Source organism: Ambystoma mexicanum, chromosome 2p (genome assembly GCF_040938575.1).
Source record: "Ambystoma mexicanum isolate Mex_15411 chromosome 2p, UKY_AmexF1_1, whole genome shotgun sequence".
Taxonomy (NCBI): Eukaryota; Metazoa; Chordata; class Amphibia; order Caudata; family Ambystomatidae; genus Ambystoma; species Ambystoma mexicanum.
Window position 1 is genome coordinate 759,883,118 of NC_090923.1, and position 144,179 is coordinate 760,027,296.

At 46.1% G+C, this 144,179-nt stretch overlaps 1 protein-coding gene across 2 annotated transcripts; it reads right to left on the bottom strand.

The window, feature by feature from the left end:
- Positions 1-2,913: 2,913 nt before the first annotated feature.
- On the bottom strand, positions 2,914-117,216 carry CCDC97 (coiled-coil domain containing 97). 2 transcript variants are annotated; one of them, XM_069644401.1, is made up of 6 exons: positions 117,071-117,215; positions 91,854-92,534; positions 58,569-58,622; positions 18,661-18,903; positions 18,035-18,164; positions 2,914-3,687 (listed from the first exon to the last, which is right to left on the bottom strand). In XM_069644401.1, the coding sequence occupies exons 1-6, from the start codon at positions 117,075-117,077 to the stop codon at positions 3,576-3,578; spliced, it is 1,227 nt and encodes a 408-aa protein (XP_069500502.1). In that variant the 5' UTR covers positions 117,078-117,215; the 3' UTR covers positions 2,914-3,575. The 2 variants fall into 2 exon arrangements, with proteins under 2 accessions (XP_069500502.1, XP_069500503.1); XM_069644402.1 differs by lacking the exon at positions 58,569-58,622 and having other exon boundaries at positions 117,071-117,216.
- Between the last annotated feature and the right edge of the window lie 26,963 nt (positions 117,217-144,179).

Below are 144,179 nucleotides of genomic sequence, written 5' to 3' on the forward strand. Positions count from 1 at the left end.
TTCAACTCCAACGACAAGAGGATCCTCCAGGAATCTTCTTCCCTTGAGCTGGTGGTACCAACCAGTTTGCCCAAACTTCAAGCCAGGACCCCTCCTCTGGTCCAATCGCTGTACAGAGCTACAGTGGGCCAGATAGCCAGTAAGGTGGGACCATGCTTGGGTTTTAAGGAGAGCACCTTTTATTCATTGCTTTGCTCTGCTGCTGGTTTCTTCCTATTCTGTGTCAGTCTGACAGTCGCTTCAGGAACCGTGAGCCTGCAGGAACGTCTGCCTCAGCTACAGCTCCCTCTCCGTTTTAAGGTACTGTGCAAAACCGGTTGTTCGTTTCATTCAGAGGTGGGGTAAGTGTGTGAAATCTTTCTCCAATCCGAGGGCTTGTCCTTCTCTTCTCTTTGAACTAACTTCTCTGCTGACCAACTTCATCCGGAACTCGTGGCACAAACTTTATCGCAAACTACCCTGAACTGTGTGATCTTGAGCAAAAGACTTCTGACCTACTGACTTTGGCCTTCAGCCTTTTTTACCTGATTCTATCACTGTAGTTCCTCTTGCTCAATTGCCCCGAGTACTTACCTATTGGTGTGGTTCAATTTTTGTTAACTTTGTCTTTCTCTCCCTTTTAAATTACTGGAGTGCCATTTTGCTCCCACTTCATTTTGTGAGCTTAACTTGTCTAGAACTTATAGGGAGTAGCGATTATTAACCTGCTTTACTTTAGTGAAATGTTATACAACTGAAGAGTAAATAAAGGTATATTCTTTTACTTGAAAACCTTGAGTCAGTGTTTGCCTGAATCATAGTAATTGTTGTCCTTTGTGTAACTATTCCATATTGCTCACTTACTCTTGAGATAAGTCTGGCTGCTCAGCCATTGCTACCACTTTTACTGTGTAGTACAGGCTTGTACCAAAGGTGAATTTGTACTGTCACTTGTAGTCTTAATTGTGTGTGGTGTTTCCAAAGGGTACTGCCTATAATTCTGCCTAACACAGTTGTAATGTCTGCTTGGATGCTTTATGACCTTTCTCAGCCAGGTCAGTAAGCAGCACCTGGGTGTCCTGCTTACAGACTTCAGATGAGTGAGACGAAATCAATAAATCGAGACCTTAAAGCACAGACTTCCGAGGGAGGCCACCTTGGATCAGCTACATCCCTTTTTAGATGCTGTGAAAAAAGGGTGGGGAACTCTGGGGTAATCTAGTCCAGGTGTATTGGACTGCATTATGCAAACAAATACTGTCCGTCTTTATGTATGAGGACAGAGAAAACCAGCACAATGGTCAACTACTGCAAAATGGGTAGCATATGGGGAAATGCAAGAAAGAGTGGTGGGTGAATTTGGCACATGTGGGAATGAGGGGACCACTACTGCATCAGCTGCACTCAAATAACAAAATGATTGGTTGATGTCCCAGGCTTCTTCACAGGCAATATCAGAGCGTTACACATGCTATTAGTGGGGGCAAAAATTACCTGGTTCAGAAGTGATACCTAAATCAACGTCATGCTTCAGCGGGTATTGAGCGATACACAGCAACCTATTAAACAGATCTACTTTAATGTTAACAGGTTCAACATGTGAATGTATCCCGCCTCATTATCATGAGTAGACCATAAGGAAACTGGTATGTTATCAAATGCCTTAAAGTCCTCTAGCCATCCCTCAACTCATTCAGCTGCATCTACCTCCAGGTACACCTGAAGAGTAGCATGTACTGGGTCTGTGAGAGCACACACAAAAACTCCATCTGGGGTACAGTAAAAAATGCATCTTAGCTTCCAAGAAAGAGCTCTTCCTAGTATATTCACTGGCGCAGAGAGAAAAATGCCCGGTTGGGTGGCCATTTTCTTCTATCTTCCTCTGAACCAGACCAGGAATCCCTGCATCTACTCGCTTTCCTTGTGAGCACCCCCTTTCCTCTCCTAATCTGCACGATGAGGTAGGTTTCCTGCAAGTACTTGTTTCACTCCATTCCAAGGTTAGGCAAAAGACTTATAGCAGTGATCGGACCAGCTTCTATCTGTATCCCCTCTTTGCAGTTTAGAGTGTATACAGAGGGGGGGAATATAGCCGGTAAAATGGCTCTGTGGGTTAAGCTGTCCCTGCTGCGATCTGTGTATGACCTGCAGGTCGCAGGTTCAAATCCCAGCAAGCCAAACTCCACCTTTCATCATTCCAAGGCCGATAAATAAGTACCAACTTTGGTTGGGTGATATTGTATGCAAATATGTTCTATGTAAAGCATTATTAAATCATTATTGCAGGGGCTAGTGCAATTTGGGGACCCTTTTTCAGGCAAGTCCACTGAGGAAGTGGGCCTACCTTAGTGCTCCTTTTATCTTACCGGGCACTGAAAGATCTCTGATCCATTTCAGGTTTTTGGTCTTTGGGAATAGTTTATGATGGGAGATTTAGCCCAGACATCCCCTTTTAGATGAACGGTTTCGGGATATATTCAGACAATGCTTGGCCTTTCAAGCTCCTGCTTGGGTGCCCCTTGCCTTCTGTACACAAAACAGGAGATTTTGTTACAATGAAAGGGCACCAGCATCGTCTTTCAGGTGCTGGGAAATGACTCGTCCAGGAGAACTGAGGATCCCCTCAAAGGGTTGGGCCCATGTGACTGCCACAATGCATTTGATCCAGATCTACAGTCAAATGATCAATGCCATCCATAAGCAAAATAATGGCATGTCCAACAAGTTTAGAATATATCCAATGCACAGAAGGAATTGAAGCCAAACACCATTGTATATGCACATCACTAAGGTGTGAATGAATAGAGTCTAGTCTACGCTGCTTGCCAGCACATACTTCCTGCCTTGAGTCTCTCAAAAATGACTGAATAGCCTTTGGCTAATTCCGATAATGTTGTCATATATGGCAAGTAGACTACCTAAATGTTAAAAATGAACAATACCAACAAAAGTTTTTTTATTTCAGCCATCAAAAGATTAACACGTTTGTGTGTAGCCATTCACTTATCGCCTTTGAGCTAGAATTGCCAGTTGTTCAAGTTAACCAACAGTCCTTTCTCTGCGACAACTTGTATAACTTTCACCTTCACGCACTGTACAATGGTCAGAGAAAACCAAACACACGGATGAGCACTAACAAGGAGAACAATCAGAATATTTGCCTTACTGTTCTACTTTTCGGGACCTCCTCTGCAGATGGGAAGTTGCGAATGGCATAGGACAAGTAATCAATGTTACAAACCACTTTAAAGAAGTTTACAAAAAAGGGTATTTTGATGTTCCAATGAAAATTTGTTCTGGTTATAGACTTTGCACATTCTTTTTATTGTGGCCTGTAAACCGAGTCATGAGCTGGGTAGCAGCCTGAAAAAAATGTATCCATTCATACGTAATTGTACTGCATCTTTGTCAACAAAAAAAACATACTTTTAAGTTGGGAAAACAAAATATTTGAGTAAAGGCAAGAATTTAACAATGTAGTCTTGCCTTTCCAATTCAGTCTTTTGGGGGGCTTTACAGGAATTTCTGATAAAAGTCTTCAGTGGCCAGCATAGAAATGGCTATAGACCACCTCTGCACACACGCCCCTCCCCTGCCTATGCGTCCATTTCTTCAATATTCTCGGGCTCCTCGTCATCAAAATAACGTTCTTCTTCATCACGGGTCACAATCTCGAGGTTATCAAAATCAGGATTGTCATCCACTTCGCTGAGGGGAAAAAAATAAATAAATAAAAAACCTCTTATTATTTGGAACAAATCAATAACATACTTTTTTGTTAAATGGAAAATCAAGCAACATCTTCAAAGATCGGAAACTGGAGAGTAGAATTGTTTATGAAAGCAGCCAGAGTTGGTTTTCCAATTCCTTTATATAGCCAGATTCTCAGCATTACCATAGGAAAAGCAGAACCTTGCCTGGAAGATGCAGCACTCAAGCGCTGTGGCTTGGAGCGATATAACTAAACCACATTTTTGAGGATTTGTTTTTTTAATAATAAATCGTGCCTACACGGTGACCTCAAAGACAAGGCCTCCATGCACAGTTTCCAATAATCTCAATTCAGGGCATGTCCCACTAAACAAGGATGCCAGAGTTAGAGGGTAAACAGTTGTCTGAATTCACTAGTGTTGAAGTCTAAGAAAATCCTTATATAATTAGCGTTCAGATTGGCCAATCTATACATTGGTTGCATGACTCCTCTGTATATTGCTGGACTCTACACAGTTAAGCAAGAACAAACAATCAAAGCTATTTTCCTAAGAGGGTAGCAGGGTGAAAAAATGTACAGGATAGCATACAACAGTACATAATGAGGGGTTGTCCACACAGTATATGTATTAAGTAGGAGACTCTGCCCCACGGTTCTTTAATTCAGGAAGGTGCTCAGGACTTTTCTCAAGGACTTGCTACCCTCAACATGTAGGGCTTCACCCCGACCTCCGCATGGAGGGGCCATTGTGCCCCCCTCTCTATCCTCGTAACAGCCCTTCTCGCATGCCCTGCTCCTTTCTGCCCATCAGTATTGTACGCTCCATGTTAACCACACCCCAAAAGGTCCTACTTTTACCTAGGGCTAGCCACTGTTCCTGTGTCTTTAGATTGTGAACTCCCCTTGGTACCAGCTCCTATGCAAAACCCCTCATTACTTGCTCCCCACCTTTTGTAGTTTACCCTATTAATCAGTCAACTGCCCCACTGCTTTCCAAAGATCACGCTAAAATCCTCCAAAAGAAAAAATGTTAGAGGTAAAAAGCTTATAGGAGGCTTTAGGGGTAGTAACTTCTTCAGAAGTCACTTAAAGGGAGAATGGTCATGTATTTTGAGGAAGGGGGAAAGATATGGAAAGGTGGAACATTAGGGTACTGGATGTAAGAGTGAAGAAAAACCAATCAAGAAAAGAAGGGGGGGGTTTAAGTGAAAAGGAAAATAAAAAAAATAAAAAAGCAACGGAAGAGTGTCAAAGTCCCATTGCAGAATATCATTATACATTTACGACTTGTGAATAACTACATTTCAACATTGTTTCACTGCACTCCAAAAAAATTTTTTTTTAAATCTATGGCAAGGCTCATTGATAAGTCGTGACAGCAGCCCTTGAAATTGTATAAAAGAGTCCTGCAGTTATCACAAGTCTATTTGTGATACTTTCTAAGGGGGCCATGTCACAATGTGAGGCAGATGGAAAGAGCAGCTCCCAGGGGAAGCTGGAGAGCTCAGTTTTTCTGACTATTTAGCATATTTTGCAAGCCGATCAATGTTCTCCAAGGTGCCACTGGTAACCGCTTTATGGTTTTAAAATAAGTCATGATGGATCCTCCATAAAGTTCAGGAAAGTAGTTCACTTTGTATGCGATTTTAGAACTTGGTGACAAGCCAATGACGCAAGCTCGAGATTAAAGCCACAAAAAAATAAAAAAAAGAATAATTAAAAAAACCTAGGCAGAGTCGACACAATTTACAAATCAGTTTGTGCTCAATACTTTAGTACAGGCACAGGGTTCGTTTCTGTTCAAAACAAGCCTGCAAGTATCTGGGTTAAGAAGCCAAAACCCTGCAAGACGTCACTTGCTCAGAGGCGAGTCAGTGCATCCTCAATGGAAACAGGAGGTAAGCAGTTCTGAAGAAGGAAAGAAGATGCTTTTGCAGTTGTAGGTCTTCACACACTGCTGGCCCCTCATAGCAGTCAGGGTCCAAGGCACATGGTAAACATGTTCAATGGCTGCAAGTGATGTACTAACAAGATCACCAGTGTAGTTTCCTGGGTCTAGAGGGGATTTGGAGAAATCAGGTTTCAGCTGCACTTTGCCATATAATTGTATGGTGTGCGAGCAGAGAGATCTGCTTCAAGACAAGCCCCTGCATTTACTAAGATATGGTGGATATACCCCTTCTCATACAGATCTTGAATGGACATCTAGCTTCCAATCAGACACACCTTCAAACATTCAGCAGGCACCATTAAGGAATGGACGCCACATTCATACCTTGTCGAGCAAACCAAAAGGTGCATTCAGGAGTGAGTCACAGCTACCCATTCTTACATCTGGCCAGATCTGGTCACAGCTGTTTGGAGCTCCCAACCCGGAATTTAAGGACAGGCCCAGGCCTGGGATACTGGTTTCCATGCCCAGTTGTGGAGGCAAAAAGACATTTAAAACCCAAGTCACCAATTTAATAGGGTTTTTAGTTCCACAATCACAAAATGGCACCAAATGCACAGCCTTCTTCAGTATTGCAGACAAGGCTTCCTGTTTTCTGTTAGGTCAGTATTTATAAAAATGCAAAAAACGGAAAAGCAAGTCTTTCTGCTTGGTTCCCTATGCTGTCAATCATGCACTGTAGGCCAAAAGCATTGCAAACTGGCAGCATAGCGATGTTAAAGCTGTATACAAAACTGCCTCTGATCTAAGATGCATGTTGTCAGCAATCACAGGAGCAACCTTTGACATGGTTAAGACTGCAGTAGCCTGGTAACACCATCCTTGCCCCAGAGACCGTATTTTCGTTTGATGGGAATCGGGTTTCATTTTACTTTGTGCGCTCTGCACATCTTTTCCCCTACCCCGCTCCACCGCTTCCCGTTTCCCTGTATCCTGCCCACTAACCTGTGATTGACCTTAGGCCACCCCTCATGGCCAAGGCCACAAGGCAAAGGGCAGCTCCCGATGAAGCAGCTCCACTCCATGTTTGCCCCCGTTAGCATGGGAAGCCTGCAACAGTGAACCAGCAGCGACTGATAGGGCAAGTGTGGGTGGGGATTGCAGCTATTACTGTACTCCATTAAATACTCCACCACTCGTATTACCGATTATAAATATAGCCTGTATGTCTAAGGTATCCATAGCTCGCACTTAGCCTAATGGCGTAGGGTAGGCTCACCTTGCTTTAAAGCCCATTTGTGCTAGTCAGCCATATCTCACACTTAGCCTATTTGTGTAAAACCCACCTCTTCTATTAACTAATATCATACTCCTACATACATTTAGCTTAATTGTGTCAGATAGCCATATTCTGCTTTTAGCAATTTCAAAGACCAGCCACAAGTCTCACTGAAGATGAAATTGTGAGGATCAGACATGTGTCATATTTAGATAGCATTGTGAAGATTAACCATGTATTTCACTAGATTGACTAGTCATGCCTCACAATAGATCGGATTGTGTAGATTATTCATAGAAGAACTTAGAGTAGACAGTGTACTAACCACCCCGCTCCTACTTCCTCAAATGCACCACCCAAACACAATAGACGCCGACTAGGCTAGACAACCTATACCCTAACACACCCAACAGAAGTAACACACGCTTACAACAAACCCAGACACTTGTCCTTAAACGTACGGACACAACAAGCCAGTGTGCACAACCTTAAATATCTACCAATCTACACATAAATCAGACACAACAGTCACATAGAAAACATCCTTAGCCTATTGCTCTACCCTCACTAACCAACCCTGTTCTCTTGCTTTCATGTGAGCGCCTGGAGACGGCCCTTGGGTGTTAACAGAGCGTGGTATATATCAACATAAAATGGCAAAAATGGAGCAGACGATGTGGAATAACCCACTTCCATTAGTGTGCACTAGGTCTACGCACGTTTTAATAAATGCATTTTTTTGTCCATTTAAATAAAAGCAGAAGAATAATGGCTGCAAATTATGTTTTTCTATTACAAATAATAAATGTGGATAAATCCAGAAAAATAAATGCACAAAAAGTAAATACAGACATAAAAATACCATAAAACCGGGAGCCTTAGCCAACTGGGTGCTTATGGGGCACTATGGGGGCGGGTGGCAAAGCAAAAACATCAAATGTCTCACAGATTAAAGACTTCCAACACAACTACCATTTGTAATTTACAAACTACTTCATTTTCGCTAAAACAATGCAGATTCCTGCAAAAAATCGAATACATATCCAGCACAGACTAGCATCAATAAAGAAGCTGTATAAGCAAGGAAGAAAGTTGAATCCTGCAGAACCTGGTGTAGCGATTCACAAAATTGACAGGAGCTGCCATTAAGGATTATGGAAACCTACCAAATGACAGTTCGCAAAATGAAAATGCATAAATGACCAATACACCACCCTCACAGGAACAGTGAAAACATGCAAATAATCCCTGAACACATTACGTAGTACACCCAAAATGCGTTCTATGCAGAGCCTCACAAGAATACAAGACAACACATGGTAGTAAGCGCATATCATAACTTTGAATGGGCAAATACACTTGTGAATAAAGAGACGCACACCTTGGCGATTTCTTTTTCTCACCTCTCCATACATTACAATAAATAGCTGTTAAGACTTAAGGGTACGTGAACTATGCATTCTTTTTTAAATCTTTTTCTGTATTTTAAGATGTAAAGACAATTTCTAAGCAGATGTGTATTGTGGGCTACACTGACCCACTCAGAAGAATTCCCTTCCAGAACCAAACTGCGCTTCTGCAGTCAACAGCAAAATGGCTGCACTGGCTCCTTGGATCACCATTGCATCAAAACAGCATTTTGCAGCAACAAAAGATGGGCTGCACCATCTTGCCAAACACCTATTGGGCGAGTTGGAACAGGGAGCACATCGAGAAAAGTGCCGGTGTGTTCTTGTGTGCACCAAAAGAAGCAAATTTAAAAAATAAAAAAAGAGAAAGACAGCGCTGCTCAGCTGCTTGCAAAAAGTTCCCATTGAAAAGGGAATATTTTACACTAAAAAGGATGCTGCCCTGACACTATTTTCATCTATTCCATATCACACTGCTTGTATCAATAAGGCCCTGAGATGCCCATCCATATTCACATTGTACTTCAGCAGAAGAGAGCATTATCCCTGAATGTCAGGCTAGTGTCAAGCCAGATCTGGGAAATCTAAGAAACCGTGTGAGAAAACGCTTAACTTTTGGGTTACAAAATGTCAAAAAAATCAAGGCTTTAAAGAAATCGTAGCTCTATGGGCATATGTCAATTTCAGTGAACCTGTGGCTTGAACAAACTGTTGGATAAAAGAAACTGAATATGGCTGCAAAACAATATTGGGAAGTCAGATGGAAGAACCGAATTTAAAAGAGAAATCCTAGAAGCTTTCACCGTGTGTCAAACTGGGCTTTTGCAAACCAAAAGAAAATGCCTGTTTTAAGTACAATGTTGAATAAGAACTTGTCCCTGTCTAGCAATGTAAAGGGGGTTTTGCTGGGGAAAGAGATATAGGATGTTTTATTCAAAAGGCTTGTTTTTGATTCAGAACAAAATAAAAGAAAATAAAGGAATTAAAATGCATTGGCTGGATTTTGCAAGCTCCAGAACAGGTCTTTCTGCTGGCTAAACTGAGGCCTTCCCCCACAAGGAGCAACCAATAACTTCTAGGACACATGCATGCTAATTGCCACCTTGAAAACTTTGAATGGACCAAGAGCACTAAAACATCCCCTGCCCATCAGACTTTTGTCTGTGCTGCAGGCGGAGACAATAGATCTGGGACACCTACGTGCGACCTGGGAAGTGACACCAGTTATTCACTCAAACCAAGGAGTTTCAAAGAAAAACTCCATGACCACCCTAGGCTGAAATGACAGTGGTGGTAACTGAGAAAAAAATGGGTCAAGTGAAGGACAAAGGATAGCCCCATTTGTTTCAAATTACTATTTTATTAAGAAACTTTGAAACTTATCTTTGCAACAGGACTTTGCAGGGACGTCAAAAGTTAACAGTGTAAATGTAATTTTGTGGTTTTTAAACTTAAAAAACGTTGTAGCCTTCACTGCCATACTGGGAACAGAAATGGCAGACAATAGAATACTCTAAGGGAAGTGTACATGATGCCACTTTGAAATTCAATACTGATATGCCTAATAATAATAATATATACACATGTATAAAGTTACAGAATTTTAGGCCAAATATTTCTTACTGAAAATGACAATAAATTGTTAAGCGGATGAAACAAAGTCTTACAAACTGGAGAGTTGGACTGGCACGCTCTGCGTAAAATATGTAAACTGCCCGTGTGATTTGTTAAGATGCCACCAATGTAAAAATGTGCTATTTATGTCAAAACTGGGTTGTGGAAAAATTTACCGTTTGAGGTTCTGGACATAGTAAACCCACATCATAAAGCTGATGGCATGTCTCTAAAAGTCCTATCAGCTGATAGGAGGGTGGTAACGATCACCCCTGTCCAATCCAGTTGTCAGGGGCGTACTCAGCCTTAGCCTGCCCTACCATATCATTCTTTGATGTCACCCGCTTTTATATAAAGGGTTGAGCTCACAGACAGACACACACTCCTGAATTTCCAGCGCCTGCATGCCTGATCTTCTACATTCATCTTGCCAGATTCCAGAATCCACTCCAAAGCCAAAGCATAGCTGACTCTATCCCAGCAAGGCCTTGAACTAAAAACCCCACTAAAAAAAGGGTGAAAAGTTGTGGTACCCTTTTTGGGGAGCATCCTGAGACCGACCAGCTTTGTGCCCGCTAGCTGCATGCCCGCTGTACCTCTGCCATCCAGCTGTACCACTACCTGCATCCAGCCGTACCTTTGCCATCCAGTGACCAGACAGGCCTAGCTGCGGTTCTGCCAGGAGAGTCCACTGCTATCCGGCACCCGTCGTGTGGTGACCAGAACCTGGTTGACTATTCCGAAATCCCAAGGTCAAGCGTGGACTGCGAGTATCTCCCCATCCCATAGAAACACATAGCCTACCCATCTTGATCCTTTGTCTTGTTCCACTCTCCTATTAACCTTATACATACCCTGGCAACTTGTTTAAAACGGTTAGAATTCTCTGTGCACCCTGTCCTTGTTTTTCTAGTGTTAGTGCAATTCTTTCATTCATCTCATCTTGTAACTCCTTAGCAATATTTGGAATAATTTAAACTAATTCCCACATAAAGGTGAACGCGGGGGTGACAAGGTTGACGTCACTAATCAACCTTGGATTGTACTGTGTCTTTCCTTAACTATCTAGTCTTGATAATCTAGTTTAAGTAAAACTTGTCTTTCTTTCCAAACCAATTTCATCTCTTTCACGGCTTCATTTTATCAAAACCGAACCTCCTTTTCACTTGCAAATCTCATCCAGTTCTTTAGCTATAGCCATCCAATTACCTCTATATTGTCCTTGTTATGTGAATCTATCCCCAGCCCAAAAATCGCATTCCAAATCAGAGTATTTCACCCGTTTTTTAATAAAAACCGCCTGACATTTAAAACTGCAATTGAGAAAAAAAATGCAACTTTCTAGGGGTGATTCCGGCTGCATCATGTTCTTACTTTCAACTTGCTTTTGAACTGTATGCCTTTGATGATACTTAGCCTTGTGATTGCTAGGGTTTATACATTATGCTATTGTGAGAAGGAACAAGTTACTTACCTGTAACTGTTGTTCTCCAGCATGGGTCTGGCATGGATTCACATGCTCATGAATATTCCCCGTCGTCAGGCTGGGAATCCTCGGTAAAGAAAAAACCAGTATCAGTTTCGTTTCTGATCTGTCTTTCGTAGTAATAACCAATCACTGATCTCTGCGTCATACTGACCACAGCCAATGACTGCCCTCTACCTAAGCCCCGCCTCTGGCAGCCATCTTCAGATTTGGAAGCACGTGAAGTGGCAGTATGACCAAGTGAAGAGCCGCAGAGGGGTAGGTGGGAGGGTTCGCATGTGAATCCATGCCAGACCCATGCTGGAGAACAACAGTTACAGGTAAGTAACTTGTTCCTTCTCCAGCACGGGGTCTGGCATGGATTCACATGCTCATGAATAAAGAATACATAGCAGTACACACATGCACAACTACGGGAGGTGGCAAAGGCTCAACATTAAGCATCACATCAAACTCAACATTAAGCATCTTACCTCCTCACCAGGCTCACCTCAGGCGAACAGGTTGCGCAGCACTGCTTGGCCGACCCTGGACTCCTCCCTGGAATCCCGGTCGACGCAGTAGAATTTCGTGAAGGTGTGCGTCGACCTCCACGTAGCAGCCCTGCATATGTCCAGCAGGGGCACACCAGATAGGAACGCCGTGGTAGCTGCGATCGCTCTGGTGGAATGGGCTCTCGGACGGCCAGGCAGCGGTCGGTTTGCCAACCGGTGACAGTACATGATACAGCCGGAGAGCCATCTGGAAATGGAAGCCTTCGAGAGAGCCTTCCCCTGATTGACAGGTCCAAAGTTCACAAAGAGTTGTGACGTCTTCCGAAAACACTTTGTGCGGTCCACGTAGAACTTTAGCGCTCTAGCCACATCCAGCGAGTGCAAAGTCCTCTCAGCCGGCGACGAAGGCGACGGGAAGAACACAGGCAACACCAAGGGTTCGTTGAGATGGAAGTCCGACGGTACCTTGGGCATGAAGGAGGGGTGCGTCCTGAGCACTACCCTTGTTGCGTGAAAAGTCAAGTACGGGGCCTTGCAGGAAAGGGCCTGGATCTCTCCCACTCGACGTGCGGAGGTGATGGCCACAAGAAACGCTGTTTTCCACGACAGAAATTTCAACGGAGCTGAGTGCAGAGGCTCGAACGGAGGTCCCATGAGCTTGGTCAGCACCACGTTGAGCTCCCACGCCGGGGCCGGAGCCTTCACCGGCGGGAACGATCTGAACAGTCCCTTCATGAACTCTTTCACCAGACGATGAGACCACAAGGACGTCCGCCCCGTGGTCCTGGTGTATCGGGAGATCGCAGCAAGATGAATCTTGATGGACGCGTGTGCCAGTCCAGCTTTGGCCAGCGTCAGCAGGTACGGCAGTACTTGGGGGGCCGTAATCCGTAGAGGGTTAATCTTCTGTGCGTGGCACCAGACAGAGAACCTCTTCCATTTGTGTCCGTAGCATTTAAGAGTCGAGGACGCCCTGGCCTTTGCAAGAACCTCTCTGCAGTCGGCCGGTATGTCGTATCCTCCAAACTCTAGCGCTGCAGGAGCCAGTCCCGCAAGTTCAGCGATTTCGGGTCGTGGTGGAGGATGGCGCCTCCTTCTCTGGAGAGTAGATCCGCGTCCACCGGCAGCTTGATTGGCGGGGACGCTGACAAGTCCAGAAGGTCCGGGAACCATATTTGCCTCGGCCACGCAGGTGCGACGAGGATCATCCTGCACCGTGACCTCTTGAGCTGGTTGACGAGCCGGATTAGCAGTGGCAAGGGAGGGAACGCGTAGAGGAACAGGCCCTCCCAGGGGAACGAGAAGGCATTGCCCATGCTCCTCGCCTGGGGAAACCTGCTGGCGAACCTCCGGCACTTGGAGTTCGTCGCCGTCGCGAACAGGTCGATCTGGGGTGTGCCCCACCGTCGGAAGAGGCGATCCACTAGATCCTGCCGTAGCTCCCACTCGTGGCACGAGCGCAGCTCCCTGCTGAGTGAGTCGGCGATGGTGTTTTTTATCCCTGCCAGATGAAACGGCACCAGAAATATCCTTTGGGCGATGGCCCAATGCCACAGGTCCTGCGCCTCCTTGGACAGTGCTGGGGACCTGGTTCCGCCCTGTTTCCTGATGTAAAACATGGTGGTGGTGTTGTCGGTGAAGATCCTCACCACCTTGCCCTTGAGGGACGGAAGGAAGGACCTGAGGGCCCAAAACACTGCACGGAGCTCCAGGACGTTGATATGTAGGGATTTCTCCGTCGGGAGCCAAAGGCCTCTTGCGTGCAGATTTTCGGTGTGCGCTCCCCACCCTTCCAGGGAGGCATCCGTGGTCACTGTCTCCTGGTGGGCTGGGGTCTGGAAGTCCAAGCCCGTCGTCAGATGCGCGTGGGTGCCCCACCACCGGATCGCTCGTCGGAAACTCTCGTCGAGTGTGATCCTTTCCTCGAAGCTGCCCGTCGTTTGGATACAGCGCGCGTCCAGGAACTCCTGCAACGGGCGCATCCGGAGCCTGCACATGGGAATGAGGTAGATGCAGGAAGACATCATTCGGAGGAGGGACTTGATGGACCTCACCTTGGCCGCGTCGGCCACCAACATCCGCTGCACCTTGCCCAGGATGGTCCTGGTCCTCTCCTCCGACGGGGAGGCCAGAAGAGACACTGTGTTGAGCCTCGCTCCCAGAAACAGAGAGTCTTGCGCGGGTACCAGGTGGGATTTGGCGTAGTTCAAGGAGAATCCCAGGTCCGTGAGAAGTTGGACAGTCCTTGCCGTGTGAACCACGGCGAGCTCCCTTGTCTTGGCTCGGATGAGCCAGTCGTCCAGGTAGGGGTAGACGTGGACCCCCTCGCGGCGCAGCTGCGCCGCCACCGCTGCGAGGCACTTGGTGAATACCCTGGGTGCCGACCGTAGTCCGAAGGGGAGGGCTTTGAACTGGTAATGATGCCCTTGGACCACAAACCTGAGGAATTTTCGGTGCCCCTTTAGGATGGGAATATGGAAGTAGGCATCCTCCAAATCCAACGACGACAGGAAGTCTCCTTCCTCCAGCTGACCCAGGACGTGTTGGAGGGTGACCATCCGGAACTTCTGCGCCTTGATGAACTTGTTCAGACGTCGCAGGTCCAGGATGGGGCGCCATCCCCCCGTCGTCTTCTTCACGAGGAAGTATCTCGAGTAAACTCCGGAGCCCCGAAGCCTCTTTGGGACGAGTTCGATGGCGCCCTTCCTGAGCATCGCTTTCACCTCCAGGAGAAGTTGAGGGACGTGAAGTTCTTTCCTGGCCACGGGGGGGACTCGCGGGCACCTTCTCTGGAACTCGAGCGTGTGGCCCCGGGCCAAGGCGTCCAGCACCCAACGGTCGGTGGAGATGGACTCCCACACGCTGACGAAGCTCGCCAGCCGGCCTCCCACTGGGATGCTTCGGTGGGGGCCCGACCCCACGGCCGGTTCAATCCTGCTTCGACGAGGCTTTGCCGCCTTGACCTCCTTGGCGACGACGGCGGGGTCCGCCAGACTTGCCTCGTCCTCTGTAGGCCTCCTGAGACGACGAGCGGGCCGCTTGACGGTAGGTGGAGAAACCGCCGCCGGAACCTTTGGAGGCGCCCTTGCCTCCGCTGCTCCGAAAGGGCGTCCGTCGTTGTTGCAGAACTCCCAGGGCCCGGGCCGTCTCAGTGTCCGCTTTAATGGCCTGAAGGGAATCGTCCACTGTTTTCCCAAACAGGTTGTTCCCATCGAAGGGCATGTCCAGGACTCTGGTCTGAACGTCTTGACGGAAGTCCGTAGCCTTGAGCCATCCACGCCGCCTAAGGCAAACGCCGTTGCCCAACTGGCGGAACCCAGTGTCGGCGATGTCCGTCGCAACGGTAATGGCGTGGTCCGAAGCCACCTCACCTTCCTGCAGGATCTCCAGGGCCTCTGTCCTCTTGTCGTCCGGCAGGAAGTCCAGCAGGGGATTCAGTTTGTACCAGAGCTCCCTATCGTAGCGGGCCACGATAGCCAAGGCGTTGGCCGCTTTAATCGTCGTCGCTGCCGACGAGATGACTCTGCGTCCCATAGCGTCCAATTTCTTTCCCTCACCGTCCAGTGGGGAAGTCGATGTGGAGGCTGCACCCCCCCGCTTTCTTCCTGGCCGCCGCGGAGACGACGGAGTCCGGGGTAGGCTGCGCCCGGAGGCACAGGAGGGCCGTGTCCGGGACCCGGTACTTCTTCTCATACCGGTCTCTTCTAGCTGGCGTCGTGGAAGGGTTCTTGAGGAGGGTGAGGCCCTCATCCCAAATGTCGTCCAATAGAGGCACTGAGAGGACCGTCTTCCTCTTGGCCTCGCGCCGCTGATAAAGGAAACCTTCCTTCTTCTTCTCCTCAGGGCAGAGTTGGAAAAGCTCGGATGCCCTGGTGATCATGGAGTGGAACGATCCAATCTCGTCGGGCGGAGAAGCCCTGGTGGGAGGCGACGACGGTAAATCCTCGTCGTATACCTCGTCGTCCGTACCCGTCGCTGCCGTGTCAGTCCCCGTATCATCCCCTCGGGTGGACGGGGAGGAGGGCTGGACGGGGCGCGACGGCTGAAAAGGAGGTGGAGGGTGGATCCTTCTTTTCTTAGTAGGGGGGGCACCAGAAGGTCCCGGTTCTGGGTCCCCCCACGGGAGAGGTTCCTCCATCGGCAACGGTAGTCTCGTCCTTATCTCTGAACATAAGGACTGTATAGCCAACAAAATGGCCGCCGAGTTGTCTTGCGGTGCTGGCAGAGGGGAATCCGACGGGCGATCAGGGGCCCCGTCGGTACCCTCGACGATGTCGTCGTCACCTGCGTCGGGATCCATCCCGACGGGCCGGTCTTCTTCCACGCCGAGGCCGTGGCTTAAGACCTCGACCAATTCCTCCTCCGAGGTTGAAGCCGAATCTTTGACGACGCCCTGCCCCCCCTCTCTCTTCCCCTCGGGGGATTTCACGGGGGTCCTATCGATGGGCACAAAAGAGGACTCCCTCCGAGGTGGCAGGGAGACTCTGAGCCCCGAGGTCGCCACCACTGGTGTAGCCTGCACAGGCTGAGCCAGGGCCGCCGCGACAGTTTCGATAGAGGGCTTGGCCGGATGGATTAAGGCCTTCACCACCTTAGGTGCGCTCACCGCCTTATCCTTGAGGGGGGGGACACCGCCTCGCTCCCCCTCCGCCTTCGAGCTCGACCGGGGCCTCTCCAGGAGCTTCGCCGGGTGCTCGGCCTTCCTCTTACCCGACCCAGAGCGTTGGCTCGTGGTTGATGGTGCCGGGGAGGGTGCGCCCTGCCTGGCGCCCGTAGAGCCCGACCGTTCGGCGCTCCCGGTGCCAGCGGACTCGCGGTGCTTGGCCTTATGTTGGACCCCCGTCGCCGGGGCGTCCTCAAAGGTCTTAGAAGACCGCTCGGTTTTCTTCTTCTTCTTCTCGCCGGACGGGCTCTTCCCTTCTAGCCAGTTGGCGAGACGTTGATGGCGGTCCTTCATGGTCCGCTCCGACATGTTGCCGCAAAACGCACAGTCCTTCTCCACGTGCGTCTTGTCCTCATGTAGGCAGTAGAGACAAAAGGAGTGTTCGTCCTCCTTGAAGACGTTCTGAAGCTGGCATCCAGGGCAGACCCTGAACAGCTTTCCGGGCGTCGAGCTTCCCTTCTCCTGGGCCATGACTGGGCCTGAGAAACTTCTGGAGTCCTCCAAAAGCGTAGCTCGACGAATCTTCACCCTTGAGGGGCGCAGACGAATCCGACACGGGTCCCCGTTGATCGGATAGAGAGTCGGTGGAGCTTGAGGCTCTTTTGACCGAAAAAATGAAGTTTTTGAGAAAAAAAACGTGAAAAAATAACACTAACGCTCGAGAGCAATAGCACGAGGATCCCAACACATGAACGTGCGGTAAAAACATCAAGATGGCTGCCAGAGGCGGGGCTTAGGTAGAGGGCAGTCATTGGCTGTGGTCAGTATGACGCAGAGATCAGTGATTGGTTATTACTACGAAAGACAGATCAGAAACGAAACTGATACTGGTTTTTTCTTTACCGAGGATTCCCAGCCTGACGACGGGGAATATTCATGAGCATGTGAATCCATGCCAGACCCCATGCTGGAGAAATCATATTTGCCTCAGATTTAACCACACATTCATTATTTATTTGTCCATTTCCAAGTGTCATTTTAGGCCATTGCAAAGTGTTTGCCTCTTATTTTGTGATGTTTATTCCGTTTGCTGCCTCATATCCACCATGACTACCTGCTGCTTCTTTCTATCCACTCAGAATTTGATTTATTGTGGGTTGAGGGAACATTGCAGGGGGAAATCTTAACTCTGGGTGCCATCTATCCCAATTGAAAAAGTGTTCCTCTTCAATTGTGCTTTGGATATGTTCTTGTAGAAGGTTATCCAAGTGTACTTCAGTAGTTTTCATTGTAATTATCACCCTATTGGTGATTGCTGCCCAATATTAAAGTGTGTGATTTCCTTGAATTTTAAAATTAATAAATATTGCATTCCCACCAACCGGCCTGGTTCATGGTCCATTGTGACCCGGAGGTTTTGTAAAAGGGGGTGTGAGACAGGTTGTGTGCCATCTCAAATTGAATTCGTAGAAAATAAAGAGAAAGCATTCTAATGGTGCGCTACATCCTAGGCTAAAACCAAGGTGTGTCGCCCGATTGAAATCATTAACAGTATGCAGTTCCTCACCTGTAATCAAAGTCCCTGTCCTTTCCATCCAGGAAGCACTGGTGCATACGACTCACAAACTCCTCCCGCAGCATAGCCTTTTCATCCCCATCCGGGACCCAGTCCTCCTCTTCAGCACGTGTTAACTCTTCTGAAATAAGCGAATGCAATGCAAACAATTGGACTTTGGGTTTTTCATAGTCTGAAAGTCATTCCTACGGTTTGAAGAAAAAAAAAAAGCCCTTTCTTCAAGGGAGTCTAAACTGCGCTCAATTAAAAAGGTGGGAATGCTATGTGTAGAAGAGTTGAACATTTAAACACAAGGGTAATGCTCCTTAAGTGATTTGCTTGCCAACAGTAATGTATCCGAGATGTATGCAAACAAGTGATTCGCTTCAAATAATTTTCCAGTAAGAGGTCTACATGACTAAACTATCATTATATTGGGGCTCAGAGCTGGCATTATGAGCAGAGAAGCAAGTACTTGGAATGACGGGGAGTCTTGAATCTTACACACAAAGCTCATAAGGCTATATTGAAAATACATTCCGAATATACAGAATAAACCTACAAAAAGGGTGTACGGCCATTAAGGTTACCACCATAAAATGGCCACTTCAATGCACCAAGTACGTGGAGTGTCTAACCTTCATCTTCCTCCTCCTCCTCTTCCATACAGGCATCCTCTTGCTCCTGCTGTCTGTGAAGCCTGCGCTGAAGGCTCTGCTCGTCGAAGGAGTTCAATATGACTTTGGACAGGCAGGTGGCCTCAGCCATCTCTTTGCTATTGATGAACATGATCTCCTCCTCCGTCAAGTACTGCCCGACATAATGTTCATACATCAAGGGGTCTCGCAGCCGCATCTGTTCATCGCTGAAGTAGTCGCCACCTGAAGTGGAAGTAAACACTCTACTGCATTTCAAACAAACAAATGCAAATACTCGCAGCACCAAGAACGAACATACTCTTGCTGCATGAATACAATCATGTCAAGGGGCAAACTGAATGTTTTGCATGCAGGTGGAGCAAGTTAACTTCCTTGCAAGCCACCTAGAACCTTTCTTCTGCAGCATTTAGTGGAATACCCGGGACAGTGCAAGCAGATTTGGAGCTAAAAGCACAAGAATTGTCACATTATAGGGGTGCAGGTATATGGTCCATGTGAAGGTCAATGTTCGCTCCCCCAAACAACGAGATTGAACATTTAGAATGACTACATTTTCAAAATATTTGCTTTCGTTTCAGGCCATATGTGTGAGTGGAGGGGTTAAATAAACTAATAGTCATTCACATTTTCATACTAAAATGATGCACTGAATATGACTGCATTAACTTAACATAGGTATATGCGGAGTAAAAGATTACAAGCCACATGTCTACAGTATAATGAACAAAGGATGCAATCTTTCAAAATCTCAGTTTCGCCGAATTTGTGTGAAGACATGGTAGACAAGAGACTAAGCTTCAATGACGCAAAAAAAGTCACTTGTAAAAGTTCTGACGAAGGATGCAACATTCAAACAACCAAACCAGGCCACTGGCTTTATACGTGGGCCAAGAGGCTAATGTTGAGATTGTCTGAACATTCAACCGTGTCACTGTCTAAACATTACTTTGGGTCTGAGAGTGTTAATTTCTATTTACTGCCCGTGTTATTTATTCTTTAAAACATATTCTTAGTTGAAAGCTGGGTTCTACTGGTTTGGAGGGTGGCGGGAGTCTGCTCCAAATTGGCCTTCTTGTTCATTTCATTGGTCTGTCAACGGAGACAGGTAAGGTAAGTTGAACATGCAAAAGTGATACGCTAATCAGTTTGTTTTGCAATAATATCATTTGTTGGTCCCCACGGAAGATATTATGGAAAATGGCATGGGAGCAGGGAGAACGGTAGATTGCAATAACGGCTCCCTGGGTAGTGCCCGCAGGAGCAGTAAAAATAAGTGTGGAACACAGAAACAACCCGGAAGTGAAGCGTTCGGGGAGAGAGGGAGGGGCATGGGCGAATGACTTCTTCAGTCAGCTATACAAGAATACCAATAATTGATCCATAGCTCCCAACCATTTGAGTCGCAGAGTAAAAACACCCGATTTTGTTTTTGGCGGGTGAGAGGCCTATTGAAATGAATGGGCCTGCAGGAGGCTTGGCGGGTGAGTCCACACTTTACAAGGCGGATGACACCCGCCAAAAGCGTGTGAGTTGAGAGCTATGTTGATCAGTATCTTATCAGAACATATCATTCTAGCTGGTCGGCTCCCATCCCCGCAAAACAGCAGCCTCATTTTCTCAGAATTAGTGTTTTGGATGAAATGCAGCAGTGTTGAGACAAACCAGGACTTCAGGGTCAGCCTTAGCGGCAGCAGCGCACTGCGCGAATTGGCACCCCCTCCTGCCCGTGGTCAACAGGGGGCTGGAGTGGGGGTAGGGGGGCAGGATGCGCCACATTTGTTTTCTACCTACCCGCTCCAGCAAATCGCGGGGAGCTTATCACTGGAATAGGAATGCATGAGCGCCCTATTCCAATGCAAACCACCTCGCTCCCGTGTCGGAGCGAGGAGGTAATCGTGTGAATAGAGTTCTGATGCAAAGCATCAGCACCCTATTGTTATATTAAATGTGTCCCGCCACCAGGGGCACATTTAATAACAAAAGGGCGCCTGCCGCAACTTCTACTACGCCAGCTCAGGGAGCCCTTGAAAGACTCCCCCCAAGCTGGCATGGCGTGGGGCATGGCACCCTGGATGGTTGCCCGGCCCACCCTAAGCCACCCCTGCATGACTTAGACACGTTTGGGTATATGCCCGTTTTAAGTGCCAGCAGGTGTGCAGGCCGGACGCCCTTGCAGCATTTGGCACCTTGCTCCATTCAAGCACCATTCTACCACCAGAGTCATCCATTCTAGGAATGTACTCACCTACAGGCTGGCAAGAGGACGGTCAGGAGGCACAGGTGGGAGACACTGACCTAGCAATCACCCAAACTGGTAGAGGGAGAGGGGGTGAGAAGAAGTTAGTGGTTGAAGTTGAGAAGGGCGGAGGAGTTAGGACAGACCAGCGGTGTGAAAGAACATTTGAATCTTCTTATAGCAAAGGCTACACTGCCCGTTGTACTCTGTTCCTTGTGACCCATGGGCTATCTCTTGCAGACGTCAGAATAGAACCCCTGTACGACTCTTGCATGCTGATCTCCTTCAAAACACTGAACAGTGACAGGACTAGTGGGGGTGAGAGGTTATGCTGCCAGTCTCTTGGCTAGATCTTCATCCAATTTCCGCAGCAAGCAGCTATTCAAAAATGCGATACATTTCTTAAGAAAACTAACGGCGTGGGTGAGAGAAAGGATGGAAAAAAACTGGTCAATACATGCAAATCACAGACACAATGCCACTAGTAAAGTCCTTAATTTAATTAATATGTTTTAATTGCTAGTCATTTATTATTACTGGTCATGGCCGTACGTCAGCATGAAAAAATATGGACAATATACATTCAGAAAAACAAAAATGAATACTTGGCTATCAATTGTAATGTGTTGTAGACATGCAGTAAATTCAGAAGAGAAAACAACTGAGAACTTCTAATCAAAGATTACCTCCTCTCATAATCAGAGCAACCTTAGGGAAAACTAGTACAAATTCTTGCTCGGGTTTGTCCACTTCAGTATCTGAAATCCACCCCTAGCAAGATCAAGTTATCGGTTTTAGGTTCAAAGAACTGAATAAGGCAGAGATGCATGAAATACTCAAAACCATGCATCCTACCAACTGTCCTGGCAAATTGCTCCCATCTAAAATCATACTGGAACATAAAGAACGATTTGTTCCTTTCTTGTGTAGGTATGTGAACTTCTCCTTCCAAACACATCTCATCCCTCAATCTATTAAGAGTGTACCAGTGACACCACTGGTAAAAAAAAGCAGGATTGGACCCTTCAGACGCCACCAACCTCAGACCCATTACGAACACCTTATTTTTTCTTAAACTCATTGATAAGGTGGCCACAGTGGAGCTCCAATCCCATGTTTATACCGCGGGTATTCTAAATGAAAAACAGTCTGGGTTTAGGAGTTTCCATGGCACGAAGAGTTCCCACCTTGATCTCCAGAGACACATGCTCTCAAAACAGGAACATAGCAAGTCAGGGCTGCTGATGTTATTAGATCTGTCAGCAGCCTTCAACTTGCTAGACCATGAAATTCTGCTCGAACGTATAGCTACGGTCGGAGGACTCTCGATGGAGGCAATTACATGGCTTACATCCTTTTTGGAGGGCCCCCTCTCGTGATTTTACTGGGGTGACAGTGCCGCCGAGGTTGGAACCATCACATGTGGAGTACCACAGGGGGGCTTGCCTCTCCCTCCGTTATTCAATATTTACATCCTACCATTGTGTAATGACCTGGAATCTATGGATATCTTTTTCTGCTATTATGCGGATGATTTCCAACTGGTTCTGGAAGTCACTGCGGATTATGAAAAAGACCAGTTGTTGTTGGACACAACTTATTTGCTTATAAAAAGATGAATGTCAACAAATTGGCTGTGTCAGAATGCGGCCAAGACAGAGCTTATGCTGTTTGGTGCAAGACTCTCTAGAATCGGTCTTAGCCAGAACTACTCCAACTTCGTTATTGATGGCAGTCAAATAAAGGTTGTGCCTAAAATTAAGACTCTTGGCACTTACATGGAGGAAAGCCTAGACTGTAATGCCCATGTAGCTGCCATCACAAAAAAAACTATTATCTGAAGGTGCTTCAACAGGTCGCGCCCCTGATTGCGATAGAAAATCAAACCAAACTTGTGAGGGCAGCAAACCTCCCCCGCGTGTGGACTATTGCAACGCCTTCCTGGGAGGTGCTAACAGGTCAGATATCCAAGAGCTTAAAAAAATTCAGAACTCAGCCACACGCATCATCTTTCAGATGAAATGGTCTGAACCAACTGCTGCAGCAAGGAAAATACTCCATTGGCTACCTGTGGCAGCTCGTGTTCAATTTAAGCTGCTAACAATTTGCCATAAATGTAGCTTTGGGAACGCTCCGGCGTACCTGAAAACATGAGTAAGTACATATCATCCCCAAAAAACCTTGAGATCGGCTGAGAGCTTTTTCCCGAAACAGCACCAGGTTAAAACGTGCCAGGGGCCTGGGGAGGGCCTTTCACGTTCAGGGGGCAAGAGCCTGGAATGCTTTGCCACTATGTGTAAGAAAAACTGAAAATCTTCTTTCTAAATTCAAGCAGTTAAAAACAGTGCTCTTCAATCAGCACAACTGATTCCTACTAGCTTGAGCCTCATACTCCTGTCTCTCGGCGCCTTGATGCCTACAGGCTTTGGTGCGATACAAACAAAGTAACCTAATATAACAAAGGTCAATTTTGCCAATTAAAAGCACATGCCCCTGATGGATTTGCCAAAATATCACCAGTATTTTTCCCCTGTAAGGACATCTATTATGGCTTTTTCCCCAAATACCAACATTTGCTCTTGTAAGAATATGCAATGTCTTACATTGAGCATCGACAAAGTAGAAATACTTTTGTTCATCGCAGTGAATGGTAGTCGTTTCACTCTTCCTGTTTAATGTAATGATCAAATACTAACTTTAGGCACACCCACCCTTCCAATCCTTAAGCCGATTACCTGCAAGTCCAGGGTAAACAACTGATCCTATATCTGTCTTCGCAGCCAGTAGCATACCTCACAAATTGGATGCCTCCACCTATAAGAATCAAAGGTGTGTCTTTCACAACATAAAGCTCCACAGCTTAGCTGTTGGCACCTGAACAGGGGCATTACAGACTTCAGAGACAGGGAAGAAGTTCAGAAAGTGGTATTTTAATCACACTATGCTCAATTTAGGGTTGGTCCTTTGTCTTGGCACTTCTTGCTTCCGACTGTGTGTTCCTTTTGTTCAGCCATGGAACCACCTAATAAAAGTTACATTGAAAGGTACCATCAGAATTACCTTATAAAATCCTGGGCCTAGCAGTAGGAATGATATGATAGGTTATTTTTAACGCGCTTTACCCAGAGGTTTCTAAGCGCAGCCCCGGGGATCGAACCTTTGTTGCTCTGTGTCGCCTTGCTTCCAAGGTAAGCACATTGCCCCTGAGCTATCGTCCCGAGACAGTGAGGTAAGATAGACATTAGTTGGACATGGTGACCACACTTAAAGGTTTGCTTATGGTATACTACATATGCTAATCAAGCTAGAGAAGAGGGAAAAATATAGCTTCATTGCATGGAAGGACTCTGGCGACAGAAGGTAATGAGAGGATGCATAAAGGTTAGGTGAAACCCATCTTTTGCTCCCTTACTAGCAATGCACCTAGGAGGTCCTAGTTAACCAAAACCTAAGGCACGTGAGACATGATATAATTCCTTTTATTTTACTTTAATAGTAGAACTGAAAAATCTCACTAGGGAGGGGCACAACCACCATGGTTCCTGGCACTATTAAGTGGTACAAACTTCAGAGAGTGAGCCCTGGCATCAGTTAGCAGCACTAGGAGGGTATTGGCAAAAGATAGCAATGCAGGAGGGTGTTGGCAATAATTAACAGGCAATAATAAGCAGGAAGAGGTGGTATTAGACTACCCAGAGTGCTAGAGGAATGAGAAAGTGGCAGGTAGCCCCACAAAAGGGTACCTCCAATATGAGACAATGCAGAAAGACTATGGGCATGCATTCTAGAATGAAGCAGCAAGTGCAACAGACATTGATAATGGAGAAGCAGTAATATGCTCCTTGAAGTTAGAGACTGAATCCTCTCAGGACTGCTTCTACTTTAATTCCTATGGAGGTATTTGACAAGAGGCTCGTCATTACCAAAGAACCTCTATAAAGACCGATTCATACACACGGGTGCTTTTTAGTTTAGACGGGAACCTGCTGCAGGTGATTGTATTGCAATGTAATAAAACCAACTGTATCTTGTTGGACTTTAAAATTGTTTCTGTGGGTTCCGTTTTACCCCGACAGACAAGGTGGTCCAGTTCAGTGGCAAAGGCCAGAATAGATTACCAAATTGGAAAATGAGAAGGCGGAGTACAAAACGGCAACAACGTATACTCCAAGTGGATAATGGTAGGCGGAGTGTTAGCAGAGTGTTTGGACCTGTGAACCTGCGAGGTACCCTGCTGGAGCTGCAGTATCTCTTCCTTTGCGGTTGCTGGAGGCAGACCTAATCATAGAAAAGTTACACACTAGACGCAGAGAGTGTTTGCGGAGTGGGTGTGGAAGGGCGCTAATGGAATTGAACTCAAAGAAGCAGGACCCCCGCACACAGAGCCAGAGGCCCATGATCCAAGCGTCACCACGGGCAAGGCGAGCGGCCCATCGCACTTGTGCCTGCAGCTGAGCCCGCCCTTGATCCACTGTGAGAATCATTGTGTGAGCAACCACGCGTTTATCTTGCACCGTAAAGCAGTGGTGGTATGGACTACAGCGCAAGCCCCACGGCCCAATGCCACTTACACAGGACGAGTCTCGGAATGCCTGTGTGCAGAGAAACCGTACATGCAAGATCTTGAATCCAGCAGACCCTGTTGTGCCCACTGTGTCCCTTAGCTCGCACCGCCTCTCCTCACCTGTATCATGCAAGCAACAGCTGGAGCGGTCCTTGATGGCTGGCAGCGCGTCCATGGGAGCCGTGCATGCATGCGAGCAGCTGGAGTCAGCTGGGAGCCTGAACGTTGGGGGGGGGTGGGGAGTGGTCAGGCCGCCCTCCCTCATGCGGGACACTCCAGTGGAGAGTGCGGGGGAGGTTGAGGAGGTATTCTGTTTGCACAAGCTGAAGAGGCATTTTTTTTCTTTTCTGAAAAGGTATCAAAAGACGCACATAAGACTAAAGACACACACAAGGCTAAAAACCCATTCCTGCCCCGAGACAGTGTTGACTCCCCTCTCTATGAAGACGCTGTGGGAGACCTAATGACTTCTCAAAAAATTCAGAAGTCAAGTCAAGATGACAATAAATATCAAGAAAGTGAGGAAACAGCTGCTGTAAAACCACACGTTGCACCAGACGCACTGAAAAACAAGCAGAGTTTTCCAAAATGTGAGACAGGGAAAGGCCACCCCTAATGGAATTAAACCCTTGTCTATGCAAAGGACAGCAAATGCTGCTGCCCAAGATAAACTAAGGACAACCAAAAATGTGTGCTAAGGGACCAGCTCGCAACAGAAATCGCTTTGTTGTCAAAAATATAGACCAAGAGAAAACTCCTTAACAGAAACAAAGTCAATCAGATGGCACTTCAAAATGAAAGCCAGTGCCCTTGGTAAAAAAACTCTGAGCTAAGATGGAGCCCCCCAAAAACGAAACTTGGGGTACTGCAAGTGGAGCAAGAGGTGTCCGACCTTGAACTACTCCAAGCTTCAGGGAGATGCGACTTGTCTGAGCACCATCACAATCAGACCCGGCCAAGAAATGGTGAAGAACAGACCTCAATCAAGAGGATCAATGAAACACACAGTCGAGTCATCGATGAGAGGGAGCAAGTGAGCCCTGGAAGTAAAATCGATCCATCAAAAAAACAAATGTACAGGATGAGAGCCAAACCCAATCCCCAAGTAGACGGAACCTAGAGGATGTTGCCTTGATGGAGTTTAGCTTTCCAGCAAAAACATCAACGCGCCAATCCCACGCGAGTCAAACGAACCATCGGAGAAGTGGAACTAAACAAATCAACATTACGGATGGCTCCTGAAATAAAATCCAAACCCTCAACGAACAATGCCACATGCTCCCCAGAAGCTCAGAACAGAAAGGAAGCTCATTTAAGAAGAAATATCTGTGTCCCCATAAATCGACCACAAGGAACCATAAAAAAACTTGAAAGGGAGGACTCAAGCACAGACCTATCTACAGAGTGTGGGGAGGAGGAAGAATAGATCCTACAAAAAGAGGTCCACACAAAAAGGAACTCTAGTGGTACTAACTAAAATGCTATAGCCTCAGAAATCCTACAAGTCAATACTGAGTCTTGTGCCGCCATGCAAACAGCAGTTGGATCCATGTGTAACCGTTCCTCAAGTTATGCGAGGCTCTCCATGAAAACTACAAAGACCAGTCCATCTTACTGGCCTTAATTCAATCAAAACTAATATATGTAGAAGTTTACATTGACACAACCAAAGAGAGGAGGGCCCGAGAGAAGGACTCGGAAGACGTCATCTTCAAGACTCTCGTTGACATAATGGAAGATACACATGAAGATAACAGAGCCTTTCTACATTGCTTCAGCGACACCATAACTCTTAAAATCTGAGCCTAACAGGCAAAGTGGTTTGACATTGGACAAAAGCATGCTAATGTAGAACAACTCAAACGGCCAAGACATACTGCGAGAACCTGCGGAAAAAAGTGGGTGTTAGCAAAGAAATGAAAAAACCAGGATCCGTTCCCAAAACAGTGACGCAGAACACCGTAAATCATGAAAAGGAAGTGATTTCCCTGCCAACTGGCCCTGAGCAAAGACAAAAGCCGCACTTGGTGAGAACAAACAGTGTGACAGGTCATGTTGAAAAAACAACCATCCCCAATCAAAACAAAGATCTGTTTCCTCTATTCAATGCAGAGAACACAGCCGAAGCAAAAGATAAAGATGTGGGAGTCAGACGGAAACAACCTGCGGAAAAACAAAATAAAAAGCCTCAACTAGCAAGGGAGAACCAAAATAAAAAGTCAAAAATCCTGCCCAACCCAAGACTCGCCCCTAGTGAGGGATCACGCAATTTTATTCAAAATTTAAAACCATTTGAAAATTTGCCAAAGAGTGTTGGGCAGAAGCCCCTTGCGGACAAAAACAAGGGTGATGAAGCAAAAAGACAACAGGGGAAAGAGCGAGAATACATCTTAGCCACGGACACAGGAGATATAGAAGGAAGACCAGCCCTCCAGATAAGGTGCGTACCAGGCCTTTCCACGCATGAAAATCTTTTAAATACGACAGCATTATTATTTTCCTGTGTACATTTGCACACAGGTTTAGAGCAGAGGGCAGTGCAAAAGGTCAGGTTACTTGAAAGAAACCAGAAGGCTACTTTTGATTTTTAGCTGCATGGAAGTAATTGCAAACCAGGGATAAATGCCTCTGAAATGGAATGTATTTCTCTGAAGCTAGAGAAATAATGAAAGGTGTATTCTGCCACAATGCATCCCGCCATTTGTCACGATACAAGAAAAAAACGGACCAGTTGGAAGCAAAAAACATAATAGAATACAAACAACGAAAATTACTCAAAGCAATGCTAGAGCAACGTAAACAAAATCATGAAAAAAAGAAGCCACAACCGTCCATGAACATACGGTCAAAAGGAGCCCAAAACCAAAGTGAACAAAATCAAACCAACACTGGGCCTAAGGGACAAGGAAAAAGGGACGAGAAATAAAGTACTTACAAGATATTACTAGAGAGAGTATTGAAAGCAAACAACTGATTGATTGATTCTTAATAGATCAAACCTCATGAAATTGCTACACAACGTCCCACATCTATGAGTGATGGACCCCAAGGACATTAAAATTGTGGCTTTCCCTAAAAAGGAAACAGAGACTGCATTTGTATCCATCTAATCTCCAAAACCATTATGAACCTCATTTGGTCGGCTGTTGATGAACTGAGAGCTTATTGATTCGACCTTAAATCTCATGAAACACAACCCCCGGAACAAGAAATAAAACAGGTCAAGACAAATAAGTGGGTTGAAAAAACTAGATCTCCCAATAAAGAAAACCCTATGGACGATATAAACTCTAAACCAATAAGGTTCTCACCAACAATCCTGAAAGGACCAAATGCGCTGCACATGAGGATAAAAGTTTATGCTGAAAAAAAGGACAATGTACAGAAGATCAGTGAGACCACAATGGTGACAAAAAACGACATAGAAAAACCATGGGGCTGGCTAGCTGAAACCTTAGCCCCAAAAAGAAAACATTAGACCGAATGCCCAGATTCCCCAAAAAAGCTTGTGATTGCCTCGTGGAACACAAGGAGGTTTCCAGCACGTGTATGAACACATAAATGACCAACTGATGATGGCAAATCACACAGAGCCCAACTCTATCAAGAAGATTCGGAACAGATGCTGATGGCAATCTTGAACAAAAACGCCAAATTTCAATGGGTGTTATTACATCAAAAGATTGTTCTACAAGGAGTGGAGCAAATGAATCCCATTCATGAAGCCAAATGGATTCAATATTTTCAAGAAATATTCAGCCAACAAACCATCGAGGCTGAACAAATACAAGGAAGTACAGAGGAAGCCTGGAATATAGAATTCACAAAGTCCGAAATTCTATTGTTAATTCTCAAAGCCAGCACATCTCGGGCCCCTGGGCCCGATGGTCTGTCAACGCAATTTTAAAACAAGCCCCAGAAGTGTGGGCAGACATGTGCTATGTGCTTTTCACAAGAATTGTTAACAAAAAACAAATACCAGAATCGTGGATAAAAGCAATAACCATTCCTATACATCAAAAAGGGGACAGCGCTCGACCTGAGAACTATCGTCCTATAACACTATTAGACGTCATAGGCAAAATCTTTGTGGCATCCTCCAGAGAAGGCTGAAAGGGTGGTATAACATCAGGAAACTATGACCCCAGGCAAGTTAGCTTTGTCGAAAAAGACAATTGCGGCCTAAACCTGCTAATATTAAATTTACTGAAAGCAAAAACCATCCACGAAAATCAGAGGCTGTACCTTGCTTGTATAGATATGGCTGCTGCGTTTGACGGAGTAGGTCGCCAAATATTGTGGGCTAGGATGGCACAAAAGGGATGCCCGGTAGATTTGGTGGCAGCAATTAAAGCGTTCCATACTGGCACATCCATGCAAGTACGACTTGACTACAAGGGTAATTTAACCCAGGCAATATTGACGAAGAGGTCTAAAATAAGCGTGCCCCCTAGAATCAGTATTGTACAACTTCTACATCCTAGACATAAAGGACTGGCTTGAACCTCCAAGAGCGCGTTCGCCAAAACTAGGAGAAACCGCAATAGGTCATCTACTATACACAGATGACCTAATCATCTTGGATAATACTCCTATGGACCTGCAGAGGAAGTTAGATGCCCTTGATACATACGTCGAAGAAAATAAACAAAAAGGTAAACTCAGAAAAATTGGAAATTCTAATAATCAAAAGAACATGTCAAAAATCTTTCAGTTGGTGCATAGATAACAAGGCCATTCCTCTAACAAAGAACACCAAGTATTAGGGAGCAACAATAAATGCCAATTGGAGTGATCAACCTTGGATCGCACATCTACACAGTAAAATGGAACAACTAACAGCTCAAGCGCAAATTCTAAAAAGAAGATTTTGCAAATTCTCAATTCAACCCATAGTAGATTTCTACAACGCAAAGGTGAGCCCAACAATAACATATGCAGGTGAGACAGCACTGAGAATCCCCTGGGCTACCTGGGACAAGTTAGTAGCCAGGTTCTGGAGGAAAGTATTGAGAATTCCAATCTATGTACCAATGAGTTCAATACACCATGAACCGGGCCTATACTCCATGCAGGTGCAAATAGTTTGGAAAGCTCTAGCAACTCTCAGAAAGATAGTCTCAATAGACTGTCCACCCCAATATATCATTCTAAAATGAAAAAACACCATTTTGGCCCTTGACTGAACGGAAGAAAAAATGCAATGAAATCCTTCAAAACTTGAACGTCTCGATAGATACCCTATCTAAGCATCCAAATAGGGTTAAAGGTCTTCTGTCTGTAGATTGGACGGGATCAGAAAGTGCCCGAGCAGCTTCTAAATCACATACTCTCAACAAAAATTACTACATTTCCGAAAAATCTCTGGATACTTGAAAAAAAGCGCAAACCATAACCATCGAGACTTGATCCTACGATTCAGACTCAATATTCTGAGAGCAAAAATGAACTTAAAATATGGTCAAACAAGTGACAGATCATGTCGAGTCTGCAAGCAGGACGAAGAATTCTCACAGCACTTGATCTTATTCTGCCCGGAGTAGAGGTCAGAAAGGACTCACTTGTTACAGCCCACATTAATGCCAGCTTGTGACCTGGATCCTGATCTATGGTGGTCAGTGTTGTAGGACGATCCAAACCAAAAAACAAGAGCGCTTGGAATATTTCTGGAAATGATGCTAAAGAGACTGTCTAAGGATCCTAATAACACTGAAATAAAGAAAAAAGGCCTTTTGCCAGAGGAACCATTCTAAAGTAGTGGCTTTTGTAAAATGTGTAGTACATTGCCAAGCCATAGTACAAAAAAAAAATATGACATTAGAACAAGGAGAATGACAGTGAGCCAGATTTGGCTATTTAATGGAGGATGGGAAACTTTTTTCTTTCTTTTAAAGCAAAAGTTAATATGTATTTACGCTGTATGCTTAATAAATTAAAAAATAATAATGGTACCTTTTTTTTACACTCAAAAAAAGGGATGTACGTCTTTACCTTGACTGCATTCACATGGCTAAACATTCACTTTGACACTTACTTCTCTGCTCTTTCACTTAATCATTGCAGAGGCATATGTTATGTTATTTTGCATTTATATAGCACTCTATTTATCATTGGTATGACCTCAAAGCACTGGTAAGTTGAACATCCTCGGGGACAGCAGGGCAGGCCAGTAGAGAGAGGAAGCCTGATGGTAGCTGCATCCTAGCGTTAGTTGCGGTGGTGATGATATCAGTTGAATGTGTGCAGTCTGGTGTGTGGACACCCCGACTGGGTTCTGGTTGCGTTGTGCCTGTAGGACACTTATGTGTGCAGCTAGGCCAGTTTGTCATGGGATATAGCTGCGTTTTATTAGAGTGATGAGGTGTTCATGGGGTAGTGTTCGTATGTGAACAGCTAGGCCTAATTTATTGAGAGGTATAGCTGTATTCTAATTGTGTGATGGTGTGGAGTATAGAGTAAGCGAAGTGATATGATGGTTGATCCATGGACGAGGGAGGACCCAACAACACTTCCACAGGCCATGGGCAGGATGAATGCGAAGACTTGCCACTGTACTCCATCTTCAGACCCTGACCGTGCAAGTGCTAAAGCACAGACCGGAGTGCATGTCTGCGGACAGTAAATGAGGACCGGAGGGGCTTGGTACACAGCGAGATTGTGGGGGCCGGGTAGGGCAAACAGTTAGCATGAGGGGGCAGAGGAACAGAGACACATTACTGGGCCAGAGGGCTGTGGGTATACAGCAACATAGTGGACCAGCGGGTTGGGCGCAGTGACGAGATGGTCGGGGCGAAACGTGGGGATCTAAGGGGGTTGTGGGTACAGTGTGACATTAAGGGGAGAATGAGGGGCTGGGTAACCGCGACATCACAGTGGTCCATAGGGGCAGGGGTGTGGATTGGCAACACAGGGGCTGGAGGGTAGGGGTACATAGGAACATCATGCAGCGACAAGGCACGGGGGTATGCGGCGGGGACTGGAGGAGGCATGCGTACGCAGCAACAGCAAGGGAGCTGGAGGGAGTATTACACACTGAGACATCATAGAGGGGGCTGGGCTACAGCGACAGGATGGGACGGGGGGCCAGAGAGATACATATATACAGCAACATCACGGAGACTAGAGGGGTGGGTATACGAAGGGATAAATAGTGACGTCAGGGGGAATAGGAGGTGAGGGTACATGGCAACACACGGGGTACCGGAGCACATAGCGACATCACGGGACTAGAAGTGTTGTCGTACAGCGACTGCACAGGTATCAGAGGGGAATACTATTACAGCACCCAGAGCCAGAGGGTTGGGCATACATCGACAGCACAGTGGCCAGAGGGGTAAATGAACGAGAGCCAGTGAGCAGGGATATAAAGTGACAACACAGGAACAAAAAGGGGTGGAGGCACGTAGAGACATCACGGGGACTAGTGGGAGCTGGGCAGACAGTGATAACAGGGGAACAGAGGGGTACACAGCGATATCACTTTAGTCAGTGGGTGGGGGTAGGCAGTGACAACATGGGGGCTGGTAAGGGGCAGGGTGTGAACATAAAACAAAGACATGGGAACCAGAGGGTACACAGTATCATGGGAAATCCGGGGACGGGCATATATCGACAAGAGAGCAAACGGGCAGGGGGCTGTAAGGCTCACCTGGTATCCACGGGGACGTCACTCAGCATGTTCTGATCTCTTACGACCTCAAACCCTTCCCTGGAGTCTACTCAACTGAAGATTGGGCCAGAAACACAGGATTGGTAGAGTTTAACTCCCTATTGTCTCTGTGTGCTTGAACCCCTTCTTCCCCGGGGTCCAACCCTTCCCTTTGATCCGCAGCTCACCTTGTTTTCTTGTGCTCGTTGCTGCCTAGTTACTTCACTGGCAAGAGTCCGACAGGTAAGTATAATGAGTCTTTTGAACAGTTCTCTAACTTCGTTCCTTTCCTTCCTAAGATGATGGACGGCGTCCGGGGATGGTGACGTGCTGCTGAGATGAGTAGCGCTGAAGGTGAGGGAGAGCGCGATGCGCCCCTTTCGTATTTGTATTGAACTGCGTTCTTTTTCTGTGTCTTTTAGGTGCCGCAACGTTTTCAGCGTGGATGCCGGTTATGAAGAACTGCGGTGAGTAAGCGCGGTATGCAGCGCCTCTAGATGTTTCCACGCTAACCTGGAGTGTCTTTTCCCTCTTGCAGATGGATGAGAAGTTCCGGAGACAGAGTTCCCCCAGAGCGGCTGGGATTCAGGTAAGCGTTTGAAGCTCGTACAGTCTTTAAAAATAAGCGAAGAGTTGCTGAATGCTTACTAATGCCTTTTTTCTGTTCTTTTCCCTTAGCAGGCGACGTGCCGGGATGGGAATGACACCGCCGAAGATAACCGCAGAACAGAAGGAGCGATGAATGATGGGCAGAAGCACCGCTAGGTAAGGCTGTTCCTAAAAGTGTTCTTCTTGCAGGAGCTGAGCGCAGAAGAAAGATGCAGGCCTACTGGAGACCGATCCGAACACGGTGAGTGTCACGCTGCAGGTGCAGAAAACACAAAGCACGTTTCTCAGCCTGGGCGTGGCTTAAATATTCACTGGGTATCCCAGGTGTCTCTGGGCTGAACCACACCCAAAAGACTAGACTGCACATGCAGTTCTGGGAACCGAAATATGTGGGGGCATCCATCTTGTCCCCATCAATGCACTACAAGAACAATCTCCAATGTTATCCTATGGGAGTGAGTGAGTCTGGTGCCACAAGCGCCAAGTCTGACTCCAACTGGGTCATTGGAGAGATGGAGAGTCCCTTGAGGGCCATGTAGGTGATCGTGGCCTGGCTCCAGCCTGACATCTTGGAGGGCTGAGGACATGAGGGGCAGGAATCATGACAGCGGCACAGCTGCATCATGCAAATTGAGAGGAGTTTTGATCCAAGTAGATCATTAGTTTGCATTTCAGGGAAACAGTTGTTAATAGCCAGGTGAATGGGCGTGTTCATTGATGACATGGTTTGGGTTTCGTTGTGTAATGAATCATTGGGTTGTTAGGAATTCAATCGCTTCGGTAGGTTGAGGTAGGAGTTATGGAAAGAGCCACGTTTTTAGAGCTTTGCGGAATGTCATGTAGTTGTGGGTGTGTCAACAATGTGGGGGGAGCGAGTTCCACAAAGTAGGGGCCAAGGCTGAGAAGGAGGATCCTCCGATTCTGACAGTTAGTGGTTGGGATCACTAAAAGGAGGGCAGTTCTTGATCTTAGGGTGTGGGTTGGGAGGTATGGTTTTAACTTTTCTTGGAGGTATGTTGAGCCGGTCTTGTGCACTGCCCGGGGAATGATGCACAGGGCCTTGAAAGTGGCTCTTCGTCCGACTGGGGGCCAGTGGAGCTTTCGGAGAACTGAAGTGGTGTGGTGCCCTGGACCCAGTGCGAGGAGCAGTTTAGCAGCAGGGTTTTGTGCTCTTTGAAGTTTATTAAGATGGTATGCCGGGATTCCTGGGTATAGGGGAGTTGGCATAGTCCAATCTCGACATTACAATAGACATAACACTGGCAAGTCTGTTCAGGAATGAGAGGTAAGGAAAGATGCGCCTGAGAAGTTTGAGATGGTAGTGACAACATTTAGACACATTGTTGATCTGACAGGAGAGGGTTAGGCCAGAGTGCATAGTGCAGCCTAGGTTTTTTTACAGTGTTTGGGGGGAGGGGTGGCCCACGGAAGGGTGCCAAGGGATTGGATGAGGTACAAGGGCAGTGTTGCTGCACACCATGATTTCTGTTTTAGTGGGATTTAAGAGATGGTTTATTGTCATCCATCGGCCAATATCCAGAAGACAGGCTTCCACGTCAGGCTGGGGGTTGGTGTCCGAATTGCGGATTTTAAGGATGATTTGGGTATCGTTAGCATCGTTGTAGCAAGAGATGTTGTACAGGTGGATGATTCCAGGAAGGGTGGACATATAGAGGTTGAATAGGAGAGCAGATAGACCTGTGCCTTGCGGTACTACAGTATTGACTGAGCGAGCAGCTGAGAGAAAGGGGGAGGGGAGGGTCATTTGTTTCCTGTTGCCGAGGAAGGAGACGATCCACTTGAGAGCAGTGCCACAGATTCCAAGGTAGTGGAGACGTTCAAGGAGGATTGAGTGGTTAATCATGTTAAAGGCTGCAGAGAAGTCGAGGAGAATTAGTGCAGCACATCCTTCAGAGTCTGCAGTGACCTTAAGATCATCCCAGATCGAGGTCAGAGTGGTTTTGATTCCATGACGTGGTCTAAAGCCTGATTGTGCGGGGTGGAGGAGGTTGTTGGATTCAACAAAGGCAATTAGCTGGGAGTATGCTGGCAGTATAGTTGAAGAGTGAAAATATGTTCCTAGCAAAGCATATGAAGGTACCACTGAACCGAATGCTGAACAAAAAAATAAAGACTCAAAAGACTCAAGTTCCCCTGAAGAGTGACCACTAAACAGATACAGGACTCGGGTTGTGGGGTAGTTTTATCCCCAAGACAAAAAGAAACTGCATTTGGCTGTCTGAGGTGGTCAGAGAAAAGGCCAGCATGTAAATGTCAACACTGCCACATACCCAGTGTTTTCAGAAGTAAAAACAAAATAAAAATGGGCCCTTTGCTGAAATAAGGCCCAAAACCAGAGGCCTACTTTCCATTAAACGTGACCGATGCCTAAAGTGTAACTTTGCAAAAGCAGAAACAGTTACCATGGAAAGGTGTGCATTTTACAACTTGGAACAATGAACACATGGAAAACGAATCTCCATTGCCATAGCAATGAGAATAGTAGAATATATATATATCAGGATGTAAACATTAACATTGATGGTATGCAATCTGCTATGATTTAAGGCCAAATATTAAAGTAGGCCACACATGTAAAAGGAATTGCAACATTCAAAAACACCAGTTTCTGTGCATGAAGAAGAGCTGTGCTAGCCCAAAATTACATTTCTCATGAAATTCGAAGGCCCAGGCACTGCACAGCTTGTCCCTATCGTTATCTGAAAGAAAATATTTTTGAAGCTCACAGAGCCAAGACAGGTGGGAATTTGGGGGGGGGGGGGGTTGTGCCGGACTAAAGGGTTGAGGTCAACAAATGGCCCTGTTAAAACAAAAAGGCAGCCCTTAATGGGTTTAACTCTGAATAATCCTTGAAAATAGAATTTGTGGTCTCTGCTCGGAGAGAATGATAGCGGACCTGTCCCCGAGGGATTTCCCATAAGCATGGGGGGGGTGCAATCCTCTCTGCTTTTAAAGATAAGCAACAGAAGATCCATTAGCTCTGGGATCAAGACTGTAAATGACTTATTCCAACAACTGTATCAACAAAGGAAGTAGATGGCCAAATCGCATTTGAAATGTGTTGCATTATTTTGTGATATTAACCATATCAATAGGTTAGATGGACCATCATACTTTGTCCATTATCTTGGGAACCATAAATCACACAATAATGGTCCAAGTAACATTAAAAAGATTATGAACAGACATTGAATTAGACCAGTCTCTTAAAAATACGACCTTGAGAACTAAAGTTATAAGCTGAAATGGGATGATAGCTTCCGAGAAAATGTCACGAATCAGAGATTATAGCTGATTAATATCTGTGTTGATAATTGTTAGCATTTTTTAATAAATCACAAAAATCTGTCATTGCAAAATCGTGCAGAAACATCAAGTCCGGCATGATTAGGTCATTTCAGAAACAGTTTGTGACTTCTATTTATAAAGTAAAGAATTTTGTCATGTTGCATTTTCCCCCCACTTCAGGAATGACCTAAAAACTACCATTTCAAAAGGGTGAAATTATCAAAGGGATGAGGCCTAGCAACTTCAGGAACCAATTGTTGCAACAGGAGTCACAATAGAGGTCCAATCTAAATCCAGAGCCAATAAGCTAGCACTTGATGATTTAGACATTTGTGAGATTTGTTTAGATTGTACAAGAAGGATGCACAAGGGAAAACAAAAGAGCTGGCAGAAGTCAGAGTTTGTACTGCTGAACAAATTGCTGGAAAGACTATAAGCTGGCTAGGACCCATACCAGGAGAGGCAAGTCAAAGGGGGTAATGAGGCTAGAGGATATCCATAACTGTGTTGGAGTCTAACCAGGTCCCCGTTTTTTCCCCCTTTCGAGGCTTGATGTCTTTTCCTGCATACCGAAACCTCGAGGCGCTCAATTTAAGTAAATGTGTTGAACTAAAAGTTCTATAGGGGAGGTGGGGGGGGTCTGTTTGAATCAATGCCTTCCCCTCATTTGGTGTGTGCGGTACGGACGTAGATCTCTAACATTTACTTACTATAATAATGTAATTAATTCCGCTATAACCAACTGATACTGGGTGATTTTGTTGAAATTCAAAATCAACACCATTTCCAGTGTGGATAAAAATAGTCTGTTAAAGTAATTGGGTACTACTATTTCTCATAGCCAACCCCACAATTCATTAAAGGGAAGGTGTGTAGTTGTGAGAATGAAATTGCTAACTGTTCACCATTCCTCAGACCCTACCTTAAAGCAGAGGGGTGCTGAATGTAAACCGATTATCTGGGTTTTTGTCTAGGGGCAGAAAAGTGCCTTGCCAAAATTAAACCAAGTGAAGTCCCGGATAGAAAAGCATTCTCAGAGTGGGAAAGCGACTGCTGGTAGAAGAGAGATTCTTCATGGCATTGTTATGACGGAAGAAGGGAGAAAAGTGTTTTGTTTTTAAAAGTTTGTTGTGCACCAACCGTTGCCTAGTGTGCAGGGAGATACAAAATACAGAGTGCTGCATGTGTGAAATTGCTTTTGCAAATCGAAGTGTTGCAGATTATTTCAATTTAACTTCATGCAATGTATAGTGTCAAGCATACATCGATCATATTTCAAGGTGGTACATGTTATTAAAAATGAACCCCTTGCAAAGTATTTAGACTGTACATGTTGTGGGGTTAAAGCATGATCTGTGTAAACCTAAAACTAGTGTCTTCTTGCGTGAAAAGGGAAGTGTAGGAAAAAAAGCATTTGGGCAACGGAGTGAGGTGGTGCGATTTCTGTACAAACATACATTTTCCTATCCATTAATAAATTATATATTCTTTCTATATGCCGGCCTGGTTCTCGGCTTACCCATTGCTGAAGGTTGAGGGAACTATATGGTTCTATAGGAATCACAGATAGGACTAGATTGAACATAAAGGAATATTGGTCTGGCGCATTAGATTGGGGAGGGAAAGAATTCCTTGCATGGATTGTTGCTGCATAAATATCTCCAACCGGGTGCAAGTGACGTTTGGCATCTTGGAGGCCTACGTGCTTATCGTCTCTAGCCAGCAGCACATAAATGCTTTTCCAGAATAGAAATGGTCCTAATCAGCAAAGTACTCAACCCAGGTGCGCATGAATGCTCCATTTTCTTCTCTGAGCATGCTTTGGAACAGTCTATAGACAACGAATAAAGAACTATCTTCTTGCGTGCAGTTAAAAACAATCTGCTGTTTCTAGATGAAAATTCATAAGGAGAAACAAAAACCCTGAGGCAAAAGGCTGGTCTCCCGAGAATTGTGTTTCCACAGAGTGGAGAAATACTGGGAAGAAACTAAGACTTTCTGGCACAAGGAGTCCACAATTCGAATAAATCCACGAATGCCATTGAACTGGAGGTCGCAAAACAAAATGGACATTAGATTGCTGATGAGGAACAATGGGAAATCATTAGTGGGGAAGGTAGCAGCGAGATGAGGAAAAGAATATGCAAGAGCTTTTGAGATGCCACCATTTCCACCAGACAACAACCATTTTCACATAACCAGCCCTAATGACCTCACCTACGATACTAAAACATGCACCAAGCTACAAATTACAAAGCATGCCCGACTCCACTCCAACACTGGAAACAACCTTTCTTATCCCATCTCTGGCATGACCAGGAATCACTGCCTTAGATCTCGCACGATATGTCACACCATACCCAACCCCAATTATGGCACGCCTATGCTCTCACCCACTGCATTTAGCCTGCAAGTAGGTAGACATACCACCAACCCTGACACAACAGAGCGAAATAACAGAATAGGTACCAGACTTCACATGTACATCTACCTGCCAGCCAAAACCAACACTAAGACTACTAGCAAACTGCGCACAGCCCCCAACCATCCTATTCACATGTGCAAAAACTCCAACACCAATATGACAAAGAACTTAGTTGTCAACAACCGCAGCCACACCCAGAAGGGCACCCAATAACAGGGGCACTACTAAATGTCAGGTCCCTTATTGCCCATGCAATTGAAATCGCAGATGTCATTTTGAATAACAACTTTGACTTTCTAGCTGCGACAGAAACCTGGCTGCATGACGCAGCCGGCTCGTCTCTAACCTTAGCTATCCCCAATAACTATTCCATCCTCAGAGCTGACAGACCCAACGCTCGCAGAGGAGGTCTAGCCATCTTTAAATCTACCCTTGATATGAGACTAGCCATCTCTTCTCCTCTGACATCCTGTGAACTCCTCTCAATCAAGCTACAAATGTCCCCTAAAAATACTGTCACTATCCACCTAATATATAGGCCTCCAGATCCTACCTGATCGTTCGAAGAAGACATGACGTCACTAGTAGCTGAGAACACCAAACCCATGGGGCAAATTATCATCGTAGGTGACTTCAACCTTGGCTGTAACGACCCCAATGACCTTCCAGCCACCTCCTTAGCCAACGCACTAGAAAACAAGGCTTCATACAAATATTTACCCTACCCACTCATGAGAAAGGTAGGACACTTGATTGGGAAGCAGACCTCAACTGCAACATCACCCTTAAGGACTCCTCACCACTCGTCTGGACAGATCATCATCTCCTATCCCTAGAAATCAATGTCAACAACCCAGAGTCTAAGAAACTCACTACTGCACCTCCTTGCCTAACAAGGAACAAAGGCAACATTACAGCAGAGGCCATAATACCTCTGGTAATCCCCGTTCTTAATGCACTACCTCCCACCAATGACATGAATCTGTTGGTTGACACCTACAATTTATCTATGACCAAAGCCATAGATACCATTGCCCCTCTAAAACTGCGCAAAGGTAAACCCAGAGCACATTTGAACTCCTGGTTTACCCCGGAACTCAAATTATTACGTACAGAAAAAAGAAAACTTGACACTTTGGAAAATAACTCCTACTACAGAAAAAACCATTAACCTAACCAACATCACAGCCACTTATAAAAGCGAGATACTCCGCACCAAAAAAAGAAACCTTCAACGTCAGAATAAACCGGGCAGGTTCCAGTACTAAAGAATTATTCAACATGCTAAAAGAACTGGAAAACCCTAATCCACCGGTAGATACCTGCACCAAAGATAAACCCTGGTGCACTAGCATTCAAAATGCTCTCTCCAACAAAATCACAGGACTCCAGGCCAAAATTGCTGAAAATCCTAGATAGTCTTGAATTTGCAAGTATGCAACTCTATCTAGAGAATAATCAACTATTAGGAACCCGTTAATCTGGCTTTAGACCCCGTAAACGTAAACGGCCCTTGTTGACCTCAAAAGTCAGATCGATGAAATGAAAGACAATGGTAGAGTTACCATCCTACTACTCTTAGACTTATCAGCAGCCTTTGATCTGGTGGATCATAAAATCTTATGCAACCACCCGTCATCAGCAGCTCACTTCATCAACTCCGCTGTCACATGGTTTCAATCTTTCCTCGCAAACAGAACCACGAGGGTCTTCTCACCCATAGATGCGCCTGATCCGATCCCCATCATCTGCAGTGTCCCACAAGGCACTTGCGTATCGCCCACTTTGTACAATGTCTTTACAAAGCCCCTATTCGACAAATTGGACCGTCTGGGTGCCACCTACACCACCTATGCAGATGAAACCCAGAAGTATCAGGTAATAAAATTGCGGCAAAAAGAAAAAAAAAAAAAACAATCACGGCAAAAAATGCTGTGGTTTGACCCAGTAAAGGTGTACCCTATTATACCATTTAAGGGGAGCGGGGGTTGCGGGGTGTCCCCCGCCCCCCTTAAATGGTATAATGGGTCCGTGGGTGTCCCCTGCATCCTTTACATGATTGTGGCGGCAAAACCACTGCATTTGTGCCACGATATTTTGTATTCAAAGCCATTTGTGCTGCGATTTAAATACATGGAACCCACCCAGATACTCCTAATACTATCAGGCACCTTCGACATAGATGTCTGTAGGATCAATGAAGTCTACTCTATCATTCAAGCATGGGTGGCCACACATGGCCTCTGCCTGAATGATAAGACTGAGCTGCTCCTAGTCGGCTCACCCAATAACCTTCAGAAACTTAGTCCTAATTACAATAGCATTCTCATCAATGGGAACATACCCATTGCTAAAGATGTAAAAACCCTGGGTTTCTACCTCGATGCCAACACCAATCTAACCAAACAGGTTAATATGACTGCCTAAGCCAACGCCTACACAGGCAAGCTGATCAGGGCTTGCAGACCCCTACTGTCTCCTAACAGCTGACTCATACTGGCCAGAGCACTTATACAGTCCAAAGTGGACTACTGTAATGGCCTATACTTAGACGCCAACAAATCCATAATTAATAAACACGCGATGCAAAATAATGCGCTCAGAGCAGCGCTAAACATACCTAGAAGAGAGTACATATCAGCAACTAAAAAGCTATACAAATGGCGTTCCATACCACTTAAATTGATCTGCCTTACCTACAAAGCCTTGAACCACCAAGCCCCACCATATCTCGCAGATAAATTCACCATGAAATCATCAATCAGAATCAATAGATCTACTAACACATCGTGCCTGGTGGTGCCCAGGTACAACTTAAAAAGAGCTGGCGGAACCAGTTTCCCCGTTCTAGCCGCCCAATTATGGAACAGTTTTCCACAGGACATCAAAACTATTCAGGCCTTTGAAAAATTCAGAAGTCACGTCATCACATGGTTACTGAATAAAAACTAACACCACTTACCGTACACCTGTAACTCATTACCCTTTGCCCCCTTCACCTTATGTATACATCTCCCCCGTTCTGTCACATACCCTGCCACGCTCCCCTCCAACCCTTTCTTTTTTCATTCATTATTTTTAATGTATTAACTGTAAACTGTCTAACTGTATTGTGAAACCACTGTATAATTGTATCATGTAACCACTTCCTTCACCTAAAGCGCCCAGATACCTCTGGGTCAGGCGCGCTATATAAATAAAACAAACAATCAGCACAGGGAAAGTGCGCTCGCCTGGGCTTTATTTGATTTACCCGTGGCCGTCACATGCCAGCTGAACATGACAGGGGAGGAGTACATGTGGTCACCTCTTACGTTTCCTGTTGCAAAGTACTCGGTCCTGACCACACGCATAACAGAAGATTGTTGGTGGGGACCCCAGATTGGTTCCTTAAGGTAGGCTTAGCCTACAATAAATCACTGGGACCCATTTGTCTTTAAAAGAGGGCTGAGCCCCTCACTTAGCATATCTGAGGGATTCACCAAAACAGGAAAGAAGAAATCAGCACTGGACCCTGGCTGAAGGTACAGTCTACCTTACAGCTTCCACCAGTGAAGGAAGGCCAGGATTTCCAAGAGGGAAGCAAGACCCTCCCCTAAACATCTCCCAGGGAACAGAGGGAGATACTGGACTCAGAGGACCCGTCCAGCAGCTCCAAAACCAGTACCCAGCCAGCACACAGCGTGCCCAGCTAGGTTCTGCCAGCAAGCTTACAAGGTGGGCAGTGCCAGAGAGTCACTGAACAGAAGGACATGGCCTTGCCTGCAACACTCTCCTCAGCGTTGGGCAGTCCATCTAAAAAGGATGACGCAAGCCCTGTGAAGAAGCTAGGAGGAGTGCCACAACAAGCATCAACCGGTGTTCATCTTTTAAGGACATTTTTAAGGCAGTCGAGCCCTCGAACCGCCACCGGCTGCACCACTGACTTGTCACACTGCAGTCACTGAAGCCGTCTGAGATACCTCGGCCAGCATTCCAGATCCGCCAACCAGCAGAGACCATGATTGACAGAGACGCCATGTAGGCCAGCCTGCAGCCGTCTGCCCAGCCTCGCTTGCCGCCTGACACCCATAGCTGTCCCCCGTCTTGAACTCTGTTGCAGGAGCTGCAAAGCGTCCTGGAACCGACTTGACACTGTTGAGCATCAAGATCATCTCAAGCACCAGGTACATTGTGGTTCTGGCCCCATGGTCCTTCTCCGAAGGCCCCTAGTGACATTTACGACCCCTTGCTCCTGAAACCAAATAGCCTTGAACAGTTAAGACTGATTGCTTTACCGACTACCCTCCTGTCAGTATCCAGAGTACATCCCTTTCCTTAGTGAAACTGTCTGTCCTCTGTGTTTGTTTACAGGGTGGGTTGTATTTTGTAGTGTGCTAGAACTGTCTGTTCTAGTAATAATAAAGTAGATATCTTTATACATCCTTGCCTGGACAGTCCCTTTTGTCCTTGGTTAGTTTCAACGCAGCAAAAATACAATTTATTACCCAACGATCCACGACCTTGCAAAGATAAGCCTGCCGTGCCGTCCAATTACCAAAAATTGGACAAGGAGGTTTATAATTGACTTGTGTTCCAATCTGTTCAGATCCCTTCTGGTGTGCTAGAGGGGTGGGGCTGATTAATGGTTTAGAAACCAATATTCATCCCTGGACAACTGGTGCCCCGGAAGTTGAGTCACAGTATTTTATCTCAAATATAAACACCCTCATTTAGTAAAAGGAGCACTCCTCATACTTCTTTAAACATAAATACAGAGGTAACGGAAAAAGGTTATCGATGTCACACAGAAGATTAAGCCCACATCATGTAAAGGGGAAATCTTTACCACAACCTTGAACAAGGATTTCTCCATGTCCATTCTAGCAAGGGTCACTAGATTTAATCAACCGCTCTTTTCAGGAAGCCCTTGTCGCGGACAAAGAGGATTGGATCACTCCCCTCTTAAAAAAGGAGAATCTTGATCCAGCCGAAGCAGGAAATTATAGACCCATCACAAACGTTCCGAAAAATACTTCAGAACATAGCAAATGGTCAATATCAAACTTTCGTTGAGCAACAAGATATTCTTGCATCACAGCAGTCTGGGTTTCGTCAGGGACGTCATTTCACCGAAATGCCAGGGGTAGCGGAAGTGATGTCACATGACCCTTGACATCTGATGAAATCACAGGAAGTGAGGTCATTTGACCCCACCCCGAAGTGCCATCACAGGAAGCGATGGAACCAGACCTTTCACGCCTTGACAAAACAGGAAGTAGCATCATATATCATATAGCATTGTTTTACAAAGTACACTACGAAAAATATGGTTACAATATCACTGTAATGTGACATCCAAGGATCACCATATGTATCGTTGATATCAGTGTGTATAGGCACATATTACCAAATTACTGTGATGAAGGCAAGCAGACGTCCAAGGCCAAATGATAATGATGGGTTATTATACAGCACAAATATACATACAATATCACCCAACCTGTGTTGGTATTCATTCATCAACCTCAGAAGAGTTGGCCTTGCCGTGATTCAAACAACCCATTGCTGCAGCAAGCGCTCAACCCACTGATTTATATCTTAACAGCTTTAGTAAAATGAGCAATTACATGTCTGAATGCTCAAAGTCAAAAAGCTAATTACACTCCGTAGTGGATACCATTAAACTGGTAACAGGTTTAACAGCAGGCCAGTTTATGTGCAGGTCTGGTGCAAAGTTGCCTGCATGGATCTACTTTTCAGGCTTCAGAGGTTGGCCTCACAAGGCATCCCATACTCTGGGCACTCGTTACCTCATACATGCAAACAAACATCCTGAACAGCATGCCATGCACATAGGAAAGAGAAGACACATTACATGAAGGCATTAATTGTGGCACAATGAAATCAAGGGCCACTTTATGTGATATGGTCAAACATTTCTACACTGTACACAAGCTTTTAGGCACAGGGATGTTATGTGACCGAGGACACCGGGCTGGAATGTCTGATGATCATAATGGAGAGAACAGCAGAAAAAAAATGCTGTAACTGCAACGTGCAAAAAGCAAAATGCATAGTCCAAAATTTATGCGTATTCTACTATAAATGCTATTTGGAAGTTTTTGTCTGCATTGTGAATTTGAGGTAAGAACAGACTAAATCAGTGACTCACCCCCTGAAGTGTGCCTGAAATAAACCTTTAATGAGTGTAGCAATTACTGTACAGAATTTCAGAAAGACAAATGATGCGTTATTCCTATTCCTTCTTATTTAGGGTCACGGCTTGTAGAACCCCCTATTTTTTAAGAGGCCTAAACAATAAAGCCAGCCAATCCAGAAACAAAGAGGCACGTGGTGCTGTTACCAGTCCAGGTGCTTCCATAAAAAATATATTTTATTTTAGGGTTAGCAAAGGAGACCACAGGGGTAAGCAAGGGAGACCTCAGGGGTAGCAGTTGCAACCCTGGCGACCCAATGACGTCCCTGAGTTCGTACTAACCATGGTACAGAGACCGCACTCTTGGATTTAAAATCCAACATCGCAGGCATAAAAGAGAAAGGTAATATGGCACTCCTCCTCCTATTAGACCTTTGTGCCACATTCTATTTAGTCTGTCTGTCAAAAGGGCATGATCGTCTAATCAATGTGGGTAAATGTGCACCAACAGCGGCTGCATGGTTTAAATAATTTCTTGGACCAAGAACTACAAGTGTGGTTAAAGGGAATGTCCAATCACAAAGAACCTCTCTTACCTACGGGGTGCCACAGGGAGTGCGCCTGTCGCTGCTGCTTTTTAATATACATTCTAGACTTTTGTGCAATCTCCTTGCTTCGCTGGGGGTACCGATCGCAAATTATGATTAACTGTCAGCTTCTCACACGCTCGGCTCAGAAATTACTCAATTAAGTTTTTCTGGCCATACAGTCCTGGATGGCATAGGAACTCACTGGCATTGAATAACTCCAAAACAGAGCTTCTAATTCTTGGTACCCAATAAACTTTGAAAAAACTAGACACTCAATGCAGAAGTTTACTATTGCTGGTAATGAATTTGACGTTTCGGATTCTGTTAAAACTTGGGAGTTATTTTTGACTCTTGTTTATCTTCTAAACAGCATGTGTCATATTTTAAATCCTCCTGCTCCTAATATATTCATCCACCGTGGCAGATTCGCTGCTATCTTTCCAAAGCAAATAGAGTCCCAATTGCTACTGTCCACACGAAACTGGACTACTGCAATAACTTGTTAGTATGCACCTCCCAAACCAATATAAGTAAACTGCAGGTTCCTCAAAACAGAGCAGTACGGGTCGTCTGTCAGTTGAAGTGGCAATCCTAGGTATCTGAGGCTCAGAGGGAGCTACATTAGCTTCCAGTAGACCAAAGAAATTCAGTTTAAGGGCTTGGCCACGGTCTCTCAGGAGAAGCCTCCACCCATCTTTCATCCAGAGCCAACAAGATTCCTTTTAGACAAACCCTACATTCAAACAACAATATTAGACTATTTCAACCGAGAGTTCTCCTAAAAAAAAAAAAATAGAATTTGGAGGTGCAAAGTTTCATGCCTGGGAACCAGTTTTGGGGAATGCCCTCCCCCCTGTACCGCCGAGATTGTGCATCTACTGCTCAATTTAAGAAGAGTCTCAAAACCTTCTTGTTGATAGAAATATTGGTTATCTGGCCGCTCTTTCCTTCACACACTGTCATCCTGGCTGACTGTTTTATATTTGGTCTGTATTGCGAGTGCCCCGAGGCCCTTGGGCGGGTTTGCGCTATATAAAAATTTAAATAGACAAATAGGTATGAGGCAGAGAGGCATAGCCGGGGTACCAGTGCTCCAGATAAGATTTTGAAGTAGGTGTATTTTACTCCCTAATTTAGAGAGCAAAAAAGTCCCGTTCCCAGTGGGAGTATTTTATAAACGAGTAAAAATAAGTTTAACTGTAAAACAAAGATTTTTGGGAGATTAAAGATAGATTTGACCTCTTCTGTAATTATAGTAGTTTCTTCCTTTGGCACTACTGGCCCAAACACATCCATCGAGCAGTTTGGATGGAAGCATGAGCACAAGCTCCTATATGTCAGTGTCCCCATTTCTTTTATTGGGCATTTTTTTTTTTTGGGGTGTTAAAGCAGCCAATACATCCCTTATCTGGAGGGCTGCGGGGTAGGTCACCAAATCAGCATTGAACAAAAGAGAAAAAAAAAGAGACAACGTTAGATTGACATAGCAACCCCATCAACTATTCGGCAAATCCAACCTAGCACACTAAAGCAACAAAATTTGCTAGATCCAAGATCAGACAAGAAAGGACCAACACTTTAAACGGTACAGAGCAGAAGAGTTCCACGCGATGTCCGTCACCTGTAAAAAAGTCGCCAGGTATGCAACTTTTTCCTGCACCCCTAAAAGCCTTCCCCCCCAATATTCTAGGCCTGGTATTATTTGCCATTACATACCCATGTCCTACAATATTTTGTGGGGGAGGGTGGGGGGGGTGCTTAATTTTCTTGGGTGTGCATATTTGGGGAAATGTCACATACCTGGCAACCTGTTCCCAAGCTAGCATCACTGGATACCAGCAGAGGCACAAACACGTCTCTTACAGCTCCCCCCCACTATTCAATACAATATTTCATAGCTCATCTCAGTTGTACAAGATTTTGTTGAAGTAAAATTACAAAGTATCAATTTACTTTACTAAAAACAAAATTTAACTTTTTAATTGAGTGGGGAGGGAATTCAACCATGTCGCACCTCATCCAGCCCCCACCAACCACCTTCCCTACCCTTTACCCTTCCCCTATACCCCCCACTCCTACAGACATATGCCCTCTATTTACTACCACTATGTAATTTCAGCAAAGTAAATTACCACTTTGCAATTTACTGCATGAAACAGTACACCCCACTCGCAATGGCAGAAATCTTGCAGGTTTGTCGGCAGACCCATGCCTCCACATTCTACAAAGCCATAATAACCCAATAGCCCAGAGTCACCCACTTATTCCCCATTTCATCCTCAACTACTCTACAGTACAAGGTTTTGTCCCACATGCCTTCATATGTAGCAGTTGCCTCAAAGCTCAAACCAAGCATCCTGGACCAAACTCAGTCATCCGTGATTCAGGCCCAAAGGTCAACCAAAAACAAAATCAAATTGTCAAGAGTCCAAGGTGGTTGGCTTTATGTTTCATGTCAAACAAAACATCTCTTACATTGACCCAAAATACCACCCAGTGCAAAGAGGCCGGATACCAAGTGGTTACACTCTTGTAGAGGAAGAGGTACACGTCTTCGCCCAAGTCCCCGCCCCCTTGCCACCATCATATTGGGATGACAATGGACGAGCCATGATGAGGGAACCCATGCCTGAATCCTTGCAATAATCATGTACCACGTTGAGTATATGAGAGACGATATGCACTCGGACAACCCTTCACAGCGTACCCGCAAGCTGACATAGTGGAGGAAAGTAACCAAGAAGGATGTACTTTGCTAAGTTGTTGAAATGCAGCCATGAACAGAATGGATGGGCGTTAAAAAAAATATGTCGACAACGAAAGAACGTCATAAAGAAGATAAGAAAATATGCTGAAACAATATGAAAAGAATTAAGAATAACAATATAACAGAAGCACTAAGGGAAACATGTACTCCATGATGCGGGTACTCACAAACACAGCAAAGAATGTAGTGGCTCACTGGTCAATAACTGTAAATACGCTGATACGCTTGTTAGAAAGAATAAATAGAAGCTTGCTTATGAGAGGTATATACGTTTAGGATGACAATTAGAAGAAGATGGAAGACGGTTTAGGTCAATCAACCCAGCTACCTCAAAATACGAGCCCAGAAAGATGATGAAGAACAAAATAGAGGAGTGCATTTGCTTGGAATCAAGGATGCCATTTCGAGAGATGAAGGAAAAGCACAAAGGGAGTCAAACACGCAGACCATCTGCAAGGACATTTCCCAAAGATTAGGAGGAACAAGAACATTTATGGATGCCAAATATTGGACCATTAAAAAGAGCATGAAGTTTATATGGGATAGAGTAATCAAGTCTCTAAATGCCAAGAGGAGCAACTGCACCCAGCATAATTGAATAAAATAGTGTTAAATGCACTGCCAAAATGGACAAAGTCATGGTCTTTTAACACGTGACGTAGAGCTCACAAACGGGCTATGCATCAAGTCTGAAGCTAAGATAATGGTGTACCTACACTCCCTTGAATGTCCCAAGACAGAGCAGACTGGCAAGGTCAGCCTTCAAACAGAAGACACTGGCATGAGGCCTACCGATGAGAGAGGGTAGACTAATTGAGAAAACAAGGGGAGAGTTGACGCATCTCCAAGCACCTGGGTTTCGTTTCTATGTACGTACTGCTAGCAAGCCAAATGTCCAAGGTTGGATTTAGGTTGCCAACCAGTCAGAAAAGCCTGCTATGCACTTTTTCATACAATGTTGCAGAGTATTATTCTGGGAAACGCTGGCATGGTGTATCGGAGGACAGTGCGGCACCGAAAGGTACTGACAAACATACTTTACGACATGTGGTGGTGGGAAGAAGGGATGCAAGTGGTGGGGGGGAGGGGAGTGAGAAGTGGTTCATTTCATATATATCATTAGGTGGAAGAGATGGTTGTGTGCCTGGAGTATCCATGCGTGTTGCGCCTCCACAGGCGACTACATTGTGTGGGGACTGCAGGCAGCCTGCGTTACAGCACGATACCTGGTGCGGCGACCTCTTGCCGTGGTCAGTGATGGTAGAGCAATGCCAGAAGGGGAGTACAATGAAGACCACATGAAACTTGAAACCTACAGTGCAGTACGGTGTGTTGCGTGTGCTAAACCCGTAGCCCCTTCCATGAATCGGTGGGCACCTTTCACCGACAAGTATGTGTCCTGGGTTGAAGTAGGTTTCACATTGTTGCCTTCGGTGTGTGATCATTGCATACAATGTTGGTTTCATGGTTGTGGGGCTTGATTGCATATCGTATAGTGTTTTGTCCATACCTGGACCTGATCGAGTGACAAGTTCTCTAGTGGGTCCTCTGGGTGCAGTGGTGAAGTACTGGATGCTTAGAAGTGGCTAGCGGTGAACTGCATGTTCCTGACCACTTGTTCACCTGCATGACTCTGTTATGTTGTGCTGGGTGTGGCCAAGGCCTACACTGTTGGATGCATGGCAAAAGGACATAGGCCGTAGGCCAGGCACCGAAGTGCCTAGGCCTGCACCATAGCCACGCCACCATAATGCAGACATCCAGTTTCAAGTATGCATGTCTCCGATGGTGGCGACGTTAAATAATAAATAATAATATTAATTGTTCTGCAGGACAATGTAGACACAGTAGAACAGCACAAGTGACCTGATATACGTACAGTACCATATGGTGTAGATTAATGAATGTCTTGCACATTAGGGAGACACATGTCGCCATTTGGGTTTGGTATGGTTGCCCTTTACACCACCCATCCTATGTTACGTTTGTGGATTGTGGTACGTGCCAAATGTACCCATCCATGAGGCCATTATATTGTGCTGGGTGTGGATAAGGCCTAGACTATTGGGTACACAGGCAAGGCCGTAGGCCATACACCCAAGAGCCTAGCCCTTGAGAACAGCCAGCGCAACATAATGCAGCCATGCAGGGTTAACTCATCTCTCCGAGGATGGTGACCTTTGAAGATTGGGTGCGGAGAACATTTTACACTTGGTGGAACAATCAAAGTGAGGTGATATGCGTTCAGTAGCACATGGTGTAGGTCATTGCATGTTGTGCACATTAGGGAGCCAGATGTTAGCATTTCCGTTTGCTATGGGATGCCCTTTACAAGATCCTTGCTTGAGTAGAACAAGTTACTCTTACCTGGTAATGTTCTTTCGATGGGATGGTCCGACGATGTATTCCAGTAATCACCACAGCTGTGCTGCTTCGGAAAATCTTTCGGCGTCTGCGTCGAGCCGACGTCACCGGATGTTATAAGTAGGACGCACGACGCCCATAGCCTCAGTTGTAGTTTTTTCCCTAGAACATGGCGCACCAATCTACTGCCAATATGACCACAGAAAGCCTTGCGGAAACCTAAGCTGCAATCGCATAAAAAAATTCTGTAGTGGGGAAGGCAGGGAGTGAGCGATATGGAATACTTCGTCGGACCATCCCATCGAAAGAACGTTACCAGGTAAGAGAGTAACTTGTTCTTCGAGGGGATTGGGTCCTCCGACGTATTCCATATCTATGACAGACTCCCAAAGCAGTACCAATGTAAGGAGGTGGGAAAAGAGTTTAGAATATACAAATTTAGAATGCCCAATCAAATTGCAGAGTAAAGGACCACCTTGCCAAAGGCCAGATCCTGCCCATGGATAGAATCAAGCGAGTAGTGACATACAAAAGTATGGACCGAAGCCCAAGTGGCTGCATCACAGATGTTACAAATAGGAACACCCCTCTGCAGGGCAGTGAGGCAGCAATACCCCTAGTCGAATGGGCCCGTAAGCCTACAGGAGGATCCTTACCCGCCAGGTGGTAACATTCAGAAATTGCCAAGATAATCCATCTAGACAAAGTCTGCTTAGTCACAACTTTTCCCAAATGCCTTCCAGCGTAACCAATAAAGAGCTGATCGTCCACTCTGACCCGGGACATGCGTGAAATGTAGAAACTTAAAGCTCTCCTAGGATCTAACCTATAGAGCCTCTCCTCGTCCTTACCAGGTTGCGGAGGAGGATAAAATGCCAGAAGAACAAGCTTCTGGCTCAAATGAAATTCCGACACCACCTTCGGAAGAAAGGAAGGACGAACTCGAAGGACAACCGTGTCCTTATGGAACACAGTGAAGGGTGGCTTAACTGAAAGTGCCTGTAACTCACTCACTCTGCGAGCGCAAGTGATCGCAACTAAAAATACAGTTTTAAGGGTGAACAGTCTCAAAGGACAAGAATGCAAAGGCTCAAACGGAGTGAGACTAAGGTTCAAATCCCAACCGGGCACCTGGAAAGGTGACTGAGGGAACACATTAGTGAGCCCTTTCAGAAACTGAGAAATTAAAGGAATTTTAAAATAAGAACACTCTTCAGACGAGCGCTTAAATACGGACAGCGTCGCCAGGTAACCTTTAATGGTACCCACTTGCAAGCCCCTGTGGGCTAAAGAAAGCAAAAAAGACAGAACTGCAGGAATGTCACATGAAAAAGGATCCACATTCTTAACCCTGCACCAGTCGCAGAACTTTCTCCAATGGCAACGGTACAGGGACTTTGTTGCCGGCCGTCTGGACGAAAGTAACACCTCCATCAATCCTTATACCTCAACGTTTCAGAAGCCAAGCATGAAGGTTGAGGGATCTGACCTCAGGATGGAGAACCCAACCCCCCCTCCCGTGAAAGCAGATCGTTTCAGTAGGGAAGACAACGTGGAGGGCAGATGGACAAGACGAGAAGGTCTGGGTACCACGCCCTCCTGGCCCAAGCCGGAGCAATAAGGATCATCCGGGAACCGAACCTCCGTAACCTCCACAGCACCTGCGGGATGACGGGGACTGGAGGAAATGCGTACAGCAGTGGGAAAGACGTCTCCTAAAGCTCCTCTTGGAGGAAATTCCCGCAAGCAAAACCTTTTCGCACTTCCGGTTGACACTGGAGGCAAAGATATCCACTTGAGGGGTCCCCCAAAGGGCGAAGATCTCCAGGAGAATCTCCTGAGCCAACTCCCACTCGTGAGAGATTACGCTCTGCCTGCTCACAGCGTCCGCCGTCTCGTTTTCGTCTCCGGCCAGATGAACTGCTGAGATCGAAAGTTTCTGCTGGATGGCCCAGAACCAGAGCTGCATTGCCTCCCTGCACAGAGGAAGTGACCCTGCCTCCCGCTTTTTGTTGAGGTAGTGCATGGCCACTGTGTTGTCCATTCTTTCCTCGCACAGTCGGCAGAAAAGCCTTCAGGGCAAGCCTGACGGCCCTCAGCTCCAACAGATTGATATGGAGTCTGGACTCCGACGGAGACCCAACGACCGCTGACTGTCAGCTCGTTGGCATGGCTCCCCATCCCGTGAGGGATGCGTCCATCACGATCGTCACCTCCGGCCAGGGCAGCCAAAATGGAGCCCCCTCCCCTCATATTGCCTTCGTCGGCCCACCACAGAAGGTCCCGAGCGACCGAGGGCGTCACCTGAACGGGGTCCGACATCCTGCCAGAGGACTGTGACCACTGCATCTTGAGAGCCCACTGCAAAGATCTCATCCGCAGTCGGGCCTCTGGCACCAGAAGAATGCAGGATGCCATGAGGCCAAGCAGCCTCAAGAACTCGAATGCTGGGAGACTCTGGGCATGTCGAATCTTGTGTACTATCTGCTGAATGTGAAGAGCCCTCACCTGGAGCGGAAAACACTGCCCCAGGGACGTGTCGAGCACTGCTCCGATGTACTGGAGCCGCTGAGTTGGCATCAAGTGAGACTTCAAGTTGAGGGAGAAGCCCAGCTTGTGAAGGGAGTGGCAGGTGACGGACAGATGATCCAGGACTTGCTCGGGAGAGCACGCCCTGATCAACCAATCGTCCAGGTAGGGGTAGATGTGAATGCCCCCCCTTTCCTGAGATGAGCTGCCACCACCACCATGAGCTTGGTGAAGACCCTCGGGGCGGAGGTCAATCCGAACAGCAGGACCCGAAACTGAAAGTGCGAGTCGCCAACAGCGAACCTCAGGTACTTCTTGTGCTTTGGATGGATGGGCACATGAAAATATGTGTCCTTGAGGTCGAGAGACACCAACCAGTCCTGAAGTTGAAGGGCCTGGAGGACTTGAGAAAGAGTAACCACCTTGAACTTGTCCTTCCTGAGGAGCTTGTTCAAACCATGCAAGTCCATGATGGGTCTCAATCCTCCATCTTTCTTTGAAATCAAAAAATAAGGGGAATACCATCCCTTGTTCCTCTCCACTACAGGCACCAGATCTATGGCGCCTTTCTCCAGCAGGGATTGAATTTCCTGCGCAAGGAGCGGATCCGTACTCTTCAAAGAGAGGTTCCCTGGTGGATTGTCGTGAGGCCTCTGCCGGAAAGGAAGACAGTAGCCGTGGGCTATGATCTCCAGAACCCACACATCTGAAGTAATGGCACGCCATTCTACGAGATGCTGTGCCAGCCGTCCCCCAACCAGAGAAGCATGGGCCTCATGACTAAGCTGAAGTGGCTGCGGCAAAGAGGCAACTGCACGCGTGGCCTTGACACCTCGAGTACCTTGTTTTCCACCTCTGGCACTCCTACGGTTGCCCCTTTTACTTGCAGCTCCTCTCGATTTACTAAATGAGTAATATCGAAAGGAACCTCCCCTCCATTGCTGTCCCCTAGGATGAAAAGGCAGAGGTTGGCGAACTGCAGCACCCAACGATTTCGCTGCAGCTTTGGAGGTCTGCAACCTCTCGAGACTCTTCTCAGCCTTGCTGCCAAAAAGATGGTCACCATCAAAGGGCATGTTGAGGAGCCGGGCTTGCACATCCGGAGCAAACCCTTACTTCCACAACCACGCAAACCTGCGCATTACGGTGCTCGCCACCATGGACCGGCTGACGCAATCAACCATGTCCAGACCCGACTGAATGGATTCACACATGGCATCCTTGCCATCCTGCATGATAGCAAGGAAACCACCCTGTTCCTCCCCTTCGGGAATATGATCAGCCGCTAGGGAAATACAGTTCCACAAAGTGTGCGTGAAACGAGACACGACACAAACGGAGTTGGCAGCCTGAAGCGCCATACCCCAAGAAGAAAATACCTTCTTTGCCCAGCCGTCAAAACGTTTGTCGTGCCCATCAGGAGGGATGGTAGGGTACGACGCCTGCTTTGCGGGGGCCATAGCTGCCTGCACCACCAAACTCTCCGGAGTAGGGTGCGTGGTCAAGTAGCAGGGGTCGCCACTGGCTGGGCGATATTTCCTCGGCAAGGACTTGCTCACTGCCGGAAGACTCTCCGGAGCAGTCCAAGCTGCAGCCACCCTTCTCTACAAGGCCATATGGAATGGTAGCACCGGGTCAATAGGAGGACCTTGGTCCGGGATATCAGTCAGGTCATCCTGCTGAAAAAAAAGGGGGGGGCAGACCAACCCAGGTATTCAGTGACCCTCGACATGAGGCGCCGATATGAAGATTCGGCATGCGTGCCACTCTCCGGCCTACCAAACTCCACCTCCGGAGAGGTGTCTAGACCACTGGTGTCGTGCAGCGACTGACGCAGGTCCTCAAGTTGACTGTGACCGGAAACAATGTCATCAGGCACCAATGCAGGAACCTCACCTTCCTCAGACCCCTCATCCACCTCAGAAATATAATCTAGAGGCTGGAAAGAGGGTACAGAAAAAGGCACAAAGACATGTTTAGCCTTGGCCATCGCCTTTCTTGGGGGTGCCACCGTGCCATGGGGTACCTCCGACACGACTGCCTTGAAAGGCGTCGACGGAATGGGCGTCGACAGCTTCGACACAGGCTTTGAGGGCGGAGCCCCGAGCGTGTCTCTCAACAGCCTAGGCGTCAACGACTTCCTCGGAGGCGGGGCCTCGAGAGTCCGTCGACGACCTCAGCGCCGCCGATGACTTCTTCGAAGACTTCACAGAGTCTTGCGGTCTCGATGGCGTCGAGGACCGGGACCTGGAACGGGCATGCCTAGAGCGACAATCCTCGTCCGACTGGGACCTCGAAGGCGCATGGTGGTCACAACAACTGCTCGAGTCCGAAGGCGGACAAGCGGTGTCTCTAGCGCAGCCTCGACCGGCGTCCTCAGATGGCGCGGCCGGACCGGAGCCCTGCGATTGAGAAATCTGCAACATCTCCTTTCGGAACGAATCCCATTCCTCCGGAGTGGAATGCTTGTTGGGATAAGCTACCCGCCTACGGGCGGTGTCCTCGGAAGAGGACGGGGAAGGCGACATGTGACGGCGCTTCCTGGAGTGCCTCAAAGAGGCAGAGGAATGGCGGGACCGACTCCCAGACCGAGAACCCCCGGACTCACGATGACGATGCAGAGAGTCGCCCCTCGAATCGTCCGTCGAAAGACCAGTGGAATGCGACTCCGGGGCATGGCCACCTTACCGACCAACAGCTTCTTCTTATGCTCCCGCAAGGGCCTCGAAGTGAGCGATTGGCAATCGACACAGTCCGTATCATGGTCCTCCCCAAGGCACTAGAGGCAAGCGTCGTGCGTATCCGTCAGAGACATCTTGGACCCACACACCCAACACTTCTTAAACCCGGACCGCAGGGTGGAAGAAGCCAAAGACGACATATTCGATAGCAATGAAGAAACCGGTTCGAAGAACTGAAAGAACAGGATAGAATCGAGGCGCGCCGAGATCTCTGAAGCGAACACGTTCGCGGAAAAACCAGAACTGAGGCTACGGGCGTCGTGCATCCTACTTCTAACATCCGGTGACGTCGGCTCGACGGAGGCCCTCGAGGACAGCGTATTGACACTATTGACGCAGGAAGATTTTCCGAAGCAGCACAGCTGTGGTGATTACTGTCATAGATATGGAATACATCGGAGGACCCAATCCCCTCGAAAGTGTTTTAACATATTGCGCCATGAAAGGAAGTCATCAGCATCAGAAAGTTTCAATATCGACAATGTACTCAGCCACTCGCATACCGTTCAGCACAGCCAATGCAACGTCATGGAGCAATGCATGCAAAGATGTGGCCAGGGTGAAAGTTGGCCGGCGCAATTGCAGATGGGGAGTGCATTACACATGACAAGAGCAGAAAAACATGGGGTGTACTAGTGTGTGGTGAGGCCCTGGCGTCTTGGATGCATGGCCTTACACGAACAGCTATGTGGGTTGCTTGCAACAACTCTTCAGATTGTTGCGTTTCATGCATGGTTTGCGAGTTGTGCATGCATGGTTGATTCCATGGGTGTGCTCATTGTTAGCACATGGTAAATGTTCCAGTGCATGGCAGGATCTTATGGAGTTAACAGTTCTGCAGTGTGTCTACTGAGTGCTGTGGTGAGAAAATGTGTGTATACCAGTGCATAGGGTTCAACTGCATAGTGTATGTGCTTGGGTAGTGTACATTTCGCAGATTACCAACTACTGTACTGCACTTTGAAGTATTATATGTTTGCAGTTGGTGGAGTGCTGTGAGGAAAATAAATATTGCTACCTGCAGTTTGTGGTGCTGGGTTAATGTGGATGCTGAAAGCGTGGATAGGTTTGGAGAATTGTTAACTGGAGGTGCTTTCACATGACACAAGACGTGTACTGTGGGTGTGTAACGGTACGTCTGCAGTGCTGTACAGAAATGATAGTGTTCAATGCGGCCGTCTTGGGTGTGAATGCTACATGCTTGTGTGACTATTTAATACTACCTAATGCGGGAGTGTTGCAAATACAATAGGGGATACGGATAGTGGACACGGAAGAAGGACTGCCTCTGCTTTACTGGGGTGTGGACCTTGCTGTAGCTGTGAAGACGCACGTGGTACATTCTGCCTTTCTGAGCATGGTACCTCTGCAAATGGAACTGTGGGGATTATCCAATCAGGTGTCGAGGGTGTGGTTCACAGGAAGCGGCAGTGATCATTTCCCCAAACCTAGATGCAGTGAGGTTGGCAGAGATGGACAGACGTAGAGTGCTGACCGTGGGTGATAACTTTGTGCAAGATCTGCACAGGTATGCCGTGGAAAGAGGCTTTGCTACTAACTTCCAGTTGGCAGGAGTGGAGGCTTTTTTGGGGCACAGTCTATGAGTGGGGTTTCGGTGCCATGGTTCTCCTTTGTACATGTGTGGCCTCTAAGTACTGTGGATGTTGTGGTTGTACGTTATGGAGCCCTACATTTGGGGCACATGTCATGCTCACGCTTGCTCTGTCACCTCAAGAAGTTGATGACAGCAGTGATGCAAATTTTTCCGACTGTCAAGGTGATTTTCTCATCCATACCACCAAGAGGTGCATGCCGCTGTAATTTGTCCACAGCCAGAGGCCAGGAGGTGTTTCATAAACAGAAGCATGTGTGACTTTATGTGCAGTGCTGGGATGTTCTGCACTGACTAGGACAGCATTAAAGAGCAAGATTTGCAGTGGTTCCATGGAAATGGCATTCATTTTACCTCCATTGGCATGCTGTTTTGTTTGCCACTCTGCAGGAAGCATTCCAGAGAATCCTGTAGACATGTAAGAGAAGTGTGGAGCTTCAGTCGGTAGAAATGTCAGGAGAAGAAGCAAACTAACAAATCAAAAGATAAAAAAATAAAAAAAATATTTTCTGAGACAATACTACAGACCCAAACTCCTACCCTGTTTCACACTCCTCCACCCCCTTCATAGCACGGAAACTTAGCAGATTATGCTCCGTGGAATATATTGACCCAATCAACAGCATTGCCCCACATCACTAAGCTGCATTGGCGCAGAAACAGCCAAACGGCTCTGCTGGCTCCTGTGAGCGCCATGGCTCCAAACTGCATTTTGCAACAAAAAACTAAAATGGCTGCACCACCCTGCCAAGCACACATCGGGCAGGATGGACCAAAGGGGGCACACCGAAGGAGATTGCCAGTGTGTTACGGCATCAGCAAAAGGAAGAAAGTGGAAAAAGCAGGGTTGCTTTGCTGCAAAAGCCAAAATATTCATTGAAAAGAAACCCGTTTTCACCTTAAAAAATGTGATGCCATTTCCATCCGTTCTTCCTCCAACTACTGATTAATAAGGCCCTGCCATGCTCATGCAAATCCCCACTGTTCCTCAGCAAAACCAAGCCTTATTCCAGAATGACAGGCTGTGCCAGCCAAAACCTGAAAACCAACAAAAGCTGTACTGCATCAAACACGGAAAAGCGCTCAACTTTGGCTAAAAAGTGTCAAAACCACGTTTGAAAAGGAATCGGAGATGTATGTACACATGTCAATTTGATGGACATTTGCCTTGTCCAGACTGTTGTTTAAACCATAATGGAAAGACAGATGCCAAACCGAATTTAAAGGAAGAAATGCTACCAGTTTTCAACATGTGTAAAAATGGGCTTTGCTGACTGAAGAAAAAAAATGGCCTATTTAAAAAGTAAACTGTTGAAGGAAAGCCTACCATTACCTAGCGATGTGAAGGGGGTTGTGGCTGGTGATAATACACAAATAGGCTATGTTATTCCACAGGTTTGTTTTACTTCAAGACTCAAAATAGGAAAATAAAGATTACGACACATGTGCTGAGTTTAAAAGCTCCAAAAAAGAAAAAAAACTAGTAATTCAAGTGCCAGCCCTGAAACTTGGCCCTAGGAAGGGAGGTACACCATAAACTTCCAGGACACGAGAGTGATAATTGCCAGCTTAAAACACTTTGAATGGGCCAGGACAAAGAAAGTTCACACGTTCGTCAGACATTCGTCTGTGCTCCAGGCTGGGACAATAGAAGTCCTGGGAGACTAACCTGTGAAGTGTGAAGGGGCAATAAAACCTTCAATTAAGATGAGAAACCCCCCACCTTGCTTTGAAGGAAGTGACAGTTGGGGGTAGCTGAAATGGTCCAGGGCAAGACAAAGGACTGCAATTTACTTCTAAAGACCATTTCAGAAATAAACTTTAAAGACTTATTTCTGCAGCAGGACCTTGGAAAAATGTAAATATTTCACTGTTTCGAAGTAATTTTAAGCCTCTCTTTTAAGAAGTCATAGGTTTCTTGTTGCATAGTGAACAGAAGTAACAAAATATTGCAGATTAAAAGAAAAGCATTCATGTCCCAAATGTAAATTTCTATACTTACATACCATATGATCAACCCCATATATGTATAAAGTTATGGAATTTTAGGCTGAACTTTTCATGCTTAAAATGATCAAAAAGTAGTAGCTGTCCAAAATAATGTCTCACAGATTGCAGGATAGGACGGCTGTCCTTTACCTAAAATATGTGACCTCATTATGCAATTTATTAAGGTGCCACCATTGTACAAAAGTGTAAATACTGATATGACTATTATTGGCAAAAAAAACTGTGGGAAGTCTTTTTGGATCATAAAATACAACCTCAAACTGGCTACAACCCAGGGGAGGCAACCAACATTGATTGTCCAATCCAGTTGTTTAAAGGCGAGCTTAGCTAAGCCGGCCCAGCAATATAGTCAATGATGTCACTATGCTCTATATAAAAGGGTCCCCGACAGGGCTCCAGATATACTCTTCCCGATTTCCTGCGCTGCGTTCCTGTACCGTCATCTTCCAGATCCAGACTCCAACTACAAGGCCAAACATTGCTGATCCTGCTCCAGTGTACTGCAAAACCCAAGCATTGCTGGTCACATTCTGTCATGGGCCCTAGCTTAGCTAGCACTACCAAGTCACCTTCATATTCAATTCATGATGGCAAGAGGGGAAAACAGGCAGGAGCACTGTGGGCGAGAGCATGGCGAGCAAGGATTAATATCCATTTCATCCATTGGTACTCCCTACTCCCATAGAATAACATGAGACTTCCTGTTTCCACTAGTATGGATCCTTTTGTGCCAACCCAGAACTAAGTTGAACACTCTAGTCTTCGGGCGTGGCTCTCTATAAAAGCCACGCCCAATGAGCAACCCATGCTTCGTGTGCTTTCTGTAGCTTCAAGCACACGCTTACCTGGTTCCTGAAATTTCTACAGCATTCTTCAGCCCTTGTGACTGGCAGTTCAAACTTCTTCACTGTGACCATCGCTCCTGAAAAGAGAAGAACAGAGGCGTAAACTGATAAGCGGTTTTCTACTCACCTTTTCAGCACTCGTCTGGAGGTTTCGCAACTGCTTTTCCACTCGCGGACCAACAAGTTAATCCTGCTTGTGTTCTCTGCAAGCGCTTCTGGATTTTCCGGCCCCGAGTGATTTTTTGGCAACCTGCAAAGAGAAAAGAACAAGGAAAGACAGGTTAGAACTTGAAGACACATTCTTGGCAAAAACATTCATAGACAATACGAACCTGAACTTTTTCACATGCTTTAACCAAGTGAAGCAACTAGGATTCCAAGGACATATAGCACTTACCTGATCCGAAAAGGGATCCGTTTCTGCACGATCTGCTATTCCCGCAGTATGAAGGGTCCAGTGAGGTAACTGGCCTTGGGACACTCTTTAGGAGCACAAGACTTCACTATCCAAAATAAACTGTGGTGTTTACATCGGAGTACCAGTGCAGAAACCAGCACCAAGTCAGCGCAATAGCCAACTGACCCACACCATAGCGCCCCTCCAGAGGCAGGACGGAGAGCTCGCCATTCCAAACTAAGAGGTGAGCCCCCAGACACTATATTTCAGCACACAGAGGTGGGGAAAGGTTCCCTGGGTTAGGGTAGCACCGCTCACTAACCAGTCATTCTCCTTACAGGTAGAACTCCCAGTATTTCGAGTGCGGAGAGGGCAGGGCAGCGGTCGGCAAACTCCATCGCTCCTGCGGAGACTCAGGTGAGCGTGACAGAACACAAAGCCAACCCTAAAACACCTCCGGCTGAGCGATGGAGACCTTGGAGGTAGATCAGCTGTCACAGTTATTGGGGGAGCTGCGGGCTGAGATGCATGCAGCCCGTTCTGAGACAAGCGCCTTGAGGCGTGAACAGAGACAAAACACACAAGATTGCTCGCCAATTACTACAGACTCGAGCGGGATTAGCTCTGTTGCCAGGAGGAGCCACGGCTACGCGCCAACGTCACCACCTCAACCCATAGCAGCACCAGCACAAGTAGTCCTTCCAGGCAACATATCACTGGCACCTCCGGAGCTTTCGTGAACCAGTGTCTTTTACATTTCCTGTGCAAACCCGGGTTGTTCCCCACAGACCAATCAAAAGTGGCCTTTGTGTTGGCATACTTGGGGGAGGGTGCATACCGCAGACTGGTCCGTGCCGTTAGTCAACAGGGACGACCCTTTGCTCTGGAATTTTGCCGGTTTCCAGCGTTGAGTTGGAAAAGCTCTTCAATCATAGCATACAAGGACAGGCCTCGGATGACGAGTTGTTATCTCTTCGGCAAGGAAATCAGGATCTTTTGGCTTATGTAGCAACTTTTAATCGTCTGGTAGCCGAAACAAACTGGCCCAAAGGAAAACGTACAACTCTATTTTACCGAGGTCTACGAGGGGAACTCAAAGACGTCCTGGCACAAGTAGTCAACCCGCCTGCTGGGTGCGCCGAATACATTGACCTAGCAATTCAGCTTGATCACTGTTTACAAACCCGGAGGGCCGACCGCACACGCTCCGAGAGCAGGGCGTTCTACATGCAGCCCAAAGAGACGCCGATTCACCAGCCCATGGAAGCACATCCTGAACCCATGCAAGTGGGTGGAGTTCGAGGTCCACTCACCAAGGCAGAACGTGACAGAAGGCGGCAAGAGCAGTTATGCTTGTACTGTGGACAATCTGGCAATTTTCTCCGTAATTGCCCGGCAAACCCCCTCGAAAGACAGTTGAAGCTATAGACTGAGCAAAGGAAGCAACCGAGGTGGAAAACTCCAACGCCCGACAAACAGAGGTCGGTTTGTCGAGCGCAACTAAGAATACCTTGGCCTCCCACTTCACCATCCCGGTGACAATCGTGGACCAACGCCAGCCCTCCAGGTTACACGCACTTGAAGCATTTGTGGATAGCGGAGCCATTGGGAATTATTTGGACTTGGAGACAGCAGACAAAATCGTTTTTACCAGTCTGTGCAAAGGAAGTTGTAGACAATGTAACTGCTGTCGACGGAACTCAGCTACTATCAGGCCCGGTTACCCGTTGTACTGCAAAGGTTATTATGCCCTGTCAAGACGGGCATAAGGAACAAATTTCATTTGATCGGATTTCGGCCCCACAATTTCAGATGATCCTTGGTATACCTTGGCTCGAGAAACACAACCCGCTCATAGATTGGCGTAGTAGGTCGTTAACCTTTCCCAGGGACTGCAGACACTGTTATGAGTCAGGTCAGGCACCAAAACATCCGATATCTGCATCTCAGAAGACACTCCCAGTATTAGGAATACTAGGGGCCTTACCCAAAGAATACCAGGACTTTCAAGACGTATTTGCCAAAAAACAAGCCAATAATATACTGCCCCTGCATCGTTCCTATGACTGCCAGATAGACCTGGTACCGGGGGCAAAGGTCCCATGCAGTCGTATATATGCCCTGACAGTAGGGGAAAACGCCCATCTAAAGACCTACTTGGACCAGTATCTCACAAACTGTTTTATTCGCCCTTTCAAATCCCCCGCGGCTTCTCCCCTCTTCTTCGTCCCAAAGAAGGAGGGGGACCTAAGAACGTGCATCGATTATCGCACATTAAACCAGGTCACCGTAAAGAACCGGTACCAGTTACGGCTAATACCCGTGTTGCTCGACCAAGTACGACAAGCGCAAGTGTTAACGAAGCTGGATCTTTGAGGGGCCCATCACCTGGTGCGCGTAAAGGAGGGTGATGAATGGAAGACCGCGTTCCGCACCGGGTACGGCCTCTACGAGTTTCAGGTAATGCCATTCGGGCTATGGAATGCGCCAGCGGCATTCCAACACTTCATGAATGATGTCCTGCGAGAACTGTTAGACATATGTGCCGTAGTGTACATAGATGACATCCTCATTTACTCAGGCTACCGTACAAGAACATGTAGCACATGCGCAAGCAGTTCTCCACAAGTTACGCGAAAACCACCTATATGCCAAGCTTGACAAATGCTCCTTCCATGTCACCGAAGTCGAGTTTCTAGGATTCGTGTTGTCACCACAAGGGATCCGAATGGACAACAGGAAAGTAGAGGCGATCCTCACTTGGCCATCACCCTCGTCTCTAAAGGGAGTGCAGAGCTTTCTTGGCTTTGCGAACTTCTACCGACGTTTTATACCAGGATTTTTGCACATGGTGCATCCTGTCATTACTCTCCTACGCAAGCACCGAAAATTTGAATGGACTTCAGCAGCAGAAGAGGCATTCTGTGCTCTAAAGAGCAGATTTATGTCAGCCCCCGTATTACAACATCCACAACCAGACCTCCCTTACATCGTTGAAACTGACGCTTCAAGTGTAGCCATGGGAGCGGTCTTATCCCAACGGAATCCCAACACAGGTCATCTTCACCCCGTGGCTTTCTGGTCAAAGACATTTTCTCCAGCCGAACTGAATTACGCAGCCACGGATAAGGAACTGCTTGCTATTAAGGCAGCATTATTTACTCGGAGCCAAGCATACCATCACCATAATAACTGATCATCGAAATCTCCAGTACTTGCGCTCAGCTAAAGCACAATCATCCCGACAGCTTTGCTGGGCTCTGTTCCTATAAGAATATGATTTTGTGATCACTTACCGGCCCGGAGTAAAAAATGGGAAGGCAGACGCTTTATCAAGCATCAGCAAAGGGGAACAAGCTTACAGCATTCCTGATCCGGTGGACATCATCCCTGGTGACAAGATCCTGGGTCTGTATGGAGATGATTCTTCATGGGAGGCATTCAAGCAGAAGATAAAGGACAGCCTGTCCGTAAGAGAATTACAAAAATGGAGAAACAAGGGAGTAAACTTTTCCATCAAGGACTCCACCGTATTACCGAGATCGTCTTTACCTTCCAACGCGCACCTTGCAGGAAGAAATACTAACTACCACAATTCACTAATTGAAGGGCACCCAGGAGTGGCAAAGACTGCTGAAGAAATTGAAAGATCCTACTGGTGGCCAACTTGGCGACAAGACACCCACGACTTTGTCAACTCATGTGGAACATGTGCTCAGAACAAGGCCTCAAGACAAAGACCCACCAGTTTATTACAACCACTGGTGATACCCCCCACACCCTGGCACGCCGTCTCCATGGACTTTGTCACAGACCTACCACCCAGTTCCGGATTTACACCATCCTACTCAGCTTTTCAGCGCTCGTCCGGAGGTTTCGCGACTTCTTTTCCACTCGCGGACCAACAAGTCACCCCCGCTCGTCTTCTCTGCAAGCCCTTCCGGATTTTCTGTCCCCGAGGGATTTTTTAGCAACCTGCAAAGAGAAAAGAACAAGGAAAGACAGGTTAGAACGTGAAGACACATTCTTGGCAAAAACATTCATAGACAATACGAACCTAAATTTTTTTCACATGCTTGAACCCAGTGAAGCAACTGGGATTCCAAGGACATATAGCACTTACCTGATCCGAAAAGGGATCCATTTCTGCACATCTGCTATTCCCGCAGTACGAAGGGTCCAGTGAGGTAACTGGCCTTGGGACACTCTTTAGGAGCACAAGACTTCACCAACCAAAATAAACTGTGGTGTTTGCATTGCAGTACCAGCGCAGCAACCAGCAAAACCAGCAAAACCAGCAAAACCAGCAAAACCAGCAAAACCAGCACCAAGTCAGCGCGACAGCCAGCTGACCCACACCATAGCGCCCCTGCAGAGGCAGGACGGAGAGCTTGCAATTCCAAACTAAGAGGTGAGCCCCCAGACACTATATTTCAGCACAAAGAGGGAGGGAAAGGTTCCCTGGGTTAGGGTAGCACCACTCACTAACCCGTCATTCTCCTTACAAGTAGAACTCCCAGTATTCCGGGTTAGGAGAGGGCAGGGCAGAGGTCGGCAAACTCCATCGCTCCTGCGGAGACTCAGGTGAGCGTGACACATTCCCAGTAAAGCCTCAAATCTGAAAACCACTAAAATTCCCAAATAACCAAAGGGAAAAGCTGTGGTGTTTTTGGGAAGCATCCTGATCCCACTAACTGCATGCTTGCTGCAATCCTGCTATCCAGCTAACCTGTAGTATACAGTGACCAGTATTGCCCGCCAGTCCAGAAGTGCTACTCGGTAACCAGAACTGTCCAGCTGATCCTGTCCCGCTGATTTTGTCTGGCTGTCCTTTGTTAGACCAGATCTGTGTGGTGACCAGAATGCCGACTGTCCCAACATCCTAACTAAAGTGGACTGCGAGCATCAACAGTAACCATAGAAAACCATAGTATACCTTGCCTTGTCCTTAGTTCCCCTCTCTAAGTCATCCTATCCTTACCCTGTTAACTTGTAATACCGACAGAATCATTCTTGCAAATCTGCCTTTGAGTTCTAGTGCTCGCGCCATCTCTTTAGTAATTCTGCCTTGTGTAAATCCTAAGCCCTTAGTCCTATTTCGATTGATCGGACTGGTTCTGCTGGGGTTAGGCGCTGAGGTACTAGGGATTAACTCGCAAATCAACCTTGGAGCTTACGGTGTCCCTCTTTGGTGGCCTAGCCTGAATACTCTAGTGTAGAGTAAAACTGTTTGTCAAAACTGATTTCCTTTCCTTTTTCACCGCTTTATTTTACTCAAAACGCACCTTTCTAGATCTTGCATAACTCATTCAATTTAACAGCTAGAGACTTAATTTCACTTCCATATTGTACCCGTGATCTATAGCTATCCCCCCAACATAAATATCAATTTCAGTTGATGATATTGTATGGAAATATGTGCTCTGTAAAGCGCTCTGGATTAAGGCACTATATAAATAACACATCATTACAAACTTCAAATCAGTGTATTTCACGCGTTTTATAAAAAAACGTTGGGAATTTCAGGCAGGAATTGCAAAATTTGCAAAGTTTCCAACATTTCATTTGCTGCAACATGCTTTAAACCATGCCACTCATTTTTGAACTGTATGCTCTTGGTTATCCATTCTTAGGGATCGTAAGTATATTTTCATTGTTGCCTTAGTGAAACATTTTATCTGCTTTAAGGTTTTTACACACATTCATTCATCCATCCATTTCGGAGTGTCATTCTTAGCATTGCAAAGGGTTTGAAATCAATTTTTCTCTTATTTGGGGAGGGAAGGTCAGATTTCAATTCGGTTTCCTATTTGTCATTCTGCCAGGGGACCACTCCGGTAGTGATAGTGCACGGTACAAACTTCCTTTACCATTAACATTCCTGATTATCTGCTGCTTCTGTTAATCCACTCAGAATTGATTATTTGTGGGTGGAGGGAACCTTGCAGGGGGAAATTCTAACTTGAGTGCTATCTTTCCTAAAATCAAAAAGTGCCCCTATTTCCTGATGTTTTGTAGATGTGTCAATAGAAGGTTAAACTAAGTGCACTGCTTACATTCCTATTATTATTACCACCCCCCCATTGGTGATCGCTGGCCCATATTATGATTTCTTTTAATTTTCAAATAAATATTATATTTTATCAACCAGCCTAGTTCATGGTGCATTGTGACCCGGGGTATTTGAAAAGGGGGTGTGATAAGTGGTGTACCATCTCAATATTGAATCTAACATAAAAAGATGAGCATTTCAGTCGTGTGCTGCATACTAGGCCGAGTCCAAGGTGTGCGTCGCCTGATTGAAATCCTTAATAGCTGTACTTTCACAATTACACATACCAAATCCAGCCATTTTGAGGATGGGAGCCATGGAAATGAAACTGTGGAGCGAAAGACACTGCTGAATAAAGGTTGTGGTTTTGGTGTGTACGCAAACACTATGGCAGAAGGTCTCTTTGTACAAAGAAGTGCAGTAGGCTACGGTATAAGTGTGCAAGGTAATAGACAGGCATCCTGGGTGTATGCATGAACTGTATGTACTTGTTTGAAGTTCGTAACATGCCTGCAGTGCTGCTTTTGAGCAATATTTGTGAGGTAATCTTTCATGTCATGGGTGTTAGTTTTAGCAGTGCACAGTGGTAGCTCGAGTTATGGTTGCTTAGCTTACCATAACTGGAGAATTGTTTAAAAAACAAAAAAGGAAGAATAGCGTAAATAAAAAGAAAAGTCTTACACTTTGACAAAGGATCGAAGTCGATCAAAAAGCTAGAATTGGACGAAACCAAAATAGAAGTAAAAAAAGACAGTTTGACAATACTAAAAATTTAAAAAAAACAAAGAACGATATAAAAAAAATTAACGGAAAGTGAAGGTCGGTCAAATATTCCGATCTCCTGGAATACGAGTGGCAATTGATGGTGCCTACTCATATGTTGAAACTATATAATTAATTTGGAAGTAAAAGGAAAAAAAAAAAATCAATTAAGTATTGACAGTCTGAATTGGCTTGTCGCAATGGAAGAAACACCTCTCGCACACCTGTACAGAATGCTACCAAGATATATAGCCAAGTTTATGCAGTACCATTCCGAATGGGTTAAGGGCGCAACCAATAAGATATGTATGCCCTGGCCTCCAGAAGGATCACTGTCAAATACTGTATTATGTAACCTGGCGACATATTGACATGCCACGCATAAGGGAGAGAAGCTACAGATTAGATTGGCAGTATTAGAACTTTGGAAAATGTACCAGAATGAGAAAGTAGACCCCAGTCTATAGGAAGTGGATAACGCCTTGAGCGCCTCTTTCCCCTCCTGAGAAAAAAAAAAGGCATAGAAAATAAAGAAATTTTACCCTCGCAAGGAACTGAAAGCAGCAGCAGGGTATGTTAATCCACAATACGAACCCCCTGCCTATACTAGTGAAGAGACAAAGTAAGTAGAAAACGTGAATATACACAAACACACGATGAAAGTAAACATTGTGATGAAAAAAAGGACAGAACAAATAGAGAGACGAAGAGATGGAGGAAGAGGTAGAGAAACAAAGAAGATTAACAGATCTAGCTAAGGGTACGGCAATAGTACAGAATGAATGCGAGTACAAATATTGCTCAGGTTCTACGACAGTATTGATGGAGTTCAAGAAAAAGGAAAAGGAAGAGCAAGATAAAGCGAAAGAAGGAAGGAGAGGCTATACAAAAAAGAAAGGGACAAGGAATTTAAGGGGCAAGGAATTTAAGTAAAGGGAAGAACGAAGAAAACATGAGGCAAAGGGAGAAGGAGAGGCTAGAAGAAGAGAAACAAGAAGAAATAGAAGCCCACAGATTTAAAACATGTAGCTTACAAAGAATGCCAGAGGAAGAGGAATTAAGGGTAATAAGGAGAAGAGAGGAAGAAATTAAACAAAGTAGGGGATTTAAAGATGAGATTTAATATTTGTGCCGTAGAAACATATCCATAGAAACGAAAGAGCGAACCAAAGAATGAGGGGGTCACAACCGTCCCGTGGAGGGTGGCGAGGACCATTATATATGCCAACATGGAGAGAGGAAGGTACAGAGACTATGGGAACAAGAATGAGGAAACTATGTACACAAATGAGGGCTAAGGAAGGGTATAGAACAAGAAGTGTCCTTCGGGGGAACAGGAGGAAGCTTGGATGACGCTAGACCAGACAATCATAGAACTATATCCTTAAGTGGGTTAGATCTTGAGGAAGCGGAAGTGGAAAATGTCATACGAGTTGGGGCATAATAATGTCAGATGAGGAAATGAAACAAAATAAGGAGACACGAGAAGAAGGTGCATATGGATTTTCGAGAGAATCAAGTGTAGATAAAGGGTAAAATGGTTAGATCTAGAAGATCCTACAAGAAAAACACTGAAACCAATCCCATATACTAAACGACCACAAGGACAATCTTACAGTACAGTGGATGTGTCCCTGCCCTATGTGAGTAGACTAAGGGCATTGCCAGGGAGAAAACAAGCAGGCAATGATAATGCTGTCTGGAAGACAAGAAGTGTGGGGGATAAGTATGACAAAGGATCAGGGTTTTCACAGTTTCCACTATTAGAGAAAGGGGACGGGGGTTGACCACAAAGTATACCATGGCCCACCAGATGGATAAGGAACATTTAAAGTGCACACTGCCGAGTTTAACTTCCGGTGCGGGGAAAGGATTAAGCAATTAGAGAGAGGCGACATAAAAGGCTCGTCAGCCATCCTAGGGAAGAGATCTGATGACATTTGGAAGGGAGCAGGGTATCCAAGAGTAACTGCACAAAACACAGCGCACAATGGAGTGCCATTCAATAACTGTAAAGCGGAGATTTGAGTTCAACAGCCAGATACATCGGATATTGGGGTGATAATGACCCCATTGCTTTTATTCAGGATGAGGAGCTCGGAGACGCACCAACCGTGGGATAAAACGGTAGCATTATTTTGCCACATATGTCAGGGACTACCAGAGCCTGTACAAAGGTAATTAAAAAGCGGGTGGGAATGGAAGCAAAACCATGGCCAGAAATACAATTGGCAATCGTGCATTATTGCAAATGCTAAAAGAGAAAGACAAGAAGAGAGCGGAGGGTAGAAAGCAAATATTATCAAAGTTCACCATAGAGAGGGCAGTGTTGACAAGTAATGAGGGAAGCACAAGTGATGCAGTTCCCACAGCAAAATATAGCTAATGCCCAAGATCAGAGCGGGTATATTATATGCCAAGAGGCAGTATGATTAAATGCCAAGAGGCTGAGGGAATGGGCCTCGAGGAGGATATCAAAACCCTCAAGGAAGGGGAGGACTTAATGGCAGACAGCCCTTGACATGTTGGAATTGTTGAAAAATAGGACATGTGGCTAGAGTATGTAGAATTGGAGGAGGCATGCAACAGAATTGGCAATCTCCAGGAAGAGGGACAGGATATGCTCCACAATGTAATACAGACTCACAAGGATATTCTGGCCAAGACCACAAGCAAAATCAGGGATATGCGCCATAACCACAGCAATTCCAACAAGCACCAATGCAGACAGTCATTACAGGGGCAGCAACAGTAAAGACATATGCAAATGCAATATGCACCCATTCAACAAATACAATACATCCCAATGCAACAGACCGACGCATCACAATGGCAAATGGACACGGGAGCCACACAAGGCACAGGGATGAATTTATACCCACAATAGGATAGCCCACATGTTGACCTGATGTGTTCAGTACGATCTATAACACCAGACCCCAAAGAAGAACCAAGGGTCAAGGTGATGATAGGAGGCAAGACATTCTCATTTCCTTAAGACACTGGAGCGACTCGTTCCTGTGCCCATGAGGGAAAATATCCAATGTCAGGCATTGCATGAATGCTCAGGGATTTTCTTGGGTGACCGGTTTAATTCCATTTACAGACTAATTACCCATTTCAATAAGGGAACAACAGGTCTATGCCATTGCTATACTCTAAACCGACACCAGTGAATATACTAAAAAGTGATTTAATGACAAAACTTAATGACAATATCCTTTACTGACGAAGGCACAGTGTGTTCAAACCCAGGGATACATTATGTCAATGTGAGGGAATTCATATAAGCCTTTGCAGGAAAGAAAGCCTCAAGGGAGTCCCTCTAGAGGAGGATGTATTTTTGTATGGAGTGTCCGTTCCATTATCATGGTTACCTAAACTGGCAGAAAATAATAAGGATGGCCGATACATTTCTGTTCAGGCCAGAAATTCCTATGGATGAGGAAGGGCAAGTTATTCCTCTGGATTTAAAAGCAGCAGTGGTAAGAGAAGAAATGGTGATGCTTTATGAGACAGACGATGAGACAAGGGGATGAAGACCAGTGATAGCCCTCAATGAAGGATATAGACAGACAAGGAACTATTTAGGGATGACTATTCGTATGACGAATTAGTATTCTTTGTAAGTCTCACTTATTGGATTAAAGTTGAGAACAGAGGTACCACAGAGGATGGCGTTGGTAAAAACGAAACAGCCATTTTATCAGGAAGACATGGAAAAAGTGCCAAGTATCTTATGGACCACAAGTCCATATGACATCGGCTATTGAAAGGAGGAGCAGCATTGAAAATGAAGCTTCAATTTTGCCACGTGCAAAATAGTACCCGATTTCGAGAGAAGCGGATGAGGGGACATTCAGCCGTAATGAAACCAGACATAGCAGTACCATCAGATTCTCCATGCAACTCGGCTGTGTACCGTGTGAAAAAAAAAATCAAAGGGGTGGGGGTTCATGGAGATTCATCCAGGATCTTCACCACCTAAATCATATAGTTGAAGCAGTTTCCTATAGTTCCATACCCTGCATCTAGATTGTGCAATATTCTAAAACAGCCAGGTATTTTACTGTTGTCGATTCAAAAAATACATTTTTCTCAAATCCCCTACACAAAGACTCACAAGATTTGACTTCCTTTTCATATCCAACGATTCTACTGAAACATACTCGTTTGCCTCAGGGGTACTGTGAGTCCCCTTCTATTTTTAATAGAGTACTTCAGATTGGCTTGAGAAATGTTCAGCTCGAAAGCGCCATAATTGCATAAATGGATGACATTTTAGTGTGCTGTGAGACAGAAGAAGAATGTAGAGAAGACTGTCAAACTTAAGACGAGACGTGCAGAAAAGGTGTATAAAGGTAGACAATGAAAAATTACAGTATTGTCAGGAAGACTTATTATCTCGCATGAAGGGAAAAAAGCGACACATGAAAGAGCAGAAGCCATTATGAGAACCGTACGGTGAAACAAATGCAGCAATTTTAAGGCCTATGCAATCATTGCAGGCCCCGAGTCTTGACTACAGTACGTATATTCGACCACTTTTAAGAGCGCTTAAAGAGGCACAGGTGCCTAAAACTAAATTGTGAACAGAAGATATGATTATTTAATTAATTTTAAAAATGCAATTAGTACAGCTCGTGTATTAGGAATTCCAAATTACAGTGAAGAATTGTACTTATTTTCTCATTCAAATGGAGCAGTCGTGACAGTAGTCCTTACACAAAAATCATTAGGACATGGTCATAAACCATTAGCTTATTAAAGTGGGATTTTAGATCCAGTTATGAAAAGACATTATCCCTGCAAACAATTTTTGGCAGCTGCTGCATTTGCCATTGTGCGATGTCCAAACTGCATTGATAGGCCTCTCTCCCACTGTACAAGTATCTCAAATTTGATGGGCCTCTCTCCCACTATACAGGTGTCTCAAACTTAGCAGGTCCGCTGGGCCGAGTGATCCCCAAACTGCATTGATAGGCTTCTCTCCCACCACAGAGGTGTCTCAAACTTAGCAGGTCCGCTGGGCCGAAACTGCATTTTGTGATTCCCAAATTGCATTGATAGGCCTCTCTCCCACTGTACAGGAGTCTCAAATTTAGTTCACTCGCAAATCTAGCTCACCTGCAAGTGAGACAGAACCCACCAGTGAATTACGGTGGAGTGTCACTCTGACTAGGGCCTCTCACATCACAAAGCAAAAGTCCAAGCTGCGCCCGTCCAAGCCACTCTTCAACCAGCAGATACCCTTCCCAAACCCACATAGCCTGCTCACCAGAGTGAACCGTGCTCAGGGAGACGGACAGTAAAGAGAGCCACCAATAACACCCAACTAAATAAACCTTACCACCCCCTTCCCCTCCTAGGACAGCGACTGAACGAGTCGCCAACTTGAGCCGGAATACCACCTACAGATGGAGCCCAAACTAGTCCCCCTCACCCACCACTACACCACAAGACAAGCAGACCAAAGCAGGACCAACTAGACGTCACTAAACAAAGACTAAACAACTCTCTATCTTATAATGCCGTGCAAACGACCCATTCCAAGGAAAAGATGAAGAGAAGAAAGAACAAAACACTCCAGAACAACTAAGAACGACAACTATAGAATGGACCTCCACAGACAGGAACACAAATCGAACCAACACAGAGAAGAAACAAATCCCTCTAACTCCATACCTCGCTGACAACTGGCCACCACAGCAATTCAACCCAACATTAGAAGCAGCAACAAACAACCTAACAAGCAAGTAGAAGGATGAACACCACAAACAACAGACGACGACGCGACAACACCCTACATTATAAAAACAAGAGGAACTTCCAATCAACAACCACAACTCCCGGAAGAGGAACCCGATGAAAACGAAAAAAACCCAAGACAGAACCTAGAAGAACTCTTCGAAGACGCTGACAACCCGAATCCCACAGCCCAACAAGAGATCGGCCAGGAAGGAAACCTCAACACCGAGCAGAAGACGACCTCGACAAGAAAGCCCAAACCAAACAAAACCTCCAAACTTCACTGCAATCTAATAAACACAAGATCCATGTCAAAACACGCAACAGAGATCTTCGACCTACTCGACAACGGCATTGACATCCTGTTCATCACAGAAACATGGCTGGACGACAACTACAAAATCACACTCCGCAGCTGCCTCCCAACCAACTTCAAATGCCTGCAAATAAACAGAAAAAACAAAAAAGGAGGAGGCATCGCTATAACATTCAAAGAACACCTGAAAATAAAAGCTGACGAACCGCTCAACATCCTCAACTGCGAAACCATGGTAATACGCCTAACAGCGAGCCCAAAAACAAACATGACATTCATCCTGGTATACAGACCGCCGACCTATGATGCAACATTCGTCGACAACTTCATCAAAGCCACCGCCAATTTAGCCATCAACCATGAACACCTAATCATCCTGGGGGACTTCAACATTTGGTTTGAAGACAGCCACGCCAACTCTCAAAACTCACTGATTGAACAACTGAGCACCATGAAACTACGACAACTAATCAAAGGAGCAAGGCACTCGGCAGGACACACCCTAGATGCAATTTTCGCCAAAGAAAAACTCATCACCACGGCACCACCAATACAAATACTGTGGAGCGACCATCTCATCATCCCATTCGTGATCACTGTGCCTACATCCAACATCCGAACTAGAGCTAGCTGACCTAGACGGGAAAGCAGAGATACTACACAAATGGATTGCAGATACAATAGACAAGAACGCCCCAGAAAAACAGTTCACCCCATCAAAAAAAGAGCAATGGAAAAATGGTTCACCCCACTATTAAACTCCATGAAAAAGGAAAACAAAAAGATGGAATTGGAATGGAGGAAAGAATACAACCCAAGGAAAAAAAACACTGTACCAGAAACAAAGCCGCGCATACAAGAAGGAAATTCAAAAAGGCAAAGAGAAGACATTACGATGACAGAATCAACAATGCCACCAACACACAAAAAGAAATGTTTAGCATCATTGAAGAAATGAGAAACCCACCAGGCTGCGATAACACCCGACCCCCTCAGAAAAACTATGCAACGACCTGGCAGACCACATTAAAAAAAATAAAAAAAAAAAAATCAATGACATTCGACAAACCATACAAAAGGGACCAACCAACCAAACATACAACCCAACGAACCTAACACGGAACCACAGCACAAACTCCAAAGCTTTCCTGAAATATCAGCAGAGGCATTCGCAATGCTGGTAAAATGAAGCAAGAAAGCGGGATCACCCCTGTACCCCTGTCCCTCAGACATCTACAAATCAATCCTCGCACAAGGATCGCCAGCAGAACACTACAGAAACCATCACTAGCAACATGGACTGTACCAAGGATCTTCAAATCAGCATACATCAAGCCACTCTTGAAAAACAAGTGGTGACGTAGATAACCTTTCCAACTTACAGGCCTATCTCAAACATCCACTACCCAGCAAAACTTCTAGAAACCTATGTATATAAACTAACCCAAGAACACGTAGAAAAACACCACCTGCTGGACCAAGCTCAAGTCGGTTTCAGACCAGCATGAGGAACAGAAACAGCACTACTATCCATCCGGGGCGACCTCAAAACTAACGCAGACTGAAACACTACCTCTGCCCTTATTCTGCTCGACCTCTACGCAGCCTTTGACACAGTTAGCCACGACACCTTGACCAAAAGACTATAGGACATAGGCATAACAGACACAGCACTACTCTGGACCAAATCATTCCTAGCAGACAGAACAGAAACCGTATGGATCAAACCTTTCAAATCCACTCCACGAGTCAACGACTGGAGTGCCACAAGGATCCTCACTATCGCCACTATATTTCAACATCTATCAGACTCTGGTCATCAGAATCTTCAAAAAATACAACATTACATGTTACAACTACGCAGATGACACTCAAATCATCTACAAAATCAAAGACACCAATGCCGACCATTCAACCCTAATCGACTGTCTAAAAGAAGTCTTCAACTGGATGGATGCCAACAACCTGAAAAATCAACCCAGGAAAGACAGAAATCATGATCGTATCCAAAGACCAAGAGAACAAAACCACTATCCCGTGGCCTACGGAAATGGGAAACGCACCAACACCATCGAAGGTAGTGAAAAATCTGGGAGTCCTAATGGACAACACCCTAACCCTAGAACCACAAATAAATGCAACAGTGAAGAAATTATTTTTCCTCCTCCACACGGCAAGAAGAATTCTACCTTTCCTCTCCTTCAGGCACAAAACACTCACTATCGTCACCCTAATCATGTCAAAAATCGACTATGCAAACAGCCTCTACCTCGGAATACCAGAATACCTCCTGAAGAAACTGCAACGGATGCAAATTGCAGCAGCAAGACGACTACTCAAACTATCCAGAAGAGACCACATCACTCCAGTCCTAAAAACACTACATTGGCTCCCAGTAAAACATTACATCACCTTCAAAACAATGCGCATAACGCACAGGGCAATCAGCGGACAAGGAGCAGAATTCCTACAAAAGAAAATAACAGTCTACAAACCGACAAGACCCCTCCGATCAAGCAACGAAATCCACCTGGAACTCAAACCATACCTTAAGAAAAAACTTGGAGGCACCTCCTTCTACCACTTAGCCGCTAAAACCTGGAACAATCCCAAAAGAAATAAACACCGAAGATCACCTAAAATTCAGGAAATCACTACAAACCTGGCTCTTCAACACCACAGACTAAAAACTGAAAACCGCAACAGGAAAAAGGATGACTAAACTGGAAATGCAACCCCGAACCGACAGGGAAGCTCCCACGGCACCTGGACGGGTGACATCGGATAGACTGGAACACAGGCGACATGCATGGAGACTGAGTCATCTACCCCAGCCAACCCCACCAACACTTTTGCCCGCCCCTTAGTTACCGCCAGGTGCCACAGTGTTGTGGATTTGTCGAGATATTGACAATCACCACACTACCTGAGATGTTGACATTGTCAGGTGCACTGGCCACAGGAGTATGAAGGGAGGACAGGGGGGGCTATGAGAGAGCATGATAGAGGTGGGGGCCAGAGGAGTAAGGAACCTTGTATGCCAGACGGACCCAGATCAGGGGAGAGGCGCATCAGGGGAGACTACGCAAGCCAAGCGCCTTAATTCAGGACAGAGATGCAAACTAACCAACCCCACTAACAATTTCTTCTTCTGCATACACCTCTCAAACTCCAAACCAAACACAACCAAAACCTACAGCACAACAAACCACACAAACTTCCCTACATTGAAACAACAAGACAAAAACACACAGACTCGCAAAACAGTACACGACGACTACCGGCGGCAAACACCCCAGGCCCAGCCAACGGACCCACCGGGCTGAGGCCGCCAACAGCACCCCACTGCTCTCTTGCACTTTTCCTGCTTCCTCCCACTAACTCGACCTCCCCTCATCTTTCAGAGCCGCCAGAGTGCCAGGGGACCACTCCGGTGGTTTTAATGTTAAAGGACATTTGTACCGTGCACTAACATAGAAAAGCTTCAAGTACGACTATGGGATGTTCTGTAACTATTTGTACAGGATGCATTATTTCCAATTTTACAGAAACCCAAAAGTACGTTGACCACAGAGCATCGGGGTATGAAGTAATTATCTTAAACCGTGTGATCAAATTGTAAAGGTGTAGCACAGCGAATTCAGCAACGTTCATAGGTGAACCAGTGGGAGAAGATGATGTGCATGACCGTTACATATAACAAGTGTTAGAATGATATTCCCCATGTTAGAGAGAATGCCCTAGGAAGGGGTGGAGGGGGTGGGGGGGTCGTTCATTGATGGTTCATCTAAAAATCGATCAAAAAGAGGGTGAGACATTCGGGATCAGCAGTAGTAAAGGTGACCTGAGAGGGCACATTCGAAGTATCAATAAGTAGACTTTTGCTGTCAAACTATTCAGCACAGGCTGCAGAATTAGCCACGCTTATTGATGCACTACAAAGTTTTGAGGATGAGGAAGTGGCGGTGTATTCCGACTCCACAACATCAACAGTACACGCAGGTCTGATGCGTTGGAAGCAGAGGGGCTTTCTCCACGCAGATGCCCCTCAGTGCAAAATGCAGGGCTTTTAAACTCATCGAAGTCATACGGTTTCTGGAAACCATAGACATCGTCAAATGTGCAGCACATTCAAAAAGAAAAACATATAATAATCATCTCGCGGGACGGCACAGCAGACTTAGAGGCCAAACGTGCTGCATATTATTCAACCATGTGTGAAGATGAATTAAAAGATTTAAAGCAAACGTCAGGGTGATGCATGTTGGTTAAAGAAGGATTTATTATGACGTCCATCGCAAGAAGAAAAGGAGCTATGGAAAAAGCAGGATTGTTCTTTATCCCCCACTGAGGCAATTTGGAAACAGGACAGTACAGGAAAGCCAGTTATGTTTCTAGCCTTCTTGAGAGTAGCATTGGAGCAGCTCCACTATGCCATGCATGCGACTCGAGAGAGCATAGCTGCTACAATAGCAGAAGACTGGTTTTTACCGAACCTCAGTGAACATGTGGCACAGTTCATTGAAAACTGTATTATGTGACAGAAATTCACGGCATGACATACCCTGAGAATGGTGAGAGGAGTAATCCCCATACCTAATGGCCCCTTCCAACAATTGCACATAGATTAGATATGTTGCAAACATGTAATGGTTATTGGTACATGATTGTTGTAGTTTGTCCTTTTTCCAGATGGATTGAAGCAGGTCCATGCACGCATCCTGATTCTGCGTGCGCTGCAACGTTTTTAGTCCACAAAGTATTTCCAAGATGGTGGTGTGTGAAGTTTTACAATCCGATAATGGACCGTATTTTGGTAATGAACTCTTTGAAAATATAGATTAGGCATCAAGCATAAGTTTGCTTCGGCCTATCACCTGCCAGACAACGGGATATGTGAGAAATAAAGATCCTCTGAACGAGAGAACAGCAAAGCTCTAAATAACACTGAAGAAGGGAGGGCTGCATTGCCTACCCCCTTGCATTATATGCATTATGCAACCAGCCTGGTTCAGATCACCATTTAAGGCCCTTTGAGCTGGTGATTGGATTCCGAATTACCTCCATTGAACCGCTAAAAAAGGGCAAATACAGACACCCACAGTGTATTGAAGGCATTAGGCAATGAGATGCATGATTATTTGAAAACGATGACACAAAGTATTTCTTTTATTTCTCAACAGAACAAAAACCAACATGAGGGGTCAAAAGTGGACGAAACAAACTATTTGCCTAGTCGTTTTGAGGATTCATTAAAACCTCCAATATTATACCCCAGGTGCCAAGTGCTAGTACGTCAGTTTGTGAGCACCTGGAATACCCCGCGATTCAACAGACCTTTCCAAGTGGAGGAAGGAAGCCCTACTGCTGCGAAGTTTGCCTCCTTCAACATGATATCAAGTGCTATAAAAGGTGAAGCATTCACCTCTACTGCACCTATCCCAAGCGAAGCAAGTACCCACACTGAAGCTAGAAAATAGCAACACTGGATGGCCAAGCAATAAATGGCCAAGAACACAGATAAAGAAATCAAAACATGTTTAGATTAGGGTTGACTTTTGGACTAATTAGTTTGCAGTAATCGTGGAAAATGTTCCTTAGAATAGGTTTCAAGGAACAATGTGAAAAAAGAAAACATTTTTTATTTTCATCTAGGATACCCATTATTATATTGGCATATACATTCTTAGTTATCCTCGTGTCTTACACTTCTGAAACATATGCAGTTTTGATCCGAACAAACAAACATGGTTGCATTTTTGGAGAACCCAAAGCCCAGTTGGATAATGATCATCGAAACAATACTTCCATTTCGGATATGAAACTGATTAAAAAGGAGGCGATAACATTTGCATATTCATTCAATGGAGAAGCTGCAACAGATTCCCTTCTAAGAAATCGATAAGCTTCCATGTCCCCGTCAAAGATATAATGGCCAGATTTCATTATATAACAATGCATCTGTTTCGACATAAAAGAAGGAGTGGGGAGGATCATGAAACTATACACTCTTATTTAGATAATTCAGTACACTTAAAGAATAACCTATGGACTCAGCACATGAAAGAAGTGGGAAGGAGCACGTTGGACGAAAACTGCTATGTATGTTCCTTGATCCCGTACGCCATAAGCGCACAAGAACTTTTATTGCAAGAAAAATGTCACCATATGATGCCAAATGCCTCAGTCATCTAGCAGCATGTACAACCAGAGGAGAATTTGAAGGAAAACAGGCGATGTTACAATGGCAAACAATGGTCGCATTCCCACATGAAGATACCCATGTGAAGACAAAGATGTAAAAAGGATTTGGAAGGACAACCAAGAAACTCACGTATGCATCCCAGATAGGAGAACGAATAAGGATTGTCAAGGTAAGTTGAATTACTCCGACACCATTGAAAAACGAGGAGAGCCAAGATGTGGAGAAAGACATTAGCTGATGGTATATGGACGTGTTCTCACTAGTACTGAAAGGGAAGAAGGGCTTTTGGTCTGCCCTGCACATCTATTGAAGGAAGAATCAGTCAGTATAGTGAAGATAGTGAATGACAAACGTCTGCAATCATGGACCAAGTACTCAAATTTACTCACGTGGGTCGAGAATGAAGCATGACCAGTATCTATAATCCAGCTAAAAAAATGCAACATGGTTCAAGAATAATGGTCTGATCCTGGTTGGGGGTGAATAAGGAATATAAACATATAACTGAAGTCCCAGGAATGGATGGCGGAACTGCAGTGTTAATGGATCGAAAAGGGGCCTGTGGATCCAGAGCCTACATGTATTTGCCTAATAACTGGGGAGGAATATGCGCCATAGAATACATGTACCCGCATTGGTGATCCCACAAAGTTATCTCAACATGACTAGCTTCCAAAAAATGGATGAACATTTAAGAAAGATCACCACCTGAATTTCGCCGATTGATGAGAAGCAATTATTTTTCAGCAAAGGTAACAATTTTACGATATCTCAGATGAGCATAAATTGTTCAGCAAAAAGGCAATGAGAATGGCATCTATATTCTTGCCAGGACTTCATACTGCAGTAAATGCTAAATGGCTCCAGATTACTAGATGGGAGCTGTTGCAGACAATCTACTCAACAATAAAAGTATTCAAAGCAATTAGAGAAGAACTGAGAGCCATTCGGTTGACGAATCCAGAATCGGTATGTTCAAGAGTTGATTACAGCAACGGTAGGAGGCATTTGCTCCAAGGTCGAACCTTCTTGCTGTACGTACATACCTCATGATGCTGAAAATGGAATCTTAACTGAAGCGATAACTACATTAACTAACCTGCACACAAAGATGGTGGAGGAAGTAGACAATATTGAAGATTATTGGTTTCCATCTCTGTTTTCATGGATTCCAACTTGACTAGCAAACACTTTCAAGATTTTTGGTGCAATATCGTATTGCTAGGATTCTGTCTCATAAGGATTATCATGGGACATTACAAGAAAGACAGCCAAGAAAGCTATTAGAATGAAGATCATGGTTGATAGTGACACTGGAACAATTGAGCAAACTGAAGACAGCACTCCAGAGAACACGGAAAAGTCCCTTGCACCTCGAGTACCCGAGTATCATTATCCCAGGGATCGGAATTAGTATGTGGGACAATGGATAATATGTTCACCAACAGGAGATTGCTGATTCATGACCTGGAGCGTGGATGAGCATATAAGAAAAAAGCTGGTAAACTGAAGGGGGTGAAGATATGGGTTCCGAAGCAAAGAAAATATGATGAAATGGTAGAGTGGCAGAAGAAGCAAAGAGTTTGGTTGAATACTCGACCAGAGGGAGGGGGGTGTAGAGGCGGAGGTATCAGTCTTATTCCTAGTCCCTGCCCCCTTTCCACCATCATATTGGGATGACAGACGAAGAGCCATGATGGGGAACTCATGTCTGAATACTTGCAATAAGCCTGTACCACGTTGAGTATATGAGAGACAATATGCACACAGACAACCCTTCAGAGTGTACCCGCAAGCTGACGTATTGGAGGAAAGTTACCAAGGAGGATGTGCTTTGCCAAGCTGACGAAATGCAGCCACAAACAGAATGCATGTACTTTAAAACAAAGTCTGTCGACAGCAAAGATGAGAACATATGCTGAAACAATATGAAAATTGTTAAGAATGATGCTGCAACTGAAGCACTAAAAGAAACATGTTCTCCATGATGGATTGCTCAAGAAAAAAAGAAAAGAATGAAGTGACTCACTGGTCAATAACTGAAAAAACACTGAAACACAAGGTAGAAAGAATACATAGACGCTTGCTTATCAGAGGTATATATTCAACGTTTAGGACGACCATTAGAAGAAGGATGACGGCTTATGTCAATCAACCCAGCTACCTAAAAATACGAGCAAAGGATCTTAAAGTGGAAAGATGATGGTTTTCAAAGATGATGGTTTTCACTTGCAAAATTAAGAGTACATTGGCTAGGAAGAAAAACACAAAGGGAGTCCAACGAGCAAACCATGAGCAAGGACATATTTCCCAAAGATTAGGAGGAACAAGAACATTTACGGATGCCAAATATTGGACAATTAAAAAGGGCATGAAGTTTATATGGGATAGAGTGAGCAAGTCTCTAAAGGCCAAGAGGAGCAACAGCACCATGCAAAATTAAATCAAATGGTGTTAAATGCATTGCCGAAATGGATAAATTCATGGTTTTGTAACACATGACGAGGAGCTACAAACAAGGGCTATTCATTAAGTCTTAGGCTAAGATAAACGTGTGCCTATACTCCCTCGAATGTCCCGAGACAGAGCAGACTGGCAAGGTCAGCCATCAAACAGAAGACACTGGCATGAGGCCTACCGATGAGAGAGGGTAGACTAATTGGGAAAACAAGGGGAGAGCTAACGTATCTCCAAGCACCTGGGTTTCATTTCTATGTATGTGCTGCTAGCGAGCCGAATGTCCAAGGTTGGATTTGGGTTGTCAACCAATCAGAAAAGCATGCCATGCACATTTTCATACAATGTGGCAAAGTATTATTTTGCTGCCATATTTTCTGCTATGACGAGTATGTTACACCACGTGTATAGAAGTAGCTCAGGGTGCATCTCAAAGACAAGTGGCCGCCAATGAGGGATTAACACACGTATTACCTATATGTAGACATGATCCCCTAATCCAATCTCACCCCTCGATAGGTTTTACAGTTTGCCACATAGGAAGACTTCATAAATGACGCTCCAGCATTATATAAAATGAGTATGATCGAAAAAGACATTGTTATCCTGCATAAAATCGATTTGATGAGTGTTGTTCGCCCTGCTTTACTTCTTTGACATTAAAAGATTAAAGTAGTATTTTACCATCTTCTTTGAGTCTGTACGGTTATTTGGTCTTAGATATTTTATTGGTAATTCCATCTAGCACACAGACGCTTCAAGGTGCTAGAGCACACTCTCCAACATGCCTGCGAACAAGGCATCGGTCACACAGGAGATCAGACGCAGAATTGGGCCAATCCGCTGGCCATCTTCCATGAAAAAGGAATCTGAAACAATAAGCACACCCTAATATACAACATACAAAATCTAGCCTAGGATTAAACTCCCACAAATGGAGTCCTCACTAATCTCATATTCCCCACTAAAACCAAATAATTGACTTGCCTCTCCAACCATCACAACCTTTCACTACACACAGACCACCTTTGCACACAGCAATGGTCTTCCAACTTACAACAATAACCCTAAAGCAGCAATGCCACAGCATATACCTTTAGCTCCAAAACACAGGTCTCATAGAGCTGGCCTTTAATTTACTGTTTGGCTTTCCCATTGGCTTTTCCTTCCAGATAAAATACTTACAAATGTACCACCACCACAAACCATTTTGAATCCTAAAGCAATCTGGTACTTCCGGGCCTACATGCAGAAAGAAAAAAAGATTTCCATCAGCCTTCCCATCTTATCCACCAACTCCCAGACCACCCTCTGCCGTTTTCTGGTCTAGCCACATGCAGCAATACACCTAAAAAGGCAGAGGTCTGCTATACAAGGCCACTTTACATGGTCTGTATCGCATGGGTAGGCAGAGCAGAATAGTACAGGGCTTGAGGGGTGCTGTAAATCAATGCCCTGGATGTGCAATTAGTCAGTTAAACTAACAATGGACTTCCCAAGTGCAGCATATTAACTTTTCTTTATTAGGCTCATTGTGTAAAAACCATAAGGTCTCTGTGCTAGGAGGGCACATTTTAGGGTTGATGTACAATGGCGGTTTTCCTGACCATTTCTTCAAGGCTGTATGGAAATCAACCATCTCTACTTTTGCTTCCTGGTTAGCTATGCATCACCCTTAGATTAGTCATTTGTCACAACAGATAGGACTGTGTAGATTAGCCACATAGAAGAATTTAGCAAGTCAAAGCACTAACCACCCCAATTCCTACTTCCTCAAACACACCACCACACACTATACACGCCCACTGGGCTAGCCAACCTATAGCCTAAAACACAAGCAACACACACAACAACAAACCCGGACACTGGACCGGACCATACGGACACAACAAGCCAGTGCGTATAGCCTTTAACAGCTGTCAATCTACACATAAAACACACATACACACCTCAAAATAACAGTCTCATAGAATCATCCCAGGCATTGGATCTTACCTGTGCGGATACAACAAACCAGTTCACGCAACCTACCTCTGCAAGCCAACACACACAGACAGTTTCTTCTGGTTCTGGACCTATCCTAGCATTCTTCCCTCACTAACCAATCATGTCCTCTTTCTTGCAGAGCCACGTGTGCGCCTGGAGACTGCCCTTGGGAGGTATTGGTGCACGGTATAAATCAACATAACATATTGGATTATTTGGTGATGGATTGCGGGATTCGTCACAATGTCACACCATAGATTTTATATAACAGACTTATAAATGATTTATGCTAATAATATGTAGCGTTAAGTAGTAAGAAAACAAAAGATACAAATGAATAGGTCCAAGGATGCTAGGCTCAGAACACCACCCCCACATGTATTATCAAACTCTGCATTGCTAAGGAAGGAATCACTCTTCAATAGTATGTTGTAGAGATAAATCTCATTTTATTATATTAAAGTTGTGTGCAAAAAGACATAAATCCAACATTTAGAGAAATTAAGACATCAAAATGGTTTGCTAAAACAGAACAATCAGACAAAAAAACAGAAAGATATTTACAACACACAGTGCCAAAAAAACATTTTTTGAGACAATCTCCAAATTGTGTGTGTGTGTAACAAACCCGACTCCTATTAGGATTTGCCAAGAAATTCACATATTGCAGTGTACATATTCAAGTCAACATTTGTGGAAAACACATAGAACAATGGTGGGTACACAAAATTACTTTTCTTGCGTAAACAGCATTAATGTGCTGTAGTTTTGGGGGGAGTAGTGTGTCTACACCAGGTGTTTCAGCCGTTTCTAGGTGGGCTAGGTGTGCCTCATCTTTAACACGGCCTTCATCAGGAGTTCTGTGTAGATTGACGTCTGTGCTGCAGGGGAAGGAGACTACAGTCAGGGGGGTGTCTGAGCCAAAATTATTTAGTTTGAGTGAATCACGTGTGGTTGATGTAAAATCAAAAAGCACATAGCTTACCTACGGGTTAATAGATTTCACAGGCGCTAAATTTGAGATCTGCTAGCCGCATGGGCTGGTCTCTGTATGGTCCTGTTGCAAATAACAGAACGAGAGAAGCAAAGGGAGGTTGAAGCTAAACATGTCCCCGTTTAAAAAGGCATGAAAAAAAGTTTTTTATTATATGCAGGGAAAAAAGTCTTACCTCTCGCTGGAGGTCGAAAAATGCTGATCCAGGGTGGTATCAGTGGGAAACAGACACGGCTTGCACAGCTAAAACATATATATGGCTCAAGGCAAGTGTGGTTACCTAGTAACAACTGTCTCATATATATAGCAGTAAGTGCAGGGTTTATTTTTAAGTACCTGTGAGGGTTGCAGCATGGGCAGCCTGTCTGCCAAAAAAGTACGAGCTGGAGCTCCTCAGGCTGCTGTGTCACAGTTGAGACTGCAGGGGCCTGACTGCAAAGCGTTGGTAACGCTGTTGCTAGGTCCCTGTAGGTATCTATATATCAGCCATCTTGGAATTGCCCTAGGATCGAGTGAGAAACAAAATTATGGATTCTGCTCCATCCGGGGGGCACAAAAAAAGCTAAGTTAAGTAGTAAGCAACTGTACTTTCTGGATTATTATGTATAGAGCATTCCACATCCTGCTTCTTGAGGGGTGGGGAGAGGGCACATGTAAGCAATACTGCCAGGATCCCCGAGGAAAACCTGCCCCATTTTATAGCACACCCTAAACCTTAACCACTAAAATAAGATGGAGATCCTAGAAATACAATGGAGGAAAAAACAGAACAGAAGGACCTCTAATGAAGAACCCCTAACATTACAACTTTTTTTTTTAGTATAGGTTCATATATTGCTTAACCGACATTTAGGACAGTGATACGATTATCGTACATTGAGTTTGTGAAGCAGGTGGGTGGCAACTGTAATTTAGTTTTAACTTCACTAGGGATGAAGCCTATTTTTCTGCATTAGTAGCCCAATGTACCTTTATGGTAGTCTCTGGGGTACCAATACATTTTTTTAAAGGGCTGCTCTCATCCATTTCGTTTTTAGGCCATTCCTTTATGGAAACACAAGGCAGGCTTACAATGGACATTGCACAAACACTGGCTCACTCGGAGCACAGCCACGCAGGTTGGTCAGTGTGGTTCACGTTGGTCCATGGCCATGGCCCTAGACGGGCGTTTTTCTTTTTTTAGGGCCAGTCTCATTGTCTGCCCACCAAACACTATGTGGCTATCCTTACCTTCTGATGGATGGTTTTGCTGCTGGAATACAGGCTGGGATTGGTGTTCTGTGTGTTAAGCTTCAGTTCATCTTTTGGCTGCTGGACATCCTTCCTAGGCGGTCCTTAGTCTTCTTATGGTCGTCCTCGCTGGATGGCCCATTCTGGGACAGTTTCTGGGCTGGTTTCCTGCTGTCTTCCCAGATTATACTCCTGGTCCTAGCACATCAAGGGAGGATGCTGCCTTCATCCAGGCAGCTAGTGGGAATCCACTAGTCCACCTCCGCTAGTCTGGACTGCCTTGGATTGCCTCCCTTGTTGCCCCAGATATGGACAGTTTTCTGCTGGCTTTTGCACTGTTTTGCCCCTTAAGTGACCAGGATCTGCCTGGATAGGTTCCTCCATATTCCATGGTGGCACCTTCTCAGCTGTTGCCTTTACTGCTGCCTGATGGATCATCCTCCTTTGAAGGCATAGGATTCTTTTTTGGCGTCAAGATAGTCATTAGTCCAGGGTTCAAGGCCCTCGGTGGCGGGATCCTTTTTACTCACTGAGTTTCTCTATTCCAGTGCCGTGTTCTCCAAAACCAACACCAGGAGTCCTTTGGGCCCTCGAGGGTCCAGAGTCATGGATTTCTGAAGGAGTTTTACTGCAGTTTGCCACTAGCTTACTTTGGCCAGACACTTGCTTTACCTCCTTTTTTCAAAGGGCTTCTGGGTCTCGGAACTTGGAAATGAATCTCTTCAAAAAGGGTCTCCTTTGGCATCCTCTAGGGCAGTTTGTGGTCTTCTGCGCACCTGTGGGATAGAACTCAGACCTACCTTATATTTCAGCCTACACACTATTGCTCATTATTTCCTATGGGAAGCTTTTAAACCACTAGCACAACCCCTATTAAAATGACATGGAAGGGGCATGGCCAAGATGGCAGAGAGATGAGACATGAGCCTCCTACCCTCTCCATCCACTGGACCGAAGCGCCGGAGCGGGAGCTGGCCAGCGAGAGCGATCCAGGGGCCTGTCTGCTAGAGTTCCCCTGGCCCCCCTACAACCGAACTGTGGGCTGCTCTGGAAGACGTCGGGAGACCAGACACAGAGGCGAACCACCGGCAGGAGGCTGGACGAGGGGCCAGCGCCCCGCCAGGGAGATTAGAGCACGGCGGAAGGAGTGCAGCTGCAGGGGTCCTCCCGCTCTGCCGTCGGGGTGCCCCGCTTGCGGCATGCGTTCTTCCCCGCTGCTGGATAAGCAGCCCTGGGATGTGTCAGCGCTTTGGCAGATCCCGCACTGCACCGGTCCTCAATACTCCTGCATCCTATCTCCAGTCCGCAGGCAATCCCTGTTAAGTGGACCTTCAGTTTTACACAACACAAGCGACAGTACTGGGCAACTCGGAAGAAAGGGCGCCCAGAGTTTCCTCCATTGAGAATCCAAATGAGTGGGGGTCTGGAGCCAGCTAACCGCATGTATAGGAAGGAGTGAGCCTAGTGCCAGCTGGGGACACGGTGCATGGTGGCTCCAGGGCTTTGGGCTGTGAGAGGCAGAGGAGACTGGCTGGCTGAGCTTCAGGGTCCCCCAGTCCTGGGCGTCTCAGTGAGGACAACATAGCTTGCCTACAAGGTCTGTGCAGGAGCACATCGAGCAGCATGGTTGGGGAGTCATGCGGCCCCATGGGGGAGATGTCCAAACATAGCAAGAAGAGTAAGAGAAGCGATATTCAAACATGCATGGCACTCCTGGCCAAAATAGCAACGCAAGCCGACATCATGGATGGGGAGAGTGAGGGGACCCAGCAGTCGACGCTGAATATGCCGCAGCTCACACTGGGCTTGGATTCGCTCACTTGACAGCCTGAAAAGACATATCAAAGAGAGATTCAGGACCTCCATAAGAAATGGTTGACTCCGCTCGAGAGCCAAGGACAGACCTCGGCATGGTCAGGGACAGAGTTCATCATACCAAACAATCCATGGCAGAGGTGGAGGCAAAGCTGCGGGAGGTCTGCGGAGCGGTCGCCTTCCTTAAAGCCGTTACTGAGGCAAGAGGGCCAAATGTGACAACCTGGAAAATAGAGCACGGAGAGAGAACGTGCACATTAAATGCCTAAAGGAAGGGGCAGAAGACATAGAAGGGTGTGTCCAGCAATTGTTTCAGCAACTTCCGTCGGACAACGCCTACGCTCCCGTCAAGATCGACAAATCTCACAGAGTGGGCCCACAAAGGAACTCACCAGACCGCCCACCCAAGGATGTAGTCGTCAAGTTCCATGATTATAAAGTCCAAGAGTCGGTGTTGGGGGAGGCGAGGAAGGCTGACCAAATCCAATTCCGTGGCTCTACAATACAGGTCTTCAAGGATGTGTCCCAGCCTACGCTACTGAAGAGGAAGAAGATGAAGCCGGTTACAGAGGAACCGAGCCTCTGGGGGATGTGGTAATGGTGGACCAACCCCTTCGGTCTGCAATTCAAACTGGAAGACAGGATCTACACGATTTTTTCGACTGATGAAGGGGCACAGCTTCTTGACTTCCAATTCCAGTCAACGCCTGCTCCGAGCAAGCATCCCCAAGAGAGCCGCAGCCTAGCAAGGGGGCGTGGAAAACAAACCATGGTAAAAACCATCCAAACCAGCGAGGCCCTCACTTCGTTGAGCTGTCCCCTGTGGAGGGACAGCCGAGTTCAAATCGGAGTGGGCGAGGGGCACAATTCTATACCTGCATCAATTATGTGGGATCCCCTTGTGCTGGAAGCCTAGTTGTTGGCTCCGAGAGTGTGGTTTCATTTTGCTGCCATGTTTATAGGTTATTGGTTTATAATTGGTGCGTGCTGAATTGCTCCACTGTCATCACTAGGATGGGTGGAGGCTGTCAGGGGCAAAACTGGGGGGAATGGGGGAGGGGGAGGGGAGAAGAAGGTATCGAGAATGTTTACTCCCCGATCATCTGCAGGGGATGGTCAGAGAACTATTTCAGACTGTAGGGGGGGGTGGGTGGAGAGGGCTCAGAAGGGTTGCCCGGGTAGTAATCCTGGTAAATATCCTGGCGATAGGAAACACCCACAACTGCCAGGACTGATTAATGTAGTCACATTGAATACTAGGGGACTTAATACCCCTAACAAACGCACAACTTTTTAGAGAGCTGCGGCAGCTGGACTTACATCTGGTCGCTAGTAACATAGTGGGCATTTGTATCATTAATGATTCAACGTACTAGAGGCGAGGGGAATTATTGTGACTATGTGTGGCCTGTAGTGCTTGACTAAGAATTTGTAAATTTAGGTTTATTATTGTCTAGGGTTCGCTTTTTGTTCCCGCCCCTTAGACCTATATGTATTGTTTCTACCAACAGGTAGTGAGCATACATTTAGTCTTTAAGTGGGCTGGGTCTTTATTGCCTACAAATACACTATTATATATTATGTGTAACCGAAAATACTTATCGGACCTTACAGTCTGATTTTATACTAAAGCATATTTTTTTTCCAGAATATCAGTGGGATGTATACTATATGAGAAACTATTGGAAATAATTGTACTTCACTAGCAGCCCTCCTCTTCCATAGCAACCACTTTAGAGTTTGCTATTGCCTTTTTTTCTGGAAACCATGTTTTGCCTTTAGGTTAGAAGTTTTACATCACTCGGAGGTCTGTGAAAAACCTCCTGAACACATGCGATCTGGATGAAGGATGCCAAGCAACATGACCAGGAGACGGAAACAAGACCAAGAAAGACAACGGTTCTGGGACAGAGATAAATGGATGGCACACACAGCATAGATTTCTGCTAGACCAAAGAACGTGCCCTTCCATATGCTGCTCAATTCGATATTAATGATGTTGTTTGCATGGGGATTAATCGCTACTAGTATCCTTTTGCGATTGGGGACGGGGATCAAACATGGTGTCCTGGACTGCAAGGTAAACCCAAATTCTTTTATGCAGTCTGGGTTCTAGCTTCACCCTTCACATAATGTAATAATGATATCCAGTCCAGAGGGCCATTATCCCTCAATCACGGAATGCTTAGTCAGGCTACAGACATGTTTTTGGATTGTTGAGAGCCACTAGCTTGATACTTTTAAGTGCAATGTACAAGGGACCCATCTCTGGGCAAACCTCTGCAATCTCCATTTAACCTACAGGTTGCAGGTCGGGATCCTCAATCTATCACCCCAAACTGATTCATTGGTACATCCCCTTCCTGACAAAATGTGCAAAGACTGAAAAGAGAAAACGGCCAGTCAGTCCATGTCCTTAAAAGTGGCAGGTATGTTAGTGGGTTGGGTGGGAGTAGTAAAGACAACAAAATAAATGAAGTCTCTCCTTCCTTGAAACCCACCGAATATCAATTAAGTCTGCTGTAAGCCAATGGGAACGAGTAGCTTCGATGGGTAAAAACTAGCATTTTGGATGTGCAAATTATAGAAAGTGAAATGCTACTTTGCGATTCGCCCAGATGGTTTCAGTCAACTACCCGTTACATGAGTTTCCCCATCCACTAGTACCAAAACTGCAAAACAGCAACCATCATTTCTCTCATATTTTCATGAGCTTTGTATTGCCAAGTAAACAGCCGAGCCTTGCAGCACAAAGATTTATGCAGGATTATCAAGATGATGTGTTCCTGGAGCATTATGCTACCCAGTAACAAATGACATACCTTTAATCAGCTCTTGCAAGGCTGCATATCTCTTGTTGCGCACCCGTGTCCGATGCACCTTTTTCAAGGACGACTTCCTGATCTCCTGGCAGTAAAAGTCCACTTCATAGTTGCCCGCTAGATGGCTGAAGCACTCAAGGTGCTCCTCCTTGAGAGCTTTACGGAATCGTTCCAAGAACACCACTGGTTTTGTTCGGTACATCTCCATCAGCATCTCTAGTTTCTGCTGCTGGGTAAAGTCAGGCTCATCCTTTTGCTGGCTGCGAATCTGCAGCTTGCTGTTGGCAATCACCTCTAGCATGTCCATCAACAGGCCATCTTCTGATAATTCAGCCTCATAAGGGTCCTTTGGAGATGCACTCGTGGCAACAAAGTCAGTTAGCTGACCATTTTCAACTGGTTCTGCATTGGGAGGGTCGACTGGCCCCACACTGTCAGTATTATCAATTAGTCTGGTGTCCTTCAATGCCTGCTGAACAGTCTCTATCTGATGTAGATCTTCATTAGCACTTGGAAAGGCTCCCGTTTGCTGAGTAGTTTCATTGGGTTGCAGAATCACACCATCAGGATGATCATCGTCAGCAAAATGAGAGTCCTCAGAGGAAGGCGACAAAGGGAAATCACTGTCGATACTAGTCAACTCAGCACGAATCACAAGAATGTCTTCATCATTAATGGGATCTGGCAGGGAGAGAGAGAGAGAAGATAATCACACACCATCCAAGTGTTCTCAAATTTCCCATAAAATACGTTTTACAAAACATCAACATTTGTGGTTGTGGTCTCAGTAACCAACAAGTATAACATTGTAGGCTTTAAAAATATTAACAGTGTGTCTTCAATGAGCATTCCCTCCCCACCCCCCAAATATATACTGGACGTTTTCAAAATCTGCCATATTTCTAGTTTGACATGTATGGGACAAGTTTTGAAAAAGACCACCCCCCATGCATCCACCTTATGTACCACCCCCATCAAATCAATTCCAACTACACTACTAACAATCACAGCTCACCCCTGACCAACATCTACCTATGCAATTTCAAACTAGGAAATTCACACCCGGAGAACCGCATACTGAACAGAATCTTCGCTCCCCTTACAACTTAACTGAAAGCATAACCTACCCAAGAGACATAGCTGTAAACATACTTGGCCTCCTGATTGCCTCCCTAAATTCAGTGCAAAATGGTGGTTTGATCACTTTACCCACCCTTCATACTTACTCTGCCACACAATATCCCTCCACTTACAAAATATCCTCCGCTGCCAGGCAAATCAAACACATCACTAACACAGGCATCGCACCACTAATACCATCCCTGCTCCTGGGGGGGCGAGCAGCCATGGAGTAGGATGTGCTTCCTGGCAGCTCCTTGGGATCCGACAATAATTTTGCTAAAACTACCTTTCAAATCGCCTAATTGAGCCCAGGACTGTTTGTACACAAGGGGGAATGTGTGCACTGCATGCTACATAAAGAATGAACGAGCCGTGGATGGAACTTGAGAAGATCGAACCGATGAAGACGGCGGCTGCTGGACACTTTGTTGCGCAAAATGGCCGACCACAAAGGAATCGAAACCTGGGCAGCACACCGTAATTGACAGAAGATATGAAGGCGATGTGAAGCGGAGCTCCTGTGGCGGCGGTCTGGGCAGCTACATTGTGTCACGTCGGCCGCGAAGTGGATTACACCGAGTGCGCGCCGTCCTTGAAGTTGGAAGCCCGGGGACGAGATGGTGAGGGGAGCCGATGCCCAGCGCTGAGATGCGGTTCGCTCGCAGCTGGAGCCCTGCAGTGCTCTATGAGCGGAGCAAGCTTGGGTGCATTAAGAGCCGGCGCGAGGCACGCGTTTGAATACTATTCTGCGCGGCCCCAGCGATCAACGGGCCGCGCTGGTATAGATGCACGGTGTGCTTTCCCGACAGTATCCTGCAAAAGTTGGATTGTGGACGGAGCGAACGGCGGCACACGACTCATCACAATGGCAGTGGTGGAAGTATGAGCATACCCGGCAGAGACAGTAATCGAGATGCACACGGGGCGCACACTTTGTGAGAACTATGTGAAGCTGCAGATACAACAAAATATAGGTACTACATGTACGGAGACCTCGGATGAATGAGGTCATAGAAAAGGATTAACTGACTAAGCGGAATTTGGAGTCAGTTGGGTGCATAACAAGAAAAGGTGCCCTGCAGGACAAGGTGGGACGCCCTATATATAGGAAGGCACTACCCAATCTGAGTCCCTGCTCAACAAGCGCAAGCTCAAGAAGGGGCTCACCCAAGACATTTGCCTCATAGGCGGCACATCAGCGCCGCGCTGACATTGTGTGGCATACCCGATACACCCAGGCTTGGGCAATTTTGAGAGTACAAGAGAGGCCACAAGATGACAGCAAGAGGGGTTGTGACCAAGAATAGAACAAGCAGGCCACAATTGACATTTTTGCCAAAACTCAGCAATCTCCCGCAGTCAGCACACCCAAGGAACTTACAACAGCGGCTGAGGGTGCGACGGCGACTGAAAACCATAATATATTGGCGGCCATCACAGAGCTTAAAAACTCATGGGGAACAGCACTGTCGGATCTGCGCACTTCCCTGGAGGCCAAAATAGACGCAGTGGGCATAGAAGTTACCCTGCTGAGGCAAGATGTCAGGGGGCTGGCGGAACGAACGGGCAGTCTTGAAATTGCAGTGAAGGCCAACACGGAAACCAGCACCGACCATGCTAAAGAGATCCATGTCCTCAAACAACAAGTTGCCAATCTGGAGTCTCGTGCGGAGGAGGCGGAAGGGCGTGCGAGGAGGAACAATATCCGTGTGGTGGGCCTGCCGGAAGGTGAGGAGGGACAAGACCCTACAGACTATGTAGAGAACCTACTCTTACAAGAAATTGGGGCGGAAAAGCTATCGCAGGGTTTTGCGGTGGAGCGTGCACAGAGAGCCCTTATGCGGAAGCCACGGCCAGGGGCCCCTCCCTGGGCAATAATCGCCAAAATACTGAATTACAAGGATCGCAAAAAGATACTAGAGTACTTCCGAAAAGGTGGAACTATCGAGAGGGCCTCAAGCACCATCACGGCATACCCGGACTACACAATGTTGGTTCAGAGACAGCGGTACTGCTATGTGGTGATTAAAAGGAGGCTGCGCGCGGCGGGGATGAAATATATGCTTGTGTACCCTGCGAAATTGAAGGTGGTGCACAAGAGCAAAATGTTTTTCTTTGATACCCCGGAAGAAGCAACGACATGGCTGGATCTGCAGGGTTACCCGGAACGAGATACGGAGGCGGCCCCAGTTGAACACGATAAGTGACTGAGATACTGTATGGGTATTACTAAGGAGTAAAATGAGCATTTTGGGCGGGCTTGATGTGGATTAAAACGAGGTCTGCGGCCGGTTGGGGCTGATGTTTTGATGAGACACTGCGGACTGCAAGTGTTTCAAGGACTGGAATATAGTAGCATGTATATGGGTGCAAATTGTGTAGCCTTGGGTAGTTAACCTGAAAAGAAAAACAGGAGCGACAGGGTGACAGCACCCCATCCCCCCAATTGTAGTTGTAGTAGGTTAGCCATTAGGGCGGGCTCACCCTGCGGAGCTACGAGTACAGGCGAGTGCCAGAAAGTGCTAGGTGCAGGGGAGCCTGAGATACAGGGATGGAGCTGGGCAACAGTTGAGGGGAGTGTTATTGGGGAAAGGACGGGAGGGGAGGGGGAGAGGGAGTTTGGGGGGTTTTTGGTTAGGGGGACTTTGGGGTGTTTTGGTTTTAACATGAGCCTTTGCGGAAGAATAATCGGTTTTGTGTGGGTGGGAGGGCTGACTGGAACGAAGAGGATGAACTAGTAACGAGCCATGGGGGATCTCAAGATACTAACGTGGAATGTTAGGGGCCTTAACAGTTATCTAAAAAGGAATAAGGTCATGCTGTATTTGAGGAGGCAGAGGATAGATGTTGCTCTACTACAGGAAACGCACCTGACGCGAGAGAGAGTGGAGTTGGTGAGGAGGAAATGGAGAGGGATTGTGGTGGGTTCATCATACTCTGCCTATGCTAGGGGAGTGCTTGTCTGGGTGGCGCTGCATGTCCCCTTTAAGTTAATTGAGGAAGTGGTGGAGGCGGATGGGAGGTTGGTTATATTGAGGGGGCTGATAGAGAACAAAGCAGTATGCATTGTGAATATGTACGCCCCTAACCAAACTATGACGGCATATTTCAGAACGCTGTGCACCAAACTGAGTGCGTGTGTGGGTAGTGCAGTGACCTGGGGCGGGGATTTTAATTGTGTAATGAATCTGAGAGTAGACAGGCCGGATGATAGGACTGACAGGCCCACCCCGGCGGCTAAAGCATTGCAGACGTTGCTGGCGGATTTTGGCTTAGTAGACGTGTGGAGAGCAAAACACCCTGATGAGAGACAATACTCGCACTACTCCGCTCCACATCAACTGCATACGAGGCTTGATTATGTCTTTCCCACTCCAGATGTAGTCACAGAGAGTATCTACATAGAATACAAAGCGAGAGTCCTCTCGGATCACTCGCCCCTGGTCCTCGGATGGCAATATTGCCCCCCCCCGAGGGCGCGGATACCGAAATGGCGCCTCCGGGCAGAAGCGCTCAAAGATCCGGTCTTTAGAGAGGACATAACGGATGAGATTATTACTTATTTTGAGGTGAACACAGGTAGCGTGCAGTCTGCTGGTACCTTATGGGAAGCTTTTAAGGTGGTGATGCGTGGGGTCGCCATTGCTAAGTCGAATAAATTGCAGGGTGGAGTTCTAGCTGATCTGCAAAAAGCAGAGATCGAGCTGGAAAGAGTGTTAGAAGGGGGTGGGGCTGACACGGAGATAGTACTCAAATTACAGCAGCAGTGCACAGAATACTGGGATAGGCTCTGTAACCTCAATTATAAGAAATATATAGAGAGGCAGCATGCAGGGGGAGATAAAAACGGGCCGGCTTCTAGCGTGGTTGTACAAGAGCGAAACCCCTAGATCCCTGATTCGGATTGTAACCAATGAAGATGGCGAGATGGTAGATATCCAAGAAGGTGTTAATAGGGAATTTGCGGAATACTACAAGGTGCTATATGAAGAGGGAGAGGGGAGCAGCCAAGAGGAGATAAATGAAACACTAGAAGATATAGGCCTGCCTAAGATAAGTGACAAAGAGGGAAGAGCTGGATGCACCGATTACTTTGGAGGAACTGAAGGAGGTTGTGAGGCAGTAACCCACTAGCAAAACTCCAGGAACAGACGGGTTCCCTAGCGAATTTTATAAAGTGTATGGTGAGGAAGTGCTCCCCCCCATGCAAGAAATGCTTAATGAGGCGTTTGAGGTGGGACGGCTGCCGGAGTCGCTCAGGGAGGCAATCATAATACCGCTCCCCAAGCCCAATAAACCAGGACACAGTTGTGGCTCCTACAGGCCCTTGTCGATGCTAAACCAGGACAGTAAGATACTGACAGCTGCCCTGGCAAACAGAATGCAGAGAGTAATTGGCAAATTAATTCATCCGGATTAGACGGGCTATGTCCCGAGTAGGAACATAACTCGCAATCATAGGAGACTCCATCGAGTGATCGAATGGGGGTGCAGCAGTGAAGGCGAAATGGCGATTGTGTCATTGGACGCAGGTAAAACGTTCGACTCTGTTAAGTGACCATGGTTGTTGGCGGCCCTGGGAGCATATGGAGTAGGGCCCTGCTATATCAAATGGGCTAAGATGTTATATAGTGAGCCGTTGGCAAGAGTTCGAACAGGTTCAGTGATATCGGAGAGATGGCAGCTTGGCAGGGGCACTAGGCAAGGGTGCCCCTGGTCCCCGATGCTTTACATTTTAGCCTTGGAGCCCTTAGCAATATACCTCAGGCAACAATATGACCCGATAGGTATTGAGGTGGGAGGGGAACGACACCCGATATCCTTGTATGCAGATGACTGGTTACTATATCTAAATACCCGGAGGAAAATCTCCAATATGTTTTGGAGGTGTTGGAGAGGTATGCCAGGCTGTCCGGCATAGCAGTGAATCCCCAGAAATCTAGCATATTCCCGCTTGGTAGCTATGTGGGAATCCCTGTAGAAAGATTGCCGGTGCTACAGATACCGTGGACGGTGAGCTCCTTCCGCTACCTTGGGATATAAATGTGTATCACACGGCAGAGGTAGAACATAAGTGTAATACTGAAATAGCCATTGGGAAAATCGGGAAGTGCATGAGGTTTTGGGAGAGGTTGCCCCTAGCAATGATGGGACGAAGTGCACTGCTCAAAATGGTGGTCCTACCTAGGCTTTTACATTATTTTAACAACATTCCATATATGATACCCAAAAGGTTTTTTGTTAAGCTGCATAATATGTGCAGGGACTACTTATGGCATGGTACCCGCAATAGAGTTGCATTATGGAAGCTGCAGAACTTCTACGAGAAAGGCGGTATTAAACTGCCTAATTTTGAGGCTTACTATGTAGCGGCGCAGTTGCAATATGTGGCAAAGTGGCTCTCTGATGAAGAGACCCCTGAACATAGGTTGTTTGGACGGAACTGTGCTCCCTTTTACTTGCGGGAAATGATCTGGTTGGTTAGCTCAGAAATAAGGGAGCGCAATGGAATGGATGTTGGGGTGGAATATGTGGCGTCGAGCTTGTCGGATGATGGGGGGGACCCTTTTCCATGTGCCCCGCAGTTACCGCTGGTGGCACTGGCAAAGGGAGATAAGCAGCTGAGGGTAATTATTAGGACCCACTGGGACTGGTTACGCTGGGGGACATTTGGCAAGATGGGATTGTTAAAGATTTTGAAGGACTTGACGAAGAAGCGGGATTACACATAGGCCAATATGTTATATATCATGGATTGTGCAAAAGATTCGAAGTAAGTGGCCCGAAACTGTTCTGATGGAGGAACCGGATGCTACTGTTGGGGCAATATATGATATATCGGAGGGAGGGCATGAAGTCTCTAGATTGTATGAGATGCTGATGACTAAGGTTCGGAAGGAATTGATACATTTGAGATTGGAATGAGAAAAGGAGATGGGAGTCCCGATGGAGGATGGGATATGGGAACAGGCTTTGGAATATCATAAGAAGGTGTCAAGAAATGCCAGGTTCAAACAAATACAGCTATATATAACGCACAGGGCATACATGACCCCTCTGAGAATATCAAAGTTCCGAAATGTTGGGCGCCAGGAGTGCCCTAAGTGTGATAAGGAGAACGCGGATATGATACCGGGCACACCAAAAACATGTGTTATTGAATGCTTCTGGGGCGAAGTGGCACAAAAGCTAGCGGGGAAGGGGGTCACGCTTGTAATAGACGCGGCCTGGGCCTGCTTGATAGGAGAGTATCCCAGAGCGCGAAAACTTAAACATGTTGGGAAATTGAAAGATTTGGCATATGTGCTTGCAAAACGAAGGATTGCTATTGGATGGAAGAAGTGCCATAAGCCACGAGTGGAGGTTTGGTGGAAAGACCTACAGAAATGGGCGGAGGCTGAAACAATGGTGTGGCAAGACACCAGTAACATAAGTGGGGATGAAGAAATGGGCTCCTTCATGGCATGGAAATTATTGATAGCTGAAATGTTTGGTGTAGTAGTAGATCCAACAGAATCCGAGGGCAGCGAAACCCCGCCACACAGAACGGATATTGAATGCGAAGAACAAATAGGCTCATAAAGGGGTGTGGGGCTGGGAGAGCAGTATGTAAATTGTTAGATGTGCTTAATTGAATTGGCGGTTGTTTGGTTTTAATAAAACAATAAAACCTTTTTAAATAAAATACCATCCCTGCTCCCCTCACACTGACCACCACCATCAGCCAGTACTCGACCAGAAAGCCCCCCCTCAAAACACCAGACCCCCCCTTGAGCCGCCGCCGCCACCACCACCGAAAGTCGAGGTTCAGCAACTCCCACCTGCCCATCAAAGAGAAAGCCAGATGCCTAGAAAGAACCTTGAAAAATAACCCATGCTCATCCACCAGGACACTCCTCAAAGACTGCCCATCCAAATACAAGATGGCCATCTGTAACGTCAAAGCCACCCCTCACCTCCTAATGTTATGTCATTAGGCATTTGTATATCGCCTTTTTTACCATTTGTATGATCTGAAAGCGCTCTGGGTTGAACGCCCTTGTGGACCATAGTCCAAGTCAGTGGAGATAGTAGGGTAGTAAGTAGTGCTTGGGTGCACTCTGTGTGTGTGCAGCCAGGCCGTATTTTCATGGTGGATAACTGCATTCTGATTCTAGGAGTGGCGTGGAGGGTTTGTGAGGTCAGTAGTATGTGTGCAGCAAGGCAAATTGACATGGGGATAAGATGCATTCTGGCGGTGGCGCTTGTATATGAGATGTGTGCAGCTAGCCAGATTTCTCGTGCGGGATAGCTGCGTTGTTAAGATTGCTGGGTGTTCATGTTGGTGTATATTTATATGTGCAGCTAAGCCACATTAATCAAGGGGTATAGCTGCATTCTATCGTTTGTTGGTGCAGAGGAGAGAGTCAGCATATTGGTGTGTGTGTTTGAGTATCTGTGCAGGCAGGGGAGGTCCCAGGTTCCTGCTTACCTTCCAGTGCCTGCCGAGGTAACTATTTCTCCCTACATAGGTACAGTGCTTTAATTCTTCTAGAAACATTCTCGGTCTAATGTGAAGTTCTGTTTGCCAAGCCTGGCTGCATCTTTCCAGCTTCACAGTGTTCACAGTGCTGAAACGAATTGAGGATTTCCAAACCTTTACTGGTCTATGGTCATCCCTGTGTCTAATTGAGTCTGCAATTGCTTACCATTTAGCACCTTATCGAAGAGCCATTTCCATCCAATTCTGTTCTATCGGAACTTGCAAATATATTCTGGAAACGAGGAGTGGTAGTAAGTGGGCCCGAGGGTCCAGCGTCACACCAGGCCTTGTTGTTGGTGCTGTGCCTGTGTGATATTACGTGCACCGGGATGTTGAGTGTGCTAGGTCTAGTGTGTGGTTTGAGTATTGGTAACAGGCGACAGCACATCGTTGCCACTTACGGCAGGTTGTCTTGCGAGATTCATCACCCGACTTAAGAGCGTGGTACCTTGACGGTGAGCCAGAGCCAATCCATTTCTCATTCTAGACCATTAGTGCTAATGGGATTTTCAGACTCCGAGGAACTTGTTTACAGTGACTGGTTGGGTATACCCATACTAGTTTATGGTTTGGGTTGTGGGTTATAGTGCATCATAGTGCCCTGCGAGAGCTGAGGGTGCAAGAGCTCTCACCCGATTGGAGAGCGTACTACGCACCAGGTAGATACAAAGGGCAGGCCCAGTGATAGCTTCAGAACATAAGTGCTACTAGGCCCGGGTGTGGAGTTCGGGTCATTAAATTCCAGTCAAATAAAAAAGGTACGCATCACCCGAACAGAGCGTGCAGTGCATACTTGGTGGGGACCAGATCAAGCCCAGTTCTGTGCATTAAATCCCAGACAAATAAAGATAGACCTCACCTGTCTGGTGCCTAGTGCATATCTGGTGGTAGTAAGGATCAAGCTCATTCACAGCGTAAGAACGTAAGTGCTACTAGGCCCCAGGTATAGATTCCTGGGCATCAATTTCAGACCGGTTTAGGGTAGGTACAATCCATGCGTTGGAGCAAGAGTGCAACTAGGCATTAATTGCCAAACATGTAAGGCTAACAGGTTCATAGCTATATGTACTTAAATGGTTATACTTGTTTACCAGCAACGAAGTTCCCTGTCCCGGTCAGTCTTATCAGCTTCATTGTACCCCCAATTGCACACAAACATTTTAACATCTTCAACTCACCATTCACCCCAGCATGCCCCCATACACCTCAGTATGCAACTCCTCATGGACTACTTTGTCTAAATAAACATCAATCAAGCCTTCCCATTGGCAAACCCACTTCCACCCCACACTCCTAAACCTGCAAACATCTGGGACACATTCCACCCCATTAACAGAGACAGTCACTGCCAAAAGCGAAATCAACTCACTTCCAGGACAACGTATGCCCGGCCTGCATCAAACCTCCTTTTGTTAACAATTTCTAATCTGGCCAGAGTCCATCTTCTGCAGGCAAACTATGGCAATTTTCTGTATCGGTGGATCCCTAGCCTAAACCAACTCTGCAGCATACACCCCATGTCCTCATTAGGCTTGTGCATCTCTACAAGTATCATCTCTCTCCTAAGCAGATTCATATCAGCCGTTGAGGAATTATAGAACTGGACCCCAGTCCCTGGTTCCTCAGTACATTTCTCTGGTTAAGAAATTCCTTACATCCTCAGGTTTCCATGGGGCATGGATTTTTTAGATAGTATTTACACAGCATTCTGATATAAATAGGCCTGCAGAGAGTGTGCAGGAAGCTGTAGAGTCTGCTTTTGTGCAGGGGTTGTTGCCCAGGGTGCAAGCCCTGCTTAAAGCATTTGTGTGGGTGGGCAAACAAAGGGCCTCTCTGAACAGATTGAAGTAGTGAATCATTGTGTTTCTTGTCAGGAGTAGAAGGAGACAAGAGTGTAAATTGATGTTTCAATAACAAAATTGCCAGCAGCAAGGGCAGCGGGTGTGGAGCGTTTGCCAATGTAGGGGGTGGGGGCCAGTAACTGCAAGACAAAACAGACCTAGGGGGAAGGGTCTGTGGCAGTGGTGCCCCCGAACCACAGGCTAATGCAAGTGGCCATGTGATAAGTAATGCACTGTATAATTATTGTAAGAAGGATGGCCATTGGAAGTTTGAGGGTCTGATTCAGTCTCAACTCCAATCGAAAAGAGGCTCAGTTGCTCCCTTCTACACCTCCTCTTCCCAAGCATGAATGTCAAACCCTTCTATGTACAGAACAAACAGCAAAGCCAAGAAGGAACTAGGGGTGTAACGGTATACCCAATAACCGTCACATTGTTTATACCGGTATACCATTTTAGGGCCTTCAGCTATTAAGTGAGCTTTTCAATCTGATTTGGAAAAGCTGCAGTAAGCAAGTGCTGCGCATTACGGATCTTGCACTGTGGGACGTGGCGTTTGGCAGACAAGAACATAGGGAAAGTGAGGTCACATTAGTAAATGCAGCTTTGATGCTGTGACCGGTCTTTCTCTTTGATCAATAGAGCCGGGTTAAAGATCAGCCGATTTGTAGTTTCACACAAATTTGAAAGATGGGGAACTACAGATCCCAGAATTCAAAGGGGGAAATGAACTGGATGCCCTTCTGATGCATGTCCACAAAAACATTAGCTCTGTAGACTGTATGAACACTGGGCCCATCAGTGCTTTATGCTAGTATATAAACTGCCCCCCCACCTCCCAACTGTCCTCCGTGTAGATTTACACATTGGCACTAGAGTTGTTGCTTCGCTTGATCCTTAACCTGCCTTCTGCATAGGGCACTGGACTCAAGCAGGCAGGACAGATTCTACATTCGGTTTGAAGTATCCAGAGCAAAGGGGGTGAGATATTTCTCAGGTCTATCCTCGATTTGTGACACCACCCATGAAAGCATTCCTCCCTCTCAACTCACATGACAAGGGTCCTAATGCGCTCAGACCTGGGGAAAATGGTAATGATGGGGCTGTGGTGATGTGATGGTCTAATCCATATTTTTGCCGATAGGTATTTTAACTTTGTCATTTTCAAAAAGTGTTTGTGCCACTATCTTTAAGAAGGTAAATAAACATGTATTGCAAGAATCAAGAAAGAAATCAACAGCCTCCATTGAAAGCTGTCCTGTTAGGATTACATGGTCGGTGGTGACTCCAACATCAGACCTTTATAATACACCAGGCAGATGGTAAACAAGCTATAGTGATTTGATCAATATGCAACTTTTCGGTGAGTGTGTTGGCTATGACATTTTGACAAAAGAAACAACAATATGGGCTTTCAGACCTCACATGAGTTACTTTTCTCACTTTAATGGGATAAAGTGTTATCAAAACAAACTTTTATTACTGATCGCAGTGAGGGGTCATGATGCCCAGGCCATGTGGTTCCAAAATCATGCAGGTCGAGGCCGATTTTGAAAGCGATTACCAAATGTGCTTTTGAACACTTCCACTAGTTACTCTTTCATTCAAGGCGATCAACAAGTGAGCACCATGAAAGACAAAATCTGCAGCCGCCTTATATTCCTGGAGGATCAACTAAAAATGTGCAGAGACAAGTTTCTAAACGCTGACAATTTATGCACTTTAAGAAAATATTTGTTAAGATTAGTTAACTCCACCTGCTATATGCCGATAACCATGATATACCGTCATTTGCCAAGAAGGTTATCATACTACCATAAAACCAATACTGTGACACCCCTGGGAGGAACTGATGTTGCAAACAACTTCCAACCTAGTGAGACAAAACAAATATCACGATTCTCTGAGACTTCAATATTTGGTTCGAGGAGCAGCAATCGAATGTTTGAGCTCCTACATGACCAACGTTTACCTCAAACAAACTGTTAATGGAGTGGCACACTCCGGGCCAAACAGGCAACACAATCTTTTGTTAAGATGGCCTGATAACTCCCGACCATTCAGGTACTAACCATTCAGGTATTATGGAGCAATCATCTAAATGGTTTATTTTTCTACCGTCACGCCAATGTGGAAACTCAAAAAAAAAACCTACTACCAGGGAAAGGTGGAAAACTATAAACCTGGAGGAGGAACTCAGGAATCTTGCAGAAGAGACAAAACCCACCCCACATCTACAAAACCATTATATTAAAAAAAGACGAACCAGAACTCTTCCTAATGGAAGGAATTTTATCAACAATAGAAAACTGGATAACCAAAACACTAGACACTGACCCGACTAAAGCACATCACCCACTTAGAAGAGAAAAAATAAAACAGCAAGATTTTTCAGGGTTTGTAGGAGGTGTGAACATAGAAATTGAATACTTCAAAAAAACATGGAGGAAACACTACAACCGATGAGAAATTCATAAAGCAAAGAAACAATATTCTCAACAAATCAATAATTCATGTCATCAGGGAAAACTTTACAAAATCATTAATAAGATGAGAAATCCCACTTCCTGCAGCAAAGTACCTTCCAGCAACCCAAAAGCTATGCGATTGTGTCAACCATTTCAGAAGCAAAGTACTAAACATAAAGCAAGCCATTAATGCTGTAATTGGAAGGAGAGTTCAAACCACAGGAAATGGCATTCAACCTACAATACAAACGATGAAAGGCTTCAAACCAATATCAGAACCAGATCCAAAAAAATAAACTGTTCAAACAAAGCCGGCACCCCGATTGACCCCAACCCCCAAGAACATCTAAAAAGAGATCCTTAAAAAGTAAAAATGGCAGCTTTTTACTTTAGAAAATTATTGAACTGCTAACTCGAAACAGAGACTGCCTACATCAAACGATTTCTAAAAAAAACACAGCTGGAGACAGAGAAGACCCCTCCAACTTTCGCCCTATTTCAAACATCCCATACCCAACCAAATTCCAGAGAGCTACATCTACTGCCTCGGAGCATGTAGCATCTACTAACTTATTAGATCACTCGCAAGTCCGTTTTAGACCTCCAAACCAGCACTAGATTCCATTTGGGATGACAAAACTTCAGCAGATGACAGCACCTCAGCATTCATTCTACCCGACAGCTCAGCAGCCTTTGACACTAAAACACAGTGCATTCATTACAAAGCTTGAAGAATCTGGAAATCCCAACAACAACTATACAATGGGTGAGACAGGGTCCTGACAGAACTGATATCACCTGGTTCTCCACTTTCAGTTCAAACCAAGGACCTGTTGCATGTGGAAGTCCCCAGGGGTCAAGGCTCTTGCCACTCCTCTTCAACATCTATATAACCCCTTTGATGAAGATCAGAAAATGTTTTGGATTCAACCATTACAACTGCACAGAACACACATACATCAAGTATAAAATGTCAAATGACTAAAACAAAAACGACCTCGAGTATATAAGCAAACAAAACAAATGATGACCACCTACCTAAAATTAAACCCAGACCAAAACGGAAATGATAGCTCCCCTCACACAACACCCAAAACGCCTATACCATGGCCTTTCGAAATAACTACCCTAAACCACAAAGTTATCAGGAACCTAGGCATATTAATGGACAACAAACTCACGCTGGAACCCCAGGTCAGAGTGCTTCCATCATCTCCGCTCTGATGGTTTTGCCCTACCTCTCCTTTGCACACAAGAGGGCTGGCCGTCATCTCATTGATCCTTTCAAGAATCGATTACGCAAACAGAATTTACCTAGGTTTGCCGGACTACCTCACAAAAAGACTTCCAACAGATCCAGAACATAGTAGCTAGACTACTACTCAGGCTCAACAGGAGGGAACCCGACACTGGCTCCCTAGGGCCCTCTCCATCACCCATAGAGCATTTGAAGGTTAAGAAGTAGAATTCCTCCAAAACAAAATCTCACTCTACCAATCAACCATGGGCCTAGGATTTTACAAAGGCAGAGGCTTTGCCTTTACGACTATGATACGATACGAGTATCACCCTCATACACAAGTGTTTCAGAGCGAGACGAGGTAAGGGAGGGGAGCAAGGGAGGACAAAACAACCATCTTACTAGGCCCACTGACACTGAATGCGCAAGAGAGGGAAGGGGGAAAGTGCAAAGTGCTGAGCAAGGGATAAAAAACAACTAGTAGTGCAGCCAGCAAGGTGGCAAGTGCGAGGTGTAAGGTGCAGACAAGGTCGTCTAAGTGTAGGTAAGGGGACTGTAGGGTTACAGGTACAGATCCAAGTGCAAGGGTTGCTAGGAGGTAGTGCAGGTGTGTGTCTGGGTGGGCAAGGACCTGGGCCTGAAATCAGAGGGTAGCCAGGTGCACAGAGCCAAAGCAGACAGTTCTGCAGGGGAAGAGGAAGAGTGAAGACAGAAGCAAAGAGGAAGGTCTTGAGGTGCTTCCGCAACTGGAGATGGTTCTCCTCAAGTTTCAGAGGGACAGGGAGGCTGTTCCAGACAGAGGCATCAGCCGAGGAAAGAGATCTACCCCAAACTCGATGCTTGGAGAAGCGACTGACCCTGAGGGAGTTGGAGGAGCGAAGAGTTTGAGTGGGAAAGTATTAACGGAGGGAGAATTGAAGGTATTCTGGACCCAGGCCACATGGTGGGAAAACACTGGAACACGCCACAAAGTGAAACATGCAATCTACAGGATAACCCCAAATTCATCAAAAGATGAAGAACCTGGCTCTTCAATGCTTAATAGACAGAAAGTATAACCTGCATCCGTCGTATCAACATTTCTCAATAGTTTGACTAACACGGTCACAACCTAAGGGAACGGCATGCCGGCTCCCAACCATCTACAACACAAAGCACAGAACTCAGGAAAGTATAATAACTAGAAGACAGTACATCACAGCACCGACAAAACCCTGAGAATACATTATGTGCCTCCTTGAATAACCAATCCTCAACAAAGGACATCTTTGCACTAAAGCCAAACACTGCTCACAATAATGCAACTGACTGCAAAACCAATCATTTGAAAGCACTACAGTAACCCCAAGAATATTCGCACCTTTTGACTAACGCTCAATTTCTCTCCCCTGTGCCACACTCAAACAAGCCACTTGCACACGTCTTCAAACATCACAAACGTGCACCTCTAACTGCGACGGACATACTCAGCCCCTGGCCAACACATGCACACACTAAACACGAGATCGCCCCTCTGGCCACAAAGTCCCTGATTCCTCCTACATTTGACACCTAGAAAACTTAGACAGACGCAGAGCTCAGGGTACTTCCGATATGCAAGCTAAAAACACTGCAATCTTGGATTTCCCCGTCGTTCAAACTAACCAAACCCACCCACTATTTTCTGGAGTGCTTGCAAATAGCAGCAGTTCATGTTACAAATCCAAATAATATGACATTCTAGTCAATTGCATTTATTAAGCAATGTTAAGACTAGTGCATCCCCCAAGAAACCCAGGACTCTGAAAGCTGGCACACCCAAACATTCTACACAAGACTGAACCACATACTTGCCAACCCTATGGATTTAGGCGGTAGCCTACTGCTGTGTATGCAGTCCTATCACCTACAGATTTGGATGGCACGTCCTACTGCTTTTTAGAGTGGCCGACGTATCGGAGACTTTCAAGCTGCTTGAAGCGAGGCCCAGGGCACAGAGCTACAACGTTAATCAGTTTGTGTGTGTGATGGGCAGTGGACGAGTTTAGTAATTAGAAGTTTCATTGATGAGCTCAGTCCTTCCACTGACCAAACAGCTGTTAGGGCACCACTGAACCCAATCAGCAGAGCGTGACACCATTCCGTGACCGAGCAAGAGGAGGTATCGGTCTCAGCCTCGGTTTCGTGCAGTGCCGCACTGCTCAGGCTGCTGCTACAGGGCACTGGCAAACGTTACCTTTCGTCTCTGTGAGAGGTTTTCGCTGTGAATGTACCTAGGTAATTTGGTCTTAACTTACATTAAGAATACATTTTACTGATTTGAACATATTTCCATTGTGTGCAGTTTAGAAAACACCATTGGTGCATTTTCTCGCAATAAACCCACGCGTCTAGTTGATAAAGTCAAACATATTTGAACAACTGCGTTGGAAAAAATGAAAAGATAGAAATATTAATAAGTAACTTTTTATTCCAAGAGTGAACTGTACTATGATGAAATATCAATAGATAACTCAGTATAGGCGACAGGTTTTATGGCCCAATAGGGCTCGATCTGGAAATGGAATAAAGGATCAGGGGCTCTAAGGTCTAGGACAGCCAGCCTTAAGCCACCTGGAGTCGCACTTAGTACAATTCACATGTTTTCAGAGATCCTGGTCCGTGCCTATAAGGTGGATTTTTTAAAAAGTGAAATTCACATACGTTTGTCTTTCCAATTTTCTACTTAAGGATTGCATTTTAAGTTTGTGCCAGAGACTCAATGATCAATCCCCGTCATCCCCAGTCTCTTTGCTTCTTTTAAGCTGCCATGTAGGATCTGTTTTATTGCAGGTTGTAGCAAAAAGAAATGTAAAATAAAAAGAATACCGCAATTATTCTGTGAAGTCACAACTCACTGAGATGTGTCCATGAGCATTTTAAAAGGCCTCAATTTGCATTTACTCCTAAGAAAATACCTTCTTGACATAAACATTGGATTTAAATCTAGAATGCAGACTGGCATTAACTGTTTGCTTGGTTGACATGGAAACGACCATTTTTGCAAGATTGAACATTTTATTCACTCCCTTCATTACAGGATGATTGCCAGTGTGAACAATAACAAACACTTCTGCGGATGTCTCATGTGAGGGGTGAAACAATCAGCCAGTTCTGTTTTTAAGCTGGCATCATATTGGAGTCTGATGCATATAGGCATGTTATGTAGACATCTTCAAAAACAGAGGAATGCAAACAATATGCTATAAAGATAATCGGGTTTACTGTAAAGGTCCTAAGAGCTCCATTAATGGATACTTTAGAGAAATAAGAGTGACTTAAATTATGCTAGGTGCTAAAAGGGGGGAGTGGTGTGTCTGCATTACTACCTTAATTGGACTTCATTATTTTTAAAGGTTAATGAAAATGCCCCCTTTGCACTTTTTGTGTTGCCCGGTGTAGGTTACGCCCATAGTTTGTTGTGCACGGATGATGAGAGAGCAGGCCAGGAAGGCCTGGCATAAAGATTAGTTTCCAATTAAAGGAACCACAGAAAGGAAACATGCATGCCTTACCATAAGAGCAAACTTGTTGTGGGATGTTTTAACCCACTAGTCCATGCCCTGCAACATTACTGTGCACTGCTTGCATCAGAAACCTCAGAATGGCCGCTGGAAAGCATTATGCGTGCTACAATCACCCAGAAGTGGGCAGGAAAACCCGAAAAATAGGCCGCCAATCCACTTTTGCCTATGTCAGTGGTAAATCAGAGGACCACTGCCAAAATCTATCCTTTGGATGCCCACAGAGGAAAATGAAACTATTTGAAAAAGCAGTCCTGCATTGCAAGAGAACAGAGCTGTTTAAAAATCTGTTTTTCCTTGACTGTGGAAAGTGCAAAAATCATGGTTCCCAAACATCACAAGAGAGCCAACCTCCTTGTTGGGTGTGAAACATCACTATATATAAAGAATTCACCTAAGCACAATGTAAGCAGAAACATATGTGATCAGAAGAAAATCCACATTTAAAGATGCTTGCTTGGAAGAATATGTCAAAAATTGGCACAGTACCGCTACTCGCCTATGTCAGAAGCTGGCAATTACTTAACCTGTCAATTTAAACTGGTACATTGAAATCAAAGTATGAAAAGGAAAGACTTGCTATCAGAAGCAATAGAGGTGGATACAATTCAAAACTATATTTTAAAAAGGCTGGAATTAAGAGATTGGTGGATATATTTGTTAAAAATGTATTTTTATTTTAGGACAAGACGATTTTAAACATTGTGTTAAAAGTTAAAGCCAGCTACACTGAGCTTCAAAGACATTTCACACCTTCTCGCAAACAAAGGAATCTTTCCCCTGCTCTCTGCTAAGGAACCGGCAGGGAGGTGTGAAAGGAAAAGGGAGGAGCACTTTGGCCTTTGGCTCTGCTAGGAGACAAAAGACTCCCTTTGACTCATAGGAAATGCTAATTCGGGTGTAGGCTGAAACCAGATGCCTAAGTCAGAGAGGCCTGGGACTGCCCTCTAGCCCAGCCAAGACCTTGGGGACGGACACAAGCAGTTTTGTTTATTCAGAAAGCACAGACATTTTCTGAAATTATCTTTTTCAAAAATTGTGCCGAGCTGGTAAAAATATGGAATTTAGAGGTTATTAAAATGAAAATGTTGCTCACAAGTAGAAACTACTCTGGAATTTGTGCGATATTCAGAGACAGAACTATCAAAATGTGGACTTTGTAGCAGTTGTAAATGTTAAAAAATATTAAACTTTACAGGAATATGCCCAGATGGTATGTGCATGTATGTGAAAAAACTGGTACAGAACTGACACTGAGTAACCGACCAAAAGCATGAAAAACTGTAATTTGTGAACCGAAGCTCTCCAGAAGATAGGACTTTGACAGATGCATGCCTTATTTAATTTGGGATGCAAATGTGTAATATTAGTAAGTTGGGGATATTGTGAATATGTTTTTTGTGAAAAATAAGATATACTGTACAGAAACAAAGGGGGGGTTTATCCCTGGACCATAAACATGACACATCATGACACACTGTTTCCTTCTCAAATCAGGAGAGAGGGAATACTGGGTCCAATCGGTTTCCTATAGGGTGGGCTTAGTATAATCAGCCTCCCCACCCCTTTGGGAAATACATAAATAGGGACTGTTAAGGGCACAGAAGGACACACACATTGACCCATCAACTGATCTACTGGCGAAGCACTCTGAAGGAGAATCCAGATCCAGAACTATCCAGACTCCAGAACCCTGAAGCAGAAGGCCCAATCCAAAAATATGAACCCTTCTCAGCTGGCCTTTAAAATCTTGCAACATGATTTAACCCCAAACTTCAGAGGGACACCACAAATCCAACAGCCTGGCCGTACTGTTTTGGTGCTTCTGGCCAAAAACACTTGCTAGAACCCAGAGATCCAAACCAGTAGAGCAGAGCTGTAACCCAGAACCAACCCGTCAGATCCAGAACCAGAGGCCGCACAGAGACCAGAGTGCCTTGCTGAGAGCAGAACCAAGCGCCTGAGACCTGTCCGGTGGCAAGCGAATTCCAGTTCAAACCTTTGACCAGATCTTGACGCACCCATTCCAAACTCATAGTTGCGAGTATGTAGCATAGAACTGTCCATAGCCAATCTTAGTTTTAAGTAATCCTATCCAACATATCCAGAACTGCATTGTAGAATCTCGTTTGTCTATCCTGACTCCTTCTCTCATCCATATAATGCTGTGATAATTGTAGTGATAATCATCTTTGCGCTAATATATATTTGCTGGAGAAGGGCAAGCGTCTCGGCAGATAGAAACCATGCGGGGGCGCCCCTGGATCGGTGGCTGTGCGGTCGTGTAGCTTATCGCTCCATAGACTCCGTAGTGTTAAGAAATCTTTGTTCCTAATCTTCAAAAGCACATTTTTCATTTTGAAATCTTGACTCTTTTCTGAGAAAAATCGACCTTTACTAAAACCTCTAACTTTTGAACCGTACATGCTAGGAACAAAATGTAAATGTCAAATTGAAGCTAACATCCTCAGCTTTCAAACAAAATCACATTTCTCGCGCGCTAAAAAGTTTGCCGCGAATCTGCATTTGGCTCAATTTCATCCCATATAAAATTGCTATTTCTTGCATTCAACCTCTGAATTCAGTTTCCTATCTGCCAGTCATTCACACATCATTGCTAGTGTCTACCTGAACCTATCCAAAGCAGCTCCCACTAGTTTTGAATCCCATTTAGCAAATTAAAATCAATTTTTAGCATTTTTCCCATTCATTTAAAACCACATTCCAAAGCATTTGACCGGTTTAAAATCATTCCTGTTCTCCAGGCTTGCTGGGGGGAATTGGGAGTGAAACTGCATTGTTGATTGTATATTCCTGAAACCTGTGTGCCCTCAGTCCATCTCTTCATCTTGCATAATAGGGGGGGATTGAGTAGTAACAGGCGGAAAGAGTGATTACATTGTCTTTGATTGAATTCATAGCAAGTTTAATTTCTGTGCTGCATTAATTTCATATCATTGCATTTCATTGAACCCACATAAAGTTATTCTCTGCTACATTATTATTCTCACCCATACTCCTATTGATTAAAGAGATTGAGATATCACCCATTGCTGATCAGTGTATAAGTATTAATAAGTGGGATAGCTAGATGTTGCTCATATTCATAAAAGTGTGATATATATATATATATATATATATATATATATATGGTTCAATTCATCAAATAAATCTTTTAACTTTGCAAAACAACCTACTTCTTGGTTCATTGAGACCGGGGGGATTCGAAGAGAGGGGCGTTATATAAGGGTACACCGTTCAGAAATAAAAGAACTTTTGACATAAAAATATATAAATAAGGGTTCCAGCTGGGCATCTCACGCTAGGCATTCACTTAGTTGGAGTGCTGGGTTGATACCACTTACATTGTTTATAAGAAACAAAAAAGGAATCTGGGATAACAAGTGGGGGTATTTGTATTTTCAAGCAAATGGGTGGTGAAAAGGACATTACCGGCTTATTGGTTTTGGATTGTGGAGTAAAATAAATGTTAGAAACAAGGAAAGGTGGTGCTTTCAAAAAATGAAAATATGCATTGGGACTAAAGACTGGGAGTGCCGCCGATGACTTGAAGACACAGTAGCAAATGCTCCTCAAGCTGAGGCTTTCCCCAGTGCACAGAAACCTGGTCTGACTGTTGCCTCATATTTAAAGATAGAGAGCATAAAGCTGCTATTATGCTAATTTTGCTAACATCAGTTATATAATGATACATATTTTGTCAGGTTGCTTAATTATGTGATTTATTTACTAAATAACGAAATCTGTAAAAAGCATTTTTTTAGCCCTTTGTACCGCGTACCGTCACCAACGGAGTTGGTCCCCAGGCGCACTGGCGGATCTGCAAATGAGAAGGTGGGATGGGTTAGTAGGTGAAGCGGGAGTAGGATAGTGAGAGGAGTGGTGTTCTGTTGGCAGCTTCAACTCGGTATACACCGGGTGCTGAGCTCCAGTGCGAGTATTGGATCGATGTCAGTCCTCGTGTGCTGTTGTTGTTGCTTATGTGTTGTTGCGGTGTTGTGAATGCGTCCGGGTTGTTGTGTGAGAGATGGATGTGTGAGATAAGTCTGCAGAGATGCTGAGTTTTGTTAGTCGGTTTGTATGAAGGTTAACAGAAGTTCAGAGATCTGTCAGAGTGTGGCACTCTTCAATCCTCCCAATTTCATCGGGTTGGGCAAAAGGGCTGCGCCTGGCAGGGTTTGGTTTATGTGGGGCGCTCCCTGTGCTGTTCGAACACGCTTTGTAAGTGTTATGATTGCTCCTCGCCATTCTATTCTAACCAGCTCTGTCGGTGTTCGAATGCTGATGGATTGATTAATCTGGGTTGAGTGTTTATTCTCCTCCTTGGCTGCTGGGGCTGGTGTAACGGACTCCTCTCAAACTTTCTATCTAAATGCGTCTGCCGGTTTGGATATGGTCTGTCCGTGGTGAGTGGGTGAGACATTTAGGGCTTTCGTCTGGGTCTGAGTATGTGATCAGTCTCTGGAGATCTCCTTTTGTGGCTATTTCCCATGATATCATCATTTGGTCCGTCGTGTGGTCGGATCTTTGGGTTCAGTGTTTGTCCATTTGAGAGTGGTCGAGGTTGGTGTTATTTTCGTTGTAGTTTTAATTGGGTGGCCATTCTAGTGCGTTGCTGTTGTTGTTACGCTGTGAAGAGCCATGATTTGAGGAGTTTCCTGAATGCTAGGTGGTTTGTTGTGTTCTGTATATTCTTAGGTAGGTCATTCCAGGTTTTTGGTGCCTGGTGAGAGAAAGAGGATCCTCCGAGTTTTCTTCAGTTATAGGGTTTTGGTTCCAGACGGATGTCAGTGCTTGATCACAGTGTTCTTGACGGTTGATGTAGGCGTAATTTATCGCTAAGGAGTTCTGCGTCTTGTTTGTGTATTGCTCTGTGCGTGATGCACATGGATTTGAACTTTATTCACTGTTTTAGTTGTAGCCAGTGTAGTATTTTTAGCACGGGTGTGATGTGTTCTCTTCTGGGTACCTTGAGGAGGAGTCTGGCTCCTGCATTTTGTATGCGTTGTAGTTTTTTTAGAAGTCGTTCGCGCATGCCCAGGTATAGGCTATTGGCGTAGTCTACTCTATACATGATCAGAGCGATGATGCTAAGTGTTTTTTTGGCGAACGACAGGAACGGTAGGATCCTTTTTGCTGCTCGCAGGAGGAAGAAACATTTCTTGAGTAGAGCGTTTACTTGTGGCTGTAGGGTGAGGTTGTTATCCATCAGGACCCCTAGGGTTTTCTACAGTTGATAATGGCTCTGGTGTGGTGCCGAGCTCTCTTGGCCAGCGGATGTAGCTGATGTCTCCTCCCTTCTTTGAAACTATCATTATCTCTGTTTTGCCTGGGTTGATTTTGAGGTGGTTGAGGTTCATCCAGTTGAATATCTCTCGAGGGCAGTTCTTTAGTGTAGTGTTTTCTTCTCGGGTGTCTTGTATATTGAAGATTATTTGAGTATCGTCGGCGTAGTTGTAGCATGTGAGGCCGTGTTTTTTTATGAGTTTGATTAATAGGTACATGTAGATGTTGAATAGAAGCGGCGAGAAGGATGATCCTTGTGGTACTATGCACGTGGAGTCTCTAGGTTTGGATTTAAAAGGTTTCATCCATACGGTTTCGGTTCTGTTTATTGGGAAGGATTTGATCCATAGTAGGGCGGTGTCTGCTATCCCTAGTCCTTCTGAAAAATGAACACATATCAGTGCCAACTAAAGCTGGCTAGATATGTAGTCAAGTGCATAAATTGCAGTTTGGGATCACAATTTAACAAAAGTGTGAGATGCCAGGGAATCATTTAATCTCACTATGTCTAATCTTGGAGTCCCTAGGAGTGATTCAATTCACAATGTACACCATTACAAACAATCACACATGGTTTACTACACTGCGATGTAGACGTTGAGGATAGGAACTAGGGAAGGGGCAGTGGGGTCTGATGGCAGGCTGACTGAAAATGGGGCACCAGTTGATTTAGCATTAGCCAGAACATGTGCTTGCATCTGTGAATACAGCCTGTGTTCATGTCAACTTTATTGGCTGGATCAGGGTCCCTGGGAACTTTTAACACATGGGGCCAGATTATAGAAACTGTGTACCAGTTCAAGTGCAAAGTCCCACGGTATTAGCACTAGGGCAAAGTTTGACCTAGTTCTAAAATCACTTGGACATATTAGGAAACCACTGCACCATGAAAAGTGCTATTTGGCATGTTATAAGCACCAGGACAAACCTTGCCTTAGTGCAAAAATGTTTCTTTTCTGCACTCTAGCAATGTTTGCCCTGGTGTTTATACCATGCCAAACTGCACTTACCATGGTGCAATGTTTTTTTTTTTTAAATGTCCTAGTGGTTTTGGAAATAGGGCAAACTTTGCCCGAGTGATGATACTGTGCAATTTTGCACTTGCACCGCTGCCGGTTTCTGTCATCTGTCCCCTTGATGTCTCCTGGTACTTATTCATTTGGCGTTTTCAGATCACTGTCTGAGCCCCATCAATACATGTATGAAGTTGGCACATATTAACTTTGGTGTCTGTGGCTCTGCATAAATAAATACTACTCAGCTGCTCTCAGCGCAGTGGAAAATTAGCACTGTGCCTGGGATCTCCGTGAGCTCTTTTTCTGTGCAGGTTTCATCAGGTTATTACTTTGTTGACCTCTGCAGGTCTCACTTGCTTCCAATTCATGCTACCTCATTTTGCTGAGTGTACCATGAAATATTGTGATTACAGGCTAACCAGGGTGCTCACAGGTCACTAACTTGTTTGCTGATGTGATTTCCCTACTAGATCAGAGAACTTGGGTTAGACTATGCTAGGCAGGCCTTTCCTATGATCTGTTCACCGCCCTGTTTCGTAATGCGGTAATTACTATTTTTGAAACTTGAAGAATCCTACATCTTTTTTGGTTACAGAATGTTGACAAGTATGGATCCGCAATCGAAAAGGTTTACACTCAGGAACCGCAAAAGTCCACTCGAAATCAGGAGTCAATAAAACGATGGATGGCCTGCCTTTATTTTAGAACGGTGTTACTATCCTTTTGGAATATCTCGTTTTGGCACCAAGCTTTTCCAACAAAGCAGAGACCAATAACAACAGTGCAGGCAAAACTCTTAAAACCCAATTATTGGAAAACGCGCGTGTGAGCCTTGCTTTACTGAAACACATTTCACATTGGAGTCAGGGGCAGGAACATGGGGAGGGAGGGGGATTCTGCTTTCGTTCTCGCTTAATGTACGGGAAGCCGGTGTAACGATTCTCCTATTCCCTCACGCCAAAGCCTAATGTAAACTTCCGGTCCGCATTCATCGGGCGCTCTGGTACGTATTTGCTTTTGCATCTCTTCTCTAAAACGAGGGTTTTGATGTCACGAGCCATCGTTTTGATAAGGGGCGGGGGGGGGCGGACACTGACATAACCATGCCACTCTAACATGTCTTTGACGCGCCCACCCACCTCCCACTATTCTTTCTTACCCTCCATTATCCTCTGGGGGCCGCCACCACCGGGTGAGCAGAACCCCTGCAAAGTAAAGCCTCGACTGAAAGCAGCACTTCCGGCATGAATCGCTCTCCATATCCCCGAGCGATAGGTCTGCGCACAAGCGAACAGCCAAAACACAAATGTTCCGGTCTAGAAATAGAAGACAGGCTATATTGTTAACCAAAACCTCCGGCCATGTTGGAACTGGAAGGATGTACAATGAATAAGGTACATGCACAACTAATGAGAACTGGAGTCAGTGCACCACAAGTTGACGACTTTGAATCGTTAGATTGCCTGGTCAATGAATATGTGAAACGAATGTATCTTAATTACACACTTGCTATCCTTGGAAGACAGTGCTTAGCTGCTTTTGGTAGGTCATGATTGAAATTGGACTGACTTCGCATTTCCAGCAGCCATAATAGAGTGGCATGGCCACTGTGGCGTATACTATTGGGAATTGAGCTGGCTTTCTTTCCGGTTATCTTCATTATTCCTAGTCTGTGACACATTATTTACGTTTGATGTCCCAAACAGCCTCCATGGTAGCTCCCAACCTTTGTTTCCCCAGGGCGTGTGAAAAAGACTCGGTTTTGGCAGGTGACAGCACATTGAAGAGTGTTGTCAGGGCCGTAACGCCTGATGTAGGTAACACCGGACCCCCTACAGAGGACTCAAGAGACACATGTTGCTCGTTGGTGCTCTGCTCATGCACTGCCGTGCCGTGGTGGCAACGCCCTGTCATTTTACTGCAATAGAGTTGCGTCACTCGTCGCGTCCACCTTAAAGCAGCCACACCACAGCCACAACACACACCTCCTTTTTCGTAACAACAGTGAGCAGTGTGGAAAACAAATTAACATTCCGTTCTCCCCCCCTGTTGTGTGGTGGTCTAGTGTTTGTACGGACATGAGCGTCATGACTGTGTCATGACGCTCACTTAATAAAAGGGGCCCTGCTGGCGCTGCGAGGGCAGAGCAGCAGAGCCCCAGGAAGTGGCAACTCGTGTCTGTGCCTTTGTGTGTTGTGGAACTGCCACGTGGTTGTGGCCTTGTGTGTAGTGTGGCCCGAGTGCCCTCGGAGCTGCGGCCGCTGATAACTGGGGGAGACCCCCCCCGCACTGGTGAGACCGGGCCCGGGGGTGCACCCCTACCCTTGATTCACCGGTTGCCCACCGGCATATCTGTCTTGTCAGGTGATCCCGACAACATCTGTGGCCTGCCCCGAAGACCGGAGGCAGCCCACAACACTGGCGATGAGGGTGTCGCGCCCGCCTGCTGACATTCGCGGCGGGCGGACAGAAGGGCCTGCGCACGCGGCTGCAGTCAGCGGCCGTGTGGGGAGAGCCACGTGGTGGCGGCAGCGTTGCGGGGGCGCAGGGACCTGAGGGGATGTTGCCACTCGGGTCGCCTTGTGCCCACAGTGGTGTTGAGGTGGAGCGGCCGCCCTGGCCGGAGGGGGGGGGGCACTGATCCGCCGAGCCGGGGAGGTTCGGACTGCGGCGTGTGTCGCGTGGAGGCCCAGGCCCTAGAACAAAGGAAGGGGGCGGGGCCTGGAGCTCCAGCCAGCAGCGGTGCCCTCCATCAGAGCGGGGAGCACATCCGCTGAGCCCCGGCTTGCCGAAGGGTGAAAACATTTCTGTTTGAGAAAAAAAAAATAATAACGGCAAATCCCCGGATGGAGAGGACACCAGAGGTTGCCCCGAAAGGAGGTGTGGCCCAGCGGCGGACCAACAAAGAAGAGGGTCATGGCCCCAGCAACCCCAGGGGCAGCCCATCAAAGGAAAGGGGTGTGATCCCAGCGCTGGCCTGGACCTGAGGTCAAAGGAAAGGGGCGGAACCCAGTTGTCGGAGTTCGCCAGCAGCAGGTGAGAAGAGGGAACCCCTTGAGCCCCGGGCTGCATCTGGGTGGAGATCAAGGACTGGACATAAAATAAACTGCCTGAAGGAGGGGTGTCATCTAACCTCCACAGTTGTACCCAACCGGGCCCTAGGGGTTGCGGCTCCACCTGGAGTGCATGTGCGCCCCGGGCAAGGGGAACTGGGAGGCCCTGTTGGAATCAACCAAGGGGCGGAAAAAGGGTGTGGCCATCAGTGCTAAGAAAGTGGGTTTCCAGAGTGGTATATAGTGCAGTGTGACGCCCCAGTCTGCCAACATCGACACCCCCAGAGAGGAAATAGACTACCCGGAGAGCGTTTGGGTGCTGCCAAGAGACCTCCCCACAAGGCGGTCAAGCTACCTGAGGCCCAGTAACTGCGGGCACCCCTATACACCGGTGATTGCGGCTGGCATCCCCAACAATATTCAGCATGTCGGACGACGAGGGGATATGTCGGGGTCAGCTGGCACCAATAACCCATTTCGATGTCCTGGGTGCGCCTGCAAGTCTGGGGGCCCGGTGGGTGGCCTGGGTTGAGAACCTGGAGTTGTATTTCGCTGCAATGGAGATCAAAGATGCAGCCAAACGCCCAACACTCCTGTACTCTGCCAGACTGGCCGTTCAGAGGCTGTTCAAGACATTAAGGCCCCAAGATCAGTCCTACGACGCAGCCATCTCAGCACTGAACGAGTACTTCAGACCCATGGTCAACAGGGAATATGAACGGTTCAGGATGAGGTATGCGAGGCAGGAGGAAGGGGAAAGCCTCGATGCATTCCATGGGAAGCTCCGTGGAATTGCACTGTCCTGTGCCCTGGGGAATTTTGAGGAGGACGAGATCCGGGCACAGATCATCTACGGCTGCAGCTCCACCAAACTGCTCAAGCAGGTTCTGAGGGACCCAGCGCTGACCCTCGATCGAATATTAGAGGTTGGCCGGGCCCAGGAACTGGCGGAGGTGCGGCCCTCGGTCATGGACTCCTCTAGCCACCACCAGACGTGCCCACAAAGCCAAAGGGAGAAAAGGACACAAGAAGCAGGAGTGCAAGGAGTCCTGCAGACAAGAAAGGAAAGGCAACAAAGGCAGTGAACAAAAAAGGGCAGGGAGTATAAGTAAAACAAAACCTGTTAGGTTCCCTTTTGGGGTGTATGCCGAATGGGGGAAGAGTTTCCCACATAACCAGGGAAACTGCAGGCTTCTGAGCAGGTTACTATTACAGGGTCCCACTCTGAATGCTCATGGAAAGGAGCAGCAGCAGTGGGTGTCTGTGCCTGGACCCTAAGGCACGAACAAGGTAACAGTATTCACAATACTAAAACATGTATGGGCCCAGCAGGAACTGAACAATGACTGCCTCCTGAAACAGGAACCAGCACACCGTTAACAATGACACAAGGCACATTACTGAAACGTGACAAAGGAAAGGGGCAAAGATTGCCTGCTGGAAACCCAGCAGCCAAACTCTTAACATAGTGAAGACAAGAACTGTAACAGAAATATCAAGGGGAAAAAGGAAGTCAAAATGAGCAAGATTCAGGACAGAGAACTGGAAGAAAGAAGAAAAGAAAGGAATCTAGAATCTGAGTACATATCATGATCCCTGCTTCCAAGGGGTCAGGACTTGCCCCACGACCTTGGAAGCAAGCCCATAACTCTGATCCCAGGAACCAGCCAGTCCCGATTGGGACCTTTTGGACCTTGTCCTGGCATCAGTGGCGCCAGGCTCATGATGGTGACCGGTCCCGGCACTGGAAGCGCCGGGCTCATATCTCATATTAGGTAAGAGTACTTGGTGGACCTACCTGTAGCAGACCATGCTGCTTACTTACCAGCTAACTGGTCTCCTGATCCTTCTCTGCCTGGGACTACTTTTCTGTCTGGGTGGAGCAGGAGCCACTCCCTGGAAGCAGAACACAGGAACTCTTCTAGAAATCTGTAACTCTTTTCTTACCTGGGTAGGGCCGTGGAAGAAGACGCCTAAGCACTACAGAAGGCTATTTAAATCACACCCGATTGATTTCACGTGCTTCGCGTTATTCTGCATCTGCAGCAGGACGCTCACTGTGTCAGCTCCAGGAAACCTCCAGCTCCAGATCCTGTGAATACGAAATAACCTGCTGGGATCCAACCTTCAGTCTTCTTCAGTCTTCTGCAGCTCCTGCAAGACAAGGGCACAGGTTAGGCTAAAGCAAAGGCAGCAAATCTACTTACCAAATTCAACGGCAGCATCCGAAGCGCCTTTTTCTGCCTTTCTCTTCCGGCATCCGACATCTGCAAAGAGAAAGAACATCGGTCAGTAATATTTAACTACAGAGCCTGCTTACCTGTGTTACGCCCATACCAACTCAGCTCGCGCTGCATTCCGGCACCTGCAAGGCAAGATACTTCGGTTAGTAACGCTTAGTTACAAGACTGCTCACCTGTGTTACGTTTGCTTCCAATCTGTTCGCGCGGCTCCTCGGCACCTGCAAAGACAAAAGAGACATTACGGTGCATTCTACAGCGCTAGAACAGTCTTTCTACTTATGTGCCATTAGAAGGATAATCTTCATCGCCACAGCATCTGAAAAGGGAAAAGACATAGACTTTAAAGACTTAAGAGAACAATCTAAAAGGAACTTTATTACTTACAAGGCACGCTCGTGCATTAACGGCGTCTTCGCTCTCAGCAAATCCTCTGCTATCAAGAGGCAGAGCTCGCATCCAGTGAAGCAACTGGACCCAGCGCCCCTGCACAAGACGCAGGATGGAGAGCCCGGCAATTACCTATATAAGGTAAGCGCAATATCAACCCAGTTCCACGGGGAAAGAAAGGGCGAGAGGGGCAAGGAACTTTCCAAACCTTCCAAACACTAATACCTTGGTTTACCCTTGCAGACATCTCACTCTCCAGCTTAAACTGTCGGTGGGAAGGGGGCCCAGTCCGGGAGCAAAACGAACCCTGCGCCTAACACTGAAGACAGTATCCTCGCCAGATCAAGACCTGCGCCTCCGGGGGAACCAGGTGAGCGTTACAGAACGCGAAGCCCTCCACCAAACTAGCTGCAACTGTTTCTGAGAGTCCACAACTGCCTCCTGAATACCAGGAATTCCAAGATGTCTTTCGGAAAGACCAAGCTAATTCTTTGCCTCCCCACAGATCCTACGACTGTCAGATAGACCTGATTCCCGGATCCACTCCTCCGTGCAGTCGGATTTATGCCCTTACTGAACCTGAAAATCTCCACCTAAGGCAATATTTGGACCAGTACCTGGCTAATGGATTCATCCGTCCTTCGAAGTCCCCGGCCTCCTCAGCTCTGTTCTTCGTACCAAAAAAGGAGGGAGACTTAAGAACGTGTATAGACTACCGTGCCCTGAACCAGATTACAACTAAGAACAGGTATCCATTGCCATTGATCCCAGAACTACTTGACCAAGTCAAAAATGCCAGCATATATACTAAGTTGGACCTCTATCCTTTATTCGCACCAAATGGTAGGAGCCTACCATTTGGTGCGAATAAAGGAGGGCGATGAATGGAAGACGGCCTTTCGTACCAAGTATGGACTGTTCGAGTATCAAGTGATGCCTTTCGGGTTGTGTAACGCACCGGCCGCATTCCAGTTCTTTATGAATGACGTGCTCCGTGAACTCATTGATGTGTGTGTAGTTGTATATATTGACGACATTCTGGTTTATTCGTCCTCTGAGGCAGAACACCAAAAACACGTCACCGCAGTACTGGAGAGGCTCCGCAAACACAAACTTTTTGCAAAATTAGAGAAGTGCGTCTTTCATGTCACTGAGGTCGAATTTTTGGGATTTATTTTGTCACCTAACGGAGTTCACATGGACTCGAGGAAAGTAGACGCAATCATCAAGTGGCCCTCACCAACATCTGTAAAAGGGGTTCAAAGTATGTTGGGCTTCGCCAACTTCTATCGCAGGTTTATTCCAGACTTCTCTCGGGTAGTCCAACCCATTACAGCTCTCCTCAGAAAAAACAAACGTTTTGAATGGTCTACCGAGGCAGAACAAGCCTTTCAGGAGCTAAAGACTAAATTTACCTCCGCCCCGATTTTAAAACATCCCCGCCCGGAACTACCTTACATCGTCGAGACCGATGCCTCCAGCCTTGCTATGGGAGCAGTGCTTTCACAAAGAGATCCAGAAACCAACCAGTTGCACCCCGTGGCGTTTTGGTCTCGCAAATTATCAGCCCCAGAAATCAATTACACCATTACCGATAAGGAACTGTTGGCTATTAAGTCCGCCTTTAAGGCCTGGCGGCATTATCTCCTAGGAGCCCGACACACAGTCACTGTCATTACTGACCATCGTAATCTACAGTATCTTAAATCAGCCAAAGCTCAATCCTCCAGACAACTTCGCTGGGCATTATTTTTTGCCGAATTTGATTTTATAATCACCTACCGACCAGGCAATAAGAATGGTAAAGCGGATGCCCTCTCTCGAATTGGAGTAGATGAACACATGGTTAACCCTGAGCTCGTACCTATTATTCCTGAACAAAGAATCCTGGGTCTGATCGGCATGCAATCCATTGAAGAAATTGAAGCCCAGGTTAAACAACTTGTAACTCCAACAGACATACAAAAATGGCAGCTTCAGGGGGAAGACTTCACAGTAAAGAACGACTTATTATACTTCAAGGAACGACTTTATCTACCCTGTACCAGCTTACAAAATCAAGTAATCTCTTGTTATCACGACTCCTTAATGGAAGGACACCCCGGTATGGCCAAGACCTCGGAAAAGGTCAAGCGGCACTTTTGGTGGCCATCTTGGAGAAAAGACATCAGAAACTTTGTCATGTCCTGTGGAGTGTGCGCCCAGAACAAGAGTCCTAAGGAAAAACCAGCAGGCCTCTTACAACCAATTGAAATCCCACCTCATCCCTGGCATACCCTTTCCATGGACTTTATCACCGACTTACCTCCCTGTTTCCGGATACAATACAATCCTGGTAATCGTAGACTTATTTTCAAAAATGGCACATTTCATCCCACTAAAGGGGTTACCGTCAGCAGCAATCCTGGCTCGAGAATTTCTTGAAAACATCGTTCGGTTGCATGGCTTTCCTTCAGTTTTAATCTCAGACAGAGGAAGTCAATTCATCTCCCACTTCTGGCGGAGTTGCTGTCAGTTGGCTCAAATTGATGTGAGGCTTTCCACCAGTCACCACCCACAAACCGATGGTCAGACCGAAAGGACCAATCAGACTTTGGAACAGTACCTACGCTGCATGCTGCAACAGACAGGAGGAACTTGGAAAGACATCCTTTGGATAGCCGAGTACGCTTACAATAACTCAGTCCACTCTGGAACCGGAAAGACCCCGTTTTTTCTTTTGTATGGTAATCATCCTCGAACCTCTAACCTGGATCCACCTCAGGATCTTGGAACACCAGCAGTTGACCACCTACATTCAACCATCACCCAAGCCTTCAAGGAAGCTACTACCCACCTTCAAAGGGCCAAGGAACAATACAAGAAAGGAGCAGATCAACATCGAAAGGAAGCCCCTCAATACCAAATAGGAGATCAAGTCTGGTTATCCACCAAATATTTACCCCTAAAGGGACCACGCACCTTTAACCCAAGATACCTGGGACCCTACTCTGTCACTGCCATAATAAATCCAGTAGCGGTCAAGTTGGATTTACCCCCTCGCATGAAAATGCACCCAGTCTTCCATGTTTCACTACTAAAACCTGTTCAACCAGAAACCCGATTGACTAAATCTCCTGAACCTATCCTAGTCGACGGAGAACTTGAGTTTGAAATCAAAAATATCCTGGATTCCAAGATCTCCAAATCAAAACTACACTACCTGATTGACTGGAAAGGCTACGGCCCCCAAGAAAGATCTTGGGAACCAGCAGAACATGTACATGCACCCCGACTAATCAAGAAATTTCATCGGACATTTCCTAACAAAACAAGACCTCCGGAGAAGTCAACCTTGGGAGGGGCCTTGAGGGGGGGGTGCTGTCATGATCCCTGCTTCCAAGGGGTCAGGACTTGCCCCACGACCTTGGAAGCAGGCCCATAACTCTGATCCCAGGAACCAGCCAGTCCCGATTGGGACCTTTTGGACCTTGTCCTGGCGTCAGTGGCGCCAGGCTCATGATGGTGACCGGTCCCGGCACTGGAAGCGCCGGGCTCATATCTCATATTAGGTAAGAGTGCTTGGTGGACCTACCTGTAGCAGACCATGCTGCTTACTTACCAGCTAACTGGTCTCCTGATCCTTCTCTGCCTGGGACTACTTTTCTGTCTGGGTGGAGCAGGAGCCACTCCCTGGAAGCAGAACACAGGAACTCTTCTAGAAATCTGGAACTCTTTTCTTACCTGGGTGGGGCCGTGGAAGAAGACGCCTAAGCACTACAGAAGGCTATTTAAATCACACCCGATTGATTTCACGTGCTTCGCGTTATTCTGCATCTGCAGCAGGACGCTCACCGTGTCAGCTCCAGGAAACCTCCAGCTCCAGATCCTGTGAATACGAAATAACCTGCTGGGATCCAACCTTCAGTCTTCTTCAGTCTTCTGCAGCTCCTGCAAGACAAGGGCACAGGTTAGGCTAAAGCAAAGGCAGCAAATCTACTTACCAAATTCAACGGCAGCATCCGAAGCGCCTTTTTCTGCCTTTCTCTTCCGGCATCCGACATCTGCAAAGAGAAAGAACATCGGTCAGTAATATTTAACTACAGAGCCTGCTTACCTGTGTTACGCCCATACCAACTCAGCTCGCGCTGCATTCCGGCACCTGCAAGGCAAGATACTTCGGTTAGTAACGCTTAGTTACAAGACTGCTCACCTGTGTTACGTTTGCTTCCAATCTGTTCGCGCGGCTCCTCGGCACCTGCAAAGACAAAAGAGACATTACGGTGCATTCTACAGCGCTAGAACAGTCTTTCTACTTACGTGCCATTAGAAGGATAATCTTCATCGCCACAGCATCTGAAAAGGGAAAAGACATAGACTTTAAAGACTTAAGAGAACAATCTAAAAGGAACTTTATTACTTACAAGGCACGCTCGTGCATTAACGGCGTCTTCGCTCTCAGCAAATCCTCTGCTATCAAGAGGCACAGCTCGCATCCAGTGAAGCAACTGGACCCAGCGCCCCTGCACAAGACGCAGGATGGAGAGCCCGGCAATTACCTATATAAGGTAAGCGCAATATCAACCCAGTTCCACGGGGAAAGAAAGGGCGAGAGGGGCAAGGAACTTTCCAAACCTTCCAAACACTAATACCTTGGTTTACCCTTGCAGACATCTCACTCTCCAGCTTAAACTGTTGGTGGGAAGGGGGCCCAGTCCGGGAGCAAAACGAACCCTGCGCCTAACACTGAAGACAGTATCCTCGCCAGATCAAGACCTGCGCCTCCGGGGGAACCAGGTGAGCGTTACAGTACAGGGGCAAAGAGACAGGAAACTACAGACTGATAACAAGGAACAGTAACTCTGAAGTGGGATAACAAGGGCAGGACTGAAGACCGATAGCACGAGCAATGGGCACAGAACAAGGAACTGCAGGTAGGGGAAAAAGATAATTAGTGTTGGAGAGCAAGGGGCTGTAGACAGGGAACAGATAACTGCAAACGGGAGCAGAGCTGCGGTGTAGGAAGCACAGAGGTGCACGGCAAAAGGCAGGGGAGTGAAGGCAGAGGAGCAGGGCTGCAAGGCATGGCACACAGTGCTCTGGAACTGGAGCAGGTTCTGGAAAAAACAGGACACAGCAGAAATCCAAGGAAGAAAGCAACACACGGCTGGAAGCGAGCTCAATGCAAGAGACCTGTGCTCCTGCAGGCAGCTGCTTAAATACTGACCTGCCATGTGCTGAAGCAGGCTAATTAGCAGCACGTGGAGCAGCACACCAGAAGGAAACTGGCTTCCTCCCTCTCTGGTCCTTGGAAAGTGAAAATATCACTGATTTCTAAGGCTTCTGGGGATTGTAGTTCTAAGGCTTCAGCATAGGAATAGCCAGGGAATGGGAACTGCCACAAGGTGCATTATGGGACATGAAGTTTGTGAAATTAAATAAGGAAGTTCCAAAGTCTTGCAAACAGAAAGTAAAGACATAAATATGAATTGGTATTGTCCGGTGGGGATTATGGAGATGAATGAGTCCGAAATAGTCCACGATGGGTGCCAATTGGTGCACCAGTGGCACAGTCCTGGCACCTCCCCAGATTTGGCAACAGACCACGGGGACAGCTCTTGAATAGCACCTACCCGGGTGCAATGCCCATCGAGCAGTGGGGGGTAGATCAGTAGTCCATCAAGAACTGGTACAGGGCCCTTCTTAGACACTGGCTCTGTCCATGGGCACTGTGAACCACTTTGTTGAGAGTTCGCATGAAGCGTTCAGCTTCCCCATTTGCCCATGGCCACACTGGTGAGATTTTCCTCTGGTGAACTCCACACTCCAGCATGAATAGCCCAAAACTCTCCCTTTGGAATGGCGGTCCATTGTCTGAGCAGATCTCCTTCGGGAAACCATGTGAGGTGAACACTTATTCTAATGCTGGCACAATGTGGTCAAACGCCAAAGAGTCTGCGAATTCGACTTCCGGTTACCTCGTCCATTGGTCGATGAACACCATAAAGTGTGTGTCCCTACCAGACGATCCAAAGTCCATATGTATGGTCTCCCATGGCTGGCAACTCCTCGGCATGGACTCAATCCACAGTTCTGTTGCGTTAGCGCAGCCGCCTGGCACCACACACATCCGGCCACAAACTAATCAACCCTCCTTTCCAGATTCGGGAACCACACCTTCAGCCTCAGGCGTGCCTTAGTTTTGGCTACACCCTGGTACACCTAGTGTGCCAACGCAATGATCTGCTGAATCTTGGACGCATGAATCACCATCTTCGGCCCCCTAAGTAGCAAACCTGAGTCGGCGAAAGCCAATTCCCCTCAGAACTTCCACAGTTGTCCGAGCATTCTACGGGCATACTGCGTCTTTTTGTTCAAACCTTCCAGGATCCCCTTCCACTCCCCCCTCTTACAGTGCTCCTGGAAGGAGGTGAAAACATTCATCGTCTTCGGACGCAATGGTCAGCTACTGAATGGACATTGAGTTTGGGGTGGAGGATTCAATTATTAGTAGAATGGATTCCTCTGCCTCTCCAGTCTTTGTGCCACTGTACTCCCCACACGGATGCCTGGATAGATAGTCTGCAGTGTTATTTGCCCCTGCTCGGTACACCAGGCACACGCCATATTCCAGCAGGGCCAACATCCATCTTTCAATTCTGGCAGGCGGTTTCGAAAATGAGCCAGCCATAATCAGAATGAGAGGCTTGTGGTCGGTGACTACAGTAAATGGTCTTCCCAAGATGTGTAACCGGAAATGTTGGCATCCCCAGAGGACTGCCAGGGCCTCCCAATCAATTTGGGAGTACCGTTGCTCCGGCTCCGACAAGGCTCCGCTGGCAAACGACACTGGTCTCACATTCCCTCCTGCATCTTGCTGGATCAAAGAACACCATGGTGTCATTAGCAGTGAGGGGCTCCTTGACCTCGACAAACTCTGCCTGTTCCAGTGGGCCCCACTACCATGCAGTGTCTTTCTTCATCAGATTTCTTAGAGGCTCTGACAGGGTGGCCAGGTTTCTGTGAATCATCCAAAATATGTCACCATCCCCAGGAAGTTGCGTACTTCAGGTACTGTCTCAGGGGGTTTGGCATCTTTCAAGTTTTTCACCTTCCCTGGATCTGGCGACAGGCCTCCATCTTTGAAAACAAAGCCAAAGAAATCAATGCTGGTCTTGAGGTATTCACATTTCTCTTTGTGAAGAGTGAGCCCTAATGGGCCATGTGGAGGTACATGGTGGTGGTTCTAACTGTCGGTTAGAGTTGTTTTGGGGTTCAGGCCATGTGGCAGTACATGGTGGTGGTTCTCACTGTTCGTTACAGTTGTTGAGGTTTAAGGCCATGTGGAGGTACATGGTGGTGGTTCTAACTGTTGGTTTCAGTTGTCTGAGCTTCAGGGCCAAGTGGAGGTACATGGTGGCGGTGTCACTGTTCGTTAGAGTTGTTGAGGTTCAGGGCCATGTGGAGGTACATGGTGGTAGTTCTGTTGGTTACAGTGTTGAGTATTTTAGGCGCATGGTGGGGTTCGTCATGTGGAGCTTTAAGATCAGGTTGGCCGCTAGATTTAGAGTCAGCCTGGTTGCGATGATGACAATTCGGTACAGTTGTTGAGTTTAGCTTAATGGATCCGGTGGTTGTTTTGTTAGCAGAATGGATTTCTTTGCCGTTTTGATCAGGAACTTTCTCCATTGTGGTATCGGATTTTTGTCACTGTATATTTCTTTATTAATGTGTGCTAACATCATGTGTGGGAGACATCTTGACATCTTCAATCAGCTACAGGTAGTGTTTTTGTCTAGCCATGTTAGGGTTGCTGTTGGGTGTTATTTTAGCATGTGGGTTCTAAATGTTGTGGTGTTGCTGTGTGTTGTACTGGTTGTGTGCGGTTCATGCGGTCAGTTTTCCGGTGCATGCTCCAGGGTTTTGAGTGCTGGTTATGGTATTGATTGATTGATATTTTTATTTCTATCGCGCTCGTACACAAGTGTTTCAGAGTGCGACAAGGCAAGGGAGGGGAACAGGGGAGAACAAAACAGCAATCTTACTAGGCCCAGTGACATTGAGAAATCGCAAGTGCATGGGAGAGGGGGGGGGTGTATGGAAGGGGGTAGAGGTGGAAAGTGCAAAGCAGAGGAGAAACAGATAAATAACAATAAATAATAAAGGCAACAAACAGTGGTAATGCAGCCAGCAATTTGCAGGTGCTAGGTTTATGGCAGCAGACAGGGTAGGTCTGATAAGTGCAGGAAGAAAAAGGGCGGGGGCTGTATGGGTACATATACAGACCTCAGTGCAAGGGGTAGCCCGGAGGCAGTGCGGAAGGGTGGCAGGATGAGCAGGTACCTGGGCCCAAAGGACAGAGGGTGGCCAGGTGCACAGTGCCAAGAGAGAACAGATCAGCAGGGTAGAGGGGGAGCGAAGGCAGAAGAAAAGAGGGAGGACTTGAGGTGCTCCACGAACCGGAGATGGTTCTCCTCAAGTTTTAGAGTGGCAGGGAGGCTGTTCCAGAGGGAGGCCCCAGCTAAAGACAGAGATCTACCCCCAGCTCGTTTCTTAGAAAAACAACTGACCCTGAGTGAGTTGGAGGTAGAGGAGCGAAGAGCTCGAGAGGGGAGGTATTTGCGGAGGGATAGCTGAAGGTATTTTGGACCCAGGCCCCAGAAAGCCTTATGGACAATGCAGAGGGTTTTGAATTTAATCCTTGCATCCACTGGGAGCCAGTGGAGAGATTTCAGAGCTGGAGAAATACGATCCCAGGGCTTGAGGCCAAGGACAAGTCTTGCAGTCCTGTTCTGGATTAGTTGCAGAGGGCGGAGAGTAGAGGCAGGTAGATTTAGAAAGAGGCTGTTACAATAGTCCAAACTAGAGCGAACCAGAGCTTGAGATACCATGAGCTTCTGGGGGAAGGAGAGGAAAGGCAGAGTACCTCTGAGGAGGTGCAGTCGGAAATTTGACTTTTTAGAGACCTCAGAGATGTGGGCGGAGAAGAAAAGGATGGAGTCAAAGATGACCCCGAGGTTCTTAGCCTCGCAGGTGGGGGTAGGAGGAGTGCCAAGGGAGGCCGGCCAGAGAGTGAGTGGAAAGGATGGTGAAGGTGTGCCGATGAGGAGGATCTTCGTCATGCTGGCATTCAGACAAAGATCATTGGCGGCACACCAATCTTGAATGGCAGTTAGGCAATCAGAGATGAGAGAGGGAGAGGAGGTGGCAGAGGGCAGCCTGAAAATGAGTTGAGTGTCGTAAGCATAGCACTGGAAATCTGAGCAGAAAATGGCAATGCAGTGGGCGAGAGTTGCCAGGTATTGGTTGAAAAGCCAAGGCGAGAGGTTAGACCCCTGGGGAACACCACAGGTAGAGAGGAAGATAGATGAAAGGAAGGACCTGGGAGGGTTGATCTGAGAGGAAAGAGGTCAGCCAGGCCAAAGCCTGATCAGTGATACCCAGGTTTTCACAGAGACGGTTGAGCAGGATGGTATGGTTGACCGTGTCGAAGGCAGAAGAGAGATCGAGGAGGATGAGGACAGAGGGAATGTTAGAGTCAAGGGTGGAAAGCAGATCTTCACAGATGTTCAGGAGAGCAGTTTCTGTGCTTCTGGCAGCTCTGAAGCCAGACTGGTGGTCATGGAGACAGCCAACAGAATTGGAATGAAGGTTAAGCTGAGAGATGGCCAATTTTTCCAGGAGTCTGCCAAGAAAGGGAGTAATGGAAATTGGGCGATAGTTAGCTGGACAAGAAGGATCAGCTGTGGGATTCTTGAGAAGAGGATGCACAAAGGAGTGCTTCAGAGGGGAAGGATCCAGAGGCAAAGGAGTGCTTGCAAAAATCAGCAAGGGCCGGAGCGAGGGTGTCAATGTGGTCCTTGATGGCTTTAGAGGAACAGGGATGAACCTGTTTTGAAGAGGCTTTCATAGATCGGACTTGTCTAGCAACCTCGTCAGGGGAGAAAAGAGGAAAGGACGAGAAGGATGGTGCGAGGGTGGCTCAAGGAGGGTCAGCAAGCACATATGGAGAGGGAAGAGGAGGGTTGTGGGTGGAGAGGGTGGACACGATGTCCTTTGTTTTTTAAATGAATTGAGAGGCAAGGGCATTGCAAAGAGCCTGGGAGGCAACAGGAGGGGTAGGGACTGCAGCAGGGTTGGCCAGCTCCTTGCAGATTTTAAAGAGTTCGGCCGAGTTGTTAGATGCCACAGAGACACGAGCTTGAATGTGACTCTCTTCTTGGTGAGGACAGAGAGTCGGTATTGCCTTTGTAGCAGGCGACAGGCCAGTTTGTCAGAGGATGAACAGGAAGTTCTCCATTTCCTCTCAGCTGCCCTACACTTACGTTTAAGTGTAGCTAGGTCAGAGTCATACCAGGAATTGCACTTGGCTTTGGACTTCAAACGGATCCTCATGACAGGGGCAAGAGCATCAAGCGTATCAGAAATTGAAGAGTAGAGCAGAGACAGGGCTCTGTCAGGATGTGAGACAGCCAAAGGTGGAGGGGGGGAGAGAAAGTGGTGGCAAAAGCCTCAACTGACACACGCTTCATGGGCCGGATGTCCGAGAAGGTAGGTGACAGTGTTGGGGTAGGCTTGGCTTGGGGGGAAGATGAGAGGAGGGAGTGATCGCTCCAGGAGAGAGGAGTGGTCAGAGGGATGGAGAGGGGGAGGTCAGAGGAGATCAAGACATCGAGTGTGTGCCCTGCAGAGTGAGTCGGGCCAGAGGGGAGGATGGACAGGGAGAGGGAGTCGCAGAGGTCACGGAAGAGTACAGAGGAGGAGCAAGGAGAGTCTAAATGTGTATTTAGGTCACTGAGGAGGAGGAGTTGAGTTGTAGAGGCCAGGAGGGAGGAGGAGGAGAGGTCTTCCCACTCAGAGAGAAATGAGGTGATTTGACCAGGAGGCCAGTAGATGGTAACCACAGTAAGAGAATGGGTAGGAGAGAGAGAAAGCCTACAGACAAGACATTCAAAAGAGGAGTAGGTCTGAGTGGGAATGATAGAGGCAGGAATCCACTCAGGAAAGATCAGGGCTACCCCCCCCCACCGGACCGGGAGGATCTGGCTACTGAGAGGATCTTGTAGCCATCAGGGAGGAGAGTGTCAAAGCTCATGACAGAGCTGGCCGTGAATCATGTCTCAGTAAGACCAATGACATCAAGGTCTAGTTCTTCAAGGAGGTGGCAGATGTCAGAGGAGTGTTTGACGGCGGAGCGAGAGTTGAGAGTGGCAATATGAAGAAATTTGCCAGCCTTAAAGACCTTCCGGGGAGGGGTACAGGTCAGAGGTATGCCCTGCGGAGGAGAAAGAGCCCTAGGAGGGGCAGAGGAGGAGGAGGAGAGAGAGTGCACGGTAGCCAATGGGGGAGTGGAGGGGACAGCAGGAGATGAGAGGAAATTGATGAGGCGAGGGAAGCACCTATCAAAGAGGAGGAGATTGGCCTGAGGGCCTTGGACCATGACAGTGCCATTTAGGTAGACATTAATGATGACTTTAGAGGAGTCGAAGGAAGCCATGAGAACTTCCCAGCGAGTGCCACCACTAATGGGAGAGGAGGAGATAGGGCAGAGCACAGAGACTATATGAGGAGTCCATAGATCTGGAGAAGGAACGACAAAGAGGATGTCGGTAAGGGTCTGTCTGGCGGAAGCATTGGAGTAGGTGTCGGCGATAGGAAGACCAGGATTAGAGGCCAAGATATCCTTTTTGGACTTCATCCTACCAGACTTAGTGAGAAGGGAAGGATAGTCAATGGAGAAGCAGCTGGAGAAGATAGGAGAAACAGAAAGCGCCATTGGGGTGAAAGTAAGGAGAGGATGGAGATACTGGGGGGCTAAGGCAGTTAGGTGTGAGACAAAAGAGAGTGGTGAGGTCACTGGGCTGGCAAGTTACAGAGAAGAAACAGTATACAAGCAAAATACAGAGAATTTCGCAATGGGCAGCAAGATTTGACTTTTTTGAACAAAGCAAAAACAGCTAATTTGTCTTTTTAGCACAAAGCAAAAGCAGCAAGATTTGACTTTTAAGAGCAAGGCAAAAAGAGCAAGATTTGTCTTTTTAGCACAAAGCAAAAACAGCAAGATTTGACTTTTTCAATCTTGGAATCGGATGTTAGCAAAGGGTTTTAAGAAGCACTGCGCAGCAGGATGACAACATGGGAGTAACAAGCAGAAAGAACAGTGATAGTCAAAGGCAGTAGAATTGAGTCCATAAGGAGGGAACTAACCCATAGTTCTGGAGGTGGAAAAGTCCAGGCAGTTAGGATTTCTTAAAGGAGTGAGGTGGCAGCATCATTGTGGTTAAGGTGCAGGGAGGACCCCAATTAGCGTCCCGGAAGTGGACAGGGAGCAGACAGGGGCCTTGCAAGTGGGCCTTTGGTGAGAGGGCCGGCTGAAGCCTGCCTGTCCCTGATTGGATGGAAGAAAACACTCAGCAACCAATGCGAGTGCAGCACAGGGAGAGGTGATTCAGCACAGCCTGTCTACACAACAAAGAAAACCACGGCGGCCATCTTGGAAGGGCCAAAAACAGTCAAATAAGCAGCAATAGTAGGAAAAAACGAGTGCTTTCAAAATAGCAACGCAGCTCCAGGTATTAAAAAGCTCAAAAAATGGCTGCATGATGAAAATGCCAAATAAAACAGTCCTTTACAACAATATTATGCAAATTTCCTCTATTTTTTTGTTTCTTCTTTTTTTTTCAAATTTTGATTTTTCAGGTTCAATAATTCCCCAGGAGGTGCAGTAATGCACAGAAAGTGTGCCTACCTAATGGAATGGTCAGCAGCCAGGCACAAACTCCACATGTGCAGGAGAACAACAGATGGCCAGGAGGGTGGAAACAGGACCTCACTCCCAGTTAGAAGCAGATGAAATTGTACCGCATCACCTTTCCAGTTCAATGGGGGTGTTGAATGTATTGCATTTGCATTTTTCTGGCATTTAGGTTTGGGTGAGCTGTAGTATGGAGGGGGAGGTGGTAGTCTTACATTTGTTGTGGTACAAAGGGAGTGATGTACTAATGTGCTTGCCAGGACATTAGGGCATTGTAACCGGTGTATGGAATGTTGGGTTGGAATGCTGTTGTGGAAAGCGTGAGTGTTCTGTTGAGTGGCAGTTTAGTGGGTGTGTGGATGGGCCAGTGTTTCTGTGAGCTACACTTGGACTTATATGTGCTGTACTGAGTTGGAATAAAGACACCTGTTCATCTTACCTATGGTGTCCAGCATGTGTCTCTTACACTAGAAGAGGGTCATTTCAGAGATTACGTGCACAACAATATTTTAAACAGGAATTCATTGTCAATCTCATGTTTTTCTTTGTTCTCTAAATGAAAGGCTCTCTCCCAGATAATGCTTTCGTAAGAGTCTATTGCTGCTGCAATCTATTTTACCAACAATTCTGCTCTCAATTGAAAGTGTAGCAAGAGCCTTGGTGAACAAAGCATCCAGAGGCTATTCCAGATGCTCCTGCAGAAGAATGGAAGGGTGTGGAATAAAGGAAAAGAGTTAGGCAGTGGTGCAAAAGAAGTACTCCGCTGTATCGAGTAAGGTTAGGCCATAAATAATGCCTTGAAACTATTTCAAAGCACTTTAGGGGAAGACCATAGAAGTAGGTAGGCTCTGAGGTGAAGCAGTCATGTTGCCATATGATCTGCTTACCTAGACAACGTATAACATACTTGCCAAATGGTGTTAGTCTATGAGCATTTGGGAAAACCTGATATATGGTGAGAGTACCAGAGTATAAGAGGGCAATATCTAGAAAAAAGAAATGAATACTTAGGCATGTGATGGTAACAGCTACCTAATGGGGTGAGTTCCTGGGCATGTAATGTTAAATTCTGGCAAACTGTTCCATGTTAGATAGATAGCTCATGTGCAATATGCTGGTTTTGGGAATGGGACAATGCCATGCAACAAGTATGAAACCCCGATGGCACTCACTAGGCGATTCTTCATTCTGAGGTCGATGAATGGAGTACCCTCAGTGGGTAATAATAATGCACATTAATAGAGAGCTTAGAAGGGGTCCATCTACATGAAGGTCTATAAAAATCAACAAATTATAATATATGATGCAAGTACGCTGCTAACATATTGAAACGCCCAGTGAATTGTGCTAGTTGCTGTTGTCCAAAGGCAAGAGTTGGCCATCTGTGTAACTACCTGGCAACAAATCAAGTTCCTTACTCTATGAGGACAACACCTGCAAGAAGGTATTATATTAACATATTCTGGCAAAACCTACCCAATGATGGTAACTTGGACATGCGATTGTAATGCTAGGCACAACGTGAATGCATGGGCATGTGAGCTCAGTAGCTACAGCAGCAAGAAAGAAAACGTTTTCACTAGACACATGTCAAAACTGTTGACTTTGTCAGTAATTGTTTGAACAATAATTGTTTTCTACTTTGCACATACAGTTTTTTCACAGTAAATAAAACACACACACCACCACCAAAGTTCAGTCCCCCCAGCCTTCAACCCTTCAGATTATCCAACTCCTGGCCCCTTTGCAAAAACTGAAAAGAGCAGCAGAAAACGTAATGTGTACAAACAATTGCTTTTTCCATACTTAATTAAAACGTTTTTGCCCCAGAGCATAGTAGTCTTTATTTTCAACAGTTTTAAAATACCAGAAAACAATGATTTTCAAAAGGAACTTGTTCAGATGACATTGAGTTACTCATTTGATTTCCCTAAACATCCCACAAACAAGAAACCCTTTCAGAGTGTTTCTTGTTCTGGCTCCTTACATCCTGATTTCTCTTGGTTTTTGGACCCTGGGTTGTATCTTCACAGACTTTGCATTTTGGATTTTCCTGCTTACATTGAACCATTTGGATGTTTGGATCTCTGGTTTTTGACTTGGCTTACTCTCCGTGGATTGTGCTTTTGGATTCATACATCTGGACTTTCCTCGCTGGTTCTTTTGGTTTGTTTATTTTCCCTCCTTGGATTTCCCTTATTCCTGTAGAGTGCGCTCTCGTTTCGCTCGAGATAGGTCCCCGCGAACTTGAGTTATTTGTGTTTTCTTCTCTTTGGATTTACTTGCACACCTGGTAGTCAGACTTGATACCAGGCGGGTTTTTCGTCTATAGACTCAGGCTCACCTCTGCTGGTTCTGGCAAGACACATAGGTTCATCGTCTGTTTCATCTCTTCTCTAAGTTAGGATAAGGGAGAACTGGATGCAGCTTCCGAATCTGCTCTTAGCGTGTGTACCCCTATCCCTTTTTCCTTTGCAGCCTGGGAGAAGCCGGGTTTTGCACAACCAACCTTTTTTGCTGGACTCCACCTTCCAGCAGTGAATTTATTTCTGTTTGTGGGAGCGTGATCCGCAGGAACGTGCACTATTCTTGCACTAATGGGTTTTTTTTTATTCTTTATTTTAATTTTAGTAATTAGAACAGGACTGAACAATAAATCACAAAGTATCATAACACAGCATAAAGAAAATAAACATGTAGGAATAGAAAAAGAAAGAGAAAAAAAAAACCTTAAATATACAACTTAATGATGAACTAGTACCTACTCAAAAAAGCTCCCCAGACCTTCGTATATAAACTCATTTTTCCCATTTTTCTGCATATAAATTTCTCAATATTCGCTAAGCAGTTCATTTCTGTAATCCAATCCTCCAATATTGGTGAGACACACGATTTCCAGCTCCTTAAAATCATTTTTTTGCAAATAGAAGCACCTCTGAACAAAAATTTCTTTTCCGAAAGTGAAAGGTTGTCAAGAAAATCATCGCAACTTAGCATCATAGTCGTAAAATCCAAGTCAACATTTTGGTTCAGAACCCCGAGACAAATAATACAAACCTCATGCCAAAAACCACGAACCCTCACACAGTCCAACAGCAAATGTTCCATACTGCCTTTCTCACTCCAGCAACACCAACAAACATCAGAATCAGACAAACCTCTATTTTTAAGCCTTTCCGGGCCGGGCTCCAAAAAACTCTATTGAGAATTTTAATTTGTCTCGAACGTTCAGTCAAACTTATCGAACAAAGCTTCACATTCGCACACATCACAAGCCACAGGTCAGAAGTGATTTCACAACCCACTCTTCTGCTCTATTCATTAAGTAATTCAGTATTCTCCTTATAATTCGATACAATTCGATGATAAACCCTACTCGCAAGTGACTGAACGCCAGTAGTGAAAAGTTCAACATTCGCATTCCCGTCACAATGCACTTCACCAATACATCTCTTCAATTTCCTGAAGTCCGAGATAGAAAAATTTTCAACAGTAAAAGTAGCACTTAACTCAGCAAAGTCAATCCATTTTCCATCTTTAAAAACATCACTAATCCATTGAATTCCGCCAAGAAAACACTCCGGCCAAAACAACAACTTGCCATTGTCCGTTATAGCTTTATTCAACCACAGAGATGCATCAGGCGATTTCAGAGCAACCGAGCCACACATATCATAGATATTCTTCCAAACTTCTCTTAGAAACTCCGTCAAGGGGCATCTACTACCATGTTTGCTAACAGTCGTGAATATCGCTCTTGGGGCGAGTGGGCCCATCACACTTGCCTCTGCCATCGCCCACACACTAGGAGAATCCTTCAAAAAAGGAAGAAAAAATTGGCACGAGAAGGCCAAATGATATGCCTTAAAATTTGGGACACCTAGTCCCCCCTTCTCAACCGGAAGCTGGAGTTTCCAAAGCTTCAGTCTTGGCGGTGTCTCATCCCAAAGAAAGGACTGGAGAGTGGTATCAATCAACTTCCAAAAAGATTGACCAATTTTCAGGGGATGCATACTCAGAATATAATTAAATTTTGGTGCAGCATTAATCTTTAGCGCATTTACCTTACCCCACAGAGATAGATGCAATACCGAACACCTTTGGACGTTCAATTACAGTTCCTTACAAACCATACCCATGTTCTCTTCAACCATATCACTGACATCCGGAGTCAACCAAACCCCCAGGTACTTCAGTTTTTTCTCACACCATTGAAATCCAAACCCCACCACCAAAGACTTATCACAATGTGCAGTCACCGGCATTACCTCCGATTTAGACCAGTTAATCTTATATCCAGCCACTTCATGAAACCAATTAAGTGTGTTCATCAACGAATGCAAAGACAAATCCAAGTTCCTCAAAACTAATAAAAGATCATCTGTGTAGAACCAAATCTTCTGTTCAACACCGTGAAAGGAAACACCTTGCAAACGTGCACTATTCTTGAGGGAATCAGCTACCTATGACACCAGTCCTCTGCAGAAGTTATCACATTGTAAGCATGATTCACTTTGTAAAGAGATGATAATTTAGGTGGTAGGCTTCTTAAAAGCCTCTCAGCAGAGTATTAGGCCATTGGGTGCATCATAGAAGGTAGATGGGCAGGGCAGGCTTTTGTCCCAGCCTCTGGGTGTGTAATACAGAACGATGTTAAATTCGAATGCTCCCTCCTCTCCCAGGATGGAGATTAATAGGCTACCTGCTGCGCCCCTTCTCCCCAACTGTTCCCCGGGCCGTCGCCCACCATGCCCGCCCCAAGAAATCGCACTTTGTGTAGTGGGCTTGGCAGGTGAGTACATTGATAACAGGGCAGATGACATGCACCAAAAGACATATCTTTCAACCTTTTCAGTTCTCTGGGCAAGTGAAAAACACCCATTTTATTTTTTTGGCGAGAGCCCATTGAAGATTATTAGGGGTTAAGCAGTTTGTTGAGTCAGTGAACTAATTCAATGGTGGGAGCCCCCCCCCCAAAAGCATGTGGGTTGAGAAGTATGTCCATACCAGGAATCCATTAGATCTTGTTAATGTTACTTATATAACGCACCCCTTTTCACTGAGAGCATAACACTCTCATCCACCACAATATATCAGTTCATTACCATCTAAAACATCATGGCACTTCCACTCCGCTCCAGGAAAGAAGAGGCGGGTCATAAGTACTGAGACTAAAAAGAGTAGGACTTGGAGTACATACCACTCTACCTTTTCAGTGGCCAGGACAGGTGAACACCGAGGATTTTGTTTTAGCAGGTGAGAGCTCATTGAAGACTATGGGCGGGTAAGGGCCATGGAGGGTGAGACAAGTGACTCTAGGGTGGGTGACACCCACCAAAGAAGTGTGAGTTAAAAATTATGGAAGTAGTGAAGATCACCAGTAAGTAACATACCTCTCAACGTTTTGAGATACCAGGGCAGGTGAGAGAGTAGGATTTAGTTTTTTGTGGGTATGTCATACATGCCAACAGTCTACATTGCTTTGCAGGGTGATTGTCTCACCGAAATCGGGAGAACCAAATTCTCCCATTGGATTGCATTGGGGTTACCATTATTTTAGGCGGGAGAAACAAAAAAGTAGAAATATTTTCTAATGAAAAATCGGGACCCTCCCGCGTAAATCGGGAGTGTTGGCATGTATGGTATGAGTTTCAGAGCTGTGTTGTCCTCTTTTTAGGGGCCGTATGTGAAAGGACTACAATATATCACGAAAAACACAACCCATATAAACGGCTTCCTCCCTTTAGCTTCTAGAGCTGTCTATGACATCAGCCTGATACATACACAAACCACCCTTACTAATTTCAGGTAGACACCCAAAGTACTTAAAAAAATATACATATTTTAATATCTATCACATTTCATAAAAGCATAAAAATACAGATACTGTGTTTCTCTACACTAAAAAACATTTCATTACAAATGGTATGCATTCTAACACATTATGACATGTGCAGATCCCCATGGATTGGTTATATACACAAAACATATAATATTCCCTACAAAAGGGGAATATTATATGTTTTGTGTATATAACCGGCTTCCTCCCTTTATATGTGTTAGATGCATATCATTTGTAATGAAATGTTGTTTAGTGTAGAGAAACACAGTATCTGTATTTTTATGCTTTTATGAAATGTGATAGATATTAAAATATGTATATTTTCTGAAGTACCTTGGGTGTCTACCTGAAATTAGTAAGGGTGGTTTGTGTATGTATCAGGCTGATCATAGACAACTCTAGAACCTAAAGGGAGGAAGCCGTTTATATGGGTTGTGTTTTTTGTGATGTATGGTATGAGCCCATTGAAGTCTAAGGATGGGCAAGGGGCTTAACGGGTAAGTGAAAATATTCCATGACCGGTGACACTCGCCAAAAGCGTGCGAGTTGACAGATATGTAGTAACCGGTTCATTATTCCACCTCTCTCTTCCTCGTCCTCGTACTTACTTTTGAGTCATACCAAGTAGAGCGGTGAAAACAGTCCATGAACAAAACACTGACCACTAACAATATGTTCAAACCCCCCAATTTATTTCCAGCCACATAAACATATCACCCTTGAAAGTGGCTTGCCAGAGCTCAAAATCCTCAGCCCAAGGAGTTTAACCCGTGTTTACACAAATTGATACAGTAGTGCCTGGTACTCGATTGGCACTTCCATGCAGCTGGCTTGCATAGGTAATACCTGTGCCTCCAAACAGGATGTGGCAGTTTCTGGCGTGCATGACGCATAGGTGGCCTCCCGGAAAGCCATTTGAGCTGTAGCGTAGGCTCTTTTCATGGCCAATTCTGTCTTCCATGTCAACTGGTCTCACACAGCAGCCTCTTCTACCTCCATAGAAGATCAGCCTGCTAGACTCGAGAGAATTGTATACACCTGCAGAGATTGTGGCAGCGAAAAATCTTCCTCATGCAAACAACCCAGTTTAGATATGGAGCAAGGCTCGGCAGCCTTTTCTGGCTCCTTCCAATCTCTAAGAACTTCCACCTTAATCTCCAGAAGAATGAAAGCTCCACTTTGATGGTATGTTCAAACTATCTAAGAGGAGGCTGGGCCCTGGACACTACTACTAAAACCTTTAGCGTCCTCTGGAAACCCATATAGTCCACATCTTTAAATTTTTTAAACATTTATAGTAATGCTTTTGGCTAACACAATGGCCCTCATTACGACCCTGGCGGTAAGTGAAAAACGATGCCGGTAAAGGATTACCGGCATCGTTTACAGCTCCGGCCGATTCTGACCCAACAAAGCGCTATTAGCGGCACCGTACTTAACGGTGCCGCTAAAAGCGCCAAGGGCGCGGGCATGCAACCTCCGGAATTACCGGCATGGTGCAAAGTGGGAAACATTACGAGTCATGCAGGCATGCAATTAACGCCCTTGTGAAGGCCGCAAAGTACCTTACCGCCATGGTGCAAATACCGCCATCGCGGACCAACCATAAATGCCCATGTGCAGTGTTCCCAACTGCCACAGGTGCACACAATCAGCACAGGTGGAGGCAATACAAACTGGGCAAGCACAAAAGGAGCACACCCCACCGCTTCCCACACCCAGTCACACTCCACAATGATTCCAACACTACTAGCAATGCTGGGGCTGGAGGACCTGATTGCAGTGGAAGTGCTACAACAACAACAACTACCGGCAGCACAGAGGAGACGCAGGAGGAGAAGGAGGGCAAGGCAGGGCCAGCATGCCCCACCAGCACAGCCAGTGGCACCACGCAGGCAGCCCCCAATCCCACGCATCAGAGCCAGTCCATTCAACCTAACCGTTGAGCAGATCCACACCCTGTACCGTCTGGACCGGGACACCATCACCACCATTGTGGACATGATACATGATGACATTGACAGCCTGATTGAAACATGCACCGCCATCCCACCCCTACTGAAGGTAGTGTCTTTGCTCCACTTCCTGGCCACAGGCACCTACCAGAACACAATGGGGCACTTGCATGGCATTTCACAACCATTATTCTCAAACACGCTGAACCAAGTGCTTGATGCCCTCCTCAAGCACACAGACGACCACATTTCCTTACCACGGTCTGCCCAGGAGATCTCAAACACCAAAGTAGGTTTCCATTCACTGGCCGGAATACCTGGTTGCATTGGCGCCATCGACTGCACCCATGTAGAATTTGTTGTTCCACATGCCATGGAGGTAGCGTACCGCAACCGTAAGCTATACCACTCAATCAACGTACAAATGGTATGTGACTCCAACAGGATCATCACACATTGTTGTGCCCGATTCCCTGGATCAACCCATGATTCAATGATCCTGCGGAACTCCACGATACCACGCTACATGGAGCGACATGCAGGGCAGAGATCCTGGCTTCTCGGTGAGTTGCATGTTATGCCCATGGAAATGTGATGTGGGTAGGTGATTGAGGTATAGATGTATACATCACCTGGCTGAGATGGGGGGGGGTGCATACTTCACCTTGCTGAGATGGGGGGGAGATGCATACTTCACCTGGCTGAGATGGGGGGGGGGAGAGATGCATACTTCACCTGGCTGAGATGGGGGGGGAGATGCATACTTCACCTGGCTGAGATGGGGGGGAGATGCACACTTCACCTGGCTGAGATGGGGGGGGGAGGATGCATACTTCACCTGGCTGAGATGGGGGGAGAGAGATGCATACTTCACCTGGCTGCGAGTGCCAGAGGAAATGGAGCATGCTCATACCCCAAAGCAGCCCAGACTGGAGCTGACACCTGACCACATAATGCAAGATGTAAGCAGCCCTACCATGTAAATGAAGCAGTGTCACAACCATTCCACAGCCATCTGCATGTGCACTGTACCAAATCAGACCGCTTCCCCCTCAACAAAATGCAGCTACAAGCAATGACTATAGCCAATACACAGCACCAAACACCATCAACTGAAAGGACAGTCCCCCATTACTGCGTACAAAGGAGTCACATGAGGGTCAAACACATCAATACACCACTACACTGACGCAGAGGCCCAAATGAATTGCATGACACCATTTGTTGTGCGTAGTGAGATCATCATGAGGCTAACAGCAACAGTGCCAGGATGAAAGCATACAAATTACTGGACATCTGCCAGATCACAGAAACAACCGCTGTGGACTGGCACAGTGCATGGGCACTCACAAGGAACTGGACCCCCCCTGCGCCCACTAGTTGATGGCATGCAAACCAGTCCACAAGAGGAATACACACATAGCAGTCACATCGTGTGTCTCCATTCATGCATGGAAATGGGGTTGAACTTAAGAAATAAATGCATGCCATGGTGTCACTTAATGAGGTCAAATATGATGTGATAACTTACACATACATTGTTGCCCACATGCAGGTGATGCAGGTTATCCCTTGAAGAAGTGGCTCCTTACCCCAGTCCGGAACCCACAGAGCAGGCATGAGGAGGACTATAATCGTGCCCATACACGAACCCTTGTGGTGATTGAGGAGACATTTGGCCTCTTGAAGGCAGGGTTTCACTGCCTCAGCAGGTCTGGTGGGGCACTCCTGTACCGCCATGAGAAGGTGGCAAAGATCGTCATGGAATGTGTCATGCTACACAATATGTGCATCAGACGGAATGTGCTCCTGCCCCCTGACGCTGAACTGCAACCACCTGACGAAGAGGATGAGGAGGGTGGGGATGGGGCAGCACCTCAGGGAGGAAGAGATACACAGGAGGGACGTGTCATGCATCAGATTCTGATCAACCAATGTTTCTAGCACACATGGACGGCGGGGTGTTACATGGAGATGGCACTGGGTGTGTCAGGGACATGGACACTGTATACTGTTAACCAATAAAGCACACGTACGCAATAAGCAATGTCCACA

Excerpts from the sequence above, each read along its gene's own strand:
- CCDC97 (XM_069644401.1), bottom strand. Across the intron at positions 18,904-58,568 it reads AAAACAGCATGCCAATGGAG|GTGGCGACTACTTCAGCGAT; the intron begins GTAAAATGAATG and ends CTTCCACTTCAG. Across the intron at positions 3,688-18,034 it reads GACAGGGACTTTGATTACAG|CGAAGTGGATGACAATCCTG; the intron begins GTGAGGAACTGC and ends TTTTCCCCTCAG.